Source organism: Pantherophis guttatus, chromosome 2 (genome assembly GCF_059756535.1).
Source record: "Pantherophis guttatus breed Tessera chromosome 2, ASM5975653v1, whole genome shotgun sequence".
Classification (NCBI taxonomy): domain Eukaryota; kingdom Metazoa; phylum Chordata; class Lepidosauria; order Squamata; family Colubridae; genus Pantherophis; species Pantherophis guttatus.
In genome coordinates this window covers 55,408,809-55,552,987 of record NC_142064.1, presented here as the reverse complement: position 1 = coordinate 55,552,987, position 144,179 = coordinate 55,408,809, and the positions used below count along the sequence as shown (strand labels likewise).

General features: G+C 36.9%; 2 long non-coding RNA genes across 2 annotated transcripts; both read left to right on the top strand.

The window, feature by feature from the left end:
• Window positions 1-26,615: 26,615 nt before the first annotated feature.
• On the top strand, window positions 26,616-35,392 carry LOC132711401 (uncharacterized). Its single transcript, XR_009622246.2, has 2 exons — window positions 26,616-26,703; window positions 35,115-35,392. It is a non-coding gene; the product is annotated as an uncharacterized LOC132711401 (long non-coding RNA).
• A 5,251-nt stretch (window positions 35,393-40,643) lies between these two features.
• Window positions 40,644-85,652, top strand: LOC117661941 (uncharacterized). The gene is made up of 4 exons (XR_004590168.3): window positions 40,644-40,752; window positions 41,935-42,002; window positions 69,181-69,263; window positions 83,046-85,652. It is a non-coding gene; the product is annotated as an uncharacterized LOC117661941 (long non-coding RNA).
• The last annotated feature ends 58,527 nt before the right edge of the window (window positions 85,653-144,179 follow it).

Here is a 144,179-nt window from a genome sequence, read left to right as displayed (position 1 = left end):
ATCTGTCTGCACTTGTACCATACTTCCTCCCTCCCTTCTCCACCAGGCAGTAGCCACTTATTTGCCTGCTGGGAAGGGAAGGGATGGAAAGGGAAGGGAGGGGAAAGGAAGGGAGGGGAGAAGAGAAATAAGGAAGAGCATGAAGAAAAGAAGGAAGAGGGGGGAGGGAGGAAGGAAGGAAAGAAGCAGAAGCAGAAGGGAAAAAAGGGGAATGAGGGAGAATAGGGAGGAAGAAAGAGAGATGGGTCAAAGGGAAAAAAGAATAAGGAAAGAAGGAACAGGAAAGGAAGATTTTTTATGCTCATTTCCAGTTTCCCAGAAAGAAATTTAATGGGTAGGCTTTCAGGAAATCTCTCCCATTCCCACTTCTTTGTCCATCCACTGAGGCTCAAGGCTTTTTTTGGTGTGACCTGGTTCTGGAACTGCTTGAAGTCCCTGAGCTGCAGCATGAAGTTTCGGCTACCCCTAGCTACTCCAGCCCTTCAGTGCAAAGCTGCAGCAGCTTCAGACCGGTCTCACCTTGTAAAACTACATCAACACAGATCAGGCAAGCAGTGTGAAGTTGCAACTGTTCCAGTAGTGTGGAGTGGAGCCCAGCTGACCAGCCACATTACTGTGTTGAGTGTGTAGACAGACTTCTGACAGAGTATGTAGGTCAATATATATTCTCCCATTACTAGAGAGATTGCCAGGGAGGACAGGCGACTTTTATGTAGGCTTTCTCCTCCAAGACTCAAATCCGGCTATCACGCGGGCAGTAGCAAAATTCTGTGTTACTGCAATGTCCACAAGAAAAAAACTGGTTACAGAATTATAGATGTCAACTGGTGCCAGTTTCTTGGAGATATCTATAACAATTATTGGAAAAATACATTTACTCACATACTTATCGCCTCTCCACTCATGTAAATTAGGGAATGACCCTAACGATTTGAGGTCATGTATTTTCATAACAGGGATGTTACTATTCATGATTAATGTCAGTATTATTTTTAATTTATTGTATGTCTATTGCTGGTCAAGGACCGTAATAAAGTTTTATTTATTCATTTATTTTATTTATTCAGACAGACTTCTGACTTTTCTAGGAATTTATTTGCACAGATGAGTGTCAGAGTGGCTAGATATGCCTCTAGATCCTCCACTTTCTCCTCCAGCAATCCGATCAGTTTGCATTTGGTGCAATTATAATTGGAGTCCTCTCGAGACAAGAATCCAAACACAGTACACACCTTGCAGGTCACCATGGTGCTAGCCCCTTTCTCCATTCCACTTCATTGCTCTTAAGGGTTGTGCAGATCCAAAGAGATAGGTTCCTGTAGACTTCCTGATTTAGGTTCTTCGTTGTAATATCTGTGCAGGCTGCTAGCTTGCCCCAATGAGACAAAGTCCCACTTTTCAATTGCTTGTGGTTAGCTCTTCTTCATTCTTCCAGAATCCTCAAGTGGTATGCAGCCGTTCCCAATGAAGCATTACTTCATTTGTAATAGATGAAGGGCTATATACAGTGGTGGTATTCAAATTTTTTAACAACCAGTTCTGTGGGCGTGGTTTAGTTGGGGGTGTGGCTTGGTGGTCATGTGACCGGGGTGGCATGGCTTGCTGGTCATGTGACCTGGTGGGCATGGCTATGTGCATAGGGACTATTCAGAGGGCTGAAAAAAGTCATTTCTGACTGGTCCTCGCACTTATGACCATCCTCACATTTATGCCCATTGCGGCATTCTTAACAACCATGTCAGTCATTTCACCACTACTTCTCTTCAACACGGTGACAAGATAGGGCGCAAAACGTAAAATGTGAGGATAGTCGTAAGTTCGAGGACTGGTCAAAAGTGCGAGGACCAGTCAAAAATAACTTTTTCAGCCCTCTGAGTAGTCCATATGCACAAAAGGACTACCCAGAGGGCTGAAAAAAGTAATTTCTTACAGGTCTTCGCAATTTTGACAGGTCCTCACCCTTATGACTGGTCATCATTTATGCCCATTGTAGCATTCTTAACAACCGTGTCACTCATTTCACAACTGCTTCTCTTCACCATGGTGACAAGATAGGGTGAAAAACATAAAATGTGAGGACAGTCTTAAGTTCGAGGAGTGGTCAAAAGTGCGAGGACCAGTCAAAAATAACTTTTTCAGCCCTCTGAGTAGTCCATATGCACAAAAGGATACAGCAATAGAGAGGGATGAAGGAAGGAGAAGAGAGATGGAAGAAAGAAGGAGAGAGAGGGAAGGAAGAGAAGGGAGGAAGGAAGGGAAGGAAAATTAGAGTAGGAGTGAGGATAAGAGAGGGAGGAAGAGAGGAGGAGAAGGAGAAAGGAAGAGGGAGTAGGGAGGAGAAGAAGCGGGGGGGGAAGAAAGTAAGAAGGAAAGAAAAAAGAGAGGTGGTAGGTTTGAGGAGAAAGATAAAGATTGCTGTACAGTAAAAAAGATGAAATGGAAGAAAGGCAACCCCAAACAAATATAAAGATATTAAGATAAAGAATGAATTGTTAAACTTTAAAGAATAAAAAAGAACAAATATGAATAAATAGCAATAATTAGAAACACACATACAAACATACAATTTATTTTCTTTGAACAGAGTATTTGACCGGTTCACAAATTTTAACAGTGTTTAGTCATTTCAATTAAATTTACAATTTCTATATTTCCTTTTTGCCATATTTATTCCTTATCTATTTTTTAAAAAAACCAATATTACCCTTCATCCTCATCTCTAATCTTAATCAAATTCAATTTTTCCCTTCTATTCTATATTATACCCCTTCCCATTGTCATTTATTTTTATATCCATCCTCACATTGGTTAATTATGTAATATTACAGTTGTTTAATATAAATTCAACATTTTAATATAAATCAATTAGTTATAAAACTATCTTTTTTGTATATTAATCAATATGAACATGAATATTCCAATTATTTCCATGCAATCCAATTTCTTACAAATCAATTAATTATATTTACCAATAATAATAAACCAAATAATTTCCCCATATATTCCTCCAAACCACAACTTAACCATTTCTACTTTCAACACAATATACAATTAATAGTATCTCAATTATTACAATTCCCTAGTTAAATAGAGCTTTTTTTCTTTTGTGTTTTAAAATCTTGAACCCTCCTCTTTTTCCCTAAATTTCCCATTGTTTGCACCTACCTTTTTTGGTGAGGAAAAAGAAAAGAAATCTGCCTGCCTAATTTTCCAACGTTGCAGCAACAGCAAAGACAACAGCCTGCTTTACTTTCAGTTTCATTTTTCAGCATAGCTAGGAGAAAAAATTCTGCTCCAGCACTCTTTGCAAGGAAGCAGCAGAGCCTTCTGCAAAACAGCTGAGAGCAAATCAGCTGAGAGTCGGGAGGCCGATCTAATCAATGGGCTAATTAGCCTATGCTGAAGCTCCGCAGGCCAATAAAATTACAAAAAAACACCGAACCATTTGTTAAATTGCTGGCTCGCCTGCCCCTCACCCACCACTATTTATTGGCAATAAATAGTGGTGCGGAGGGGTGGGGCAAGGGGTGGGGCGAGCCAGCAATTTAACAAACGGTTCGGCTGAACCGCCTAGAACCAGCAGAATCCCACCACTGGCTATATAGTTACAGTATCTTTTATCAATTTCTTTCCAATCATACAAACATGCAATATCCATTTAGGTCGTCCTTAGTTTAGTCTCTAAACCAGGGGTAAAATTCAGCAGGTTCTGGAGAACAGGTAGTGGAAATTTTGAGTAGTTCGGAAAACCGGCAAAACTGCCTCTGAATGGCCCAGAGTGGGGTGGGAATAGAGATTTTGCAATATCCTTCCCCCAGGAGTGGGGAGGGAATGGGGATTTTGCAATATACTTCCCCTGCCACGCCCACCAAGCCACGCCCACCAAGCTACACCACACCCACCAAGCCATGGCCACAGAACCAGTAGTAATAAAATTTGAATTTCATCATTGCTCTAAACTATAACTGTACATAGAACATAAGCATCTCCAAAAACAGTGATTTTTCCAGAACAAATATGTGAAATCATGTCTATCCAGAAGGAGCTCACTAAAGCACATGACAAAGTTGCATTATAAATTTTACATCTCTAACATTTAGCTGTACCCCCATTTCATTCCTTAAAACATTCAATATAGTCAGTACAAACAAAACAATATTCTGTTAAATTAATCATAATTTAAAACACTTGAAATATTGTGTACCCAGATCAAAACTGTTGTTTGCTGATGCTTATATGCCACACATTTCAATGCCTTATTTAATTCCTCTCAAAAGTTTTCACATAGTTGTTTAAACGATCTAGTGCTTGAGGAGATTCTGAACCATTTAGAACTTGATTATTTAGCTGTTTCTATTTCAGTTTGTTCAATCCTAATAAGCAAGAATGGAGGGTTTTTTTTATCTTACTGCGTTACAGATCCACCATATTGCCATATACGATTTTATAAGAACTCTTCAAAGTGCTTCACTTATATCAAGGAATGGGCAGATTAAAATAGAATCTATTCTGATTTCACCAAAACTGGAAACACAGCAACCTATTATTATGGCTCATCTACAGCAGAACAATGAACACTTTGGAGTAATGAAAATACAGAAGCTGAGAACATAAGGCTGTAGCAGCAGGCCATGGAAACTGAACCAGTATATACATAGCAGTATGTTGAGTATAAAATGAGTTGCTTAATGACATAGAAAATCCTATTTAATTAATTTCCAGAGAACCTTAATGCACTAACAATAAAGGCCAAGTTCTACACTATATTTTTTTCATACTTATATTCTAGTGGTTCATTTTCTTGCAATTATTGAATTTGGAGCTTTCTATTAATATTTTACTAAAGTTATGATTTGCTATATTCACAGTATCAGTTTCATACAAATTACTTCTGCATGTGTTGATTTTATGGCTTCTATTATTTCAGAGTAACTAATTTTGATTTATATCCCAAAGACAATGCAAATGTGGGCTGTTGTATTTTAACATTCACCAAATTCAAATAAATGATCATCAACTCATAGATTAATTTGAGCTTTATCTTCTAATAAAAAATTAGAAGGTGCTAATCCTTTATTTAATACATATTTTAACAAATGAATATAATCTGTTGCCTTGAGTTCAGTAAAAATTCACAAGCTATGCTATCTTGGGAAAGAGCCATCCCATAATTTAGGCAACACTATTGGGAGGGCCATCTATCCTATTCCACTAATAAAGAGAAATCTTAAATTCTTTTACAGAAACTCAAAAGTTTCAGCAAATTTTTATTTAAAAAATATAAATAAGCCAGAACCTGACATGTACACCTAAATGCTTGAATGGAATAAATGCTTGAATGGAATTTGAGATTGCTAAGTAGCCCAGATGTTGGGAAGAAGGATAACATCAATATCAAACACTTTGATAGGTTTTAGATGACATTTGTTCAATAAAAATATTATTTTGGACTTACTGGATTCTATTCTGTTTATATAGAAAAGGCTTGAGTAAATTGTCATGTTAATGGAAATTCAAAGGGTTTAAAGATTCCTTTCAACATATGTTTGTATAGTTCTGGTAATTGTTTTATTCTGGGGGGAAGTTATATGTATTAACTGTGAAAAAGATTAAATATTCTTTTGAATGTTCACATTCTTTTGAACTGTATTCCTTTTGCCTGAAAATTGACATTTGGACAAAGAAAGCAGATTCTCTATGCTCTTATCATAGATAAAAGATGTATTCTTCTTCATTGAAAACATAAAAAGATCAAGCTATTCAATAGTGTGCAGAGTTGATTTTATTAGTAACATTTGAATGAAACATTTATCAATGTAGATTAGCTAGGGTTCATTATAATAAAATAAGGCTATCATTCATTGAAATGATTACTCTATATTTTTTTATCATTTTAATTGTTTGTTTATTTTATATGGAATGTGTATTAAATTAATAAAATAAAAGTCCTGTGATTCCTTGACAATTTTCAATAGAAAACAATCACACAGCAATAAAAAATGTCAGAATTATGTATTTGTGTCTCTTTGTGTATACATAGGTGTTTTCCTTCCTCTCTCTCAAATGTGGAGATAGTTCCCCAAAGATCTCCTCCCTCATTTAATGTCATTATCCTTGCTCCAACTAGTATTTGTATGGATGTTTGCAGCCCAGATCTGGTATTCTTACTGGTGACTTAAAGTCAGCTCCCCAAACATCACTGTGAAAATTATTAAAACACAACAAATGTATGTTTACATTTGAACTATCTTGACCCTCACCTTGTTACTTTAATCATATTCCAGTTGTGGATTGTTAATGTTTTTATATATATTTTTTCTGAACCTAAGAAAATATTTAAGGGAACAAAGGCAAACAAAACAAAATAAGGATAAAAGGGATTTTGTATATATCAAACAATTTATATTGTGAAAAGAAATAAGGCTAAGCAATCACCAAGTTCCTTAATTTGACAGTTCATACATTTAACCAGGTATCATAACAGCACTTGGTGATGTTCATAACCATTGCCAAATTTTGTTATTGTGTTGATCTATTTTTTAGTTCAGCTAAAACATTAAATAATAACCAAAAGGATTATTCATCAAGCACATTATGCCCCTAAAAATCCATGGGTAAAGTAAACAAGATCCACAAGTTGAGCCAAAGTAAGTACTAGATCTTTAACTGGCCTGATTTAGCAGTTTGTATAAATAAAGTAAGATTATTTCTATGGCAATCAAGACATTTGGAGAACAGAAGCCCCTTATTTTCTTTGAGTACTTCATTTAATAAAAAGCTCTGTGATTGTTAAAGATGACTTGTTTGACATTGTCCGTGATAACATTCATTCAGAAAATGGCCTGACTATGACGAAGGCATCTAGGGACTGGTTACTCATAACAAGTGAAATATAAAGATAAACAGGTTTGGGTTTTTCACACTATCTGGAGCCTGGTGATTTCATTTTTGAAGCTATTAAGCTGGGTTCATTCTCAACTTCTGAGAATGAAGCAGAGTTGTGTCTACTTAACTGAGACCTTTAGAAGACTGGAGAGAAAGATGATTCTCAAACTGCACTCTGAGATATTTTTGTATTACAACTTTAGGTCAGAAAGATATAAAAGGAGATGCTGATAGTTTCTCCTGAATTTTGGTGCAGTTCTTTGTAGTGGTAAAGGGGGAAGTGGAATAAGAATTTTGAAAAGCAAGGTGACAGGCATGGTATTATAATGCAACTCCCACCCCTTGTCTCTCATACATTTTCAGCATAAATTGTGATGCCACATATAAAAGTTTGCTTTTTTTCCCTACACATATACACATGAACACTGGTATTTCGGTGAATTATAGTTCTTAAAAATCTAAATCCTCCTTAGAGCTTTACTGGAATTCTGACTCTTAAAAAATGGTTCATAGAAGTATTTTTGGGGATTAGGCTAAATTGTCCATTCTGCTTTTGAGATCTATTTTCTCTTCAGGATTACGTATAATAAGAAATCTTGGGATAGACAAGGCGGTCAGAAAAAAAATCACCTTATAAATAGTCTTCCCCATCTGATTCCTGGATTAATCTTTCTCCTGGGAGGCTGGAAGAATCTTTTATCTTCCTGGCTGAACTGGCTTAGTATGAATTTTCTGAGGTCGAGAACAGAGCAAATATGGCCATCTTATAAGGATATATCATAAACTATCCTGATTGTTTTGTCTCACATTTTGCTATAAAATTTCAATCGGCTTGTTAGAACAAGAAGAACAGGTGTTGAAAATGGGAGCTGTAGTGAAAGAGGACCTCTTGCTATCCTGGAAGTTTCAACTAAAGGAACTTAGTCCATCATTGCATCTTTTATTCATATTTTTGGACATTCAGCTCCACCTGACTTGCTTCAACTGGGATCTAATTCCATTACTACATCTCCTAAACTGTTCATACTTACTCATTAATAAAACAGCAGCATAACTATGTGTGGCAACCACAAGCAGCAGCAAAGTATCTTCTATTCTTTAAAAAGTCATGAAAACACTTGTTAGAAAGCAAACTCATTTTCAGTCCCAACTGTGATTTACAGGGCTTCAGGCGTTGATGATACTTTGTCTGCCTGATTTAAAAAAGCTCCTGATATAACAGAACCTGACACTGTTTACTTCAGCCTATTATGTCGACTGCACTCACTGAATGCTTCAGTGGAAGAGAAAAATCGAAAGATGGCTATTCACTGTAATGTCACCTGCTTTTTTCTTTTTTTTTCTTTTTTAAGGAAAATCAATTGTTAGAGCTCCAGATATACTCAGCCAATTCAAGAGATCCACCTGCATTTTCACAATCGTTGCAGTCTTTAGACATCTTGTAAATCCTAGCTTAGTCTCATTTTAGTTCAGATTCAAATTGGTTAATCCACTAGTTATGGCAATGTATCACTAAATAGAATAGCTCAATTGTCGCAGGTTGCATGTGCAAACCGAAAGATCTTTCTCTCTCGGCGACATATTGCTTCATTATATATTTCTTGGCAGGACCCTTTTATGACTGAAATAATTAGTAGTGTTTAGTATTTATAGCTGGTTATCATGATGCTTTCTGTACTGCTAATTAATTTTATGGCCAGCATGCTTCAAATGCAATTAGTTAGGTATGGCAATGATCATAATATTTTACATATTCAGGGCAACATTTTGCCCATGTACTGTGAAACTTGCTAGTAAACTGAATGTCAAATTCACTTAATGTCTTGCTCATAATGCAAATGCCCATGCCAAGTATGTGCAGATCAGTATTTGGAACTAAATGATGGCAGTTTTGACTATTTTTTAAACTTCTTTTTTTAAAAAAAATCCATAAAGGAAGGTTTGGAAGCAAAACTACTGGGCTTAATGTTTTTAATTGTTGAATTAGATCTATGAAAGCTTGGATTGTGAAATAAAAGAATCTGTTTTACATGGAACAATGTAAATTGTGAATTCGGATACCAATAAATACAGAAGTCAAATGCATCAGGGCAGAATAGGAGTTTATTATTGCTATTCTGTTCACGTTAGAGAATAGAAATCTAATGTAACACAACTATGGATTCTGAAAATAAATTTGGGCATTTTACGCCCAATGGATTTCATAAGGCATGAATACCTAGGAGATATTCATGACAGCCCTGCTATAAAAGTTGGTATGACCAATATACTTTTCACAACTGAAAATGAAGCTACAGTACAGATAATACATTTGGAAACTATAACTATATTAAAAATTGAATGGTACATTGAAAATGGCATAATTAGTTAAAAGATTTTTTATGTATAGGATATAATTGTGTAGCTCTGACTTTTTTTTTTATGACCCTACTAGCTGATAACCTGGTGTTGCCTGGGTATTTATTTATTCCAATCCTATATTAGACAGGAAGAGCAACTTCACCCTGAGCCCTGATTTTGGCGAGAATTAAATTAGTTAATGCCCCCTATGCCCCCAGAAGTATCAAATAAAATGATACCACCATGTTGTTTTGCCAGCTGATCCATGATCATTTGGTATGCTTTTTTTCTGATGTTGATTTAGAAGCGGTTTCTTGTCTGCGATATATGCACTAAGCTGTTCGACGTTGTAGTTCTTTTCTCATATGTAATCTGTGTGAAGTACATCGTGTCGGTCTCGTAGTGGTGCAAGCAGGCCGAGTTGCAGTAATGTTTTATTGATCATGGCCATATATTTGTCCTGAGGAATAATCAAAGCCTTATTGAAAATGTCCAGACAAAACGTGATTTCTAATGTTGGATTATCCCGCTTACCAGAGGGAGCCCCCTTGTGGAGTACTGTGCATCCATTACCATGGCAACTCCACTGTGCTGCACGGTAGAAGCCATTTTAAGGCAGTACAGTAGAAGCCATTTAAAGGCACCAGAGGCTGTATCTTAATGGAACACACACCCCGAGGGGTGTTAGGGGTGTCTTACCCCTACAGTATTTTTTTTCCAGAGAGTAAGTCATATGTGTATCAAGTTTGGTTGAAATTGCTCGAGGCATTTCAGAGTTATGCTGGAACATACATACACACATGCAGCCATTTATATATATATAGACAATCTCTTTTATTGGGGTGGAGTCAGGGCAACTGAATGGAGCTGAGCATTTCCTGATGCCTAACTGTGCAGCTCTGATTAATAGACATATGTTTTCCTCACTAAATATATATCTACCTACTGTATTTATCTTTAGGAAGATGTTATAAATTTCTGTAGTAGTTTAAATTATGTCACAGAAAAGGTTATAACAATACACATAAAATCTGGATAGAATTTTATTACATTACTAGTTTTATTATATTATATAAATGTGTTTTGTTTGGGGGAGTTAACAATTCTAAATAAATGAAAAATATCCATTTTCGATAATAACAATTAAGACTAATCATCACCAACTGTGCATTCCAAAAAACAGTCAAGAGCCATCTTTATTAAACAAAACTTAATTCTACTGAGGCCAGTAATGCTGACCTTCTGCTTACCTAAAGGCATACAATGAAACTGATCTGGAAGTAATATATACATATATTTGAGAATATTTGTGTAGTGTTTTTTGTAAGCTGAAAAAAAAACCTCCCTTTGGGAATGGGAACTGCAATCCTCAATATCATCATCTTCTAAGAATGATATAGCAATTGGGGGAAGCATAAGAGTAAGTGATGCTAAATCTTATTAGATGCAGAACTACTTTGTTATATTTTTGGGGATCAATAATCTCTTTGTTTGTTTTTTCCTTTTGACTTTCAATTACAAGATACCGCTGGCAGGTCTGATAATGTAATTTAGCAAATGTAGGAAACCTTCAGGTATGGAAGCTCAATTGCTCTCAGCAATTACTGTGTCTTGTTGGTAACTGCAACCTTATTCTGCAAATGTCATCTCTACAGCATTCATGTAAAATCAGAGTTAATTCATTCAAAAGCTATGATTAGCACATTCAGAGGATAGGCGAGACTTGGACATTTATTATTATTAGTAGTAGTAGTGGTATTATTTATTTATTTATTTATCTATTTATTGGTTCGATTTATATGCTGCCCTTTTCCGGAGACTCAGGGCAGTTTACAATGCATTAAGCAATAGCCTTCATACTTTTGTATATTCCTGCTTAGTACGGTGTTCTTTTTTATACAAAGTCAGCTTATTGCCCCCACAAACCGGGTCCTCATTTTACCTACCTCGAAAGGATGGAAGGCTGAGTCAACCTTGAGCCTGCTGAGATTTGAACTTGCAGTAATTGCAGGCAGCTGGTGTTACTTAACAGTGCTTTAGTCTGCTGCACCCCCAAGGCTCAATCACCAAAAGATATCTACTGCAAATACTTTTCTGAATTCCTCTGCAGAAATACTCCTAAATTTAATAATTAATCCTGTTCAACATTTATTTTTTTTAAAAAAAAAGGCAATGACTTTTCTGTAACCTAAATAGTTTTAAAAAATTCATTGTGGGGTTTATCAGCTCTGTGCAGATTAGCTTTCAGAGGAGCAACAATTAACCTTACTGGGAGTTGGCTAATATTAATTATATATCTTGAGCACTTTCTCCTACAAGTGTACAGGCGCTTCTGAAAAAGGGGGTCACATTTAATGTGCTCCTTTCAGCTGAGGAGAAGCTTTGTGCTTTGCCCTCTCTCCAAACCAAATTTGTTTGTGTTTGACAAGCATAACATTAGCTGCCCTGGCGTTCTTTAGTGGCTGCTGACACTGATGAGAAAATATATTGCAGTCTTTTTCAGAGCAAAACAGAAGAGATTCATCTCACCAGGCTAGATCTCCAATTTCAAGAAGAAAACAAGTTGTCCTCAGCTCACCCAATTATCTTTCCATCAGATACTGGTATATTGCACAGGACTTTTTTTATTTTATCACCCCCTCTCTCTTTCACTTACATTTTTTAAAAAAACTTCTAAGTGCCTTGTAAGATAAAATGCTGAACATGATATGTTGGGACTAGTAGGAAATACATTAGAGAAATGGATTTCCTTATGCTCCATTAAAGTACATATTTAGAAACACCTGCAGGTATAAAGAAGCACTTACTTGAAGTTAGATTGTTTCAGTGTGATACAGGGTTTTTTTTTTTTAAAGAAATTTAAATACACACATACACAATTCACATAAGCAATTCAGTATTCTTCCCCCCAGCCCCCAATGCCCAGTTTTATTCACATGGCCATTTTTAAAGTGACGTGTTCTTAGCAAAATCTGTGTGTGCGTGGAATGGTTTTGCAGAATGGTTTTCCTTCACTGAGCTCTGCATCATGAATGAATTTTTTTCACAGATTCCTCTACAAAGAAGACAAAGTGTGATCCAAATACTCACTCGGTCGTGTTGGGACTGAAGACATTTTGGATCTGCTCAAAGAGAGTTACTGGTTGGTTCTTGCATGGTACAGCTTTGACAATACCAGAACAATCACAATCCCTCCTTCACGAGGGTCAATGTCTTTGGAGATTCTCAGTCATTGAGGTCCATGGTTGACCTGGACTTTCTTGTTTTTCTCTGAAGATGATTTACTTCTCATCCAAGAAGCTTCTTCAGCTCTGACTGGATGGTGGGGAATGGACAGATTTATATTCCTTGCAGACAGCTGGTCATTTGCATCCTTTTAGAGTGCCATTGAGGCCACTTGGAGGTTTATCTGTGTCCTCAGGGTCACAATTCATGAGAGTCACTTCTTTCTTGAATATGGCTTACCAACAATATTTGCTTGGCAATATTCAGGTAGTCCTTGATTTAGGACCACAATTGAGACCAGAATTTCCATTGCTAAGCAAGGTGATTATTGAGCCATGCCCAATTTTACAATCTTTTTTTGGTTGTTGTAACTCATGTGGCCATTAAGCAAATCCAGTTTCCTCTGTTAACCTGGCATGTTGGAAGCCAGCTGGAAGGTTGAAAATGGCAATTAAATGACCTCAGGTTGTGCAAGCTCTGTAAATACATGCCAGTCCCTGAATTTTGATCATATGACTGTGGGGGTGCAGGGATAAGTACAAGAATGTCACTTGTTTCAGTGCTGATATATCTTTGCATGGTCACTAAACGAAAGGTTGTAAGTCAAGGACTACCGATGTTCCATTGAAATATGCCTTTATTAAACAGTATTTAATAAATATGCATCTATTCAACAGCATGTATTTATAAAACAGCATGAGGGTAAGCACATGCCTCTTTTTTATTAAAATATCTAATTGTTTTTTCAGACTGATGTTTAGCTGTGAGCTAGAACATTCTTTATTGTTGTTATAAAATATCCACTCATATGTAGTTGATAGAATTCTTTCTCTACAAGACAGTATTGTTTGCAAATGATCTTTCACTGATTCCATCACATATATCTGGAAGTACAATATTTTCTTGCCTGATCCAGATCAATTCTTAGTTACCTGGCTGTAACCTTCGCAACAACCTAGATGTCAAGCATGCCATTAACCATTCTTATTAAACATTCCTATTTGAAATCATCTTTACTTCCTTATCAGATATATTAATTACAACAGATAAAGGAAAGAACTTGTATCTGTACTTTCAATATCTGAATGCCGACATTGCTTAGAAACAGCAGACAGGAGAAGGTAGGTGAAAGAGAAAATATTCAGAAAAAAAACAAATATGGATTGGGAATATAAATCTGCGCAGTTGTAATTGAAGCAAAGACAATAAAAGCTGTTTGAGGCATTATTGACCAAGCAGCCGAGTTTTTCATGCATTTTGTCAGGCACGTAACACACATTAAGTTGCCTCTCACTTGGATTTTTTTAAAAAGATCAAAAAGCAAAAATATTAAATAAACAAAACAAAGAAAATGAGTGATACCAGTGATAATTCTACTGTGTAAGACTAACTAGCTCCAGTGCAAATAGTCATGTTTCTTCCCCAAAGCTGAATACTTTTGGTTATTATTTTAAAGATAGTTTATATTTGAATAAAAAATAAGCCTATAAAATGTTGCACAACTTGCAGATTAATGTTAAAAGCTGAAGGACTCAAGAGAGTAATCTTCTTCCCCAATAGCCATTAAGATATAGTGGCAATATGCCTACTGCTGCACTGCAAGGATTAAATATTTAAGAAATATAAAATATATCATTTTCTATTTTTAGTGCATCTTAAAGCCTAGCAGTGCCTTCCTTATGGAGATAAATCCTTCTGTCCATAAAAAAAGAAAAATCCCAATTACTGCACAAGGAGGTGCAGGCTACTTACAGCTTCTATTGTTAACACTTGTATATTTATGTGATTTACAATTTCTATGGTACCAAAGTCATTGATTTTACTTAAAGTTTTATTTTATTTGAGTTTGAGATACATACTCTTTCAAATCTGTGCTTCATAGGCTTCCATCATCCACATAAGGCTTGCTATTTGCAGGATGGAAATTCTCAGCTCACTGAATCATTTGCTCTATATTTAAGCAGAAACAGAGTAAGAGAGTTGGAAGGGACCTTGGAAGTCTTCTAGAATAAACCACTGCTACAGCCCCTCCTCCCCCGCTCAAGCAGGAGAGCCTAACACCATTCCAGGCAAATGGCTGTCCAGTCTCTTCTTAAAAGCCTCTAGTGCAGTGGTTCCCAACCTTTTTTTTGGCCATGCCCCACCTAAGCATCTCTAAAATCTTGATGCCCCCTCCCCCGCCCCACGGGTGACACATAATTCTTACTTTACTCAAAAAGTGAACTCTATTCATGTGGAGAAAGTCTAAAAGGCCATTAACTTGGTTTAAACAAGGTTCAAATTGCTCCCATTAAAAATCAAATTGCCCCCCTGTGGGGCATGGGCCTCATGTTGGGAACCACTGCTCTAGTGATAGAGCACCCACAACTTCTGAAGGTAAGCTGTTCCACTGCTTAATTGTTCTCACTGTTAGGAAATTTTTCCTTAGTTCTAGGTTGCTTTTGTCCTTAATTTTCCATTCATTGTTTCTTGTCTTGCCTTCTGGTGCTTTGAAAAATAGGCTGACCCTCTCTTCTTTGTATGAGCCCCTCAAATACTGGGACACTGCTATAAATGTTCCTTTATTGCCTATTTTCCACTTTCCCTTCCATGTCTTTTCAGGGCCTTTTATCTAGTAGTTTCTCAGATTTTTACTACAATTAATCGCACAGAGGAACAAATATAGACAAAGTCTTCCCACTGATAACTTCAGCAGATAGTGTCCTATTTTGTTGCATCTCAGCTCTGCTTTGCTCTACGGATAATGTCAGCTATGAAGCAGAACTAAGGATTTTGCAGGTCATCAAAGCCAAGCTCTTGTTCAGTGCGGGGCAGAGGTGAAATGCTACCAGTTTGGATTGGTTCAGACGAACCGGTAGCGATAGCAGCGGGTGGTTCGGAGAACTGGTAGCGACAGTAGCACAGGGCTCCGCCCACCCACCCGGTCGTTGTTACTTCCTGGTTTTAACCAGGAAGTAACCTGTTTTTTACCCTTTGCGCATGAGCAGAAGGGTTTGCGCATGCGCAGAAGGGTTTGTGCATGCGCAGAAGGGTTTGCACATGTGCAGAGGGTCCGCATGTGCACATGACAGGCATGCGCAGGGTGTGCACTTCCGAACCGGTAGGGAAGGTAAGTAGATTTCACCCCAGGTGCGGGGTATCTTTCAGTTATTTAACCTCTGTTTGAAGACCATCTCAGAGTTATATTCGATGAGGCCGGTTTTCAAATAAAATCCTATCTCTGCTGTTCTTAAAGCAGAACAGACTCTACTCCTTTCAGACTTTTCTTACATGGTGTGTTTTCAATCTTCTGACAAATTTCACTTAATTTCTTAACCCACCCCCATTATCTGTAGCATTCTTAAAATGCAACGCAAAACACATGTAGAGATCAGTAGATGTGACTGTTTTCTTCCCTCACTTCAACTGTTGGAAAAAAGAACTAGATAATGCACTTGTCACTATATAATGAGATGTTATAGAGGAAGCGTGGGCTGCCTCTCTTCCACATATACTCCTTTTTTTTTTTTTTTTTACCCTTTCCATCCTGAGGAGTGTATTAAATGCACCTCAGATCCATAAGCTTGTGATTAATGCTGCCAGGAAAAAAAATATGTAGTGAGATTACATCAATTTTTTAACGTAAATGATTTAAGTTGTGATCATACAGGGATTCTAAATGTGATTCTAATTATCCCTAATTTGGCTCTCTGGGGGTCACAAGGAAAGTCAATTCATCCCCACTTTTATCAATATAGTAAATCTACAGCCCAGTGTGTTACTAGCTTCCCCTTCCTATTGAGGTAGTGGCTAGAGATTTCTTAGTTACAACGAAGAGAAAAATATATGCAAAGGTTGCGATTTACCATTCTACCAGTTTCATCTTTTGTCAGTCCAATTGTTTACAAGTAATAGGAAATAATGTGGGTTAAATACAATGACTAGATGATTTACACCACAATGTATCATTTGCACTGTAATTAGGATATGCATAGTACAGCATTCCTGAAAATAATAATTGACGCATTGCAATTTCTACCAGGGTATTATGCTCTTCCTGATATTTTACGATTTAACTAATTAATAGGATGGGAAAGAGGTGCAAGTTCTTGTACAGGGAAACATAATTACAAATAAGCTCTGGAAGCAAATTAATAAAACAGCCTGGTTATTGGACTGAAAAAGTTCCCTTTTCTTCCCACACTTTGCCCCTCTCTCCCACAGACCTGTTACTGCTGGCACTGTTTCATGCAGACCTTGGCTTTGTGAAATTTCAAATGAAGACAGTCAACAATGGGAATGGGAGTAGAGTCCACCAGCAGCACATCTCCTTAAGAAGGCATCATGGCGCCATGTCAAAAGTTACAAACTTCTCTGGGCTTGTACAAAAAGGCACTGATTGTTCATTTATAAAGCATTATGAGTAAAATTCACACAGTGGCATGAAATGCTTTACTATATTGATCAGAAATCAAACAAAGGTTATTGGTCCAGCTCCAAGGAAGGAAGTCAAAGAGGAAGCAAGAAAATAACACTTGTGGGTGCAGCTAACGTTCAGAAAACAGCACCTTTGTAAAGGTGACAAAATTCACAATAACAAATATAAAAATATAGGCTGCAGCTCAACTCAAATGTCATAAAACATTTGCCATGCATGACAATTAGATTATACAGTACTAATTTTAATGAAGTTAGACAACATTGACTTCATGCATTTATAAAATTAATTGCCTATAATATGTAAAGAGAATTGCACTGATTTTTATCTTTGTTTTCTTATTGAACAACCTTTCCTCCCCACTCTGTAGAGAATGATCTCTCTGAAAAGCAAGTAATTAAAAGGATAATCCAGATAGCCACAACAGTAAGAAGGTGAAGTTCAGGTTAATTGTACTTGCACACATGATAATTAATTTATCAATTCTGCTTGTTGGCTAAAAAAAATCCCAAGTGCTTCATTTTGCTTCTTTTTGTCTAAGACTTAGAGAAACAGACAACTGAAGACATGAAGTTAGTTTAGCTGAAAGTTCTGGTTTTTATCAATGTAATTTTTCATAATTTGTTATATAGTTAAGAGAGCTTAACCTTCATTCAGTGGCCTTTTGCTACTAAGTATTATCAATTATTTTATATTGGTAACATTTCTATATACAATACATTGTGTGTGTTCAACTCAGCATGTTGAATTCAATGTAATTTTTGTTTTATTCACAGTACACAGTGACTGGATAAACTCTTGGCACACATTACCTGGATTAATTTATTAACTTATTATACTTGGCAGAGAAATCAAGCAGAGTCTGGCTAGTTCTATAATCTGTGCACAAAACTAATAAAATAAATCTCATCATATTTATAATTCACTGCTCTAGTTCACTGCTTCCTAAATCAGAACAATAAAGACCACGTATGTTGAATGATTGGCTGGGTGGCAGCTTTCAGACTGTAATTTTAATGTACACTGACAGTCATAATTGTCATAAAATCTCTCTTCTGACATTTTTTTTCTTTTAGTGGAGATAACAATTTAATCAGAAAAAACACAGTATAGAAGTGCAGATCTCAATGTATGGGTGTTTCATATTTTTATATTATGATTTTATTGATTATAAATCAAAATACTTTTCTTAATCAAAGTACCTCCAGATGTCAAAATTCCAGAATTCCTAGCTAGCCGGAATGATGTTGAAAATTCTGAGTTGAAACATATATATTAAAGATGCTTAGACTGAAAGATTGTTGCATACAATTTTGATATGTAATGGGTAGATGTACTGGTGGATAGGTAAGTGGCATTTTGGTCGGAAAAGTTTTTCAGAGAGAAGAGGGATAAGGAAAGGGGAAGAAAGTAGGAAGACAAAGTGAGTTAAGGAAAGAGAAAGTAGGCTAAGAGGAACATTTTTCTTCCTTTGAAACAATCTAGGATCATTCAATAAAACTGAATAGCAGGAGGTTCTACATAATGAAAGACAAAAGTGCATGGTTAGTGAAATTCACCAAAAGTTTACCTCTTAGTAAATGATTTAATATGTAAATTTAGACCATGAAACAGTTTGGAAATATTCCCAGTTTGGACCAGATCGCCTGATCCAGTAGCAATGGTGGCGGGTGGTCGGAGAACCGGTAGCAAAAAAACAGTTCCAGCAACTGTTATTTATGTTTTGACCTCCAGTCCCCTAATCATTTTTGTTGCTCTTCTCTGCACTCTTTCTAGAGTCTCAACATCTTTTTTACATTGTAGCAACCAAATCTGGATGCCGTATTCCAAGTGTGGCCTTGCCAAGGCATTATAAAGTGGTATTAACACTTCACATGATCTTGATTCTATCCCTCTGTTTATGCAACCTAGAACTGTGTTGGCTTTTTTGGCAGCTGCAGCACACTGCTGGTTCATATTTAAGTGATTGTCCACTAGGACTCCAATAGTTACTTCTATTGAGTGAGGTACCATATATACTGTACCTGTGCATTTTGTTTTTCTTGCCTAAATGTAGAACCTTACTTTTTTCACCATTGAATTTCATTTTGTTAGATAGTGCCTAATGTTCAAGTCTGTCAAGGTCCTTTTGTATTTTAAGCCTATCTTCTGGGGTGTTGGCTATTCCTGCTATCTTGGTGTCATCTGCAAATTTGATGAGTTCCCCATCTATCCCCTCGTCCAAATCATTGATGAAGATGTTGAAGAGTACTGGGCCTAAAACAGTGCCTTGGGGTACCCCACTGCATACTTCCCTCCATGTAGATGCAGTTCCATTGAGGACTACACGTTGAGTGTGGTTGCTAGCACATTATAATTATTTTCTTCTCAGAACTTATTGTATCAGTCATATTTCCCCAGCAATAAATCATATCCAGAAGTGGTACCTTGAGAAGTCTATAAAGAAGGTAAACGGACATCATAACATCCCAACACATGTAATCAGGCTACCATTTCCCAGAATGATTTTCCCTAAAGTATCTTTGATCAATAGATAATTGAATTGGAGATATCTAAGCTATTTTGTAGAGACAGGATATTAAGCAGTAAAGGACATTTGCTATCTTTGAATAAAATGCTGACTACAGCATAGTTGTCTAACCAAAATGATTGCTAGCCCATGAACTAAGAACAACCTTTAGATTGATTGACAGTCTTCACTGCCAACACATTTGTTCAACTAGATAGTTATAGATATTTTTAATTTATCGTATCTAAAATTTTTGGTTTAATTTTGATCTCTAAAGTCAACTTCAGCATTTTTAAGAGTACAATTATGTTAAAATCTATAATACCTTTTCCCAATTTACAGATGTACCCTACAGATTACAAGATGCATAATCCTCAGAGAGCACCATCTTGGTGCTGCTATCTAAAGGAAAGCAAAGATAGAATGGTATATGAATTCTGTGTATATCTTCTATTATACCTTCTAAAAATGCCTCCAGCAACAACTGTCCTCATTTCAAGTCCTTTGAAAAAGGCAGACTTATCAAAATCCTGCACAGTGACATTCCAAGTTTAAGCACAAATAATGCAATTTTTGAAGATATTTAGGTGTTTTTCATTTTTTTTTAAAAAAAACAACAACTTTTGCCTAGGTACAAGAAGTTGATCCAGTTTACAAGGAAATAAAGTAAAAAAAACAACAACAATATAATTTTCTGCTGTAACGGCAAGACCAGAGCTGTTCCTTACACTTCCATCTAACTGCAGCAAAACATGCTGACGTCATCTTTTTCTACTGTGACCTCATAACAACTTCTTCATCTGATCCCCAGTTGAAACCTAAGGTTGCTGTAATAGCAATAGCACTTAGATTTATATACCACTTTACAGTGCTTTACAGCCCTCTCTAAGCAGTTTACAGAGTCAGCATATTGCTCCCAAGAATTTGGGTCCTCATTTTACCCATCTCGGAAGGATGGAAGGCTGAGTCAACCTTGAGACTGGTGAGATTTGAATTGCCAGATTGTAGGCAGCTGGCAGTCAGCAGAAGTAGCCTGCAGTACTGCTCTCTAACCATTGTGCCACCGTGGCTCATAAGATATATTTAGCTATACCAGTGTTAAATGTAATGTTTTCCCTCTTATCCCAGCACAGTTTTGCCATGGATATTGTCTGATCTGCTTTATTAACCACACTGTTTGTGGTGTAATCAGGTGATATCTAGAGATAAGATCAACCTAGCACTCATCAGCCTTGTTCCCTCTGGCTCCTAAGCACCATCTTCCAAAGACATTTTGTTCGGGACAGTTAGAGAGTCTTTTTCTTCCAAACTGGACTCTTCTCCTGTATTCTTCATGTCTTTGAACTAAATTCTAGCTTGGAGACCTAGCTGAACAGCAGCTGATCACTAGTGGCAGATGTTTAGCAGCCATGTATTACTCTGGTTGCTCTTAAACTCAGTCATCTGCAACACTGTATATTAAACCCATGCCTAAAATGAGCCAATCAGTTGATAGACTGTATTTGAATGTACCTATACAGAACCAGAGCAAATTTGACAGATGTCAATATTTCAATATACCCTTTTTCAGCCCACATTAAGGAGAGTCATAGCTGGTTGTTTGTCTTGAACACGGGTATCAAACTTGATTGTGTCATCTGACATATTGTGATGTATTGCGAAGTTTTTTGTCTTTGTGGAGCCAGGCTGGGCGTTGCCTGCACATGATGCATCTGGTTCATGGGCCGCCAATTTGACACCTTGGTCTTGAAGCTGATGTAAAGAAACAAAGTGGAAGGAATCTGCCAGTCCTATACTTTAACATGCCTTGTATGGTGAACCGATTGCCATCATCATCCATGGAGCAAGCTAGGGATCAGTAGTAGAGGCAAAAGCTATTGTTTTCTGATGCCTTGAGGACGAATAGATAGCACTGAGTTGTAGAGAAAAACCCTGAGACTCTTTCTCTCCCAGCCTTCCTCTTTTTCAGTCCATAAGGAAAAACAGATTGAATTACAACAATAACTAACTACATGACAGCTGAAATTGGAACACAGTTTGTGGAGATTATGCTTTGATCCTACTTATTGGCAATGACCTTAGTTTTAAGAAATCATAATTCTTAAAATAATGAGGTACAAAGGTAAAAGTCAGTAGTGGAAATTAGAAGCTGCTTTCTCTAAAGAAAGTCACAAGTTCATTATCAAATATCTCCAGAAGAACTAACTGCTAGACTGTTCAGAGTAATGAGTAAGATGGAGAAATGCCCCATCTCAGTATGAGGTAGCTTCTGAAGTGCCTATGTTCTTATGCTCTTTTCTGATGTGCAAAATAGTAAAAAGTAAACAGTGCACAAATTCAGCAGCACCATAATTTTATTTCCTGAAGGGAAATCGCATTTCATGTTACAGTTGAATCAAGCTTTATATTGGACTCTCAAAATAAAAAGAAAACAATCCATACAATTGAAACACAAATATTTACTTTTCTGAGCAAGATTGTCTCTAGGATCAAAAGAATATTATATAAATAAGTTCAATAAGAAATGCTGTAGAGTCAGAGGCCCCCCCCCTCCCATCAAGTTTATTCTACCAAGAAGTAAAATAACAACTCAAACAGTTGCCAAAACACACACAAAAGGAATGGTAAGATAAAAAGGTATGGGAAATGTTGCCTAGATAGAAGGGATGGATTGTCCTTTGTAACAAAGACCCAATTCATTAATCCTAATTTATTCAAGCTGCAAAGAGAGATAACAAGCTTGCTATGCTATTCTTTGGTTGTTTTACTATGCAGATTGATTTGCAAATCTCATCTGTTCTCACATCAGTCCCGCAGGGTGTGCCACCACTGTTTAAAATGGGACACTTGACAGGAAGTTACTTGCCAAAAGATCCCCCAGAAAAATCCATAAATAAAACTGGATTCAAGTCCAGCCTTCTGTAACCATCCCTGTCCTGTATACATCAATACTGTGAGTAATGCTATACATGTCTTATGTCCTTCCCTGAGCTGTTAGCCATATGGAAACTTCTGCCGTGAGCTCCAATTTAAACATGATATCCTGAAAAAAAAATCTGCTGTCTACTCAGAAGTCACCTTGGAACAATCTACAAAATGTGTTCAGTTTGCTAGTTTGAATGCATATAAATCTGCTAAATGTGATTAGTATCACAGTCGTAGCTTGAAAAGGTACTTAAATGAACAAAAAGCATTATGTAGAAAATAATCATCGGTTTCTTTCACATTTCTATCTTTTATTTTCCTATTTTATTTATTTTTATTTTATTTTATTTTATTTTTGGATTTATATACCGCCCTACTCCCTACTCATTTTTGTAACAAAATACAGTATGACCTGGTTTTTGTTGTTGTTGTTTTGGGTAATTGGATTGGCAAGGAACTGATTATAGGAAATTCAATTGAAATATTTGAATGAGCAGTCACAGTCAATGGAAGATAAAATGAACATTATCATTTGTCCTATATTAGAAATGATAATTTCAGAATAGAGTAAACACATAGATACCTGGTGTGTGTGTGTGTTTATAATCTGCCTTTCAAAAAAAATCACCAGGGCAGATAATATTTTCATATAATTATACAAATACATTTTAAAGATATGCCATCATTGGTTAGGTGTAAAAGATCAGTACCACATGTGAACTTCCAATTAAGTTAATTTATTATAAACATATGCATGCACAAGAATCTACTCAACTAACAGCATTCTTTTAGCATTAAATAAGAGTCAATGGAATTCAAGAGGGGATGGACTTAGTTCATATGTGGCCATAACAGCCGTGATGACACAGTGGTTAGAATGCAGTACTGCAAGCTTATTCTGCTGTCTGCCAACTGCCAGCAGTTCAGCAATTCAATTTTCACCAGCTCAAAGTTGACTCGGACTTCCATTCTTCCGAGGTCAGTAAAATGAGGGCCCAGATTGTTGGAGGAAATATGCTAACTCTGTAAACTGCTTAGAGAGGGATGTAAAGCGGCATATAAATCTAAGTGCTATTGTTACATAGAGTCTCTAGGCTGATTCTGTTTTGATTCCACCCCCATATTCTGCCACTCCTTCTCCTACATCATTCCTATCATAAGAAAGGGGTGGAAAGTCTTTTTCCTATTGAGGAATACATTCCCATAAGACAGGTCTTTATTGTACACCAAGGATAAATGAAACTGAAGCAAAGTAGAATAAGGTATTCCCCCCATCAAAAAATGCCCCACTCAATGTAATCCCTTATCACAAGTCACTTTAAAAGTTAGCCTGAATGCCATATTAAATTAACCCAAGAATATACATGGAAGCTGAATGGAAAGCTGCACACATCCAGTTTAAATTAATGATAATACAAATATTGAATATTATAACCAAATTTTAAAATAGATCAAAATGTATTATAGATTAATAATTATTGAGTTTACTATGATATTGTCTAAAGTCATAGACAGTTGATGAATCTTTAAGGAAATATTAATCCTTTAGCTCTTCATTCAAGCCAAACAGTAACTTCATTTGTTCTTAATTTTTTTCATAATTAAAAATTGCAGCTGTGATATCAGAGCACAGTACTTTAAGTCTCAGGAAATGGAAATAATGTTCCACACTGCTGACCTCTGATTGATGAATTCCTAAAAAATGTCTGATAATGATGTAATAATCTACGTAAGGAATAGATTGGATGTAGTCTGTTTAGATGCTCAGCTGACCACCCAGAAAATCTCAATTTTTAAAGAATATCTTTAAAAGAAATCAGTTGTATTAAACATTGAAATCAAACTGTTACTGTATCTAATATTTATTTGTTTATTAATATCCCACCTTTATTATTTTTACAAAAAACTCAAGATGGAGAACATATCCAACACAACTTCCTTTTCCTGGTTTTCCCACAACAATAACCCTGTGAGGTAGTTGGGCTTAGAGAGAAAACAGCAACAATAAGGGAGCATGGTGGTACAAATTGAACATATGGTAATTTTAGAGAACTATATTCCAAAATTACAGTTGATTGGGGAAGAACTTGTTGGAATAAAGCAGGGGTGTCAAACTGACAGCCCGCGGGCTGGATGTGTCATGTGCAGGCCATGCTCACCCCAGCTCCGCAAAGGGGAAAAATATCTCAAAACATCACATGACGGCAATGTGACACCGCAAGTTTGACACCCATGGAATATGGTGAATGTAAAAGAAAATAAAAGGATCCTATTCTGTCACAAACATGTCTATGTGATACATGTTTTCAGTTTTCTGTCGGTTGATTTTTTGAAATAAGCCAAGTTACATGTTTTTATTTATATCTAATTCTGCCATGTAAGACTTGGTGCTTTTTTCTAAGAGTATGTAATTATTATTTGTGCTGCTCCAGATAACTTATTGATTAATGTCTAATACATTAAAGATCCATTTCCACTGACATAAAGAAGAGAAGCAATGCATCACAGAACTAAACATTTTAACTGGTTAACAATAATGGCAGGACAACTAATTTTCAAAGATTTTTATAGCTAAGCAGATAAGCCACATGTATAGAAATGTAATGGATCCCACAAGATGAATCCGTAGGTAGAATCTGATGACATCTGAAAGATGTTAAAGGCAATCAGTGTGTTTTTTCAATATTTCCTAGGGCTGAGCTGAAGTTGTTTTAGTGATTGTGCTGAATATCTTGGGTGCTCAAACGGCATTCTTTGCTACTGATAGTGAGATAATGGCAGAGAGAGATAATCTTCCTACCCAAATGTTATACTCAAATGCATGCTAAATTAAACATCTATATATTATTAAAATTAAGTCTTTAGGTAGCCTCTTGCAGCTCTACCCTTCACATATATTTATTGCTCAGAATTATTTTTTGCCTCTTTGTGAAGAACTCAATGCAGTGAGCATACCACTCCCTCCCTGTATTTTCTTTTTCAACAAAAATCCTATAGGTTACCTTCAGCTAAGAAAAGGTGAAGAAATAAAATTGCCTAGAGAGCTTCTGTGGCTGAGGATGGACTTGGATGGTGGTCTCTCCAGAATCATCCCAACAAATTAATCCTATAGCCAGGGGTGGGCTGCTGGGGATTTGTAGGGATTTGGGAGAACCTCTAGCTAAGATTCTGTGCAATTTGGAGAACCCCTAAATCCCACTCCTGGCTGGCGCCGCCCACCCCACCCCTCCCAGGAGTCCCCACGTGGCCCATTTTGGATGAAGGTAAGTGCAGGGAGCCTAGGGAAGGGCAAAAAATGGGCCTACCAGAAGTTCGGGAAGGTTGGAAACAGGCCCATTTCTGGCCTCCAGAGGGTCTCCAGAGTCCGGGGAGGCCATTTTCACCCTCCCAGAGGCTCAAGGAAAGCCTCCAGAGCCCGGGGAGGGCAAAAATGCCCCTCCCGCTATGGTGCAGGAGGCCAAATAGGCCACGCCCACCATGGCCATGCCCACCCAGCAACCGGGTAGAGAACCCCTTGCTAAAATTTTTGAAGACCACCCCTGCCTATACCACACCGACTCAAGTTAGGCATCCCAGAACCTCCTATTTATATGAGAAGAGTTACTCATTCTATATGATACTTCTGAAAATTTCCAAGGTAGATATTTTTAAAAATTCCTGAGGTAAATCATCAGGATTAAAACTATAGAGAAGGAATTATTATAAATAAATCTGAATGACTGAATGGTTCAAATCTGATTTTATTATTAATCTGAGACCAATATGAAGCTTCTTTCTTTTCATTTATTGCATTTGTATGCTCAAAAATGATGAGAAGTGACTGGAAGGGGGAATGAGAGGAGCTAACATTTTAGTCTAGCTTTTATATAAAAAAAAAATAGGTGGAAGATAGGCTCTTTCTTAAAGTACTCAGCAACAAAGCTGAGACTGTTTCTATTTATGGAATGCATTTCCATCATAATCACTGTGTCTGTTGTACTGTAGAGACGACATGGTGTTAAATAGAGAGTGACCTTGGAAATTGCTAATCTACTTTTCTCAGACTTAATATTTATTTTATCAAACACTGTACAAAAGAGTATCAGGGCTTCAGTTTATCATCTGAAAGATAATGGGCATAAACTGAAATTAAAAGAAAGGGACAGAGAGAGGTCATTTTTATTGCAGTTTATATATCTTAGGAGTGATACATTTAATTTTCTCCATTGTTTCAGAAGCTGGTTATAATTTCCTAGTACTAATTGTCCTAGTGCTTTTGAGTTGCTGAAGACTTTTTAAAAATGAAAAATTGAGTGGTAGTTATGAAGCCCCATTGCTGGCAAGAAAAAGATCCTCCTTGAACTCCTTTCTCATCAAGTGTGCTGCTCCATGAAATAAAGGTCACAGAGTGAGCAGATAAGAGGTGGGTGTGGAGTCTGGCATGTAGTTCAAAACAAAAACTGCCTTAAAATATATATTTTTTCTCTAAGTGGCCAATTGAAGTGGTGGGATGCTGCTGGTTTAACAACCGGTTCGGTGAGTGCGCTCTTTGCATGCATGCTTTGTGTGCTTGTGCACCTAAGGCACTTGCGTGCAGTACTAAAAATGAAGCATTTAGAAGCTCAGCTACATACCTTCCAAGTCAGCAACGGTAAGCAGAACAGCAAAGGGGGGGGGGATCAGCTGTGCCGCACAATTGAGATGAGCTACAAAGCAGGAAATAAAGGACAGGATAGAGTAGGTGGGTGGGTGGGTGGGGCCAACTGATCATCAGACCTACCAGTTCACCCAAACTGGTCCGAATTGACTGAATACCACCTCTGTCCAGTTAGTATTGATTAATCTGATGCCTCTTAAGGGAGCAAGTGTGGGGGGGGAGCCTATTTGTGGTTCTTAAAGAAACAGTAACTAAGACAAATAGCTTGTGGCTAGCCAGGTTTGTAACATCTTTATCTGAGAACAACCTCAGAAGTCCTTTTACACAAATGCAGTGCTTCTGTTACTCATTAAAACAGCCTGGCTTTTTTCAGGTTTCCCTATGAGACAGACATAAAAGTGCTATTGGTTGATGAGTATCATCAAATTATGTCGGCTGGCGACACCCAGGGGGAGGGCCTTCTCTGTGGGAGCCCCTGCCCTGTGGAATGAACTGCCCCCGGAAATGCGTAAGATCTTCGACCTCCGTGTACTTCACTGTGCCCTCAAGACCCTGCTGTTCCGCCAGGCCGGGCTATCAATGTAATGATTTTAAATTGGGTGTTTTAAATTTTTGGGGTTTTAAATCTGAGCCAAAATTATTTAATAATTTTAATTATTTTTAATTGATGTCTATCTTTGTGCTTTTAATAGGCTGCACACCACCCTGAGTCCTTCAGGAGAAGGGCAGTATAGAAATAAAATTATTATTATTATTATTATTATTATTATTATTATTATTATTATTATTATTATTATTATTATTATTCACTTTAATAAGTTTATTCCTTAATCTTCTGCATAAAGCTGACTTTTGGTGAATGGAGCTTTGAGCATAGGGGCACCCCTCTATTATTAGGGTGGGTCTTTTGTTGACTTCCCTATGAGCTCCATTATTCCTGTAACCTTTCATAGCAGTTTCTAAGATATTATTATTCATAGGTGGTAGCTTTAACAAGGAATGCAAGAAGCAGAAATATTTTGACTGTCAGTCCTTTGAGGTAGGCTAAGTCAAGAAACAGACAGAGCAGGATTGTTCCTTTTTGTACCAAAGTAATATATCAAAATCTTGAAAGCCTGTCCATGTTTCTCTCTGTACTGTTTTACACCAAACCAAATCAAGGCAGACCTTTTTTGAGTTAATTTCTCACACTTTCCTTTCTCTCAGGGTTATGTAATTTTTTTTCTGCCAGTCCCTCCTTAATGGTTCACTCCTTCCTTATCCCTTAACAGCTTTTTCATACCTTTCTCCAACAGCTCTAAATTCTTTTATATAAACTGTTGAAATCACATAGATGCTTCACTCAATAACTGCCAGTTTCCTGCAGCGATTAATCTTTCAGAAACAAATAACTCTGAATATAATAAAAAATACAAGGTTCAGCTCCAGATAAGAGCAGAAAAATATTTGTTATTTTTCACATTTAATACTAAAGGGGAGATTTGCAGGGCACAGGGCTTGGTGGGGCAAGCTGTTACGCCATTATCTAATGAAAGCCAACTCCGTGACAAATAAAATGGAGCAAACAATAATTGAAATTATAATCTGAAACGTTGAGTTTGTAGAAACTTGGAGACAGATTTTTTTTTTTTGTATGTGTGCAGATAAGATGGGTGCATGGATGCCAAACTTTTTGTTTTCTCCTATTTCATATATATGAGTATGGAGAAAATTAGTCAGTCATGTTGCCTTACAGTTGGAAAGTAACCATTGTCAATAACAAAGGATTTTTTTTTAATTTTCTTTTTTGATGGCTATTTGTTAAACTGTTAAACTATTTACTAAGTCTGCACTACTATTAATCTTCTCATTGTTCCTATCACCCATCTCCTCCCACTTATGACTGTATGACAGTAACTTAGTTGCTTGTATCCTTACGATTTATATTGATTGTTTCCTAATATGATTTGATTGCTTATTTGTACTCTATGACTATCATTAAGTGTGTACCTTATGATTCTTGACGAATATATCTTTTCTTTTATGTACACTGAGAGCATATGCACCAAGACAAATTCCTTATGTGTCCAATCACACTTGTTCTATAAAGAATTCTTTTTCTTTCTTTCTTTCCTTCCTTCCTTCCTTCCTTCCTTCTTTCTTTCTTTCTTTCTTTCTTTCTTTCTTTCTTTCTTTCTTTCTTTCTTTCTTTCTTTCTTTCTTTCTTTCTTTCTCTTTCTTTCTTTCTTTCTTTCTTTTTTTCTATCTATCTATCTATCTATATCATCTATCTTATCTATTTTCATTGAAATCTGACATCAGAAGACATTTTACAATTGTGAAATTCAGGTATAAAGAGATGTAATCTTCAAATACTTCTTTTGCTTCTAACTTGCTGTAACCTACCAGGCCCTTCCCCCCTCCCATATAAAATTAAGTTTGTTTCTATGTGATTCATGCTTCTCTTAATAAACCAATGTAACATTTGGACTGTTATGTAATTCAAATACTTCCATAATCCATCATGTTCAGAGCATCCAGTACTTGCAGAATTAGTTATTTTGAGACGTAAGTTATTTTAATAATGTTACGTCTTTGCTTGGGAATTTGGTGGCCTTGGACCAAGGACATATTTAATATCATTGCCAATGATCTTCAAAGCAAGGCATAATTTATTATTTCAGTTTATTAAATAAAAAGTGCACAAACTAAGTGATATTTAACCTGTGATTGTGATCTTCCAAATTACGAGAGTATGGTTAAATGTATAATTGCTTCTGACAAATTTCATTTTTTTTCTAGTGAGAGATCAAGGCATCCAGTTCAAAGAAGGTCGTACGCTATATCCATTTTTATTTTATTTTTTTGAAAAGTTTCCTCATTGATCAGGTTTTAATACTAATTTGCAATTATCTTGCATTTCTTTTTAAAGCAGTGGGAAAAGAGGCTTTAATTAATTGTCTAGTGAATTATCCTCAGCTTTCCCATCTTTTGATCTTTAGGAGCTAGGGAAGCCTTATATGCAAGATCAGCAGCGAAAATGGCTAGAGATCATGCTATCTCTTACTAAAAATAACAACTTATCCAGGCTGTATTGAATTATTATGTGCCATGGAAGTATGTGAAATTAAAAACTGAAAGCAACACACTTTGCTCTAAAAGGAGAAGAAAAAATATGGAAGGGCTATAGTCCTCTAAGCTGACATAACTATCTTTGGTAAATATCAGCCATGACCCCTGTAGAAAAGGTTTCCAACAGTGGAAAGAAAAATTTAATTGATTTCCTTTCTCTGCTGACCCTTTTGCATTCTTTTCACATGTTATGCATTAAATCCTTAATTTTAATGGCAGAAATTAAAATATGGTCTACAGAAATATCAGAAGGAAAACAAAGATTAGTGTACTATTTGCATGTTTATAAAAAACCCACACACTAATAGTTTCTCACTATCTAAACTAAGGGAGTCAAATTCAAGGCCCAGGGGCCAGATCCAGCTTGTGGGGTACTTAGATCTGACCACCTGGAAACAGTGAAGGACTGGCCCACACTGCTTCTGCCAGCGAAAATGGTCTCCTGAGCTCCATTTTCAGCTGCTGCAGCCTCCTTCAGCCCTCTGCTAGTGAAAACGGAGCTTGGGAGGGCCGCGAGCTCAGGAGCCTGTTTTTGCTGGCAGAACACTCAGGCCACTACAGGCGCCCCCAACAGGAGTGGCACTGAGCTGGCTACATCCCTCTGGCCATTCCTCCCATCCCCCCCCCCAAGGTCAAACACAACCCTGATACGGCCCTCAATGAAATCGAGTGACACCCCTGATCTAAACCAACATGATAACTATGGCCAAGAAAGACTACAAATCATTGGTCTTAATCTGTGATAATCAATCTGGTTTTAAAGAAAACCATGGCAATATATAATGTGTGTGTGTGTGTGTGTGTGTGTGTGTGTGTGTATGTATGTGTGTGCATATGTATGTATATGTGTATGTTTCTCTGTGTATGGCACACAGACAGACAGACAGACAGAATATAGAATAAGCAGGTCCTTTGCCAGATTATAAAAGTTTCTCACATTTCTTTCGGAAAGTGACAGAATACCGTACTATAGCAGTGTAGAGAAATATTTGTGCTGAATGTCTCATAAAGTAAAGCCTCCCTCCCTCACAAAATAACCCTTCATATCTCTAAATTTAAACAAATAAAACAACCCCCATCCCCAAGGCTTAATGATTATATCTACATCTACATTTAAACAAACCAACTCAAAAATAGATTTCTTGTTTCAAGGGAGAAAAAGCTCCTTTCTGAAAGGCCAGGCAAGTTTAGACAGGATTCAGAGGAGGAAACGGGTGGGGTGGGGGGACCTACTTTACTCTCCAGAGAAAATAATAATAGTTGAGATGCTATTGAATATCAGTGAAAATGATTTGTAATGGGTCTCAGGAACAAAATGAGTATTGCATTTATACTCACAGTCTGAGCAGGAGGAGCAGACTGTATACATAAAAGAAATCAATACTAATATTAAAAAAGCAGCTGCTTGCAATAAAGATAGTAAGAGACTGTTAGCAAGGCAAAAAGGTTGCTTTATTTTTTACTGCACCCCTCCTCCTCTCAGTAAAATAAGAAACCTTGAATCTAAACACTTTTTAACGTTTGAGGTTCCTATTTTTACCGTGTCACATTCTGAGGCATGGTTAAACTATGCCATAATTAGAAAACATTTAACCTACCCCAGATGATTAACCAAAGACCAAGAAATTAACTTTAAAAACATTCACTTTTTGGCATTATTATTACAATTAGACCTGCTCATGTCAATACTCCCATGTTTCTATTAAGGATTAAAAAAATAAATAAAAGCCCCAAATCAGGACATTACTCCAATTAGACTTATTCCCACCAATCATTTATGCTTGAATGCAATATGGCTGATGTTTTTATGCTGAAGCAGAAAGCAGGAGACAGCTCAAGGCGCATGTCATCAAATCCTAACTAAGCTGTAAACCTATATAATATTCATCTAGAAGCTAAGCTAATTTATTTTCTAATTACTGTTTTTAGACATTCACATTCTTTTCTTCTAGCATCAGTTAGAAGAAATATTAAAAAAAAAAACCACTGTGTGAACTCTGCACTTCTATAGTCCTTTAAAACTGAGCTACCTAACAAACAGAATCACATGGTATAGTTTTGGAATAATCCTCCAAGAAAAAATACTTTGTGCATATAGAAAACTGCATATAGAAATCTGATATCAGGAATGAAGCTAGAACTATTCCTGGATAATTTGTGTAACATTGCTTAAGCAAAGCAAGAGTTTCTCTATCAACACCAGAAATGGTGTTTGATTCTTATATATCAACATACAAAACAATGATAAAAACACCTGTGTGTATGGATTGGCAGTGCAAAGTTTATTTGATTAATTGCTTAGCACACACGTACTTGTTCCACTAGCAAAAAAGATGTCCTAATTAATCTGGCAGAAGATTATAAAGAAATGCTATTTCAGAATAACAATGATGAAAATATGATATGCAGGTGAAACATTTGTAAGATAGTAACTGAACATTTGTAATTTAACCTTACAAGCATGAGTGGCTTTTTTCACTACTGTATTCAGTAGTGTTTGTCAAGTGACATGTGGCAATGTCTTGACCTAGGTTCTGCCCTTTTAGCCATTTCTGTCTTACATTGTGATGTAAGAACAGAAAAGCAGTGCTTGCATTGTGATACCAGAATGCACATTTTTTCATTTAGATTGATTGTGGTTAGGAACAGACATTACTAGTATTTTGTCACCAAGACAGCTGTAGATGTAGATTTAGTATTTGGCAGAACAAAAGATCCATTGATGGAAGTTGGGTGCTATGTTTTATACCAGAGGTATCCAATCTTGGTAACTTTGAGACCTGTGGATTTCATGCTGGTGGGGAATTATGGGAGTTGAAGTCCACAAGTCTTAAAGTTGCCAAGGTTGGACATCCCTGATTTATGCAATTCACTACCTGAATCTCTTTGATGCATCAAATCTAACTTATCCCACAGTAATTCAAAATTGGTACATTCAAAACAAATTACAAATATACCAAGGCACACAACCAATTTATAAAGTGAAGTTTCTCTGGATTCTTTATTGCTACAAGATAATTTAAGTAGATTTCATGTGCTTATTATTCTTGCTCCTTGACATGATTTATTTAAACTGTTTCATGAAAACACTTGTTCAACCTTAGTTTATTAATAACAAGAAGAAGAACCACAGTAATATATAATTGGAATGCTTGACATTGGTATGAAAATGGCAGCTATAATCAAGAAATAAATTGCTGCTAAACAAATGTAACTTGGGATATTGATTAACTGTCAGTAAAAAAAAATTAGGAATTTTAAAACACTGGCTTAGATTGCTGGCTGAATAAGAGCTGTTTATGTTCCTGAATCAGTTTAACAGAAAAGGTTTATATACATGCAAGTGTGTGAAACAAAAGAATCTTGTTCTCTTCAGAAATGATAGAACTACAGATCTTGATGTTCTTCATCACTCACCATGCTGGCTAGAGTATTAGGAGACTGGATGTTGAAGCTCAACAGCATTTGAAGGACCTCGTGTTGCTTATCCCTAATTATAACAAAAGCAAGAGGTAGCTTATCATTTATCAGATTGAATCTGTGACCAATAGAGAATTTAGAACTTAGACTTAGAATAACTTTATTGTCCCTTTAAATGTACACTAATCAGCATACATTAACATGAAATTTCATTGCATACAGCTCTCAAAGGGTCACCACCTCCAACATACACAACATAAACATAACCAAAAATAAATAAATAAATAAAAATATGCATATATCCACATACCCACGTATATTATATTACACAGAGAAACAACACAGTCTAGTTCGGACGTATACATATACATGGCGAGAAAAGCGAATGTTGCAAATTTACCAGACGGATGGCATAGGGAACACATATAGTCCTCATTTGACTACCCTGATTAATGATCATTTGAAATTATGACAATGCTAAAAACTAATTTTATTACTGGTCACCACACTTACAACCTTTGTAGCATCCCATGGTCACTGGATCACCATTTGTGTGCTTCACAACCTGCTTTTAATAAGCAGAGTCAATGAGAAGTCAACAGTGAAACTGTAAGTTGCAATCATTTGATGCCTTGTTTAACAACTGTGTTGCTTAGGGATAGAGTTGCCAGTCCCTATTTTGGTCATTAAGCAAGGACTATGGGAATATTCTAGTGCTATTACTTCATCTCTTTAAATTTTCATCTTTGTAAATATGATATCTGGTTTGTTGATCTTCATTGGCATCCTTCAGTCTCAAGAGACTATGGTATCATGCTCTGGAAAGAGGTCCTAAAACAGCATCTAGTGTGACTAAAAAGGCAAATTTGAGAGTGGCAATCCCTTCCAAACTGAGGACAGATACATTCTGTCCCCTGCCCAGCCTCCAGATTTCGCTAGTTCTGGGACTGCCTCTTTGCCTCAGCCTGCCGAACAAGTGTCTCTTCGAATTGGAGAAGGCCATGCTGCGTCTTTAGTCTCCAAGCTGAACAGAGGTCAAGGTTTCCAAGTTGTTAATGTCCATTCCCAGGGCCTTTAGGTCCCTCTTGCAGATATCGCAGCTGTGGTCTCCCTCTGAGGCGCTTTCCCTGCACTAATTCTCCATACAGGAGATCTTTCGGAATCCGACCATCAGCCATTCTCACGACATGCCCCAGCCAGCGTAGATGTCGCTGTTTCAATAGTGTATACATGCTAGAAATTCCAGCACGTTCCAAGACTGCACTATTTGGAACTTTGTCCTGCCAGGTGATGCCAAGAATTCGTCGGAGACAGCGCATATGAAAGGTGTTCATCTTTGTCTCCTGCTGTGCCTAGAGGGTCCAAGACTCACTGCAGTACAAGAGTGTGCTCAGGACGCATGCTCTGTAGACCTGAATCTTTGTATGTTCCATCAGCTTTTTATTAAGCCATACTCTCTTTGTAAGTCTGGAAAATGTAGTGGCCACTTTACCGATATGTTTATTCAGCTCAGTATCTAAAGAGAGAGTGTCAGAGATAGTTGAGCCGAGGTACAGAAAGTCATGGACGACCTCCAGTTCTTGTGCAGAGATTGTAATACAGGGAGGTGAATCCACGTCCTGACCCATGACTTGTGTTTTTTTCAGGCTGATTGTTAGTCCAAAGTCTTGGCAGGCCTTGCTAAATCTGTCCATAAGTTGTTGAAGGTCTTCAACAGAGTGAGCAGTGACGGCAGCATCATCAGCGAAGAGGAAATCCCATAAGCATTTCAGTTGGACTTTAGACTTTGCTCTCAATCTAGAGAGATTAAAGAGTTTTCCATCTGATCTGGTCCGGAGGTAAATACCCTCTGTTGCAGTTCCAAAAGCATGTTTCAGCATGACAGCAAAAAAAAGATCCCAAATAAAGTTGGTGCGAGAACACAGCCCTGCTTCACTTCACTTCGAATGTTGATCTAATGGCAACCATGCTATTAGAACTGCATCATTGTTCTCTCCTATTTGACCAAAGGGAAAATGGAAGGAGAAAGAGAAGGGAAGGGCCTCCATTCCATCTTTTACTTGGTCTATCCTTAGTTAAACTAACCTTTGGTTTAAGAAATAAAGGGAAATCCTCTATTTTTCATGCTGCAGATTCCATTGCTATCATCCTATGTTCATGTATTTCATCATACATTTAATTTTTACTTCAAAGACAATGAATGTCGGCCAGCTTTCATTGATGGCCAGGCAAAATCTGTTTCTTGAATTCAAAACAACCATGTTATGTTTGTTCTATTTGGCTGTTATTGAGATGTCCTGTTACCCAATTATTTAGTATTCTTTCAGCATTCAGCTGAATATACCCCCTCATAAGGGATCTTTCTGATTTTAAAATGATGACATGTAGTTTACTAAACAAGCAGATCATTTAGCCAAAAACAAACATATCACACATAGCCATGCACACGCAGAGAGACATACAGACATTCATTAGTTCTTGCCGGTTTGTTTACCTTTTCGGTATTTCTCTTATTAAAAAAAAAGCATAAAATGGCAGTGGCAAGTTTTATATTTTATCTGTTCCAAGATTATCTGTGAAAGTGCCTGCCAAGGGCCATTAATCTGTTACTGTGCCAAAAGGAAGGTAAGTCATTCACATAGTATGATTTTACAGTGTCTGGACCATAAATTATAACCATGTACTCAAAGAAATAGCTTTTCTTACACGTTCTCCAGTTCTCCTGTCTACAGCAAAATGCCCTGTCGTCTTTTTCTTCTTTTTCTGTGTATGTTTTGTTTCTGATCTTCTCACCGGAACAAACATTATCCTTTGAAAAGAGATGCATGCCTTCCACCAATGTTTTAGAGTGCATATCTTGCACTTTCCAACTTTCCGGTCATTGGTGTGCACACTTCTTTTTTCCTTTATTACCTATGATACATTCTGTCCCCAGCTGGCTACGATGTATTATAGAGCAGAATAGCTTTCAGCCATATGAACTGGAGCTTATCAGGGAATTATGAGGCATGCCTATCTCAGAAGTGTCCAGATTTTGCTATGTAATACTCAGTTAATCCATGTGCTTCACAGCAGGATATTCTAGTGTCTTTTCTTTAAAATAAAATGGCATCTGCTGGCCTCATAATGAACAACACAATTTCTTGCAAGCTTTGCCATATTGTATAAAACACAGTGACAGATGGGTGATTCTTATGGAATATTCTGTGATTATTCGCTTGCTTGAAATGTCAAATGTAAATAATAAGGCCTTTTTCAATAATATGTTTTTGAGAATTAAATCAGTGTGAGACATACATCTAACAGAGTTCCTGGATGATTTTTCTTTGCCATTCACAGATCTCAGACTGAGAATTTTCTCAGGATTGTTTTCTTTAACCTGTTAACAAAGATGTGATCATTTAGTGGCAAATGTCTTCAAATAATAGCAAAGGAAGGACTCTTTATCCATGATTATTCACACCCTTAATGTAAAAATTAAATAAACATTGACATGCCTATGATGGTACTCATTGAAAGCAGCATCGGCACTAAAAGGATTAGTAGCACCTAAAAATAAATAAATGGAAGTTAGCTTTGTGCAATGGTTAAGACATCAGGCTAGAAATTGGGAGACTTTGGGCCAGTCACTCTGTCCAGCCCTAGGAAAGAGGCAATGGGAAATCACTTCTGATATCTTCCCAAGAAAACTGTAGGGACATGTCCAGACAGTTGCCAGAAGGGCACATCATCATCATCATAGGTTAATGAATTTCTGAAACAAGAACAATAACAAGCAATTTCTCCTGCTATGCATATTTCTTCTTTAATAAAATGTTTTCTTTTTTTTACTTTTAAAACCAAAATAATAGCAATCCACATGTGGTCATTCTGTTTCTCTGTTTAGGTAAGAAAATATCTCTGAAAGGATGACTCAATGAATTATGGGTTGCTTAGTTCTTATTATTATCCTCATCCTCATATCCTCATCCCCATATGGGGTAGATGCTGAATGGTTTCCTAAAACAATCTAATACGTTCCTGTTAGAAGAGTCACTTTTCACATCACTTCCATTCCCTCATGTCATTGTTAATATCCTCGTGTAAGTTCAGCAATCACCAATAAGATCCAATATCAATATCCAATATCATAACAAGTATAATAGGAAAACCACTCTTTCCATGCGTCTGTGTACAAAGTCCCACTGCAATGCCCAGTTATGCTTCACTATGTTCACAGTTAATACAGGTTTAAATTTTGCTCAAGAGAACATACTATTGGTGGCTGCACATTCATATTGAACATTGGAGAGTGCATGAAGCTTAATCCAGAAGGAATGGCCTTATTTGTCTTTTCAAAAGCAGGCAATAGTCCTATGACACCTCTAATCAATGTATTATGCTATAAATCTGATGCCCGTGCAGGAAAAGGAAATAATATGAACAAAACAGGGTTTTCTTCTATTCATTTTTTTTTTGAAGTTTGTACTCTATAAAGAAGAGCTGTAATAGATGTTGTCAAGCAATATTAAGTACCTCACATGGCAAGGTACCCTTTCAATGCAAGCACAATATAATTAGAGAAAGGGACAGTATGTGTCAAACTGGGTAAGCAATGCTGTCCACTTTAAAAGGTTACTATAGCAAATGGGCAATTAGCGCTTCCCTCTGCAAATAAAGACTGAGCGTCTAGAAAGATTACTTAAACATAACACAATAGATGAATAAAGCATTTGCGTAATACCACTTCTCATGAATACAACAGTCTGGTTTCTCCTGCATTATCCAAATATGAATAGTTGAGTTTGTCAAAGATTTAAAAAGAGAGCGGAAGAAAGAAAAAAGAAAAAGCAGTGTGATATATGTGACATTATACTTCTCTATGTGCTATTATACTTTTCTGAATATGCAGTGCATTGTGACTGTCTATAGGGAGGGAATCCTTATGGGCAAGACTTCTATTGTCACTTAATATTTCTCAAGTATAAATGAACATGAAAAAGATTCTCAATGTAGCCTTTTGTGATAAATTCACAAATCTTTGAGGAATGATTTAATGACAAGTATGGACTACTAGGACCCCACTCCTGATTCACGGACTGGCAGAAGTAATGTTCATAATGTCTATATGGAACTCAATCATGCAAATTTCCATTTCATGACCATAAAATAATTTTTGGAATTGAACACCTCTATGGGACTTCGAGAATCAAACTTGCTGCACCCTCTTCAAAACATTCAACCTGACATTGCTGTTAGAAAGGCCACCATAGCCAAACTAATTTCATGTGAAGCTCTGTTGCATGAAAATTACCCTTCTCTGTTTTAGAATAAAAATTAAAAAGCTCCCAAGATTAAAAATTTAAAGGCATTAGGTAGTTGTAGCTTTTCCAGCATATGCATATGTGTGAACAGGAGAAAAAAAGATGGATAACCGGAAGGAATGCATTTGAACCCCTCATAAAATTAAGGGAATGTAGTAGAACAAATGAACAATAAATACTTGTAGCTTCTTGCGTGGTAACTCCTGAGGACAAACAAGGATACAAAGAGGGTTTCAGCCTCTTTGTATCCCTGGGTTGCAGACTATTCTTCTCCAAGCCTTTATCACTCTATGACAGGAGATGCAAAAATGGACTAAGTGAACAACTTGGGTCATTTTCAAATGGTGGTTCTCTGCTAGGTCTTCCCTTGATTTGGCCTTTCCTGACAGATGATGAGCCACAGACAGTGTCAGTTTCCTGAGGACTGTCACCAGAATAGTACCTTCAAAATTCTGTACACTATAGCCTTCTGAGAAGCTGATTTGATTACAGAAAGCCTCAAGCAGCTACCATTGGAAAATTGTGGGCTAGGATTATTTCAAGTATCTTTATTTTATTTCTGAAAGCTGAAATTTAAGTCCTGACCCATTTTGGTTTGTATTGTACAATCACAAAATAATGTGAGTTACTCTCGTAGGCCACCCAGGGCCTGACCTCCCAAAGTAGCATTTTCTTGTCAGTCGTCAGCTTGGCAGCACCACATTAGTATCACTGTGTCAACAGAAACGACATTTAAAAGCGCATAATTACTGTTTAATTTTAATATTTGCTTAGTGCTTTCCAACTCTCAGAGCACTCCACAGGGGGAAAAAAACAGACAACAATACATCAAAGGAAAAATGAAAGCACAAGGCCCAATATAATCTGGCCATATATTTCAGGAGAATTAACCAGCTGCAAGATCTACAAACAGTATCTATTGTAAATACGGAACCACATTGCTCTAATGTAATAAGGGATACGGTGAATTGAAACATTGTCTAAAACTAAATTACATTCATTTTTCTAAGCAAACAAAGACAGCTGGCTCTTTCAAAGGGAATGATCAGTTGTCTTAGATCTTTTCCTTTTGTGACCCAAGGCATGAATCAACAATAATTAGACAAATTATCAGCCACAGAAGGAGCAGACTTAATTCAAATAAAAGCCAATAAAAACAGTTACCTTCCTATATGCCATGATCAACCCACACCAGTGAAATGCTTGAAATAAGTGAGAATAGGGCAAACACAATAACTGTAAAAGAAAAATAGTAATCATCATCTATAATGGATGTTCAATTAAGGAAGAGCAATGCCTGATAGTAGAAGAGAAAGTAGTGATTATTGGTTTTAGACAACAAAAGATTATGAGTTGGTAAATTCTGTCTGCAGTTTGTTCTGTAATTGGTGATATTTCCCCAAAGTGGAACTTCTAAAGTTCAAACTATAATGTTCCACTCCTACACTTAAACTCCTTCTATTAACTATGCCTGACTACTTTCTTCTGGGGTATTTAGCCAAGGAATTGTACACTAAACTTATCATAAAGACAAACATCTGATTTTCATTAAACTCTATTTTATAAAAAAGCAATTTAATAAAGTAAATGGTATGGGACATATGATAAAAACATGCCATTTTTACTGTGTGTTTTCCCATCAAACACACTTGGAATATTGCTTCCAATTCTGGATCTACTTATTCTGCAAAGTAACTGAGGGCAAGACAAAAAGTATTGGGTGGAAGATCATTAAGGATAGATCCAACCTAGAACTAAGAAGAAATTTCCTGATACTGAGAACAATGACTCAGTGGAATGGCACAATGCCTCTGGAATTGTGATTGGTCCATCACTGGAATTTTCAAGAAGAAATTGGACAGCCATTTTCTCAGAATGGCATGGGATCTTCTGTTATGGACACTGGGTTGGACTACAAGATCTCCAAGGCCCCTTCCCAGCCTATTATTCTATGTTCTTTACTTTCACAGCACTTTCTCAGGTATTATTTCCAAGAATAATATTTATTATTATTTGAAATATTATTAGTATTACTAGCAATACATTTTACTCTCTCTCTCTACAAAAAGAGAGAGAGAGGGGGGGGGGAGAGAACATTCATGACCTTCGCAGCTTCTCTCTCTCTCTTATTACTAGGTTTTACATGCAGGAGCACAGGTTTTAGAACATACCTATGTTGTATGTATGTCTGTGTGCCAATGGTCTGACTGAATTACTGTGAAAATATAAATATGTTTCATTATTTATGATACATTGCTTACCACCCAGAGAGGAAAATTACTGAATGGGGTGAGGCATATAATTTAAAATACATACATAACATAAAATAAAATCCAAACATCTATTTTATCAAAGGGAATTTTCAGAATCATTTTATACACATTTGGAGTGCAGCTTTCTTGAACATAAATAGAACAAAGCCTGAATGCTTGTAAATATAATCATAATGGTGATGTTAGTTCACATTGACATGACAAATGAAAGGCTAAGAATTCTGCCAGCATCACCAACCAAATGGTTTGCTTCAGTAGTTGTGAAGTACAGTGAATCAGTGTTTACTGCAAAAAACAGGATATATGACAGCAATTAAGGTGGTGGGTGACTTGTTGTTTAAACTACCAGTGTTCCCAAATCCTTCAGACAATGTTATGCTTGAGAACTCTCAAGATTATGAGGTTTACTTCTGTCCATTTTAAAGAGCTTATACAACCATCTTCACTAACAAAAACCTGATAGATTTTTCAAGACAATTTAACTGTTTGGACAGGTCTTATCAAAGCACTCTGTCCCATCAAATTAAACTGGAAGTTCATGCAGAGTTTGAGCTTCTGGCTTCTGTCAGTCTTGAGAAGTTTATCGAATGGTTTGGCAATGGTCTAAGTAGATGGTCTGAGGCAGAAGCAAGAAATTATGTTCCTTGAAGTGTGTTGGATTACAAGATTCATAAAACTAACTGAAAATGTACTTTGGAGCAGGCATGGATTCCAGACCATCCATTGCTCTCTAAAAGTTATTCATAGCCTTAAAACTGAATTAAAATAAAAGAGATGTCTATTTTTTTTAAAAAAATATTGTTAATATACGAGGATTTAATCCAAGAAGTACTCTTAGTCATTGGTATGTCTAAATCATACTTTATTATTTCTATTCTGTTTTCTCTTAGGATGCTGCATCGAACTGGAACAACATCTGATGTGGAATCACTTATATACCAAGGAGGAGTGGCTAAAGGTAAGGAGGAGTGGTTATAATGGGAGGAGAGAGACAGAGTTAATTAACCCTTGTAATGCCAAGCAGGAGGAGGCATATAAGTAAGGCATTTATATGTGACAAATATCTAGCAAGTTTACCAACTTTTGCTAAATTTTGGTGATCTCAGAATGTTTGTGATTCAGTTACTTAGAATGCTATAACCTCTCATGAGATCTTGGTATACCTGCACAAGATATCAATAGATCCTAGGACGAAATTGTAAAACCTTGCAATACTTGGTTATCTATGTTTCAGGAGGGTGTATGGACATGATCACAGTGCCCTAGTCCTTAAAGTACTGTTTATGCTGCTATCTGAATGAATTGAAAATTCTGTTGTACATATATTTCACAGGAAAAGTAAGCAAGCAATAGAAAAAAATGTAATAACATTTGCTGTTGGACTGTATGTTTGAATGAGTAATTCAGTTCAAAGAAAGTTTAGCAGAACTGCCCCTTCAAACAAAGTGTTGAATCAAATCAAGGTACTGTATCAAATAAAATAGTTTCAAATTGATTCAGAGAGATTCACAGATTGATTCAGAAATAGGACAGAAATTTTGTTTTTTCACAAACACTTTCTTTACATGTATGAATAAAGACAAAGAAGGTGAATGACGTATTGGGCTGAATATACAGTACTATTGATAAGTTTTAACTCCTTGTTTATCAAAATGCTTGCAAGAATGTCGTCCATGACTCTCACTCTTGTCCTACAATTTGTTCAAACAGATTTTCTTGGGGGGAGGAGAGAATGAGGGAGTGAAGAAATGTGATTGTGTCTATGTATGAGAGAGAGAGAGAGAGATTATATTTTGCTTTACGTCATAGTGGGAATGGTTTTCTCTAGATTTATACCATTTTATTATTTGTCTACCTTTTAAACATTTTAATCTCTCTGTAGTCCATTCTTGTGTTTAGCCTGTCTATAGTTTTCAACATTTTCAATTTGTTCCTTTTCTTTTCCATCCCCTCTCCCTTTAAATAATGACAACAACACAAATATTTTCTTTCTGATACCTATCTGCTCTGACTTGACACTGAATGAGTTTTCTTTATTGGCTGTGTTCACACCACACATTTAATCTAATTACTGAATTAACCCATTTTCTGAGTTCATGAATATATTGATTATGAAGTTACAAACAGACCTAGTTTGCAAAATACCCAAGCCACAAATATCTAATAAAAATTAACATCAGCTAATCTTACCATGTTGGGTGAACAAAGCTGCAAGATTTGTTATTTATATGGAACAATAATATGAATTGGTTTGAGATGCTGCCCTGACTATTAAGCTATTTCATAAAATACAAGCTATTTCTTTATATATAATAGCATATTATGGACACAATAGCAATTAAACTGTTGAACACTAAAATGAGTGCAAGCTGAACATAAAACTTAATGAAAGAGATAAAAAAAAATACAGTCTATATATCTGAAATAGTTTTAACCAGCTTGTCAAAGTCATTCATTGGCATCAAAATAACATGATGCAACAAAATACGCTTTCTCAAGGCAAGATTTCTTGATGCTTTGCCTAGTGCCTTTCTGTCCATTTTTGCAATTCTTGAAAAAACACTTTTTTTAGAAAGGAAAATTTTATACATACTTTGGTGGTGACTGGATGACTATTACATGATGTTGTTTTATACTTGAATGAATTGTGTTGATATTTGTGGGAAGTTGATGGGTTTTATTCAATGATACTGCAGCTCAGGGGATTCTGACAGGTTCTGGAGAACCAGTAGTGGAAATTTTGAATAGTTCAGAGAACCGGCAAATACCACTTCTGGCTGGCCCCAGAGCGGGGTGGGAGATTTTGCAATATCCTTCTCCCAGGAGTGGGGAGGGAATGGGGATTTTGCAGTATTCTTCCCCTGGAGTGGGGTGGAAATGGTGATTTTACAGTATCGTTCCCCTGCCACGCCCACCAAGCCATACCACGCCCACCAAGCCATGCCCACAGAACCGGTATTAAAAAAAAATTAAATTCCACCACTGCTTCAGCTGATGACAAAATTGTTGAGATCTGTAATACAGAAATGTGTAAAATAAAGAAACAAAATGCTTCATAACCTGAATGCCACTACTGTATTATTATTATTTTCAATGGTAGCTTGTGTATTGGATTACAGGTAGTCCTCAATTTATAACAATTCATTTAGTGACTGTTAGAAGTTACAATAGCACTGAAAAAAGTGTCATGAATGTTTTTCACACTTAAGACAGTTGCAGCATCCCCTGGTCATGAGGTTAAAATTCAGACAGTTAGCAACTGACTCACATTTATGATAGTTGCAATGTCCTGGGAACATCTGATTACCTTTTGTGATCTTTTAACAAGCAAAGTCAATGGGGAAGCCAGATTTCCTTAATAACTGTATTACTAACTTAATAACTGCAGTGGTTCATTTAAAAACTGTGGCAAGAAAGGCCATAAAACGGGGCAAAACTCACTTAACACCAACTGTCTCCCTTAGCAACAGAAATTTTGGGCTCAATTTTGGTTGTAAGTTGAAGACTACCTGTATTATGCCCTCAATGAAGTTCCAATGGTACATGGAATGGCAGGACAAAGGATGTATTAACATATATTTTCACTCCTATGAACCTACACATAAAGGAAGGAAGTGATCCAAAATCAGTAGGAGGAGTATCTTTTTAGGACCACTGGAACTTTTGAGCTTTGAGAACTGGTGGTTGGGAGGGGAAACACAGGAAAATGAAGTTGATTCTGAGGTTGTGTCTCTATCAGGTTATGTTGCTAGAGCCATTGATCCCAGAAATTAATTTTTTTTTTAAAAAAAAAAAATACAGGTACAGAGGAATGTTGTAGTGTTAGATAATGATAAGAACTCCCAACTTCGCAAGTGAGAATTATCAAATATTCTCCATTTTTGGAAATATATATTCAATGTTGCTGCTCAAAACTTTTTCTATTCTACTAAGATATGCAAATCCTTTAACTCGGTAGACTGGGAAAAAAAAAACCAAGTAAGGGAATTATCTATCTCTTTCCATCATCCCCTTTTGATACATTTTTGAGCTGATCAACTTGTTCAAAGAGGACCAAGACTGGAATCTCAGGAAGCATATGCTTTGAGAGCAAACTTGTTTTGCAAAATCTCAGAGAAATCATGCCAAGATGAAAAATAATGTATGCTTTCCCTCCATCCCTCCTGCTCTTGTGTGTGTGTGTGTGTGTGTGTGTTTGTACAGACTTGTCTTTGATAGCTTCCGCAGTGCTCTTCTTTGGCCCCCACCCCACTTGACCATGTAACAATCCTCCGCTTGATTGTCAAACCCAATTATTGCTTCGGGTAACAATATGAAAGACAGCTGCAGCAAGGATGGAAGTCAAGCCGAGCAGGCCACAATTGCTGTGGCACCTGCCTTTCGCATGCAAAAGACAGAACAAATTACAATGTTTGTCACCCAGGAGCTGAGCATCAGCCCCTCATGCGATGGTCTTGCAAGCACCATTTTCATCATGCGCCTGGGTTCTGCTTTTCAAATCTCAAGCAGGGAACAGATGTTTCATCAAAAGACACATTTAAAATAAAGATAATTATGCAGTAAGAAGCTTAATTACATAGGATTATTCAGGTCCACTTAATTGCTTGACAGCCTGAAAGCCTCCACGGATTGGTGACAGAGGAACACATCTTTTTCCAGGATGCTAAAGTCTCAATGTGAGACAAATGTGGCTGCTTTATAATAATCCATCCCGGCTATAATCAGGAGGAAAAGGAATAATTCTATGAAGAACCATAAGCCTTGCATTTGCATAGGCATTGTATTTACTTGCATCAAATATTAATTGCCTAAATTGCAAAATGGAAACAAAGTGCTTATTGAGGACTGAGCATTAGTACACTTATAGCCTTTTAAATATACTTTGAGCAACAGAATATCAGCCATATTAGGAACTGGCCATCTTTAATGGCACAGACATTTGGTATTATTTTTCACCAGAGGGGTAACTCGTATGTGATGGGTGGGAGAAAAAAGGTAGGTGGGATCTTGATTGAAAAGTGGCAGAAAGAAACTTGTCTTTAATAGGAAAGCTCCCATCCCCACTCCAAATGGAAAGGAATGAAAGGATTCAGTCTGAAATAAATTAAGAGAAAAATATTTTTAATCCAGCAGATTACAGTACTATTGACTTTTGCATAAAGCATTGCAGATTTTTACTGGCAAGTTATGCCATTAAATTTTGATGGCTATTTGCAGAAGGGCGACAAAATATTTCTGAGGGGCCCCTCTTGGTACATGGATTGGGGACTAAGAGTCATCTGCAGGGGTGAGGCTTTCTATGGAAAAGGAATGGAGCTTTTCATGGTCCTTCATGGATTGTTGATGTTGCTACTTTTTATTACAGTTCCCATAACTATCATACCTCTTTCTGTTACTTATCAGACCTTTCCTACCTTCGGCCCCTGTGTAGAAAGAGGAATATTTAAAAGAGTCACTTGTTTGAGATGGAAGGCTATAGAAGTAAAATAAACAATATAAAACAAACAAAAACAATATAAAAACAAAATTAAATGACGTTTTTCAACTGTTTGTACCTCAGTCCACAAAGATGATCTTATGGTTTCAATTGTATATTAATCTTTATAATCCTCTGAATTATTGTACACAACTGAATCGGAAACTTTCTGGCTGTTTCACCTGTCAACCAAACATGAGAAAATGTCCCTTCTTATTCCTAACATTTCAGAAATTCCGTGGTTTTAAGTGTCATTCATAAAATGTAGGGCACAGCAAGATAGGGCAGGTCAGAGTAGAAGAATTGAGATTCCATTTTTATTCTGGTAACAATACTATGAAATCTCTTATCTCCATAACAGTAATCCTTGTTTAGCCACGCCTTATTTTAATGACTGTTTGCAGTGATGATGATGATGAAAACTAATTTTAGGAAAATTCCTCACCTTTATAATCATCATAGGTATTTAAAGCTATATAGCTGAAATAAGAACATAAGCACAACCACAGTTTCATTTGGCAATTGCTTGTGGCTACTAAATGAGGACTACTTGCACCAGTATTTCTCAGCAATGGAAAATTTAATTTAATTTTTTTTATTGAAAAGTTTTAAAATATTTTACAAACAAATCCCCCCTTCCCCCCCCTTGCCCTCTTCCCCCCTCCCCCCCGACTTCCCAGAGTAAAATACAGGGTATTGCATTTAACAAACATAATCTAACATAAGCAAACTAACTATAAACTCTTAACTTCCCCTTACTCTTTAACTCCGCCATGGCGGAAATTTTAATTTAATTTAATGTGTGGCCTTAAGTCCCATCAGCCAATATACCACCTAACTATACATTTCATAGCTGTTTTGGTTTGTTCATTCCATTATGATTGTTTGTTGTTCAGCCAGGTTATAAATAAAGATTTATTTTCCATTTTAGCAACATTAATCATACAAGAAAACATTTGTCATTCACACTCAGGACGAGGAGGAGGGGTGGGGAGACTCAGGATGAATATGGGGGGGGGAGGGGGCAGAGGAAATATAGGTAGCATTTTATACATTATTATTTATTTTCTTTCTACAAGTCCTTCTTTACATCTTCTTACTAGGCTACCTTAGAGGGGGAAAACACTCATTTTTTTAAAACGTTAATGGCAATAAGAAAAGGTTCTGTTTTTGATACTCACTGTCTCATTGTTCAGAATTCCACAAAAGCGCTAATGGCTCTGTAACCAGAGACAGAGATTATAGCAAAAGCTCTCCCACGCTTACATTCTTGGTGAGTGTTTTGTTTTCTTAACAAACATTGCCCCTATCTTAACCTCTCAATGGCAAACTACACAATACAGCAAATACATAGTGTGCAGTGTGCAGCTGCTCTTCTAGTCTTTTTCTTTTTCTTTTTTCTTTTCCTTTTTTTAATAAAAGGAGTACCCTTGTGGTAGGCTACTAAGGGTTATGAAGCTGGTTCATCCTTGCAAACTCTAGACACAGAAGGTTTTGACCCTTCCATATTAGTCTTTGTCTTTTTGATTATTCTCTCTATATCCTCTTAGTTTGGAAAAAAAATATTTGAGCTTTGTTAACAGTATTTTTTATGTTGCTTCATTTTCCCCCCAACTATTTTGAAAATACTTTCTATTTCTATTTGTGCTTTCATGTAGGGAGCAAGTGGATTCATAGATAACAATAGCAATAGGACTTAGACTTATATACTGCTCCATAGTGCTTTACCGCACTCTCTGTGCGGTTTACAATGTCAGCATATTGTCCCCAACAGTCTGGGTCCTCATTTTACTGGCCTTGGAAGGAATAAAGGCTGAGTCAACCTTGAACCCCTCAGGATCAAACTACTGGCTGTGGGCAGAATTAACCTGCAATACTGCATTCTAACCACTGCACCACTACCGATCAAAACATAGATATACTGTATGTGCTGTAATTTTTGTGAGATTGTTTTCAGCAGAAAAAGGAATAAGATTTTAGCTTGCATGAGTTAAAATCTTCATTTTCCCAAATTCCATTTTTTTTTCTTACAATAAACTGTTGCACCCCCAGATTTGCATGGGAGATTTTAGTGTTGATGTTGATGTGGCTTTTGGACTTATTTTTCTCTAACCTTGCAGAAACTACTGGCATATGAAGTTATACCTTACAAAATAAGTATTTATTCCTGTTTTATTTGTTTTTAGCAGCAATTAGCATCCAGGAAAAAAGAAAAAGTGCATCTAAAAAATATTATCTTGTTCTCCCCCCCCACCCCCGAATCTGTCTGACTTATTTGGCTGCTAGAAAAAAAAGAGAGAAAGGAAAGAGTTCTGCAAGAAAAAGCAGTAATAAATTAATCATAGCGGTTCAGAATAATTAGCTGCTTGGGCATTCTTTTCCTAAGCATTTGTTTTTACTTGTAACAAAACCAATGTACATTGAATTGAAGAAATTACCCATTTAAAGAAAGGTGAAAGCTTTATTTGTCATTTTATTTTAAACAGTTTGTTTAATTTATTTACTGATAGGCCATCTCACTCCTATCCAATTCTAGGCAGCTTGTAACTAGTAGCCTAGATAGAGATAGATAGATAGATAGATGATAGATAGATAGATAGATAGATAGATAGATAGATAGATAGATAGATAGATAGATAGATAGATAGATAGATAGATAGATAGATATGTAGATAGATAGATAGATAGATAGATAGATAGATAGATAGATAGATAGATAGATAGGGTAGTAGGTAGATAGATAGATGGATGGATGGATGGATGGATGGATAGATAGATGATATGTAGATAGATAGATAGATAGATAGATAGATAGATAGATAGATAGATAGATAAGGTAGGTAGGTAGGTAGGTAGGTGGGGGTGGATAGATGGATAGATGGATAGATGGATAGATGGATAGATGATAGATGGATGGATAGATGGATGGATAGATAGATAGATAGATAGATAGATAGATAGATAGATAGATAAGGTAGGTAGGTAGGTAGGTAGGTGGGGGTGGATAGATGGATAGATGGATAGATGGATAGATGGATAGATGATAGATGGATGGATAGATGGATGGATAGATAGATAGATAGATAGATAGATAGATAGATAGATAGATAGATAGATAAGGTAGGTAGGTAGGTAGGTAGATAGATGGACAGATGGACAGATGGGCAGACAGATGACGGATGGATGGATGTGTGTATGTGTGAGAGAGAGAGAGAGAGAGAGATCTGAAAGAATAGGTAATAAAAACAAAACAAAGCAAGCAAAAAACAGAAATGGGGTTGCGTAACCACAACTTGCAGGTTATAAGGATGTTTCTATTTCAGTGTTTCAGTATGGAAGCATACAATGTTTAACAAAATAAAAAGTACATTAAACCAAATGATTCACAGTAGACTAAAGAGGCAACCCATTCCTATTGGTAGCTTGCCCCATAGATATCTGCCTTTCTTATTAATTCATACTCCAGACTTATTCTCCAAATAGACAAATAGCTGCCAAAGGGAAAAAATGCTCTTTCTCTTAATTATTGAACATTTAGAAAATATATCATTGTGGATATTAAAGAAGCACCTCAGTGAGGAGTCCCTTTGATTCCCTCAAAACATAAATAGGAACTGCATATTTGTTGCTCAGTATGATAGTCAATAATCATCTACATGTCTTTAAAGAGGCAGTTCTGTGACATGCTGATTTCTTTGTGTGTGCTGCATACTTTATTTGTTTAATCATTTTGACAAAGTTGCTTGCCTGAAGTGTTTTAATGGACATAAATTCATTTAATCAGCACTAAATTATCAAGATTTTTGTCAATGTAAGTGTGTATGCATATGTATTTCTATTTTCTTCATTCATTTGTGTCCCCTGAAACTGCCTGGACAAGACCCTGCAGTTTTCCTGGCAAAGTTTTTCAGAAGTGGCTTGCCCTTGGGCTGAGAGAGAGATTGACTGGCTCAAGGTCAACCAGCTGGCATTGTGCCCAAGGCAGAACTGGAACTCATGTTGCCTTGGTTTCTAGCCTGATGCCTTAATCGCTACATATACATCTCTTGTATATGTTTGACTGTCATCTGTCTATTCATTCTCTCTCTCTCTTTCTCTGTCTCTCTCTCTGTCTATCTGTCTCTCTCTGTTTTTTTCTCTCTCTCTCTGTCTCTCTCTCTGTCTCTTTCTCTCTCTCTCTCTCTCTATCTCCCCACTCAGCAGGGACAGCTATGACATGTTGAAATTGTTCTTTCAGATTTTTCATGGTCAGTTAGAATTCCAAACAATAAGAACCAGAATTCACAATGGATGGAAATTGATTTCAGAACAGTTATGGAGAAAACAGATGCTTCTTTTATTATTTTGTATCATTTGGTGCTGACCTTTTTTTTTTAAAAAAAGAAAGAATCAAAATCCCCCCCCCACATCAGTTCCTTGTTAAATACATCAAGGTGAATGACTGTAATTCAAGAGGATGGGCAAAGAAACAACCTTTCATTTACACCCCTGAAAAAAAGACCGCAAGTATCATTTTTAGCCCATTACCGTTCTCTCCCAAGTGATGGTTTCTTTCGCTGGACCATTTTGTAATTCTGCTCTATGCTATAGGGCAAAAGTGATGCAGCTGAGAAAAGGGAAAATGGAAAGACACTTCTTTGAAGGTTCTTAATACAAGAACTTTTTTCTTTTTCATGTAGGCACAATTAAATCAAATACTGTATGTCTTTTGGAAGCTACAGACTGCAACAAGCATATTGGTTAGGTTCTGTTTAAAGGCTGAACTTCTTCAAAGAGCTCATGTAATCATGAACGATGACTATAAAATGGTCCTATGGATAAACAGACTTTGATTGCAGGGCTTGGTGACAAAGAAAATGTAATTTCAAAACTGATTGTAAGATATATTTTTAAAGGTATTTTGATGCAATGTCAGCAAATCCAGGTATTACTAACAAACAGTGGCAAAAGACCTTGCTGTTAATAGCAATAGGCTGGATTATATTCATTAATTTCAATATACATTTGATTTTCTAATGATATTGCCAAATGCAATGGCAGATTGAAGATGGCTCTACAAGAGGACACCAGACAGCAGAATGAGGAGCTGATGAACCATATGGCTCCTTGGAATTGCTCCCCAGGACAAGGAGAGGGCCAAGTTTGTCTTAGCATATATTAGTCATTATTACTTTATAATGAATTTTAATACCAGCTATTTCCTGATTTTATAAATGCCAATTTAATGTTAAAGAATCAACAAAATCCCAGTAATTTAATGAAATAGAATCATGTATTAAAAAAATGTATTAAAAAAAACAAGGACAGCTCTTTACATTTTATGTGTTCTATATTATAAAAAATGTGGAGATCTGCCTAGATAGATATAGCTAGATAGCTAGAACAATTATAAAGAACTGTAATAAAAATAAACTTACTTCACTGACTTTTCCCATATTTGTTAAGGAATGGATGATGTAAAAGGTGAACTTTCAAAGGCTGAAATCTTATTTTGCCTGAAGCTTCTCTTTCTTTCATCCTCCTTGTATTGTTCTTATTATACTTTTGTACCTAGCTTTGGGAGAGTGTGCCAAAATATTTTATAAATATTTTAAACAGACAAGGAAACAAACATTAGCATAAAATTATAGCCTGCTTAACATGATATAACATTTAAAAATTACATTAAACTTTCAAGTAAATCTTATTATACTTCAATTCTATGATTTAAACCTCTCCTTAGACCATAGAAATTGATATTGTATATGTTCAATATTTAGCAGTTTTACAGCTCATACAGATATTAAAATGTGAAATATTAAGGTATAATTGTTAACACAATGCAGGCTGATGATTATGACTAGGAACAAGACTAAACAATGCAGTCAAAGTTTTCTTGTACTCATGCTGTGCATCTGTCATTGTGTGACATGATTAACAAGTCTCTTAAAACTGGGAACCATTTTTAATGAATGATGAAATACATGATTAGAAACACATACGCATACAACGATCAAGAACTTAATAGAGCCTCCACTATAGCTGGGGTTCGCAGAATTTGGTGGAACACAGAATGGAATCATGGTAAGTTGAGTCAAGAGGTTAACATAGTAAATTGACAAAGTCTAAATTTCTACTGTCCTCCTTTTTTTTTTTTTAGAAAGATCCTAAAGACAATTACCATTTTTCTCAAATCCCAAAGATACTTTTTTCAAAAGGCAACTGGACTTTGTTTTTCCATGACCTGGATGACTCAGAATCTCCATAGACATTTTTCTCATTTGATTCACACTTGAGTCAAACTTGGCAAGAATTACAACTGTATCCTTCCTTCCTCCTCCTCCTCCTCTCTTCCTCAGGATATCAGAGGAAGCATTTTGTTCAAAACGCACTGAAATTCACATTAAATATATTATTCATATATCATACTTTGAATTTTATCCTCCCCCCCCCCCCCCGGTCTCACTATGTGAATGCCAAACGACCAAGAGGATGCCCTCGAAATACCTGGCAAAGAACATTCATAGAAGACTTTAAACAACACATGGGAAGATGTGGATGTACTCACCCCAAACCAAAAATACTGAAGATCCCTTGCTGCCCAATATGTTACATAGCATGGGAGGATCCAGTGGTGGGATTCAGCCAGTTCGCACCACTTCGGGAGAATTGGTTGTTAACTTTCTGAGCAGTTTGGCAAACTGGTTGTTGGAAGAAATCATTAGGGCAGAGAACCGGCTGTTAAATTACTTGAATCCCACCACTGGGAGGATCTAATGCTAATGCTAATGCACTGTCTCCATATTGTTGACTGAAATGCTTTGGGTTCTGGGCCCAGGCAGATGAAAGAGCGACATTCACAGTATGAAAAATACACCTCTAGTTTTGCAAGCTCTTTCTGAATGATCCCTCTCAGAATCCAATTGGGAACCAGTCAGTATGATTAAGCAGATGAGGATGAAGACTTGAAGAATATAAGCAAATTGGGGAATATTATTCTACATATTAAAGGTCCAATTCAGCATTTGAATAAATTTGAGATTCAACACTGTTCTATTTTGATTTTTTTTGTTTTCTTTGTTGTTAATATCAACAAGGCATCAAGATAAAAAAATAAGGATAAAAGAAAAGAAAAAATATGAAAGAAAATATAAAAAAGTGCAATTTCTCAAAAAAAGTGATTTTAATAAGCAATACAGTGATGTTAAGCATTCATTTTCAATCATCTCTATTTAGGCATCCCTATATTTAGTTATATCAACAAAGAAGTCATTGACAACCAAGGTCAGAGTAAGATTTTTAGACTGCATATTTAACATTTACTTTCATATATTCGCAAAGAATAGACATGATTGATGCTAGAATCTGCACTCCCTTACTCCTGTCATCCATCCCTACCATTATGGAATTATTTTATGGAACCAAGACCTCCTATAAATGTTTAAAAAGTTATAGGCATGAACTGCAGTACATTGGGAAGTTTTTTAAAGCATTCTCTTGAAAAGGAAAAGGTGCCAAGGTTTTATTCAATTTTGACCAGAGTTTCTCCAATGGACCCTGCTTTTCAATTTCAATTTTTATTCTTCATTTGATTCTCTCTCGTTTTTCCTCTCTCTAAGTACACATGTAGAGGTTATTAAAGAACTTAGAAGAAAATAGCTTGCCTATTGTAGAAAATAGGTGGATCAGTTTCCTGAAAGTCAGCCAAATATATATGTACATCTACATTTACTTCTGCCTTTCCTTAGTGAACTATCTTCTAGTAAATATGTTCCCTACAGAGATGATTTGGCAAACTATCTATGCTGAAGAAATACATTCTTTTCTTTCTGGCATCATATGGGTTTTGTCAAGCATTCATTTCCAATAACATGGTTTCTCCAGTTATAAGTCTTACTCTTTTCTTTTTTAAAAGAATGACAGTCTGTTTTACTTTAGTATTTAGACACCTGAGACAGTAATTCTAAGTAAAGAAATGCTTAGCATGAGACAGTTTAAGATAATTTCTTATGCATCTCTATTGACTATCTACATTATAAAGGCTCCTGAACTCCACTGAAATAAATGGTCTGCAAAATGCCATCATTACACATTTTCTATTTGTTTCCACTGATTTTCTTTGTAAGAATTTCTGAGAGACTGCATTGTCACTTAGTTTAAAAGACTACTGTGCTCTTTCAATATGTATTTTTAAATGCAAATGGTCAGCAGGGACAACTGCTATTTGAATAGCAGGGCAACTTCAAGAACATTAGGAAGAAGGCCCAACCACAGATTCTAATAGGGTTCCAAGCTGAATAACAACAGAAACCAGGATGGGGTTAATAATATGAAGAAACAAAGAAGAGAGGGGGCCAAAATATAAGGTCCTAGAAAGAGAAGGCTGAAATAGTCTGTGTACAGAATAAGATATGGGCAACATGGATTAAGGATAGTGGATTTGGTGTGTAGGCAAACAGCAAACATTTAGGCAACAGCAAACTGAGCTCTGAGAGACCCAGGAGAGGCAGAGACAAAGAATTGAGCACCCCAGCTGGCATAGCAACAAAAATGTCAATAAATAATGATATGGTTGGCCATTGTAAAAGTTTGTAAGGCAATGCAAAAAGATAATTTTGTTGGACTTCTTTGGAATATTATGATATGCATCTATGTGCAACTACATCAGGATTGATAATAGATTTCATATACAGGCATTTATATGGTAATATTGCACATTACATTCAGCTAAGTGGCTGGACCTAGCTAGTCTTGACTGATCTTGTAAAGCTAAGCAGGGCTTGACCTAAGCCTAGAGATTACCCCAGAATTGTTGGGTATCTTGAGAATTAAGAGAAAAATGCAAAAGAAAGAATAGCAAATAGTTTCTACATTGTTCTCAAGAAAACTACATAGAAATGTTCATAAAGTCTCTAGGAGTCCATTTTTTTCTTTTTTAGCATCATACACTGAAGCCTGATGCCCCTAAATATTTTAGGACATTGACAATATTCAACACTGTTGCAAAATTGTAAAGATTTACATAGGTTTGTCAGTTTATCATTTCAGTTTTGTTCTATAATTGCTCTGATACTTAAAAACACATTATGCACTGTAAACAAAATACCTGCAACAAAAAGAATGAATAAATATGTGGTGTTGTATATCCATCCTCCTCTGCCCTTCTTCCCACTTTTTCCTGGCCCTCTTTTTTTAAACAGCTAAAATGTCTTGATCCAGTTCTGCTTTCATTATTCTCTTTTTTTCCTTCCCCTTCAAAGTGCTTCTGTTTTGGTTCCTTCATTCAGCCCCTTTCATGATTCCAAGATTGTCCACTACTCGTTTCTTCATGCCAGCAGCCTAGAATCTTGATAATTACTTTTGCATCATGAGTTCCTAAAAAGAAAGAACAAGGCAAGATAGTACTAAGGATTTTTTTAAAATCCATTGTAAATAAATAAATATAAATATAGATATTCTTCTTCCCAGTTTTGCAGTACTTCTACAAATATTGTTGGACTACCAAGCAATCTGATACCTCCATTTTGTTTTCCAATTTAGTCTAATTTTGACTAGTTTTTTGGCAGGGAACTCTCTGGGGTTTTTTCCCCCTACTAGCTTTTATTGAAATGTCACTTGGTGCTCTTGGCCTCAGTCTATAGATATCAGAAGCAGTATGAAAGGGGCTAAGATATGAAAAACTCATTTCTGTGGCTTCTGATCTAGCGTATGTTGATCAAAGTTGGATTACAGGATGGTCCTACCCATAATCATATTTGGATAAAATAGGAACTGAGGCACTTTTCATACACTCAGAAATTTGTATTAAATTGTAAATTCAGTTAAGATAGACTAAAAATCTGGACAACATTCTCAGTTTATGTCACAAAAGCGTGTAAAATTAATTTAATGTTTTTACAAGCATAATAATCAGATCAAAGTGTGACCATTTTAGTGAAGTGCTGTTTCAAATTTAGTCCTTTAAAACAAGAGCTTTCTCTTATAAACTTTTAAGTGTGTTTGTGGAGATTATATGGAGAGCTTAAAACTTTGCTTAAAGAATAAAAGGTCCAGAATCAATTACAGTACAGATCTTCCTATCTAGGCTAGACACAAGGAGACCACAATGCTATCTCATCAGGGAACACATTGCATCCAGGTGTGCCTTTTGGAAGAAAGATGTACGAACATGTTCTTTTGCATTTGGGAAATGATTCAAGGGGGTATTTTTGAATGAGTAATTAAAGGGAATCAATCTTCTTTGCATTGCCACTGCTATGAAAAGCACTATAGCTGTGAAGTAATCGCATGCAATTATTCAACTATCCCTCTGGCAAGGACAACATAATTAGTCCTGGTGGTATCGAGAGATTCCCTTTTATAACCACAAATTGGCAGTTTTAATCAAGTGTTGCTGAAAATGTCTCATAACATGACGAAAACAATAAGTGAAGGTACAAGAACCCAAGCTGCATGACTTCTATCTACAATGATACAATTTTACAACATGAACACCATGTTGCATACTACCAGGCTCTGCATATGCTAAATATAATGTCACATCGGTATCAAGCCACTGTTGGGTTTCTAGTCTTCTCTGAGATTGGCTTTCTTCTTGCAGACATTTCATTATAATACCTTCAGTCCTCTGACATGGAGAAAGTGAGGTGTATTGGCTGTTCTTATATGACAGCCTTATATGACAAGTTGTCTTACCAAGCTCTTAGGTATTGCCCGGTGTTGTACAATACTTTACCATTATTTCAGTAGTTCTTCACACAGTCAGTCAGACTGGAATTGGTAATTTTGTCCATCTATTGAGTACTTCCCGAGGACCTGAGATAGGCATATGTGGACGTTTTACGGTGTTAGAGATATTGTCACAGGATGTAAGCTATTCTGAGTAAAGCTGCCTTTTGCAATTGACTGTTGGATAATTTGTCATTGTTGATAGTGCTCAGGTAGTGCTCCAGTTATTTTGGGATTGCACCCAAAGCATCTTGGGAGTTTCAGTATTACAGTAACTGGATTGATAACCCTGACAATAGCTGGGCTATTTCTCCCAAATAACCCAGCCCCTCTCTGTGGGAGTAAACTTCTTGGATGTGTATGCACACGGGTGTAATTGTCCCTGACTATCAGCTTGTAACAACACGGCCCCTACTGCAACGTCACTAGCATCTACCTGGACTATGAATGGTTTTGTTTGATCAGGATGTTGTAATACCGGTGCCTCAGCAAAACAACGTTTCAAGGTCTCGAATGCTCTCTGGCACTCTAATGTCCACTCCAGACGCCGGCCCGGTCATAAAGGACCCTCCCCTTTTGTGTGTAGGAGGTTTGTCAATGGTAGAGCAATGTGTGCGAATGTTGGAATGAATTGACGATAGAAATTGGCGAACCCAAGGAAGCTTTGTAACTGTCGTCTGGTTGTCGGGGCCTGCTATTCCAATACAGGTTTCACCTTCATCGGGTCCATCGCTATGCCATTGTTAGATATACGATAGCCTAGGTAGTCTAACTCAGTGCAGTGGAATTCGAACTTAGATACCTTAACGTACAGGTGTGCTTTTAGCAACCATTCCAATACCTGACGAATGAGTTGTACGTGTTCCTGCATGGTCTTCGTACATATGAGGATATCGTCCAGATACACTAGAACCCCTTGATACAGATAATCGTGTAACACCTCATTAATTAGTTGCATAAAGACGGCGGGAGCGCCCTGCAACCCAAAGGGCATAACACAGAATTTGAAACTACCCAATGGGCAGTTGAAGGTGGTCTTCCACTCATTCTCTTGCTTCACACGAACCCTATAATAGGCTTCCCGCAAGTCTAGTTTTGTAAAGTACTTCCCGGTAGCCAATGCAGCTAAGAGGTCTTTCATTAACGGTAGCGGGTATAGCTGCTCTACGCTAACTGCATTCAATCTTCGATAATCGACATACAAATGAAGACCCCCATCCTTTCTCTCCCGGAATAATACTGGGGCGGCCATGCGCGAACGACTGGGTTGTATAAACCCCCTAGCCAGATTCTTATCGATATATTTGCGTAGTTCCTCCACCTCCCTCGGGGTCATTGCATACATACGTGGCTTCGGTAACTGCACACCGGGTATCAATTCGATGGCACAGTCCGTTGGTCGGTGTGGCGGTAACGTGTCACATTCTTTTTCATTGAAAACCGGTGCTAGATCCGCATATTCTGTGGGGACCCCCTCGGGACTTACCCTATGGTCTAGTCCTATCATCAACACCCCCTGCTGGTCTGATACCTCACGTACAGAATCCGGCTCTGGTCCTATTGGTAACCGCAGTCTGCGGAAACCCCCTTCCCTCCATATGGTGGGTGTCCATTTGTCCAACCAGGCCAGGCCCAGTATCACAGGTTCAATCATTGTGTCCACCACTACGAACCGTATGCACTCCCAATGATCCCCCATCTCCAGTTTTACTAATTCAGTCACCTGGGTAGCTGGAGCTCCCCCTAGGGTAGACCCATCCATCTGTTCAAATGTTATTGGGGATTTCAGGATTTGTAGCCTTATACCTAGGCGAGTAGCAACAGATCGCCTCATCAAACATCTTGTGCACCCAGAATCAATAAGAGCTTTGTGCTGTACACGTGGACTACCCTGTAACGGGGTCAAAGATATTGGGATAAGGAAGGGACGAATGGGATCACTTACCATCGGATCGTTACTCTCCTCGTCCTCCTCACTCTCCGCTAGAATGACAGGAACTATCCCGGGATGTATAGAAGGGCCCGTCTCCTTAGTCATAACACCAGTAGGGCTTTGTCCCAGCTGCACTAAACCTTTGGTCTTTTCTGGTGTGGATCAGCCTCGAGGTTTTCCACTGGATGTCGGTGCGCTTGGTCCAGTCGGCTGCACTGGTGGCAGCGGGCACTCTAGAGCCCTATGGTCAGTTTGGTTACAACGGAAACATTGCAACGGGTGCTGAATGGAATCGGTTACCCGAGAATCAGGCTCCCCCCTACCTGTCACTCTACCAAAACCGGGCCTCTCAGGTTGATGGCGGCTGGGACTCGAGCTCACACCACCTCTGACTGGAATTCCCTTAAGCCAACGTCCAAGTCAATAGCAGCTTTACACCATTCGGACAGATGGGGTGGCATCCCCCTATATACACAGGCCTGCCGCAAATCGCGGTCCAGTCCAAGATGAAACTGGTGAACCAGCATGCATTCAGGCCACCCCCGCACTCTCCCTGCTAACCGGCGGAATTCTTTCACATATTCTTTTGCCAGGCGGCCCTGTTGCTTCAAAGCTACGAGCTCTCCTTCTGCCACCTGGGTTCGAGTATCGTCTTCGAACCGCACCCTGAAGCCCTCCAGGAATAGCCCAACATCGGTGAGCTCTCGGGCATGGTCATTATGCAGATCCGCCACCCAATCAGCAGCCTCCCCTGTCAGAGTTGTTGTAATGGCCACCACCATAGACCATTGGGTGGGATACAAACGACCATACAGGTCGATATAGCTAAGTACCTGGCTTAGAAAGAGAGCCACCCGATCGGGGTTACCATCAAACGTGGTCTGTAAGGGGGGTGGTCCCCATACTGGTTGGGAGCCCCACACCCCTGGCTGCCCCGCTGGTCCTGGACGTGCTTGACCTGAAACACTTGGGCCCCTGGACCGGACAACCTGTCCCGGAACTGAGCAAAGCGGGCCAGGTAGCGTTCCCATAGTTGTCGATCCAACAGGTTGGGGTGTTGGGTGGTGTGTGGCATGCGGCCGGGAACCACCACCTAGGGAAGGGCCCACCCGCAACTTGGGGCTGGCTAACCGGAACCGGGTCTCTTGTCCTGTAGAGGATGGGTGCCAGCCGGTTGTAGCTTCAGTCCCCGTCAACCACAGTTGCCAGGACTGGGAGTCACGAAAGCTGGCTTCTCCAAAGCACTCCCAAAGTACTTCAATGGTGGATTGGCCCAGTCCTGTTGAGTAGCTCCACTCCTCGTCATCGTCGTCAACCCAACGTCTCTCTCTCCATCGATAAAACCTTTCGCTGTATGGGGGCAATGTTGGGTCTTTGCGAGCAGCCGGAGGAGCCAAAGCGGGGCTTTGCCACCACTCCCCCGATCCTGCCTGGCTGGCCACACTCCTCGCCAGCCCAGACTCTCTAGTCTCCTCACCCTGACTGCGGCTTTGTCCTCGTTCCTTCGGCCGAACTGAAGGCTGAGAATTTCTTCCGTGTCGGGTGGTGGCCCCTCCTCCTCCAGGGCCAGTGAAGCAGCGGCTGTATCCACGCCCTCCGCCATCCCTAGCCAGAAAAGGGGGGGTGAGCGCTGATTTCCTCTCAGTAGTTCCATGCAAGACGCAAGCAAAACTCAGCAAACACAGTTCAGCTCTTTGCAAAATGCTGGTTTATTTATTTTGGCTTCCAGACACATGCTGGGATTCGCAAAAACGAATGAAATTAGCGTTATGGATCCCTGACGGTGAACGTTTAAATAGCCCGTCCGTTCATTACCTCCATTTCCTCCTTAATACCACGCCCTTGTTATTAGTACCACACCCTCCCTCATCAGCGTATCGGGCTTCAGTGTGATCTGGAGCATTTTTCTGCAGCAACGTTCATGAACCGCCCTACACCCATCACACACGACACCTCCACCCCACACCCCGCACACGACCGCCTGCAGCCAGTGCCACCATCACCCCTTGTCTATGTATATCATATGTATGTTCCTTGCTGCTGTCATCGCGTGGTAGCGTTGTCGAGTGTGCTGCAAGGCTCAACATTATCATTATGGTTCATCAGTCAGTCAGTTATTGTTATTATTATTTCATATTTTGGGTTATACACATAGAAATACTACTTCTTGCAGTTGTTACATCACTATCTCTGCTACTTGAGATGGGTTGTCACATGAATGTTCCCTCCTGATTTGTTTATACATTTGACCATCAGATTGGACGCAACTGGTAAAGCAAATGTCTATAGGTACTCCAACCAACACTTTCTGATCAAACCCACATAACGCTAGGATAATTTGCTATATACATATCCCCAACAAATCTCACTTTGACATGTCAGAGCACTGAAGATATTATCCAATCTGGCAATGAAATTCCTTCAAGAATAAAACCAAGCTCAGAGAACAGCAAGAACCCAATATTGATATTTGATAATGATGTGCTCTTATAATTAGCTTAGTGCAATAGAGAATGGTCACTGGCAAAGAAGGAGAAGACATAACTCTTTGAAACATTGAAAGTGGTCTGAGTACTTTATATTCTGATGGGGAAAGGCACTTGTGGTGCATTTGGAAAGACCTTCTCATGACTAAAACCAAAATATCTTGTCATTGGTTGACATCAGAAAATGTCTTGGACTATAAATATGTAGATACAGAGTGCAGATGTAGTGTCAGAGGTGGTATTCAGCCGGTTTGGACCGGTTTGGGCAAACTGGTAGTGGAAATTTTGAGTAGTTCGGAGAACCAGCAAATTGCCCCAATGACTGGCCCCGCCCATCCTGCTCCACCCCGCCCTATATATCTTGCCTTTACCACATGGCCCAGCTAATCTTCATGCCTCACCTCCACAACTTGCCTGCTCTGCTCACCAAAGGTAAACATGCCACCCACTCACACTTTGCCTTGGGTCGGGGCCCGGGGATGCGCTATTCCCCGGCTCCGGCCTTGCCCTGGAGCCTCTGCCAACCTCGGCCGGGTCAGGGAATGTGCCATTCCCCACTCTGGCCTAGCCTCAGGCCTCTGCCTGCATGCTGCCCCCCTCTGGCCTCAAACTATGCCCCCTCTGACCTGTGGCCTGCCATAGTAGGCCAAAGGGCTGTGGGGGACAGGAGGGTCGAAGCAGTTTGGGAATGGACTGAATGGTTCTTCTTACCTGCAAGAAGTCCCATCCAGAAAGCGCTGCAGTGGAGATCTTGCAGCTGCTTCTTCCATCCTTTGCCATGTCTTAGTCACTCGCTCTCTGGGTCAGCAGCTGTTTCTCTCCACTGCTGCTCTTGCTGGGAGAGTCTCTTGTGCAGTTTAGCAGCTGTGAGCCTCCACTTTCCTCTAAGTCTCATCTGGAAAGCGCTGTGGCTGAGAGAAACAGCATTCAACATGGCTGCTGCTTCTCTGTGCTGCAGCACTGTCCAGATGGGACTTAGAGGAAAGCGGTGGCACACAGCTGCTAAATTGCACAATACGCTCTCCCAGGAGTGGGGAGAGAATCAACTGCTGCCCTGGAGAGCAGAGATGAAGGTGAGCAGGCCCCCAAAGGCTGCTTGGTTGAGGCTCACCGTGTGGTGGAAGCCGTGCGCGCACTCATTTCGGCGAACTGGTGGTAAAATTATTTGAAACCCACCACTGTGTAGTATATTTATTTCTGGGTAGGTATCATATACTTCCATATGAATGTACAAAAAAAGAATAACATTGTTAAAGAAATATATAATTTGATGGCAATATAAATACAGATCTTATCATTTGTTAGTTGTTGAATCCTGACAATCACAAGCCATTGGATCTTGTACATATTTTAAGAGCTTTCCTTCCTTCCTTCCTTCCTTCCTTCCTTCCTTCCTTCCTTCCTTCCTTCCTTCCTTCCTTCCTTCCTTCCTTCGCTAGGGCCTCTAAAATTATCTTTGAGTGTAAAATGCAAAAATCTTTCCTTGGGCTTTATTCCCATTTTCAGTGTTTTATAACTGGAAGCAGAAGGGTTTTGCTTTTGTGCACTGACAGAAACATCCATTACTTGCGGCAAAGTGGTGATTTGTTACTTTTTCTTCTTCTGCCAGCAATTTGAGAGACCAAAATAGAATGAGGAGGGAAGGAGGAGTAGAAGCCTTGCAGGATATATGCACAAGAGGTTCGGTATATAATCTGAGTAACTTCCTTCCCTGCAGAGGTCTGTTATCTTAATGACTTTGCTTAAGAAGTTGTCTTGTCAAACACATTTAAAAGCTTTTGCTTTATATGAATAATGTACAAATGGAAGCAATTTGGCAATAGACTGACTGGAGATTTTTAAAAAGTCTCTCAGTATGCCAAGTGCTTGGAAATGTTAAAAACAGATATAGCCATGAAAAAATAGAGATTTGTTTTTAAAAAATAATCATTCATTAGTGTGGTCCTTCTATTGCCAACTGAAAGCATGTAGGCACTGATTAGCGAACAGGTCATATAGTAAATGAGGCACAGTTTGGCTTGGTTATCTGGAGGCAGATTGATATTTAACAGATTTAACAGATTAACAGAGTTGGAAGGGACCTTATAGGTCATCTAGTCCAACCCCGCCCCCTGCTCAAGCAGGAGACCCTATACCATTTCTGACAAATGGCAGTCCAATCTTTTCTTGAAAGTCTCAAGTGATGAAGCTCCCACAACTTCCGAAGTCAAGCTGTTTCATTGGTTGATTGTTCTCACTGTCAGAAAGTTCCTCCTCATTTCTAGGTTGAATCTCTCCTTGGTCAGTTTTCATTATATACTTGGTGCAGAATTACGAGTGGACAAGGTTATTGCAGCCACCTTTTTCAGATCCATGCCCATTTAGATCCATCCTGGGAAGAGATGTGTGGTTGGGACTTGTAATTGGTGAGTTCCTCTTTGAGAAAAGGGGTGGTTTCCAACTGTTCTCTAGACAGTCCTTTTTGAGTAAGTTTGTGGACAACATGGTTGCACAGGAAGGAGTGGATTATTTAGATCCCTTTCGGCAAGATTCAGATCTTGGTATGGACCTGATTATTTCTCAAATATGTAATTGGGTTCATGTGATGGAATGTTACAGTTTCTATGGTTCTAATTTTAAGAACTAATGAGGAGGAGTAAAAAGGAGGAAAATAGGTCTGAAAATTATAATATAAACAGAACAACTTCAAAAACTTCAGCAAAGTACTTGAAAGTCACTTTACTTTTGTTTTTGTAGATTTTCATGGGTACAGTTATGCAAGTCTTGGCGTATTCAGGTCTTTTCCCATGTAAGATTGAAAGTATCTTGACGATGTTTCGATGAGGTCCCACTCGTCATCTTCAGGCTGGTGTCTTCGGCTTCGTGCTTGTGCGAGAAAAGCGTGATTGGAGATGCCGTCTCTCTATAAATACTGGTGGGGAGGTGTGGAGTGCTGGCTTTGTTAGTGCACAAGCACGAAGCCAAAGACACCAGCCTGAAGATGACAAGTGGGACCTCATTGAAACGTTGCCAAGATACTCTCAATCTTACATGGGAAAAGACCTGAATATGCCAAGATTTGCATATTGATTTGATATATATAAATTTATATATATATATATATATATATATATATATATATATATATATATATATATATATATATATATATATATATATATATGCATATTCTTTCTAGCCAGGTTTTACCTACGTAAACTAAGTTGTTCTACAGCCCTGGTTCTGTGAAATCTCATTCACAAGTTTCTGGGCCTTTTTTCTGCTGACAAACTGCATATATTTATATAAAACATGTATACACACACACACACACACACACACACACACACACACACACACACACACACCTCTAATCCAAATGTGGGCAAATAACATATAGTGACAATGCATTGCTTCCAATCAGCACCAGAGTTTTCATTCCTTCCTTTAGAAAAGCCTCAGATCTGAAAAATTCACATTATTCAATACTTTTATCAGCTAGACCCAAACATTAATAAGATAGCCAGAAAGAAGAAATCCATATCTTGGTCTATAACTGTAAGAAAGATTTAATTTGAGGAAAAAATGCATCCTTAACAGAGTAATTGATCTAAGGTGTTGATGTCAGCACAAACTATCTGAAGGATAAAGAAGGATTACTACTTTAAGAGGCACATCTAATTCATCCTAATTCATCCAACATCTAACCACTCTAGAGTTTCAGACACAGCAACTGCATCTGGAGCAAATAAACCAAATAACAAGTGTTTAAATTGAATAAACTGCCAAAAGCATTCTGAGGTAAATGAAACTCATTTTATTTTATTTTATTTTTTGCAAAAGTTTTAAAAGCAGCTTCCTCAGAGCTAAGTTGATCAAAGTAATAATAAGAGGTACAGTTTACCCCAAAACCTGATTTTTTAAATATAAGTTTCTCATAATTAAACTTTTCATGGGTAAACAGATTAAAATTATGTCTATTATATGATGGCCTTAGTCCAAATTATTTCCCCAAAGTAACTTTTAGTGTACTGTCCTTTATTTGGAAGGAACATAGAGTGTAATTGGATAGCATGCTTTCCAGTGGTTGCTGAGATATTTATCTTTTCAATACTGTATTTGCGGTACAAGGCAACTGTGGGCAACGGAAGCTTGAAGGGCCATTTTCAGTAGCCAAATGTATATCTGATTCTAGTTTTGAAAACTGGTGGCAAAACTTCCATTAGGAAATGAGAGGAAAAAATAAAGTTGGAGTGTAAGCTTTAAAACAAATTTAACAGTTTCCAAACTAAGAAAAATGTTTACTGAATCTTTCCCAAATCAGCAGTTTGTTGTTCAATACTGAAAATTTATATATTAGGTTATGAATATATTTTTATTCTCTAACTACCCTACTACCCTACAAGTATGTCACCTTGGTGAGCTGTACAGCATAGCAATCTAATAATAAATAAATAGGTTTTTAAAATTGATATACATTGTCATGCTTAAAACAAGGATTATGTAATATTGCCATTAAATGTGATATTCATGTGGCTAATTTATGTATTCAAAAATTCCATATTTAAGCATCACTTTTTAGATTGTGTTATCCAGAACTTAGACATATTATTTGAGTTCGTTTCTGATCAATGGAGAATGAAACTATTTACTTCCTAACAGGGGTGTGTTTTACTTACCTTTACTACTGGTTCACAATGGGGCCGAGCGCGCACGCTCGCTTCGCTTGCTCGCATGCACGCTCTTCTGGGTATGCACAGAAGCGTTTTCGTGACGTCAGGGTCAGTGGGCGGGGCCTCCTGCCAGTTTTACTACCGGCTCTATAGAACCGGTGCGAACTGGGGTCAACCCACCACTGCTTCCTATGATATGAAAAGATGCTTGTATTGATTCTTCTTTATATACTTTTCTTAATCATATAGTGATAATTTATAATCAACTATAATTTTGAATACAATGTATGTCCTAAATGTGTGTATTTGATTCCTTTTCCAGTGATAGAAAAATAATTATGTAGATATTAGTCAGAATAACAGAATAACAGATTTGGGAGGGACTTAGTCCATGAAGAGAAGGACTGGTCAATTTCATAATATATTTGAAGATAATTTATAGCTGATTAGAAAAATAGAAACAGAAAGAAGAATAAAAATATCTTCAAAATGGAATGAAATTAATCAGCTATTGGATCAAAATTAGTTCTTCTAATTTTTATTAAGACTCTTCTTTTGGTATTTAGAATTTGGGGTATGTGTGGATGGAATCAAGATATTTGATATTCAAGTTGAAGAAATGTTAAGATCAAAATTAAACAAGAAAAATATAGCCTCCCCCTCAAGTGCTACTAGAATGTGATAGATGATTTCTTACACTGTGCTGAATTTGCATGAAATATTTGTTTACTGAGCTGAATTTACTAAGTGATGCATAGCTTTTAGCATATTCTGCAGTTGCTCACAGGAATCATATCAAAGACCACTCTGAAACTGATAAAGGATAGAAAATAATCTCCTTTTGGCAGAAACAGAATACCTAGGTATGCTAAAACAAAAATTATGTTCTGTAATAGAAAGTTGATGAGCTAACACATAACAAAACAATGACATATATAATAAAAGCATTTTTATCACTTGTTTCTCACTCAGAATATTTTCTATATCAAGCAAATTCACCTATGCATTTTAAGAGAAAACAAGCATGTAATTTTTTAAAAAAATCAGCCAGTGGAGTCGATACCTAGAAAATTCAGATTTATCTCCATTTTATGTCAATTTTATTAATAAAGAAAACAATGAAGGTGAATATAATAATCAGCAGTAACCATATAAAATTCAAAAGGAATAAAATCAACACAAAATCCTCTTTCAGATATTCAAGTGTAAGATTAGATTGCCAAAAAAAAAAAAAAAAGGTTAAAAAATAATGCTTAAAATGGGCTCTGGTGCTGAGCCAGAATGGACTCGGTGACCTACATGGGCCTTTCAAGCATTAACAATTGCCTGCCTGCCTGTGTCAATATTAACTCATGGATTTGTTTGTTTGTTTTCTTTTTGGCAAGATTTGAGAAATGATTTGCCATTGCCTGCTTCCTAAGGCTAAGAGAGAGTGTCTGGACTTGGGCTTCAAGCAGGACTAGAACTCATGATCTCCTGGTTTCTAGCCTAGTGCCTTAAGCACCAAATCAAGATGGCTCTTCTCCTGAAAGATAGCTGGTACCTAATATAGAACCCATGGAGTTCCCTACACTCCATGGGTTCTATATTGTGTGCTAAAGTACTCAGTGTGGAGCTGAATACTTTAGCCTTCCAAGCAGCTTCATCTATTCCTCTATTATTAGATTGGGTGGGGGGTGGGGATGAGGAGTACAAGTGACTTGTTATAGCAACTGTCTTCCATTCCTGTCGAATACTGTAGACAGTTGGGCTGAAGTAGAGTTGTTATGTTTCCCTGAAGGCCCAAAGTGAATGTGAGAAAAAAGTATGAATGTATATCAGGTAAGTATAACTGGGTGAGACGAATAAGTAAGTGATTAAGTTTATTGTTGTAACCACAAGTCATAACACAGGAATGCCATAAAATATAATAAAATAACAATATAACAGTTATGAAATAGAGTAATAGAAGTATTAAATATAAAAAGCTTACAACAAAAGAAAGCCAAAGCTACAACTAAAAAGTCAAGTATTTTTTCCCCTAACTTTAAATGACAGCAGAACAAAAGTAGCAACTTGGTTGCTGATAATTAAAAACACATCTGCAAGGCTATAATTCAATTTTTCAAGGTCGGAACCTTTGAGTTTATCTGCCATTAATAATTTGGTGCTGATCTCATTGTAAATGAGGCAGACATAATAAATAACATCCTCCATTTGACCAATGCTACAAGGACAGAGGCTTTGTTCAACAGGGAACTTATAAAATCTCCCTACAAGTTATGCAGATGGTATCATCTACAAGTGAAGGGAGGTCAAAGCCTTCTCAGTGAACCATTGATTTATGTTAACCAGGAACTGGGTGGGATAAATAGATGCCTTGGCCAGGGAAGGAGAATAAGAGCTGGGAGAGATGGGGAGGGGGGAATGCGGGTGGCAGGCTGGAATATCAGGACCATGCCAGGTAAAGGGACATCTTGAGGCCAGGCCGCTATTGGATAAATTGGGTTCATTGTTTAACAGTGATATATTGTCCAATCTGCAGGAGTTCCCTACAGGGCTAAGTTATGAGATTCTTGGTGGCTTTAGGCTTTGGTTGTTGCTGTTGTTTGCTAGGTTGACTTGTAATAAATATATCCTTATCTATGATATGTATGAAGCAGTCAACCTTGCTTGCACTACCAAAACCTAGGAGGGCCAGGAGAGAGAGAGGTTCTCTTCTTGATTGTTCCCTCTTGAGTTTTGGGTCTTCTGGGAAATGAAGAACAGGAAAAGATGCCTAGAGCACTCTTGGAGAAAGAGTTACTAAAGAGTAAATTGAATTCAATGTGAGTAAGAATCTGTTTTAGAAATTACATCAGGGCAATAAGGGTGGAAACCTTACTTGATTTTCTGTTTTACAGAATCTGCTGGTGGCTGCATGGCAACCCTACTTATGTGACCTGAACCCTGCTGGGGAGTGATCAGCCCCAGGACCATTTCCAGTGTAAGGAACATTCTTAGTATCTGGTAGATAATATCACTTGGATTTGCTCAGAGTTGGACTCTCCAGCTGTGCACAGGACAGGACCCTGACTTTTGGGACGAGCTTGATCCTGTGACTTTTAAGGAAGTAGAGAGGGTTCTCCAGTCTGTTAGCTCAGTGACTTGTTTGTGAGACACAGCACCAAAGGAGACTCCTCAAAAAGATATAACTGGACTCAATGGTCCTGGACAATTCACATTCACTCTCCAACCTTTCTAAGGTTGTGGGTGGTGGTCATCTCAAGCCTAAATAACACTTTACTACAGAGCCTTCTAAGCCCTCCTAACAAATATAAGGCCGGGTCTTGGTTTGATGTAAATTATAAACCAAGGTATGCATGTGGGTGTTGTGTGTTAGAGGATCCAATGCTGTGGTCTCATATAATCAGCCAGCCTTGTCCTTTCTCAATACTCCATTCCATTCTTTACCTCTTTCTTATTTTTGCAGGGAGAGAGAGGGAGGGAGGGAGGGAGGAAGAGCCATTTACAATCCTTGAGGTTTCTAAGTCCTGTTTTGTTGTCTCTGCACAATGCTGGTTTCTAATAAACAATGCAATTTGAAATGCATGGCTAATAATAATATGTGAATTAACGAAATACACAAACTCAATAATAACTCAATAGTAACTTGTTGGGATGCAATTATTATTGCATCCCAAAAGTACTAATTTGTACTACAATTTGTCCTGAATCTTCCACCATTGTGTTTCAGCAGATTGACACTTACTTTTCCCCCCAGAAAGTGTAGAGTTTAATATAACTTTACTATGTTCTCCTTTGCTAAATGTTGTTTTGGGCTGAAAAGCCCAAAATATTGAAAGCAGTCTTCATAGGGGAGTTGCTTTAACCCAGTGGTTCTCAACCTGTGGGTCGGGACCCCTTTGGGGGTCGAACGACCCTTTCACAGGGGTCGCCTAAGACCATCGGAAAACACATATTTTCAATGGTTTTAGGAATAATTTTATGGTTGGGGGTCACCACAACATGAGGAACTGTATTAAAGGGTCGCGGCATTAGGAAGGTTGAGAACCATTGCTTTAACCTTTCAATATCCTTTTTAAGATTCAGAGACAAGCATGCAAAATATGACTGCACTATAATTTTATAGAACACATATAAACATGAGTACATTGAATTCTTTTGCAATTTTTCCACTCACATTTACAGTTAATTTGTATGTATTTACAAAAGTACATACAATTAGAGACATTATGTACATCAATGTGCTGCTGTTTTGTCTACAAACACAGAACCCTTCTCCTAACACACACTAAAACCTTTGAAATATGTGCTATTTTTTTTCCTCTAAAAGTAAACCATACAAACATATCTGGCAAATAAGTATCAGCTCAGGATAATATTTTTAAGAAGCTCCTTGACTGTTGGCTGGGCCAACAGATCATTGTTATGAAAAGATAACATTTCACTGGCAGGAATTTTTGTGTGTAAATTACTCAAAGGAATTCTGCCATTGTTCAAGATTTATTATTAAGCAGATCTCTCTCACACTTTATCTGCAAGAGCACTTCAATGCCATATTCTGGTTTTCTTGGAATAATTTGACATATAGCTCTAGGTAACAAAATAATGGGGTGGGCCAACTTGTTATCTGTTCCTGCTGCTTCAGGATGACTTTTAGTTTTTCTTCCTACTTCTTCTCTACTAGTGGCATTTTATGAATAAATGAACACATTACATAGGACAATGTATTCTTCCCAATTGAAAGTCATCACTGACAGCGAAAGATGTCAAGAAAAAAATCGCTAACCAAAATCCATTAAAAAACACTAATTACAAAATAAAGTTTATCAAATATTAGGCTGATTATTTTTAAATAAAGGTTCATAAGGGTTCGTAATTGTGGCTTCATAATTAGTTCTGCACTATAGTATTTGAACTTTAAATTGTCATTTGTAACAATATTAAAAAGACAGCATTTTTGCATATTACACAATTCAATATTATAAAATTTGCTCATTATTCTATTAAGAATGAATTGTGTTTATTTTTGTAAAAAAATATTTGTGAAAGTTGCAATTGTTTTGGGCTTTGAAAACCATTTTTGTTAAGTAATAAATAATTGGAAGAGTGATTTGAGGTTTAAGGTAGAAACTGTTGTAGAATATCAATATATCTGATCATTATAGTGTGGACTGCCATTATGATATTAGGGCCCGCGGCAACTTTTACATTCTATTTTCCCAGTCCTAATCTGGTGACTTGCTCCCATACAACTCTGTGATTTTGGAGGGGGAAAAATCCATTAATAATTAAGTACATTTCATTTCCAAAAAGTATTTTGTAGACTGGGTAAATGTCTTCCCAATGTCACAATAAAAATAAATGACAAGAGAATTGAGCAGAAACAAATGTCTGTCTCTTCCATTATTAATATCCCTAATAATTATGAAGCAATTCCCCAAAAATTTAATGATTAAACGTAGTTACTTTTTCTCTCTGAGGACTGAGCTATAATGATTCAGCTGGTAGATTATAGCAAGAAGTCACTAAGTTCACTATATTATTATACACCATGTAAAGAAGACATTATTTCTTCAAAAGTATTCCAAAGAAAGTACAACTTTTAAAAGGGACATTAATAATGCAAAAAGTAGAGAATTTAGCTCCATTAGTGATCTCTCTCTGTGTGTATATGATTATATTTTAATGTGAAATGTGCAATATTCTAATGGCGTCTTTGAGCATGCATTAGGTATACTTCAGGCATGTCTTGTTTACCTTTCTATGCATAATTGTCTGCATTTTAAATCCTTTGTTGAAACTATGTTCATATTTTTTACTTTACTTGCATTAAAAGATTGATTCCTGGTATTCTACTCATAAGACAAGGGTGGCATTTAACCAGAAACCCTTCATAACTCTTATATAGAAATAGCAGGATACCGAATAGAAGTAACTTTACTAGATTCATTTGAAAGATGCGTGCAGGTAAAGTTATTATAATGTCCTGAATAGCTGACAAGAGAAAACAATATCGCTGACCTAATATGCCATTATAATATTGTACATTTTGTAGACATTTGTTTGTGGTAGAATTACATTGTTATTTAAAATAAAAATTGTGTTTTGTCTACAAGAGAAGCTTCTTTAGCTCAGCTGGATTTAAATTTCATAACCTTAAGTGTCATGTTTACTTAGCAGTTGAATTGCAAGAAATATAAGAGTTTGCAATGACTGAGCTATCAACATAAATATACTCCTAGACCAGCATTTTTCACCATATTGATGATTTATACAAATCTTTTAGCCGGTCTGCCAAAATAATAAAATATCATTGTTTCAAACTTGGAGCCCAGTGAGAAATATATATTTTTGTTTACCAATTGCAGAACAAAACACTGTGTATACTTGTCATTGTTGTTTATATGCTTACTAGATCATCTGAAATGCAGAATGTTGGACTATTTGCATCTTTGATCTAAAGTAATATTATAAGTATATTTAATAAAATAGAACATCTTTACCTCTGTTTAAAAAAAAGGACATATGCAAGATTGTTGACATAACTAATGTCACATGTGATGTTACAGTAATTTTCTCCCTATGGATTTTTATTTGAATGTAAGGATTAAGAACTTGTAATGATGCATTAGACCAAAAGAAGTTTAACATTCTTGATTGAAAGTTAGCAAAAAATCAATTTGCCATTGTTAACTAAATTTTAGAAAAAAATAATTCTAAGAGTACTATCTAGGCAGCAAAAAAAAAAAAAAAAAAAAGGTTTTCTTTCTTACTATTACTCATGCCCAGGGGTGAAATCTACTTACCTTCCTTACCGGTTCGGAATTGCACGCCCTGTGTGCAGACCCTCTGTGCATGCGCAAAACCTGCGCATACGCAGAGGGTAAAAAGCATGTAAGTAACAGCACCCGGGTGGGTGGGCAGAGCCTTGTACCGAACCACCTGCCACAATCGCTACCGGATCACCTGATCCGGTCCAAATCGGGAGCTTTCACCCCTGCTCATGCCCTAGTCAGCTCCAGATTGGACTACAGCAATGCAGTCTATATGGGGCTACTCTTGAAGAGTATCCAGAAGCTTTAACTTCTACAAAATGCAGTGGTGCACTTTAGAACAAGCCCGTTACATCTTTGCTCTGTATATTGGTTACTGGTTTGCTTCTGTATCCAATTCAAGGTGCTCTTTTCAACCTTTAAAAGCCTTCATGGCATGGGACCAGGCTATTTGAGGGATTACTGGTTATATTAGCCTGTCCTATTATGTCTGGCAGAGAAAGCATGCTGTAAGTACTATCAGTTAGAGGCCTATGCTACATTTGGTGGGTTCCAGGAGAAATGATTTCTCTGCTATGGCATCCACTTTAGGGAATATTTTCCTGTCTGGAATTAGATTAACTCCTTCCCTTTTGATCCCTCAAGACCTGAGGCTCCAAGGAAACCAGATATCTGCTTAGATAGCTCCTTCATTCCTCTCTTCTCTTCACCTAGGGTTTGAATATTTGTTTTGTATAATGACTATTTCTTTTATATAGATAAAAATATAGATTTTTATATTTTTGTATATGTTGCTTTTATATCTTTTGATCTAATTGAGGTGCACTGCCCACCAAGTTATGGTGGGATGGGCAGCTATTTGATAATAAATAAATAAATAAATAAATAAATAAATAAATAAATAAATAAATAAATAAATATTCTAAATGAAACTGAAACCTGCACATTCTCTTTCACATGTATTTATGGTAAAGGCATGAAATATGTGTTCCAAGTTGCAGCTGCTGTTATTTGGATTCACAACTCTTCCTATTTCCAACTTTCTTTTTATAGCCTCTTGTCATCCAACTTCTGTTCCTGTTTCAAGACAAATATGTGTGCCATCATATATGGTTGTTCAATAACAGATGTCAGGCCCAGACCTTTAAAAAAACAAAATTTCACAGTTAGCTGTCAACGAATGAGGGTTGTTGTTGTTTATCACAGAATCATAGCATTGGAAGAGGCCATTTATGTCATTAATGCAACCCCATGCTTATTGTTCAGTCCAAATTAAAGCCTTCCTGATGGATGAATAGACAATTGACCTCATCAGACAATTGACTTGACTATCACATTGTTCTTATTTCTAGGATGTTTTTTCTGACATTCAGTTGGAATCTGCCTATCTAATTTAAATCTATTGCTTTGCATTCCAGAACAGTCTTTATCTTTTTAATATAATGATCTTGTTAAACATTACAATTAAAAAGATAAATATTAAAAATAAATGTGCAAAAAAGAAAAAATAGAAAGAAAATTAGAACACAAAGAAGAAAAGTCCATTCATTTAGTGACCATTCCACATTGGCAAGGAATAAAGTGGCTTCAGTTTTCACACTTGAACCATTGCAGGATCCCCATGGTTGCATGTGTGTATATATAAATATGACAGTTTTGCTGTCCTGGGGTCATCTGACCACCTTTTGTAACCTTCCCAGCCAGCTTCTGACAAGCAAAGTCAATGAGGGAAGTCAGATTTGTGTAATGACTACAAATCTTTTCTTTTCTATCTTTATCAGGTATGGTTTGTTCCCTGATTGGTTCCTGCCCAACTAGATTGTAGTCTAGATGAAGTGTAACAGATTGGAACTGAGATATGATAACTACGAGAGGATTGGGAAGATGCTAAATTATTCCTTCCTAAGAATAAATACTAAGGGTACTTTTTTAAAAAAAACTAATGTGCCAAGTATACAGTTGGGGTGCTCCTAGACCCTTCCATTGCACCTAAGGCTTTCAATGAAAAATATTGAAAAATATATTTATTATTTGGCTTCTCTCCACTGTACACAGATATATTTTTGCTGCTGTGTTGTAAATACTAATGTCACATATCATTTATGTGAGTATTTTTGGTTTATTGTTTTGATGTAACTTTGTGGTGATCGTGATTTTTTCATAATTTTAAAATTAAGTTATTGCTGATACTGGTTTATTTTTTCTAGTGTTAACTACTGAGGACTGGCTTGTGGACTGGGAGTTGGCATGTAGGTATCTACATCTCCCACGTCTAATCTTTCTTTTCTCACTGTTTCTTTCCCTTTCTTCTTCTTCTTCCTTTCCATAATATAATCCATACAGGAGCAAAAGATAAGTTAGTTGTACAGCAATCTTATTGCTACTTCCAACTAGGAATATCCTATGTTTCTGAGAATATTTCTGAAGCAGACATTTCACCCACATCTAATGGGTGTTTTTGGTCTACCTAATTCAGAGATTATATCATTATATTTGGAGCAGTAATTTGATAGAACCAATCCTGTTTGTACTTATTTTAGGAAAGAATGACTTTGTCAGCACCAATTTTGTGTTAGATATTTCAGGAAGACCAATTCTATTATGAAGTTCTTGGTGCACTCTGAACTTGGCTGTTTGCTTGCAAATGTTTAATTATCCAGCTAAGTAACATCATCAGTGCTGGTGATGTTTAACCTCCAATCAATGACCTTCCTATGGCACATACAGCATTCAGTCCAATTGGTGATTTAACTCACTATTTCATTCTGATGTAATTATACAATTCTGGCTAAGCCCTTGTGAACATAAGTGTAGAGAATTGGCAGTAGAGCTCTGTTTATAGAATCATAAGTTCATCAAAGAAGTGGAGAAGATTAATTTTAAAAAGTTAGACTTTTCTGCCTAAGCAAAGTTTCTTGATAAGAAGCCAGTTGAATCTTGGAATAGTTTTAATAATTCACAGACTTTTGTCAATTTTCATGTTAGCAAGCCAAACTCTGTTTCATGCATTTCACCTAGAAACAATAGGTGAGTTGTTTCATGCCAGGCATTTTCTTTAGAAAATCAAATTATTGACATCTAGTTTATAATGTATTTAAGTTTGTGTTGTAAGAACAGTCTGAAATGTTTGGGCTGCTATTTACTATGACCGTTTTTTTTACAAATTATCAGCTGTTTTCCATTTTAAAATAATGTTGTAAACAGAATGAAAATAGATGTGAGCAATGATAGACTTCAAGCTATAGTAGAAAAAGTTACATCTGTCAGAGGAATTACTATTTGCCTGAGGATATATTTCATATCCATTGGAATTGGCATCTTCTAAGAATGAAATACCATTCAGTACAAACTGGTTTTGCTAGGAATCTTGTATTGGTGGATGAAAATGTCTCCAAACAGCTCAAAGTAACACTAATAAGGCATCCACATTCTAATGTTTGAAACTCCAGCAGGCCCGCTGTGCAAAATTTCTGTCATATGTCTCTTCCAAATTTAATCAGGCAACATTTGTATCAAAAGAATCTACTGCTCACAGTAAACATAGCTTAACCAAATAAGATATAAGGTTTATAAATATCACACCAAAGATCTGACAGAAGATATGACTGAAGTAAAAAATACACTGTTGTATTACATCTTTAACAAAAAAATGTCTTTATATTTCCACATATATAATACACATACTGCTTCTATCCTCCATATAAATAATTAACCCAGGAATTTCAACCATTCCACAAAACATGGATGGACATAAAATAACATAAATCTTTTATTATTAGTAGCAAAAACCAGACAATTTTAAATGTTAAGCTTCAATAAGACACTCGAAATATTTCCAAAAGTTGATAGGAAGTACATTTTGTTTAATAGATCATTTGGCAGAAAATGAAAAGTCCTAAGCTAAAAATAAAATAAATAGAATAATCAAAAATTAAATTACATTTAAAAATAAAATAAAATAGTAAAGTAAAATAAATAAAATAAATAAAATAAAAATAATACAATACAATACAATACAATACAATACAATACAATACTAAAATAGAAACGTGGGATGAGAGAGGGGCAAAAACACAAGTGGACATGAGAAGCTTCTCTGAATACAAGAGAAGCTTTTCAAACACTGATAGAAATAACCTTCTGTTTTTAGATGTATGGCCTTTGTCTCATTAGGTGTACCTTTAACTGTAATAAACATCCACTTAAATGAATATCATTTCCGTACAATTATGGCAGAATCATACATAATACACTAAGTTCCCCTGGCAGCATATGTGTTAGTCATGCATATTTCATGAGCCATATTATTCCCAGAGTCAGCTTTAAATAGGCCTCAGTCCAATGGCTTTGGTATGTAGGAAATAAAGGTCTTGTCTATAAAAAGATCCCATGGCAATTGTAGTCATTCTGCACTTTATCAAGGAGTTTAACACAATGACCTGCTTGTGATATTAGCCCAGCAGCAGTATTAATTTTCCTCTTAATATATATGTAATTGTTCCTGTTATTTATGGATGGGGAAGGAAAGGAAAGGAAAGGAAAGGAAAGGAAAGGAAGGAAAAGAGAAAGAAAGAAAGAAAGAAAGAAAGAAAGAAAGAAAGAAAGAAAGAAAGAAAGAAAGAAAGAAAGAAAGAAAACTATTTTGTGTGGATGCAATTTTTTATTTTTTATTTTATTCAAAAGATTAAAAAAAGAATAAAAATATATTAATTGATAATGAACAATATAAGGGCAAATCAAATACTTTCAGTTTACATAATAAGGGGGCACAAATCTACACATGCTCCCATATCAAGTATTTTGAAGTGCAGACTACAAAAAATATATATCATGGCCCACGGAGCATGAATTAAGCAAACCAACATCTGTTATTACAATCTGATTGCTTTTCCTGCTGTGTGTGCATTGGGAGGAAGTAAAGTCATGCATTGGTATTAAGAATAAAGGAAGATTGCAACCACAGAAAAATGCAAAACAGTTCCATAGTCTCGATAAAAGCAATGTGAATATCTGGCTAAAGAAATTAAGTGCAACATAACAATACTTTAAATAGGACGAGGTTTTGTTAGCAGAAAACACTTCTGATTGGGAAAACCATATTGTGGTTATCACGCATGAGGCCCATCTGTTCTACTGTGTGTGTATCCATGCAATAGGTATTGTGGTCAGCAAATTCTTTGTGTCTGATATCGAACAAAAGTGGGGCCATCATCATTCCTGAAATACTTTGCATAAGAAATGATGTTTAAAAATGACAAAGTTCCTTATAAAGTGAAAGGAGAAGAAGTCAAATAGCACCAAGGAATACTGCTCAGTGGAGTTCTAAGGAAGTATCCCAAAGGACATAAAATATGGGATCATACCATATATGTTTCATTTGGCATCTAGATAAAGAATTCAAAGCAAACTTGCAGTTATTTCATCTTAGGACAGATACCAGCTTTTAAAAAGTAGAATGTTGCTTGCTGCAAAGGAGAAACAAAGTTAAATCCTCATTTTGAACAATACACACAAACAGAGAGAAACAGAGACCGACACACTATATTTCTGATAATTATTCAATAACCATTTCCAATATCAAATTGTTTTCATTTTTAAACTTCAACATTAAATGCAAATGCCCAATTCTTTTGCTATATTTTGCTATAATATATTTGTCTATATATGCACGCACGCGCACACACACACACACACACACACACATACTCTATTGATTTTAATACTGTATGTGCTCTTAACAATATAGTGTTAGGATCAAGGCAGTCCTTCCTTACCCTGATCAATGGCATTATTGTAATCACCAGCAACGTGGCTGACATGTTCTATTGGATCTGCAATTTATTTTCCAAACTAGTAATCCCAGAAAAAGTAGAATTAGAGTCTGAAGGGGGGGGGGGAAGCTTTTTAATGTGGATATTGCTCTGAGATTCTGATAGCATGTTTGATGCCATCTGGATGTGGGCTTTTTTTTAAAAAAAAAGAACAGATTTTTATTCAAGCCATTTCCCTTGAAGAAAGCTTGTGTTCTTCCTGATGTACTAAATTAATATTTATGTTGCTAAAATATCAGAGCAGCTATGGAGAAAAAATATATTAATATAAAAAGGTTATAATTATCTTTTTAAAAATGTGGCAGCAATTGAAATGTAAATCCTAGTGCATTGGGAGACATACTTATTTGGACTGTGCCTGAGGCCCCCTGCCTGGCTGCCACAGCTGCAATTGATCATTTCAAATCAAAGGAAACTGGAGATGCCTCTGGTGGCTGAACTAGGAGGACAGGAAGGGGGAAAGCCGAGAAGGATGTGCTGTTTGGCTGAACCCTTATCAAAAAACGAGCTGGAATGTGTTTCAAATCTCCCCTCTGTTGAATTTGCAGCCCTTCAAAGCATTGCCACAGTAAATAAAGTTTTCAAAACACATAGATGCTAAAAGGCACACTGGAAATTCCCAAAGCATTTTCTCTCTCCTGCCCTATCCCCCTTTCCCTAGCATGATTAGTGCTTATCATGAAACATGAATAAAGGGATTTAAGGACAGGGATACTCCATGCACCCTCAGATCTGGGTTTTGTGGAGTCTTTTTTTAAATAAGGAAAGAATCCACCCCCGGTATATACAGACATGGGCTGCTATGGGAGAAGAAAGAAGATAAGAGAACAAGCGAGTAATCTAATCTAATTGATTGTAGAATCGATTGCCAGAGTGAAATAAGTGAAGCTTTTAAAATCAACACTCTTTAAGTTTAAAAACATTAAATATGGAAATACTGGTACTGAAGGCTCAAGATCTATTAAATTCCATTTGGCATTGATGAAAAAAATAATAATCACAGATGCTCACCCAAAAACTAATCCATTAATCTGGCTCTTTCTCTTATAAACACTGTGTTTTTAAAAGCTTACCCACCCCATCCCTCTTGTTTCTAAATTAATTTAGTCATCCATTTCAGTTTCATGTATTTATCATGTAAATGTAACTTATTTGCAACAGAAAAGCTCAGGACTCAGTGAAATAAATAGTTATTTCATTAAAATGAATATAAAAACCCCTGTGATTAGGGTAATTAATTTGCGCACTAAAAGCAATCTTCCCAGTTTAGATCATTAATATTGATGGTGTTCAATTTTTGTTCTCCGTAACATTCCTTGAAATGCACTCAAAAAACCCCAAAAAGGCTCTGAATGGAAGTGTCAGGAAACACCTGGCTATTTCTTTTTTTAGCTGGGCAGAATTCCTAACAGGAGTCTGTGATATAGAGAGCCCCATCTTAATCTCGGTTACTTGGACAGAGCTGGATTGGATGGCTTCACAAGCGCGACTGATTTATCTGTACTGCTTTCTTTGACTGGGTTTCATTTTTGTTATTTTTTAAAAAAAATTCAATTGGAAAATAACATTACTGGAGATTATGCTGCAGTACCCCATTCTGGCCTATGCATCAGTGCCAGATAACACACAGTCCCTGCCAATATACCTTTTCTTATTAGGTTTTCATCTGCATAATATGCAAATAGCATCCTATACTTCCCCAGACACTTTTCTTAACACTACTTTTATTCCACACATGTAATTTGTTCCCTCTCTGTAGAACAGATGTATTCCACGAAAGATCTTGCAGCAATGGTGTCAATTTACCTCAGCTCACTCTCCGTTTATGATGGGAAAAAAAACCACCATGAAAAATAACAAGAGGGCATCTTCTTGTTCTCAGACTCAGAAGACATGTCTTCTCTTCACTTCCCAATGACCTTCACCTGACATGACCCACACTTGACCCATCACAAGACCCTCACATGACCTGACCATCACCTGATATAACCTCCCCATCACAAGACCTACCAACTACATGTAGTCCTCATAAGCAGAAGAACACTAACACTGACATCCCCTAAACTCCACTGAATATGTTACCTAGCCTAAGTAATGAACTGTTTGAAAACCAACTCACAAGTTTGGAGAATGAACCTCCACCCTCATCCTGCACCCAAGGTACAGATATTCACCACTATCGCAAACATGTCTTCTTTGTTGCTCTGTCTTCCTATGAAATAGCATTCCCTCTGAGATTCACATGACCCCAATCCTGCCTAACTTTCTGAAGATTTTATTACACTATTCTTAATTTTTTTAAACTTGTTTCTGATTGATTTTGGTGCTTGGAAGTTGCCTCCTGTACAAAATGTTTGATTATATTATAATTTTTTTTATTACTATCTGTTGTTTTTCATTAGAAGACAAATCAATGTAATGAAAAAAGAATTAAAATCTGAGGGCGGGCACCCTCCCTGAGATGAGTGAAAGGACGATCTCTTACACTGGGTTGGAATCCCATGCTACACATTACTGTTATGAGTTACTGTATCTTTAAAATATTAGTGATGTCCTTCCAAGTGGAGAAGATGGAAGTACAGGTAGTCCTCAACTTACAGCAGTTCATTTAGTGACTGTTTGAAGTTACAACAACAAAAACTGACTTATGACTGTTTTTCACACTTACAATGATTGCAACATCCCCATGGTCACAAGATGAAAATTCAGGCATTTGTCAACTTACTCATATTTATGTCCATTGCAGTGTCCCAGGATCATCTGATCACCTTTTGCAATCTTCTGACAAGTAAAGTCAATGGGGGGAGCCAGATTCACTTAACAACCTTGTTACTAACTTAACAACTGAAGTGATTCAAAAAGTCATAACAATGGGGCAAAACTCATTTAACAAATGTCTCATTTAGCAACAGAAATTTTGGGCTCAATTGTCATAAGTCAAGGAATACCGATAAAATGATGGCTTATTTGTGGTATATAGTACTGCAGAGAAGGATTTCACTTCGAATAGAAACTGGAATGCTTCTACTTATCTCTCACCATACATTGATAGGAATCCCTATAACCAGAAGCAGAAGCCAACATGGCTCAGAGCCAAGACATGACTCAAAGCTGAGACCTGAGTCATATTGCCAACTCAAATAATTTGACACCCAGGTTATGACCACTTCAACATAACTAAACTGGATGTTGATTTATCACAATCGTTTAATTTACAGTCTAGTAAATGGATTTTCATAAATGTCCGTGTCCATCATGGCAATCTTCGTATGACAGTAGGATTGATATTCTCTTTAAAATGTGCTATCCAGAGAACCCTCCTTATGATAATACCAAATGTAAAAGGTTACTGCTAAAGTTTACTAAATAATGAAAGTTATGTCAAAGAGTGCAACAATATTTTTCTAGCAAAATTTTTAGATAAGATTAAAATTAAACAATATTTCTGGGTGGATGATGTATTAGTTATTGATGATCAAGTTGTTTTCTTCTGCCAATCCAAAAATTATATTCTCTATATGTGTTCAATAAGTCTCAGAAATCTCTGTCAGCTTGCAAGTTAAAACTTAAAATGTTTAAAAGGTACTAGATTGGAAAAGTCTGCTTCAGAAAATGACTGGTTGCTTTTGTAAGCTTGGTTAAGAAAAACATAAAGAAACTAAATCCAGAGTTTATGATGGCTGGTAAATACAGTGACTTAAAGAAATAGAATTTTATACACTTGAGGAAACATCCTCCTCCCAGGAATGCTGATTTATAGACAGTATCATGGATCCATTTTGCTCAGCATTTGACAGTGATAATCAAGACTGACAAATTGATTGTGATTTTCAGTAATTGGGACACTGAATGATCTGCGCCTTGATATCTTAGGTGTATCTTGGATAAGAAAAAAATGTAATTCATTGGTGGTGAGTAACAGATTATTTTGACCAACGATAAGTGGAAATGCTTACATAAACTGAATACATTGTTTTGATACAATAGAATGTTGAATGAAAGAGTTCAATCATTTACAGAATATTTTGGGATATTTTTATCTATTAGTGTACTGATTTAATTTATAAACTAGTTAAGATAACTGATGTGTGTGTGTGTTATGACCTCCATCTATATCTTCTGTTCCTAATTAATTAAACTTTGATTTTCATTCCCTAGTTATCTAAATTTTCGCTGGTTTCTTCAATATTGATGAGGATGAGGAGGAAGATGGTGAGGATAAGAATAAATTTGAATTATATTTATATCTGGTTATATCATAAACTCATTTAGTAATGTACCATTTGGATATTTTAGAGCAAAACAAAAAACCCATGTGTACCATGTGGGTCAGATGCTTACTTTTAAATCCCTCATTTAGAAAAATATCCCTGCATTAAAATATTTGTAATCTGTGAGCAAAATTGGAAACAAAATTGAATTTCCTATATCAATGATGAAATTGAAGTAAAAAAAATCTGAAATTCTATAACTCTGCAGACAGCCTTAAAAATCAACCTTCCTTCCTTCCTTCCTTCCTTCCTTCCTTCCTTCCTTCCTTCCTTCCTTCCTTCCTCCCTTCCTTCCTTCCTTCCATCCATCCTTCCATCCATCCATCCATCCATCCATCCATCCATCCATGTCATTCAACTTTAACTTAATTTATTCTTTTAGTAAAAGCTATGAGCGACCACATTCAGGCAGTAAAACTAAAATTTCCCATAAACATTATTTATATCTATGGCAGATAGAGGTAGGAAAACAATGATGTAAAGGCTATACAATTTATTATCACTCCCTAAAGGATACTTTGCAACAGAATTTGCCCATAAATGGAACATGTGTTCCAGGTAACAGTACATCTGCTGTTTTATAACATGATGCTATAAAAAAACCTGAACAAAACTAAATAACTGAATTCAATTTTGTTGTCTTCTACTTTATTCAGAACACATGCTCTATTCGTATCCGTCAAAATAACCTGGAGCAAAGCAAAAAAAACATGATGTCATTGTGAACTCACTTTCTATCTGTAAAACCATTACATGAAATTAGATCCATGTTGAGAGGGTAGGAGAGGAAGAATGAACAATTATAAAGGTGTTTTTCATCTTTTACGAGTAAGCAGAAAGGAAGAATGAGTAGAGCACTATATGCCAATACTTTGGAATACCTAACAATGTAATATAATTCAAGCCTCTTCAGACCTGATTTATTAATTTCAGGAGAAATTAAGTAAAAGGATACAGGATTGTAGCCTAGCCATAACAGCGCAGTCTCACAGCATTTTTACTCAAAAGTAGCAATGAATTCAATAGGCCTTCCTTCTTCCAGGAAAGGATATAAACTTGCACCCAGAAATATTTTTTCATGGTATTTTCTCTTTTTTCTAAAAAGTTCAATTATGGAGGACCCAAAAGAAATTCTATTTGTATGAGTTATATTTATCAATATTTACCACGTGAAAAATTAAATTGATGCATTTGTAGAATATTTATTTATTGAATTATGTAAAAGTAACTATTAAATTCATGCATGCATGTGGTATAAGAGATCTGCTCATATAATGAAGATGTTTATTTAGCCAGATTACTGGACAGTTAAACAAATTTAGTCATCTTTCTGAATATATTTAGTGATCTATCAGCTAATTAGAGAGAAATAATCCATCTTCGAATCTTGAATTATTAGGTGTAAGAAAGGTGTTAATTTAGCAAGTCAAGTCAAAGAAAAGAAGCATCTCAAGAGATTATTTTTTTTTGTTAGTTGGTGAGACTTTGCAGATCAAAAATCCTGCCATTTTCATTGTTTTCTAAAGAGAAACCAGGAAGCACCTGCAATTATTCTGATTCTTTCCATTATAGTATGTACTTTATTCTTTTCTCACATCTAGCTCAAATCTGAATTGGGCCTTACCATTTTTGTTTGCTGAATTTAAATTGCATCATGGTGGTGTTTTACCAGGTTCCTATTGTCTACTGTGCAGTAGTAGCTCTGAGTTCTTTGATACATAAGAACCTTTCAAGGGCATGAAAAAGATTGGACTCCAGACTTATTTATATGTGCAAGCATATAAACCATCTCCATAATGCAACCATTCTTTTTGGCAGGGATTTTATGCAAGGGATCTAAACTGGCAGATGGTGGGTCATGATTCCTAAAGAAATGGATCTAAAATGGCAAATTAAAGAGCTTAATGTAGGCATATGGTTCAGTTTTATTTCTGTTTTTTAAAATAGCAATTGAATTATTAATATGTTTAATTTACTCAACAATAAATGTTTTCAGAGTAGGGTGTAAGCACAAGAAAGTATATAGTAATATTTATGATGATGATGTACAACTAACTCATCATATAACAATAATGCTTGAGACAGATTATGTCTGAACTATCTGACAATAAGCATTCATTCAGTTTAGAAGTAGCATCAGCATAACAAAGCTTCAATCTTTGGATCACAGCATTTGTTTGACAGTTGAATCAGATATAATTTCTGTTGGGTGCCTTGGCTAATCATTATTTAATCTCTATTTTATTTAATTTTGTTTACAATTGTAAAATATCAGAAGTCTGTATTTTAATTTTTTGTACTTGAAAAATAATGTTCCATTTATGAATTTTACAGGAAATGTAAATATTAAAAAGTCAGGAATCTTATTATCCACAGTATCTTATACTGTTGAGAAAGTGCCAATCCATAAAAAGTGTTATGTGTTCTATATTTCCAATGTTCTGTAGAGATTCTCAGTAATCCAGATAATGGTTATCCCAAAGCTGCAAAAGAGGCAACTGGACTTTCTTGTTTTTTCTTTTAAAGACGTTTTGCTTCTCATCCAAGAAGCTTCTTCAGCTCTGACAGGATAGTGGAGAATGGAAGGATTTATATTCCTTGCAGATAGCTGGTCATTTCCATCCTTTAGAGGGTCATTGAAGTATTGTATTTTTTGGTCTATAAGATGCACTCCCCTCCAAAAAAAAAATAGTGGGTGGAAATGTCTGTGCATCTTATAGAGTGAATGTTGCTGAAACCCCACCCACCCTCTGGCCCCCACCTCTGCCTTCCAGCAATTTGCCTCCTTGCAGCAAACAGCAAACAGCCTGGTCAGCTTCAGAACAGCCTGATTTAGCATGAACAGCTGATTGGCAGTTGGATCGGCCTCCCAGAATACTGCTGATCAGCTGTTCCAGGCTGCGGGAATTGCTGCCACCTATCACTGCCTCCATGAGCCCCATTTTTGGCCTCCACATGTCCTGTTTTCAGCCCATTCCAGGCAAAAGGGATTGCCGCCGCCTCCTCATATCACTCCCAAATGGCAGCAGCGATCCCCACCACCTGGAACGGGCCAAAAACAGGACATGCAGAGGCCAAAACTCCGTGGGGCGCATGGAGGTGGTGATGGGCAGTAGCGATGGGCGGCGGCGATCCCCTCAGCCTGGAACAGCTGATTAGCAGTATTCCGGGACACAGATCAAACCATCAATCAGCTGCTCATGCTAAATCAGGCTGTGCTGAAGCTGACCAGGCTGTTTGCTGTTTGCTGCAAGGAGGCAAATTGCTGGGAGGCAGAGGCAGATTTTTTTTCTTGTTTTCTTGCCCAAAAGCTAGGTCTGTGTCTTATGGTCCGGAGCATCTTATAGTGTGAAAAATATGGTACTATATTTCCAGTGGAGAGTTGTCTATACTGTTACTGATTATTTCCTAATACAGAATGCCTGCAAGGCTGTTCTTAACATGAAGCACACTAAGAAGAAAATTCTTATATTTAGCCTTCATGATATAATTACATTTGTATAGGCAGGATTAATGAGCCAATTATTTTTTACAAGATAACAGACACATACGACTGTTTGCTTTCTTTGTCATTTTGTATTTCCAACAAATGAGAAATGTCCCCAGTGCTTGGTTGGAATTTGATTGACTTTTATATCCATATTCTATTGTTGGGGAATTAGCAGCACTCTGGGAATTTTGTCCAGCATGTAGAAGAAAACAAAAAGAAATCCGAAAAATTGTACCTGGCTTTCTGTAAAAGGAGATTATGCTCAGTGCAATTCCTGTTTCTGATTTATGTCTAAAGAAAAAGGGATTGTTGTAAAACAATTCAAGACCAACCATTTTGTGAGCACAGTGATTTTGGTTAGAATTGCACCACTATTATACTGACAAATTATATTATACTTGACAGAGTAGCACACTGCCTCGGCAAGATACAAAAATAAGGTGAGATGGAGTGTGTGTGATTAGAAAAAAATGCCTGCCATTTCCCCTGTTTTAGTTATATGTATCAACCTGCCGAATATTTGCTTGATGGGCTTTGGGAATATAAATAATGCTTTAGATTTGAAGGCAAAACATGCTTCAGCGTATGTGAGGGCTCAAACATAAACATCAGATTGCAATTGTTTTGAGCACGTACAGAAAAGGACACAGTTGTTTCAGGGAATTCCAGTAAAATGTCATGTTCAAACTCCTGAGTGCTTTGAAATCCAAAATGCTACCCAATCATAATAATCATAATATGAAGAACAGGTTGTGCAAGTGTCTCCCAAAATTTGATTGAGAATTTCAAAAGACTCTTTGTGCCCAGCTCCATCTGATACTGACAGCTATTCAGCAAACTGGAAGGAAGATGATTGTGCTAGGCATGTATAGGAGAATACACCTGTCCTCATTACATATATTGTTCCACAACTACCAAATATTGAATGCCACCAAAATTTTGTTCAGTAGTGGGTCATTCAGTATACATTTCTAAGTAGACTACTGTACACTAAGCACAAGTCTCCCAGCAAGAACAAAAGCAAAAAAAAAAGTATTTTTTTTCCAGAAAAAAAGATCCTAAATCATTCTGGACACAGAAATGCATTTCAGTAGGACAGCATAAATAAACAAAACTAGAGTGGTATCTAATCAAGACGTTCAAGGTTAAATGAAAACAAAATTTGCATGCACATATTGAAATAGTATTAATAATGATACTGTTTAGAATACTTAGTTCTTCTGCTTCAAATAAAGAATAATTTCTACCATCTGATCAATTAAAAGTAAATAGAAGTAGATTATCCTGGCATGCTAATTCTTTACCATTGAACTCTCATTGGTTGAAATCATACATAATTAAGCCAGATTTTAAACATTATTTGCTGAAGAAGTTATAGTAGCCTAGTTAAAATATACTAATAATCCAGAAGTAGGTGTTCACACCTCACAAAATCTAAGTGAACCTTATTACAATTTAGCATGATGTGTAAATTTGGACCTATTCTAAAAGTATAATACATAAGTGTCTCAAATCTACATACTTGTGTACCAGGGAATTTAGATTTAAATTAATATCGGCACTTTATCTAGTACCACATTTTACAAACTAGTAATTCATGAAAGATTTTTACATAACCAGATTAAATATTCACTATTAATGAGAAAGTTCAAAATATATTGGATGAAAATATGTATCTGCTTACTGAATTCAGTGAAACTCATTTCTGAGAAATTATATGTTCAGTTGCATTATAGGACACTGCAGAATATAAAATATTGCATCAAACTGTATCAGTCTTATGGGGTGTTGTGAAGAATAAAACTACCTCACAAATTAAAAGAGAGGTGTTTGTTCTACTTTAATAACAGCAGACAAAATGAAACCCTGAAACATTCCTATTATTGAGGGTTATCAATAATAATATGATAAGAACTTCACATCAGTGAAAAACCATTACTAATCACAGATTTGAGAGAGAGGGGTGGGAGGGAGGGAGGGAGGGAGGGAAGAAAGGAAAGAAAGAAAGAAAGAAAGAAAGAAAGAAAGAAAGAAAGAAAGAAAGAAAGAAAGAAAGAAAGTCAGCCCTCCAAGGCAGATTAAACAAATACCATATAGATCAGTACTACTTTGATTGTAACTGCTAAATAACTGAATCTTGTCAGTCTAAATAACTCCTTTCCTTTATCTTCATGAGAACTAGGGAGAAGCTTGCCTCAGATGTTACTCAGGATACATTCCTGTCCCAGACATAACCCACATTTATTGACCATTCTCTAAGAGGGAGTCTATCTCCTGCCACTCAAGGCCAATAATCTCTACATAAGGAGAGTTAACTGGAAATATCCACATTTAATTTGCTCACATTTGATCACTCCAGGCTGAAAGTGATTTATAAGATGTTAATATGTAGGATTTACAGATTTTGGTTATTTTCTACTATGCAGTATCAAAGTAAACTTTCATTATATCTTATACTATATTATACTACTCTAATTTCTTTTCCTGGTATTTATTTCTTAATTTATAAATTCTTATTCTAAATTATATAATGGAGCCCTGGTGCTTTAGTTAATTAATTTTTGAAAAAATACAAACATTAAAAAATCTTATAAGATGTTAATATGTAGGATCATCATTGTAAGAATATAAATAGGAAATTGGCAATATGAGATGGCCTTATGTATTTCGGAGTTTATGTAAATTCAGTTGTTACTTCTAGTAGACAAGAGATGAAGGAGACACTCTGGATCCACGTATATGAAATAATTTGGGAGGGAACATAATCAGACTAAGCCATTAAATAAACATGCTAGAATTATGAAGTTGAAGTTAGAAATTTTATCAAGCTTATAAATAAATGTTCCTTAAACATCTGGAAAATATGTTTAAATACCTTAGCTTAGCTTTGACAGTCATTCAACCATTAAATAAATATGGTTGTTGTGAACTAACCTGCAAGGAATAATTCAGCATTTAATGTGCTCCATGAAGTAGAAAATGAAAGTTACCTTATGTACTGTGCAACAAATTCATTCATTATTAGCTGCCAAATCCTAATTCTTTTTATGGCAGTTACTTGTCAGATTATGGATATCTGTAGACAAGGCATGCGTGTGTCTGTGTATGTTGTATGCATGTATGTGTAATGCATATCCTTTTTTGTTTGTTAGTTTCTTCTACTCATACAATTGGTCTACCTGTTGGCAAAATTGTAGTACAATAAACAGCTTCAGGCAAATCTTCTTAACCCCTAAATTGCATTCAGATTCTCTCTGTCATAGTTGAAGGAGAGAAATGTTCAGTTTCTTATCATAGGCTTTGCAATTTTTAGGCATAATACAACCTATTTGTGGGGTTAATGCAAACTATTAACACTACAGTAATATGTTATAGAAGCCTATTATATTATGAAAACTAACTTGCTTTAATTGAGCACCAAAATTAGCATATTTTAGATGTCAAATAGGAAAAAATATTTACTATATATTGTAATAAGAAGAGAAATAGAATAGAATGGCCTGCCATTTTGCTATGTCTCAGTATAATATCATAAATACTTCAGCTGCTTTGAACACATTAGAGGGTAACAATTCTCCTGCCTTCTCTTAATCTCACCAGTTCAGATTAAGAGGTTATTTTCCTAAATCTCACTCTTTTGCTTTCTCTCTCTTGACTTCTTTTATAACTACCTAGAACTCAGCTTATCATGATCTATCTATCTTTGGTTCAGTTTATGCATTTCTTTGCTCACAATTAGCTGCTAAATTCAGCTTCACCAATTACTATTAGGAAGGTTACCACTGAAAGTCAAAATCAGTTTTGATTCACCTGCATTTTCATGAAAATAACTCTGCAGGTTCCAAAGCTCTAGGCACTGGAAAGCAGAGAAAATCTTTTGCCAAGTGTTGAACAATAGTCAATCTATCAACCAACCAACCAACCAACAAATCAATCAATCAATCAATAATCAGTCAATCAATTCTATTTATTACAACCTTTAACCAGCAAACAAAACATAATTAAAAGGGGGGAGCCAAAATAAATAAACACAAGTAAGCATACATGGCAATCGATCTTAAATCTTACTGTGCATTGCCTGCTGAAGCTTTGATGCTAGATAACAGAACAGTATAACATTGTGGATTGTATAAAAAAATATTATCTGTGAGCAGAAAATCAACATACATGCCAGCTGATAATCTGAAGATTGCTGCTAGAAGGGGAAGAATAAGATTCTGATGCTAGGTCATAAAAATCCTGCAATATGAAAGAATGTGTGCTATTGATTCTACCTCTTGTATGCCACAAGGGCAGAGACAGTGAGATGTGGGGAGTCTGCAATATTTATCAATAGCATAGGTGAAGGAATGGAGGAAGGGTGTTACACTGAGCCTTGATGAAAACCCAACAGTAGTTTGAGTAGGTCAGGGAAAAAATATAGACAGCTATGCCTCTTTGATTCATTGCTTTTGGGAACCTGCCAAAACTGGGCAGTTGCTTCAAATGATAGTGCTGCTCAATTTCAAACAATTATTTGACAATCAAATTTTTAAGGTGAGATCAGTTAAGGTTACTATAAAATGGCCTGAGGAAGACCATGTGAAAGAAACTTCTTCCTTTTCTAAGTGTATTGGAAAGTATCAGAGTGGAGCAGTCCAATGGAATAATAGAATCAGTTTAAACCAGAGGTGGGTTTCAGCACGTTCTGACCAGTTCTGGAGAACTTGTAGCAGAAATTTTGAGTAATTCGGAGAATCGGTAGTAAAAATTCTGTCTGGCCCTGCCCCCCATCTATTCTCTGCCTCTCAAGTCCCAGCTGATCTGGAGGAAATGGGGATTTTGCAGTAACTTTCCTTGGAGTGGGGTGGGAATGGAGATTTTACAGTATCCTTCCCCTGCCACGCCCACCAAGCAATGGCCACAGAACCGGTAGTAAAAAAAATTTGAAATCCACCACTGGTTTAAACCAATAATTAAATATCACTAGACAAATTTTATTTGTCTCTGTTGTGATCAGCTTGATCTTTGCATACCAGTGGCCACAAACAAGGTAACTTTCCTGAATTTAGACTTTTTTTTTTTTTTTTGGACAGACTCAGGGCTCCATCTCAGTGTTAGAAATAGATCTTCTGAGAACTACAAATACTTCAGAGGCATTTTTTTCCACCTCAAAAATTTGACTGATGTCTTTTTGTGTTTGCAAAGGCCTGGCTTTCAAATATCTTATCAGGAAAACCAAAGAATATATTTAATTCCAAAGAAAGCCTTTTCAGTAGCCTGATAAATCCTTTTGTTCAAAACTAATCAGCTTCTGCTTTGTGCACAAAAGTAAAATACCTTGTCAAGTTCTGAGGAGAAACCTTTTAGCTATCATTAGAGGGCGGGGGGGGGGGATGTTTAGGCAGACAATGCTGTTTCTCCTAGACAGGAAAAAAAATTACTTTGTCAAATTATATCCTTCCCAAAGCCTTTGCAGCTGCCTTAAAAATCCATTTTGTGCAAAACAATGATCATGCATCAGCTCAGAGTGACTGTGCAGGAGTGACTTAGCTAGGCAAATGGCAGCAGAATGTCAGCTGAAATGACACACAGCCCTGGGCTTATCAGAGAAAGTACAAATGATTCATGTAGCATCACAAATAAATAACACTGATCATGTTAAACTAAGCTTAATAGCAACAGTTCTCTTACCACTACCAGTTTTTTCCAAACTACCTGTAATAGGTCCTTTTTTTTTTCTGTGACAGCAACAAGGAGAATGATAAGGTAATCCATTGTTGACATCCATATTTCAAGGTCACCAAATACTGACTCCCTTAAGCGAACAAACTAATAAATAAATAACTATTCTGATAGAGGCTATATTAATGTATCATCCTAAAGAATGGACTTCAGGGTTTGAAATATTGAATGACTAACGCTTTGGAAAATAAATGAGGCTTGAGTAGTAACCATACCAGGAAGGGAAAAAATAATGGCATATTCGCTCAGGGCAACAAATAAAACAACACTGGGTTTCAAAGATTCGGTTTCTTTCTTTGATTAAAAAGATATGAAGCCCAATATAAATGTTCTAGGGCAGCTTCCCCAATTTCTTCAAAATGAAATAAATACATCAAGATAATGACAGCATTAAAAAGATAAAATGATAGGTTTTTTTAAAAAAAAATACACTGATAACAATACAGGCAGCACATTGTAAGATATGAAAGCTCAGAGAATTTACAACATCTCTGCCTGTTATGAAAATAGAGGAAAATAGAAAACAAGCTGTCATCTCTGGATAGAAATTCTACCTAGTAGGAAAGATTTTTTTTAAAACAAAGATGTTATGGAGAGCAGAAATGTATTTGTGATAGTGAAGAAAGATGCAACTTCAATTAGTTTACTATAGATGTTTCAGTCTTTGGCATACTACTTTTATATTTTTCCATGGGTAAAATATTTAATATTGGCAATGTTATCATGTTTCTTGGCATATATGTTATTTGTTTGTTTGTTTGATAGATTGATTTATATGACCATCCACCACATAATAGTCACTCTGGCTGGCATATAAGATTAAACAATACTTAACTGTCTAAATCATAATGCTCAAGGTCAAAACAATGAACCTGATTTATAAAAGTAACATTACCACCATTCCTGGCCCAAAGATGAGGGGGAACACCTAGGCCTTCAGTAACTTACAAAAGGCTAATAGTTTGGGGACCATCTGGATCACTAGGGAAATACTGCTCCAGAAGATAAATCCTGCCTCAGAGAAGGCATGACTCCTGAGTCCAACAAGATGGGACTTCGTGACTGAAGGAACCAACAGCATCCTCTACCCGTCTGTCCTGATGAAGCAAACATTTATTTGTAGGAAACAGGCAATCTCACAAATATCCTAGGCAGTGGTGGAATTCAAATTTTTTTACTACCGCTTCTGTGGGTGTGGCTTGGTGGATGTGGTATGGCTTGGTGGGGGTGGCTTGGCAGGGGTGGCTTGGCGGGGGTGGCAGGGGAAGGATACTGCGAAATCTCCATTCCCACCCCATTCTGGGGCCAGCCAGAGGTGGTATTTGCTGGTTCTCTGAACTACTCAAAATTTCTGCTACCGGTTCTCCAGAACCTATCAGAATCTGCTGAATAGCACTCCTGATCCTGGCCCTAGGCCACACCATAGAGAACAATTCAGCATCTTGATTCATGCCAGTAGGACTACTGGGACTCAATGCATCTGGCAGAGCAGCAATGTTATATGGGTGTAATTAGAACTGCCAACCAGAATGGTGCATTTTGGACCAGCACAGCTTCTGATATTCCTCGAGGGCCACCCCATGTAGATCACATTACAGTGATCCAAATAGAAGATGACTAAGCAATGGATCACTGTGATCAAGACCTTCTAGTCCAGGAACAATTACAGTTGCTGCACTTGTCAAACCTGTGTAAACATCCCTCTAGGTATGACTGCCACCTGATCTTTGAACAGCAGCCATAAGTCCAGGAAAGCCTTAAGTAACCTGACAATTCTGATTGTAGAAAGATATTTCCAAGGAGAGCTAGAGATGGAAAATCTCTGAAGTGAAGGTAGGGTGGGGGCTTAAAACTCATAGTCATTTGGTCTTCACCTTTGTAACCTTGACCTTTGAATTCTGAAGGAATAGGATTTGTTCTATATGACAACAAAGAAATTATTATTGGTGTATAATCATTGATAGTAAAAAGTACCCTGTAATATTAATTGACTCCTGATTCCAAAAACCTTTTTGTCAAATTCTCAGTTTTAAAAGTTATCTGTAAGCTCACAGCATATTAAAATCTTTACCCAATATGTTATTACTAATCCTGTTTAAGGAGAAAGATCTGTTAAGCACTACATAACTGCATTTCTTGGAGCCCAAAGCAGAAATGAGCCTGAGTGGCGCAGCAGACTAATGCTACTGTTAAAAGGTAGTATTTAGTTTCCAGCTGCCTGCAATTACTGTGAGTTCGAATCTCACCAGGCTCAAGGTTGATTCAGCCTTCCATCCTTTCTAAGGTAGGTAAAATGAGGACCCGGTTTGTGGGGGCAATAAGCTGATTTTGTATAAAATATACAAAAGTATGAAGGCTATTGCTTAATGCCTTGTAAGCCACCCTGAGTCTCCGGAGAAGGGCGGCATATAAATCAAAAATCAAAAACAACAACAACAAAAAACCTTTATTTATTGTGTGCTTCAGTGCTTTAAATTTTTTGTATTTCTTACATTTTAACTCAGGACAGTCTGATAAGTAGGCTACTGGAACAAACCATACATGGATGAAACAAGAACTGGATGGAATGCTACTACAATGTAGCAATGTACAATGAGAAGAGATATACTGTACATATGAAACATATGAGGAAACTCTGGATGGACAAAGACCTCCATCCACACTAACTGAGAAACAGCTAGTCACTCAAGGCTTCAACATAGTGAAGATGAAGTGCCCTCACAGCTTGAGAAGTATCATCAGATAGCATGCTAGAAGATGTCAGTAGAGCCTTCATGACAATTCCTACTACCAACATAACTCAAACAAATGAACAGGTCTATGTTACAGTTGCTGTAATCCTGGAGATGTTTGCTACACACTCAAGAAGAAAAGCAGTACATACCCCCATCCCTGGAAACTGAGGTTAGAGGCTAAGATCAATTTGGAGAGGTTAGTCAGAAAAATTAAGAATAAGGCTTGACTATTGAAAAAAAAAGGGCTTGATTATCTGAAGCCCTAAACACAGGCTACACAAAGTCTCACAGCACTGGCCACGAGGCTAAGAAGATACGCTAAAGAAACATGGGCCCAAAAGATAAATGTCCTAATTCCACAGAGCCATTCAAGATATATTCCCAACTGCAGTGCAACAACAGAGGGAGGGAGGGCGGGAGGGCGGGAGGGAGGGATGGAGATAGAGAGAGAGAGAGAGAGAGAGAGAGAGAGAGAGAGAGAGAGAGAGAGAGAGAGTATATATATATATATATTCTTTATCTTATGTTCTAGCCATTTCCTATAGTGGCTTTCTGTATTTCATTCTTTCTGTCTGGTCTTCCCTGGACATATTTTGTATAAATAAAAACATTTCAGGAATAATGATCTGATCTGAAAGAATGAAGAGGAAGTGTTAGAGTGGAATCTAATGCTTTCATTGTAGCTATGGGCACTTTAGAAGTCGCCGATAATACTGCCACATTATGTTTTTGCAGCTGAAGTATTACAGGCACAGTGAGAAGGAACAGACCTTGAGATTTAGATAATTTGCCTACATTTAGCTCTATTAATATCATTAAGCAGGAAAATCAGTGAAAGGGCAGCTAAAAGCTGGAGATGAACTAACCAGCAGCACTTTATCTTCTGTTGCCAAGGTCTACATGATGAACTCTACTATGACCTAAATCATCATAGAAGAGTGCTCATTGCTATATGCAGTACTCGACCACAATTATGCCATGTTAGTCAAAAAAGCAAGTTTCAAGAGGAGATGTCTAATCTTTTAACCAAGAAGTAGAAAAAAATCCAACAAAACAATAAAAGAAAAACCCTGCATAGAACTAGGTAGATTTCAGAGATACATCCCTTCACAATACCTCAAACAATAGTAGTTGGTTTTTCTTCAGATGGTATGAAAGGGAAGAGTAGAGAGGGAGAGGGAGAGGGAGAGGGAGAGGGAGGGGGAGGGGGAGGGGGAGGGGAGGGAGGGAGAGAGAGAGAGAGAGAGAGAGAGAGAGAGAGAGAGAGAGAGAGAGAGACCTACTAGACCCGTGATGACAAACCTATGGCACCTTTGCCCAAAGTGGCACATGGAGCCATGTCGCCTGGCATGCACGGTGTCACCTGTTCTTCTTCTGGGTTTCTGACGCGCATGTGCATGCAATGATCAGCTGGCCTTTGTGCATGCGGCAGTGCCAGAAACCGGAAGAGCTGGTCTTCCATTTTCCGGCACAAGCATGGAAGACTTGCTTGCCAGCATGCATGTGCGTGCCGGAAACTGGAAGTACCTGATCCAGTGCGCATATGTCCCTTGGACAGCTCCTGTCCATGGTTGCAGCCCTGATGAGTGTGTGAGTGCGCACTCCCTTTTCGGCACTTGGTGCCGAAAAGGTTCACCATCACTGTACTAGACCAACTAGAAATTGTGTCTCATTTCATCTCTGCACTGAACTGGAATTCAGAGTGAAATCAATGGAACAAGTTAGTCATAGTTAAATGAACTGGTTTCCATGCCAAATAAACTTAATGTTGTATCTGGATTTTGCTCCATGTTTAAAATTGTGAATACAGAATCAGAACAGTTGTGATTTGCTGGTAATGCTGTTATAATTATCAAAAGAAACAATAGCCATTTATATGGTTTTGTTCTTTCTATGCCTATAGTGACAATGAAAATATTGAAATGGTAGATAACGTCTACAAATGAGAAGTTTTAAAATCAATTATTAACAGTCAAGAAATAAGCCATAGATTAGCATTTTGTAAAGTAGCAAAGAAAAATTTTGGAAGAGGTGCTAGAATGTATCTATATTTACAAACATCAGAACCATGCAAGCAGTGGTTTTCTCTGTATTTGGAAGCAAAAGTTGGGCTTTGAATAAGCAGAATACAAAATTCACCATTTGAACATATTGTGGAAGACTCCTCAGAATACCATGGATATCTAAGAAGACAAGTGGATCATTGGATATAAAGAGTCCTAAGCAATTAATATCTTGAACTGAGACTAGAAGTGAATTGCAAGTGTAATCCTATTAGCTTCCACCCATTTGGCTATTTTCTATCTATAGGACAATGAAAAATAGCATATGGATATACTATTGCATAATGATTAGTTGTTAGAGATAGCTGAAATTGCATTCTTTTTATGATAGATTTTTTATACTTTTTATAATTTTATAATTATATTTTTTTTGTCAAGTGATTTTTCCCATTTTCTTTTGTTTCATCAGTTTCATGATGAAATAATTCATCAGTCATAATTTATTTTTATCCCTGATCAGACTTTCAAAGAAAGAAAGATTCTTTAAAACCATCACAAAACAGTTAATATATATTCAAATATAATGATATAGACATTTTCCAAAAGTATATGGGAAAAAAAGTTTTTGCTAGGTGAAACTGGAATACGACTGCATTAAAATACATGTCTGAAAGCATTCTGTACATTTGCTCTCAAAGATCCCATTTAATAAAATTCTCCCATAATTGATTTTTATTTGTTTACAATTTCTATCTCATCTTGTAATAATCTACAAATATCAAGAATGACCTTCACCTTATTCTATTTTGGTGTGATCACATTTCTAAGGCTATTGGTGTTCAAAGATTAGAATATCAATTACATGGCATTAAAGAGCTGCCCCAATCAAACATGACATATTAAGTTTTCACAGGATCTCACATCACTTCAGTGATAATACTTCATTGGAGACAGTTCTCACGTTGATGTGATAGTAGAGTAATTGCAGTTTACAGTTGGTATTTGTTTTTGTTTTTTTTATCTTGCAATGCACCTTGATAATCTCCAGGAACCACAGATTCACTTGCTATTAGCTTAGTTGAAAACAGAAAAGAAATGTCAAACCAAAAATGAATACAATAAATAGAGAAAGTTAGCTGCAATAAAAAATATGCTATGCCCAAATTCTTCTTGATCACCTCTAATGTTTAAAGGAAAATATAATGTTAAGATATAATTATCCTAAAGTATATATCTTTTATTCTATTTCAAACTGAAGCATATTTTCTTTACTTTCTTAATTTCTTTGTTTCTTTTTTTCTCTTTAAAATGAGTCTCACATCCAAGTTAAGACCAATAATAACTCTTAGGTTATATTCATTCTTTGTTCTCCAAAGAATAACTGTTTTTCTTAGAAAATTGATGCAGAAAAGTGAGCTGATTCTTAAACTTTGGAACACATTAAGAAAGTATTTTTATTTCATTTTAAAATATTTTTGCTCAGACAAACTATACTTAAGACACAGATATGTTAGTTGGCTTTGGGGCAATGTTAGCTAATCTATCCTTTTATAACACTTCATTTTTTTTGTGAAATGTTAAGCATTCATTTCTCCCTATGGAATTAATGGATTTTAATATTTGTTGTTGTTAGTTGCGAAGTCGTGTCCGACCCATCACGATGAACAATGAACAATGTTCCTACAGGCCTTCCTGTCCTCTACCATCATCCATCCTTAAATAGACTCCATTTAAACTCACGCGATTTTAATATAAGCACATATCAAAATCTATAGCTTTATGTTCAGAAGCTGTATTTCACTGAATCATCTATGATAAAAGCTATTGAACGTAATGTCCCAGTATTCTTGAAAATATATCTTTTTAAAGAATTCTATATAGCAGCAGAACAATATAGGTTGGATAATTTAAAGTCTCAAAAGCAATGGTTTTTAGAATTGACAATGAAAATATTGAAATGGTAGATAACTTCTACAAATGAGAAGTTTTAAAATAAACTATTAACAGTCAAGAAATAAGCCATAGTTAGCATTTTGTAAAGTAGCAAAGAAAATTTTTGGAAGAGGTGCTAGAATTAGCTATACCTACAAAGATCAGAACCATGCAAGCAATGGTTTTCTCTGTATTTGGAAGCAAAAGTTGGGCTTTGAATAAGCAGAATACAAAATTCACCATTTGAACATATTGTGGAAGACTCCTCAGAATACCATGGATATCTAAGAAGACAAGAGGATCATTGAACACAACTCAAGTTGCCTCATCTGAGGCAACAAATGAACAGCCTTGAACTATTTGTGTGTCTGTCTGTCTGTCTGTCAGTCAGTCTGTCTTCTGTCTATCCCCCATCCATTCATTAAACAAATGATTCATATACCTGCAGATTAATAAAAGGTACAAGACCCTGATTATGGAAAAAATTACTCAGGAATTAAAACAAGAAAGAATCTCAAAGATATTATTATGACTCCACTTCATATATAAAAATCTTCACATTTCTCATTAAATGCCAAGTAAGTTCAGATTGTATTCATTGGGAAGAAATAGGCAAAAAAAGGTAAATAGAACTGAAGTACTTGCACGAGACAGACAGACAGACAGACAGACAGACAGACAGACAGACAGACAGACAGACATCAAATATCTCCATTATTTTCCTTTCACTGAAAACCATGTGGCTGCCACTTTGATGGTTCTGGAAGGCCTTAAAGACCTAATTGTTCTCCCAGGCCTTGAGCTATGATAAATGAAGCCCCTTATGAGATGTTTTTGTTTGTCATTTGCTGGGTTTTACTTATTTTTATTATTCATGTTCACCACACAATCAGCCAGATATCTAGATTGAATTTTGTATTTTTTGTCCACCTACTGAGTCCTTCCCAAGCATCTGGGATAGGTAGAGATAGATATTTGATAGTCTTAAAGGTATCGTCATAGGATTGCAAACTGTTCTGAGCAAAGTTGCCTTTTGCAATTGACTGGTGGTGACATAGAAAATCCAGTGGTGTTTAAATTTTATCATCGTTGTAATATTGTGAGCTGTCCAGATTTCTATAGAATGGACAATACCTAAATTGAATAACTTAGACTAAACCTTTCTCTAGATACAAACATTTATGTGAATTTTGCAGATATTCTGTGTAGAAATGTTTTTTTTTCTAAATCTATTATGTACATTTATTCTTATTTATATTTTTTAAAATTCCAAGCCTTATAGCAAAATTCTGAAAAATGTATATTATGTTTGATTATGGTATATTCCTATGTAAATATAGAAAGAAATAATTTTCTCATTCCTCTCTATTAAATAGAATGAATGAGCTCCTTTATTTCCTTTATGATTTCATAATGATCCATGTGTCCTTTCTTTTTCTAATGTTATAGTAGAAGCTAAAGAAAATTCTGGAGAAAAAGAATAGAAGCAACTTCTTCCTCTGCTTATTAATACTCAGGAAAAATCTGATTACTCAGTTTTGGAAACAGTATGCTGAACTAAAATGGACCAGTTGCCTGCTCTAAAAAGTTTCATTTTATTTTCTTGCATGACTAAGATCATATTGAAAATAGATGGCATTTGATAGCCAAAAACCACATAGAGGGAAGGCAGCACCTGTGATTTATAATGATTCCCTGCCCTTAATAAATTGTGATTATTAATTTTTAATTAATTAATTAATTAATTAATTAATTAATTGTCAAATATGTATAAGATAACAGATATAACAGATATAACAGATATAACTTATAACAGATATAAGTATAAACATGATTATGAATACAGGATTAGGATACGAATAAATAGGGACAGTAGGACAGGGACAGTAGGCACGTTTGTGTGCTTATGCACGCACCTTACAGACCTCTTAGGAATGGGGTGAGGTCAACAGTAGACAGTATAAGGTTATAGTTATGGGTCTTTGGGGAAGTAACCACAGAGTCAGGTAGTGAATTCCAGGCATTGACCACTCTGTTGCTGAAGTCGTATTTTCTGCAATCAAGTTTGGAGCGGTTTACCTTAAGTTTGTATCTATTGTGTGCTTGTGTATTATTGCGGTTGAAGCTGAAGTAGTCATTGACAAGTAGGACATTGTAGCAGATAATTTTGTGTGCTATGCTTAGGTCAGACCGAAGGTGGCATAGTTCTAAATTGTCTAATCCCATTTCGAGCCTGATGGCATAAGGTATTCTATTGTGAGCAGAGGAGTGGAGGACTCTTCTCGTGAAATATTTCTGGACTCGCTCAATTGTATTAATGTCTGATATACGGTGTAGGTTCCAGGAAGATGAGCTGTATTCAAGAATTGGTCTAGCAAAGATTTTGTATGTCCTAGTTTGCAGTACAATGTTACCGGAGAAGAAGCTTTGCAAGATTAGGTTAACAACTCTTAATGCCTTTTTGGCAATGTTTTTGCACTGAGCTCTGGCACTTAGATCATTGGAGATGAGTACTCCAAGGTCCTTGACAGAGGGTCGTCTACGAGATCATATCTGCCCTCGTAACAGAACTTCGTAACTGAAATTCATAACAAAAGAACTGCTTTTGCTGTAACAACGCAGCTGATGACTAAGGAGATAGATATGTATCACTGGGTAGTGCAGACATATTTCATATCTCTTGTGACACCATTGGAAGGTTTTGGGGAATTTATATTGTTTCAGTTTTTTTTAAAGAGTTTTAAAAAACTCTTTAAAAACTCTTTAAAGTTTTAAAAAACTTTAACTCTGATGCTTCTTAGGAACAGAGGCAATATTGATAATTAAAATGGTATCCTCACCAAGTGCAATGTTGCCTTGGAACCACTATCAAAGTTAAATACCGCCTCATTAAATGGATCACAAAGTCCATAAGATGTTGCTTAAATGGGCATGGCTTCTAAGAGAACAAGGAGAGGAAATGGCCCAGGCTAACATTTTGTACATTGTATCTTTTCACTTTCAACTATTGGGGGCGAGTCTTTGGCCCCCACAGAAAGGGCTCGCAATCTGGGAGTCCTCCTGGATATGCAGCTGTCCTTGGAGGAACATCTGACAGCTGTAACCAGGAGGACCTTTTGTCAGGTTTGCCTGATTTGCCAGTTGCGGCCCTTTCTTGATCGGGATTCCCTGTGCACAGTCACTCATGCCCTCGTCACCTCTCGCCTTGACTACTGCAACGCTCTCTACATGGGGCTCCCCTTGAAGAGCACCCGGAGGCTCCAACTGGTCCAGAATGCAGCAGTGCGGGTAGTGATGGAAGCAGCATGGCGCTCCCATGTAACACCCCTCCTGGGCGAGCTGCACTGGCTCCCAGTGGTCTTCCGGGTGTGCTTCAAGGTGCTGGTTATCACCTTTAAAGCGCTCCATGGCATCGGGCCTAGCTATCTTCGAGACCGCCTGCTGCTACCGACGACCTCCCATCGTCCCATGCGCTCCCACAGAGAGGGCCTCCTCAGGGTGCCATCAGCCAATCAATGTAGGCTGGTGACCCCCAGGGGGAGGGCCTTCTCTGTGGGGGCACCTACCCTCTGGAATCAGTTGCCCCCAGAGATAAGGAGAATCCAAGACCTTAGTGCCTTCCACCGTGCCCGTAAAACCCACTTTTTCCAGCAAGCCGGGCTGGCTTAAGAAGAAATTTTAAATGTTTTAATTGGTTTGTATTTTTAATTTTGGGCCAAATTTATATATATTTTAATTGTTTTTTAATATTTGTATTTTATGTTTTTAATTCTGGCTGTACACCGCCCTGAGTCCTCAGGGAGAAGGGCGGTATATAAATTTAAAATAAAATAAAAATAAAAATAAAAACTTTCATGAAATCGTCTTGCCTATAATCCCACCAGCCCAGGTAAAAAATGGAGAAATCTAAGGGACAGAAATGGAGGGACTATTTTCCTTCTCAGATTTCCCTTTCTTCCCTCTTCATTCTCCACAGTGTCATTTGAAGCTTGCTTTCTAAAACAGAAGTTGAACAAATGAATCCGTCTGTCCTTACTTTCTGTTGTCAGCAGTGCTTCAGTGTGAGATGAAATAAATTGCCAGAGCCTTTCATCTTCCATAATCAGTTCTGCACAGCTGAGTACACCCACAATCCTACGAGCTGTCACTGCCAGCGCTAATTCTATGTGGGGTGGGAAAGACTTTGTTAGAGCTACTTTTCTAATGTTCTACAACAGAAAAGCTTTTATTCTTCTATATATTTCTTTATTTCCCTCCTTTATACATTTTTTTTTGCCCTTTTCTCTGATAAGGTATAGTACAAACTATATTTTCTCACAGAAGACAAGCTTCTGGATGGGACTCCTATTTGTGAGAGACTGAAGTTGGATACTTTCTTTCTCAACCACCAACACAGTATTGATGGCAGTGCTTGTTTAGAAACACAATATTTTTAAACTGAAACCATTTCAAAAAACCATTGAGCCATTTCTGCAGCAATACACCTACTCCAGGTGAAAATAATCTTGAAAGCCACAAAAATATAAGAAAATGTAATTTTAAAAAAAAGAACTTCAGAGATTTGAACAGTTATAATCTTTCTAGAACACATGGCAATTTAGAAGAAAATTTGTTTTAAAAAGATTTTACAAGACAGTATGTTTTTATCTTAAAAAATCATATATCTTGTCAAATTAATTATTTATGAGATGAGAGGCAAATCAGAAGAAAACTTTCATTTCTCAAGATAGGCAGAAAGTAGCAAAAGCCATTCCAAATCAGACTTCTGAAAACTTCCATTTACGTTTTCAAAAAGTGATTAATTAGTGGATAAAAGTTTAGCTATAAAAATGATACATGTCAATTGGATCTGGATCTGAACTTCAATGAGATGCTGAAACACTTGTGTGCCAAACATGTTGAATTTGAAAATCATCCTTTAAAGTGCAGGACAGCTGTTTTGCATTCAAAATGGGCTGCTTTGATCATTTCAGAAATATTTCAAGCCTGGTTTTGAGCTTAGTTCATGCTCAGAATGGAGCATATCAAATCTAAAATGGTTCACATCTAAATTCCATGCTAGATTCTAATGCAGAGTCTCTACCCTGTGCTTATAGAGCAGGGCTGTCAAACATGCTGGCCACACCCACACTTGGTTTAGCAAAGGGGAAAAATTCCCGATATGTCATGTGATGACACGGTGATGACATGAGTTTGACACCTCTGTTATAGAGTTTTCCATTCAGTAACGTTTGCTCCACCATTTAATGAGTCATTTTCTCTGTTAGTATGATCCTAGAAATCAAAACATAATTATAGAAGGTCTTTACTTCATGAAAAACAATATAATAAACATTTACATTTCACAACGTTGATATAAATAATCCAATTTTCACAAACACCATTTCTTCTCTGCCTTTAGGAGATTCAGAATCAACATCATATGGATTTTTATTATAATGAGTGCAGTCTAGGATTCTCAGAGACATCAGATTGGCACTAATGCTTGACCAGATAGGCTTTTGAAACCACTTTGATTTCAACTAATGTAACTATCAAAGTAACAAGTTGTAGCAACACATGTTTTGAAATGGAGATAATTACAATACTTAGAGTTTATCCTATGTGCTTATTTTATATAGGGAAAATGGCCAAGTAATCTTGCAAAGCACAAGATTTCTGAATAGGAAAGCCCCCATACCAATTTTATGTGGCAAAATCTTTTCACTTAAAAAGAGTAATGTAGACTTCAATTAAAATCAGCAGTTTATTTCTGTATTAAAACCAGCCATTATCCATGGAATTTGTCACTTTCTGTCAGATGTTAAATTATTTTATATCCTTCACCCATCAACAACCTTGGCTAAAAAGTGCAGAGATTTGTGAACACAACACTAACAAAATGAATCATAAGTACATGCAATTCAAGTCCCTTAGCAGCAAAAATGCAAGGTTTTTCCAAAAGGGATTTTAAAAAAAATCACACTGTGAAAACAACCCCCCTACAAAAACTGTCTTTCCAAAGCCAACAAGTTCCAACAACTGTTAATTTTGTCTCACTTCTTGGTGGAGTGTTTATATTAAAAACATGTTAGGAGTTATGCTATAATCCATCTTTGAAAAAGGCAATAATATCAGCACTCTAGCAGTTGCGGCCAATTCGTGTGGAGAAGAGGGAGGGAAAAAAGACCACAGCTGAGGCCTCCTGAGAGAAGCAAAAAAATTATGTCTTCTTTAATTCAAAGAACCCCCCCCCTCTTAAATTGCTGAGATTTTATCTTATCCCTTTTTCCATCGCTCACACTCTTTCTCTCTTTCTCTTAAAGAAAACTTGACATGAGGTTGTTTGTGTCTGTTTGGATTCTGCCAGATGGAAAGGTTTGCTCATTAGAGGCAGCTGTTTTAGCAAATTACCTCACTCAGTATAATGACAGAGTTCTAACAGGCTATTGAAGAAAATCCTTTCATTTCCCAGTGAGATCATGATAAGTAGAAACAAGTTCAATGAGATGTTTGATTTACTTTGGAAGGTAATCAGTCAGACACATGGGATGCAGTGAGAGACAATGAGATATTTCTTTTATTTTGCTTGCTTTGCACATGCACCTATTTATATGGCTGGCATTTGACTTTACAGGAAAAATTTGCAGTGCAATCTGATGCTTTACGGATGGGACTTGCTGCGAGGAAAGAATCACAGCCTTAAATATCAGTACTTGTTTCTAACAGATACATGTGATAATTCATACATTATAATTTACATCTAGAATGGTGGAAGTTACTTTATAAACCAAACTGCATACTGGGAAGCAAACTGTTTCAGAAACATACAAACATATTTGTTTTTTAAATTTAAAGACAGAACATGCATTCATAGTATTTCAAATGGGTCCATTCATGAAGTGTTTATGTACAGTATGTATGGTGGTTCACATACTTTTAGACTTCTGGGATGACTCCTGCAGTTTTCTTGACAAGATGTCAGAAGTGGTTTTCCATTGCTTCCGTCCTAGGTCTGAAGGAGAAGGACCAGCTGACTTTGTGTTTCAGGCTGAGTAAACTTCTTTAAGACAGTACAAAAGAGTAAAGGACAGGCCTTCATTTTGCCCAGCTACTTCAGTTCCATACTTTATATATCTGATCTTTAAGTAATGGAGTAAAAATATTTGAAATAATACCAACACATTCTATGCGGAGCCTTTTGGTGGGATTATAGAGACAGTTACCCTGGTCTTAATATATGGAAGGAGGCCTGTCCCAAATATATTTTAACAGCTCATATGATTAAATGAATCAATACTTTTCACTCAAGGCAACTAATTCTTCCCCAGGTTTCTTTAAAGCTAAAATATGCCATCTTTCTATGCCTTCATTGGATGGGTTAACAATCTGTCAAGAACTTTTGTTGGGCAAATTCAACCAAACTCTAGGAGGTGGCTATGCAAATGTATAATAAAGACAGAGATCTGACTGGATGGTAAGGATACTTCCTGGAAACACCCCCTAATAGCCAGATTATTCTAATCTTGATTGTTGTCAATGGTTAGGAGACACATACTGTCAGAGCTGATCCATACTTCTTGCTTGTCCCAGAATAAGGACAGGTCACTTACCATTCTGGGAGGGAAGGAATGGATGATGTTCCATTCCAACTGCTGAGAAGATCTTTACCTCAAGTGTCCTTCTTCCACACCAGAAATAGTTTTCCCCTTCCTTTAGCTCAGGTAGGGAAGTTTAATTATCCTATAATGTTTCATTTCATCTTATAGTATACAAATATCTCATTCCAAATTGCTGGTTTGTGCTCTGATGGATATGCCCCTCCCCTATCCCTGCTCTCTGTCTTCAATCACCATTTTGTAGTAAGGCTGCCTGCCAAGAAGGGTTGGACTTTGAGGTTTGGACAGTCTTTTTTGATAGGTTCAGTAGTGAAATTCTAAAATTCTGACATTTTGTTTGGTTAAAGCTGGGTGAAACAGATAACACTTATGGAAAATTTCCCTTACTATCCCAAGTAATCATAAGAAATGTAAAAAAAAGTGCCTTTTAAAAATCTGGACCATTTTTTCTGGTAGACCAGAAATGGCCTACCCACAAACATGAATGCAATTTAGCACTCATTTTTAACATGGGAGGGAGAAGAAAAGAACCAAATGACATGTTACCATGTACAATATTAAACAAATCTGATAAATCTGTGTTATCTCTATCATATAATACCCTCTTATGTAGGTTGACTATTCTCTCTTGAGATTCCATATGCTACAAGTTGCAAACTCAGGCACAGAAGACACATTTCCTCTTGTCAGTCAAAATCAATATCTTCATGAGAGATGCACTTTGTCATTTACACAGAATTAGAAACTACAACCTCCCTTTTCTCAATATAGAAAGTTTTGGTCCTTTTAAAAAGAAAGAGAAGTTGTCAATGGAACTTCTCCAATAGGAATGGAAAAAACAGAATACTAGCTTCTGATCAGAGTTTGAAATTTCCAAGAATCTAGGGAAAACTCAGAAAACTATAAACATAGGGAATTTCTATATAAAGTCTTCTATTTCTGCAGGAGTAAGTTAAAATATTAGCTAGGAAGCTGTGGTGTAATTTGTTTTTCTGCTTGGTGCTAATGGTCCATCTTTCTGTGGGCAAAATATGAGTTTAGGTTTATATTTCCCTTTAATTGAAATGTGAATGTGCACAGATATTAATTGCATTTAGAAATATCTTGTTATCTGTGACACTACAAGTCTCTTATGGAAGACTTTATAGCAGGCATCACTATCTGGACATTGAATTCTCCTTTTGTCATTTATCTTTATCAACATTGACTATTTGCATTTTAATATTTAAATAAGGGTTGTTGTTGTTTTTTGTATTCTCTCTCTGTCTTTTTCTCTCTTAATACAGTCTGTTTTTGCTTATCTCCCATCATTTATTTCATTAGAACTGAATACCCTACTCATATACTAGGAATAAAATCCCTTTGCTGTGGATCTGAGGCAAGATACAACACAGAGCAAACTAGATTTTGAAAAAAGGAAACAGAATAAATCTTTATCTCACTTCCTCCCTCTCTCTCTCTCTCTCTCTCTCTCTCTCCCTCTCTCTCTCTCTCTCTCTCTCTCTCTCTTTATGGGAATTGCCTAAACAAATGTTTTAACAAAACAGAAACCATGCTCCTCAAGCAGGTTTTTATTGGCCCTAGGCAGCTAGTAATGAGGCATCACAAAATTGTAAACTATTAACATTATTATGTGATTTATATGCATTAAATATATATTTTATATGTGGCCCAAGACAATTCCTGTTCATTCAGTGTGGCTCAGGAAAGTCAAAAGTATATGCTTTAGATCATATACAAATAAAAACCACATCTCTTTTTACAAGTCATCGTCATCATCATCATTTTAGCCATTATCTATCCAGTGCAGGATGAAGGCCTCTTCCTCGTGTTTCCAATCTAAACAGTCCTGAGCTTTCTTTTGCCAATTGGGCCCACAATGCTTGCTGATGTTGTCGCTCCATATTGTTTTAGGTCTCTTTCGTAAACACTTTTTATCAAGCGAGATCCATTCTATGACTGTCTTGGTCCACCTGCCATCAATTCTTCTTGCTATGTCACCAGCCCATTTCTATTTCAATTCTTTTATTCTCTTGGTGACATCATATACTTTCATTTCTTCTCTAATCTATGTACAGGTCTTTCTATCTTCTCTTTAATGCTGATCATGTAACTTTCCATGGCTCTTGGCACCACTTGTAGCTTTTGTATCGATTGTGAGGTTAGTGTCCATGTTTCACCGGCATATGTTAGAGCAGGTAGCACACACTGATCAAAAACTGTTCAGGCACAGGGGAAGATTGTTCCTGAAAGTTATGCTAAGCTTGCCGAATGCTTGCCAACTCACATTTAACATGCCATTCAATTTCCTTTATTGTATCACCTTCCTTTGAGATCTATTGGCCAAAGCATATGTAGTGGTCTGCTACTTCTAGTTCTTCTCTACATATAATTTTTTCTCTTTCTTTAGTGGATGTTTATAAGTATTACTACTTAAAAACCTGACCATCAAAATTCTTGCAATAGTTTTTTAAGATCTAACAGGTTTCATTCCCTCAGAAAGCTACCGTATCTGGGATATGTAATTATAACATTTAAACTTTACAGCTGTTTGTGGATTTTCCATAGGACTCCGTGGGAAGCACAAAGTTTCAGGTTTCCCAGTCTTGCTTCAGATTCAGCTCTGTGTCAAACTGTGTGGCCTGTGAGTCATACTGGGTTGTTTTCTAAATTGTTATTGAAACCAATTATTGTGTTGGTATATAATTCTGGTTCAAAACTACTGGACATTCCATCTACCACAATAATAATATTTTTGAGAACTTTTTGCCTCAAACTTATTTCCACCTAAACTATCTCCCCATTTTCTTTTCCTGTTCAGCCTTGGCCCTTAGGTAAGTTGTGGTTCTGTCATATGTAATTAAACTATAATGCTGCCAATCTCCCTTAAAGTCATGATGCCTTTATACATTATTTTAACTATTTATTTCTACAACTTATATACTGCTCCATAGCCAGGTATCCTGATAAATATACAGTATTCATATCATAGGATTAAAAATAAAAATCAATTATCATATCATGTTTCCCTGAAAATAAGCCCTCCCCCAAAAAATAAGCCCTCCCCAAAAAAATTTAAACGTATGCGCAGCCGGTCTGGTTAGGGTTAGGGATATAGAGCTGGAAATCAGGTAAGATGGCAAGAGGAGCCCCATTTTGCTCCATGTGCCTCAAAATAACAAGACCTCCCTGAAAACAAGGCCAAGCACTTATTTTGGGGTTCAAAAAAATATAAGACAGGGTCTTATTTTTAGGAAAACATGGTAATTATATCAATCTGAGGCAACTTCATTTAGGGGAAATTACTTTTCAAACATTCTTTGAAGAGCCACAGTTTTAAGACTTTTTAAAAATGTAATAAGGAGAAAATGGTCTGGATATCTCGTGATAAACTAGGATTCTCACAAAGAACGTTTGAACTTAGAAACCCTGATGACTGCATGGCTGATCCTATGAGTTTTTGTTAATTGTTGTTGATGAAGGTGTTGATCTTTGGTTGCCATTCTTTACTTGCTTACTGTCTTTTTTATATGCTTTTAAACTTTTTGTTACATCTAATATGTATTGATGTTTTAAAATCATGTTGGCTATGTAGAGTTGTTTGGGTGTGATGGGTTCCCTTCATGGTAGGACATTCAGCAAGAACTCTCTCCCAGATCTTACAGAATGGGCAGATTGACTCAGAGAAGATGGTCACAGTAAACATTGTTGTATCACACTTTGACTGTATGTATGTCAATACACATATTTTAATGAATAAAATATATAGGCTGTAAACAAATGCATGATTATCTGCATAATTTCAATCCTGTGCAAATTTTGAGATAATTTTTTTTTAAAAAAAATTCTCTATGATCTTTAAATGGACATGACATCTGCAAAGAAACCAAGGCAATAAATGGGTAGGCATGATTCACACTCTACTCTGTGGTAACTTTTCCAAATAATATTAGCTTTTTGTAAGAGTTTCATTTGAATGACTGTTTTGGATCTGAAAACAATCTTGGAGCAGCAATCCACTAACTACACCATGGTACCAGCTGCAATTGAAATAGTCTGAAGGCCCCTTCCACACAGAAGGGTTATTCCCCATTTTGGTGTGGGGCTTATACACAGTTTGGGAAAGTAAGCCAATTAATTGTTGGCTCAGCATTTGCATCAGATGATGAACATTGCCAAGACAGATCTGCAGCATTTTTTCAGGGCAGGCATACCTCATTGGTGGGGACTTCCATTTTATTCAGTCTCCCTCCTTCAGCCCAGATGCTGGAGTTCCTCATCATACCTCCCTGTCTTCTTCACCTTTGTTAATCGCTCCACACAGTGTGTGGTTTCTGGCTTTAAATTGATTTCCCCCTTCCTGAAAAAACATAGTGAAGAAAGAATGAATGCAAGGTTTGTACAGCAACTGACTACCTTTTTATTTATTTTTTTGCACCTTCCGTATAGCCAATAGAAGAAGTATTAAATAACATGAAGCAATGGAGGGCCAGGAATAGAGACTCACAAAGTGACATTTATTTTTAGATAGAGCAGGAGTAACATTAAATGCTATCATGTTTAAGTGATCTTTTATTGCAATACTTTAACTTTTTTAACATTTATCATTAATACCAATATTGAATTTGACTTTCCTTATGATAACTTGAAAATGGTGTATTATATCATTTTAAATAAATACATGTAACTATATGTCTATTTCCATAAACCTTTAGGATTAGAATGTAAATGTGACAATAATGAAAAAGCGTGACTAGTAGTAATTTAATAAAGAGACAATCTCAGCTATAAGGAAGAAAATCACCATCCATTTTGAAAGACCATTACAGCCATGTTACTTTAAATTGAGTGTATGTTTCATAATAAATTCTGAGGCATCACATACTTAGAGAATCAGTAAACAGATCTGACTTAGTTGACATATTTTTAGAAAATTGTTGCAACCTTTTATCCTGACCATCATTTAAAAAAAAAAAAATACTGCAGCAATATTTAGGGAGCTGCTCTTTTAATCAAGTATTCCACAGGGTAAGTTATATTTCCATTCTATTCCAATCTCCTTTTAAAATAGCTTCTGTCAGTTATTGTAAAACAAACCATTTATGCAGAAATCCCACCCCAATGTATGATATTTAAAGGCTAAAAAATCCGAGCTCTTTAAAAACCTGCTTGATTTCTCTGTTGTTTTTTAATGCTATCCCTTTTCTCTGTTTGTTATTCTGGACAGCCTTCTAAAACATGATTCTGTCTCTTAGGGTTCAATGTGACTAAAATGGTATTTCATAACTAAACTACTTCAGAAAAACAGGGTCATGAATCTATAACAACATCCCTTTGTGTAAGGCAGTGCTATTTTCATCACGTATTATAGGTCGCTATACACTTCCTTGAAGCTAGAATTTCATGTGCCTTTTCTGCCTTGAGAAATCCTGCTGGTGAGACAATGGATCACTATAAAGCTAATGGCTTCTCTCACTTTGGAGGGAGAACTGAAGGGACAAATCACACATCATGACTTCCACCTAGCTCTCTCTTGCTCTCTCTCTCTCTCTCTGTCTCTCTCTTTCTTGGGGTAGGGGGTGAACAATGCGAAGATAAAAATGATTTTTAAAGAAAGAAATCCTGATGTGCTGGGTGGCCTTCATTAATATTTATTCCAAGATTAATATTGATAAGCAAACAGCACAGCTTGCTCTGTTGTCTCTCTTTTCACTTCCTTGTAATTCAAGCAGCTTGCCATTAGCATGCCTCTTCCTCTGCTTCCCCAGCTTCAGAAAGCTTTGGCAGAGCTCCAGCTCACTTACGCTTAAATGGACACTCAAGCTTCGATGGACACACAGCTAAATAGAGGCCAATAATTCAATACAGTATGACTGTGCTGGGGCTGCTAGTAAATCCATCAAGCAGTAAATATCATCTGAAGCCAATGCAAGCTTTTATCTTTCCAATTTTGTGTATGTCTGTGTGAAGCCCAGGCATTCAGCGAATCATGTAATTTATTCTACAGTGCAAAGCCTGGCCTGTCTCAGATACATCATATTGACTCCCCCACCCACCCAATCTGTCAGGAGCAGTCGGCCCCCTTTTTGCTTCCCTAGCCCCACCCTTCACGCCAGCCCATCACCTTTCATTGCAGTTCATTTCCTTATTTATTTATTCCCACTCAACTGGGCAAGGACACAAATGCTAAAGGGAAGAGAATGGAAAGGGGAGGAGGAGGGGGGAGAGGGAAACATCTGAATGTCATTACAGCAAGCATGTTAAACATTTGTCCAAGCCAGTTTGTTAAATCAGCAAAGGCTATTCCAAGCAACTAAGTGTAATGGTTCAGGAAGGACTCCCTACTGCAATGTTTTTATTAAGCTGCAAATATGCCCTGTTATTTTCTTTTGCTCTTTGGGTCAGCCTGGATGGCAGCGTAATGTAAATAATACCGAACAGCTGGGTTTATTGAATTATGATGTGTGTTGGGGTAGATAATACACATACACAGAAGATGAAATCAATCCAGGTTATAGGGGCATATTCCCCCTTCTTGGTGTGTGTGTGTGTGTGTGTGTGTGTGTGTGTGTGTGTGTGTGATGTGGGTCACACAGATATGCAGTAAGGCAACTGAAATGTGGGTCACACCCAGGAGAGAGGCCATATCGCTATCTGTAGCAAGGACAGATGCTCCTATTTCTGATCTCATTTTCAAGAGGGCTAATCACAGAGTAGATTTTTCAATTTGCAAATCAAATTCACCCCTTCCCATACTACCTTCACAGAACTTAAAATCGCATACTGTACAAAATATTTTTGAATTAATTTTTAAATTTGTTCAACGCTTGCAGATTATGTACCCCAAATGTATTGAAGACACTTCTGCTTATTGGCTAGACCTAAAATTATACATTTCAGCAGAACCAGAACTCACTTCTGTATTTAACATGGGAGTACTGCTAAAGATTGTATTGAAACTCTCGTGATTCTTTAGTAGCATCCTCCTTAATCTTATATAGATGCTTCATTGTAAGCTCACATGTGCCTATCACTGTTTTTTCAGTAAAAAAAACTAATAAAAGCAAATCATAGACATTTATGATCACAAAGGCTGATTATTATGGACAATCCTGTTGTAACTGTCCCTTGTTACCTGCAAAATGTATGTTTGCCATTCAGTGTTGGTATAAATAATGTCTTGGATCATTTATATTTGTTATAAAATACATGAGCTCATTCTGCATAAGTGTTTGTATGAAAGCATAGAACTATATTCATCCTATCACTTGCATTGACAGATGATAGGTAGGCAGATAGATATATTAGATGGATGGATGGATGGATGGATGGATGGATGGATGGATGGATGGATGGATGGATCTCATGAATGTCTCAGAAGGAACACTTCCTAATTTTTTGGGCTGAAAGGCAAAGGGGGAGAAATGTATTTTCAGACTTTCATGACTGATGTCAACCTTGTGAGAAGTCTAAGTAAGAACCCCTGGTGGTGCAGTGGTTAGAATGCAGTATTGCATTCTGTCCAGAGCCTGGAGTTCAATCCTGATGAGAATCAAGGTTGACTCAGCCTTCCATCCTTCCAACGGTTGGTAAAATGAGGACCCAGATTGTTGGGGGCAATATGCTGACATTGTAAATTGCTCAAAGAGTGTTGTAAAACACTATGGGGTGATACATAAGTCTAAGTTCTCCAAAGTTCTCCAAAGCATCTGAGAGCAGAAAAAAAAAAAAAACAGATGGAAATGTACCAAGAGGACATCCAATCTAGACATTAGGAGAAATTTCCTGATAGTTAGAACAATTAATCAGTGGAAAGATTTGCCTCCAGAAATTGTGGGTTCTCCAATATTTGAGGTTTTTAAGAAGAGATTGGACAAACATTTGTCTGAAATGATATAGGATGTCGTATCTGAGCAGGGGGCTGGACTAGAAGATTTCCAAGGTTCCTTCCAATTCTGTTAATCTGTTAAATGCTATTGTTATTGTGAGGTAGTTTTGACAGGAAGCACACCCAGATTAACTAATTGTACCTTATTCTAATGTTACATTAATGGAATTTTGCAAGTCTAAAAGTATATTTGTCCCTCATCTCCTTTACAGCTCAGGAAATTAAAGAGGGTCCCTTCTGAGTTATTTGTCCTGATCACATTCATGTTGCAAGCTAAGTTGCCTCTTATTTGACTGCTCCCTTGGCTGTGGTTCCTCTCACTATCTCCCAGAGTCATTTCCACATTCCATTACATGTAGTGAGGCAAAGGGAACTGAGTATTCACTAGAGTTTATCTTCCAATCTGTGTCATGGATCCACCCCCAGACCCTTCTCTGGGTGCGAGTTCAGAGAAAGAGGGTGAGTTTGAATCAGCAGAAGAAAGTATGGAGCCCAGTGTTGGTCAGGATAGAAGCAGATCCTATATTGTTCTGGACAAATGGCTGTCTAATCTTAAAAGCCTCCATTGATGGAGTACCCTGAAGTGCTTCTGGAGGCAAGCTGTTCCACTGATTAATTGTTCTCACTACCAGGAAATTTCTCCTTAGTTCTAGGTTGGATCTCCCCTTGATATGTTTCCTTCCATTTTTCCCCCTGCTCTCAGATGCTTTGGAGAATAGTTCTTCTCTGTGACAGTCCTTCAAATATTGGAAGATTGATATCATGTCACTCCTAGTTATTCTCTTTGTTAGACTAGAAATACCCAGTTGCTGCAACTGTTCACCACATGTTTTACTTTCCAGCCCCCTAATCAGTTTTGTCTTCTCTGCACCTTTTCTAGAATCTCAACATATTTTTTGTATCATGGTGACCAAAACTGGACACAATATTCCAAGTGTGGTCTTACCAACACAGTATTAAGCTGTTTTCTACTTCTATTTTGTTTTTTGTAAACTCAGGATGATGATGATGATATAATAATGTTAGAATTGCATTTGCACACTCTGCGGTCATTAGATTACATACCTACTGCACGGTTCACCTACTTACTGGTTCAGTTTTACTGACTACTTGAAGTTTTTCAAGTGACTTTATGGGTGTTACATTATAAAACATACTGACTCCAGGCTGTTGAGGAATAAATTTTAATAATGACTGTTTTATATGTTTAATAATATTTTTTTATTTAGTTATTCTTTTAAGAATTATTCTGCTGCTCAGAATTACTTTATGTGGCATGTGCAGCAATATACATTTGATAAATAAATATCTAATTCCTTCATGTTCATTTTTGTGAATAGCAAACTAGATAACCAGTTTAAAACATTTGTCTATTTCTTGTTCTTTTGAGAAACAGAACTGGGTACAGTCCTTGATGGTCTGTTTTATTAAACTGCATAACCTTTCAACTAATTTGTGATGAAGTGAGCTTGGTTGTTTGCCTGCAGATATTTCATTAGCAATAGCAAAAACACTTAGACTTATATACTGCTCCATACAGCACTCTCTAAGGAGTTTACAGAGTCCGAATATTGCTCCCAACAATCTGGGTCCTCATTTTAACCGACCTTGAGAGGATGGAAGGCTGAGTCAACCTTGAGCTGGTCAGGATCTAACTCCTGGCGGGGAACTGACTTAGCCTGCAATACTGCATTCTAATCACTGTACCGCCATGGTTCCTGGTTACCCAACTATTGAATTGATGATGTTACCTAGTCAGGTGATCAGAAATATTGTATGAGGAGAGATGGATTAATCTACGATAGATGAACCTCAGAAGGAATCTGGATGCTCCTTTTCAGATTCATACATTTTATTAAACAGCATAACTTTTCATCTAATTCTTGATGAAGTGAGCTGTAATTCAAAAAGGCTTACAGCTTTTAATAAAATGAGCTAGCCTGAAAAAGTGCTACTAATTCACTTTAATTTTGAATGCCTTCATGGAGAAAGTGTAGATGTTGCTTGAAATAATAGGTGACCATTTATGATTCAGGTAAGTATACATGTATGTAGGCATTGTTCATCTCAATGTTTCTTAGTTGAAAATGTGCTCTTTTTTTTTATTTGGTGCAGCTAACATCCACCCATCCACACACAGTTCTTTATATTTTATTCTTTAAACTTCTACTTTCTGAGCCAAACAAGTTTTTTGGTGTCAAGGACATATTTTGTTTGATGTCTCTGTTGGCAAGACAGTCTAAAATAAATTGTTGCTCACTATACTAGCACTTACATTTGTATCCATACTTTGAAGTGGAACTTACTAGCCATGCTGCTCTTCCTCCTTTGTGTACATAGATAATTTATTCATCTTTGGACCAAACCATAATTATTTAAATCAAATAAAAAATACAATTTTACAATTCAAAGTTGTCATGTTATGAATACAGTATATGAAGTATTAAGGATAAATTTCTGTATAGCATTAATAATATATTAAAAACACAAACATATATACTCATGTATATACACAACAAATCCTCTGCAATCCATATTGCATTTTTGCAATATGTCCTTCTTCCTGCTGTATGCATTTCTCATCATTCAGTGCACATACTAGAATGAACAAACTCCTGTTCAGGTCACCTTTACTCACCTCCATTTAAAAAGAGTCTCACTGCTGGATTTTATATTCAGCACTGGGCAAATCTATATGCTGCTTTGGAGGTGGAGAAAGAGTGAAGGAACAGCAGCAAATGAAAAAGTAGACCTCCCCAACAATTTCCCAACACGAGAATAATTAATGTGGTTGTAGTGAAGAAGCATCATTCATTTGAAAAAATGAAATGAACACATAACAATGATCTTCTCCAATAGGCATTAGCTTTTGATTTGTACTTGAATAAACTCAAGGGGAATAAAATCACTGGAGACCATCTGACTACTGCCACAAAACACACAAACAGAGCAGAACTATATTAAGCCTGTCCTTTGCAAGTTGTTTAATTCAAAATCTCAGCATTGGTGAGTGAATTCACAATTGTTACACATGCAGTCTAGTCCTTCCTTTTTGGAAACCTTCTCTCCTTTTTTTAACCAAATGTGTTCTCTCTTATCAACTAAAGCAGGAAGGCTGATGAAAATAATAAGTAACTGAGAGATGATTTAAGTACCTTTGTTTTTAGTGACCAACATGTGGCCTTAATATTAGGACAGTGTAACATTTTGGATTGGAAGGCAAAATGTGATTTCATGCATGCAACACCTGCTGAGGACACCTTAGAGCAAGTATTTTCCAGGAGTCATAGGGCAGCTGCAGAGGTCAAGCATGTGAACCCAAGAGAAGAGGCAGCTGCTTTCAGGAGCTGCCAGCAGATGGTGCTTCTATAGACACACAGACTTCAAATCATGTTTTGCACTTCAAATCCAGACCACTATTTAGTCTTAATTCATATGTTATCAGTGCTGGACTGCATAGGGAAAAAAAATCAGGTGTTTTGCAGATTTCAGGGCAATTTCATGGCATTTTTATATTATGTAGCTTAACACTGCTATTGGGGGACTCTTACACTGGATTTTTGAAATTACTTTAAAAGGGACATTACAACATTTTGGTGGAATTCATACAGAACAGGATATACAATTTTCCGTCTCTTACTAAGGCCTTGAAAGGACTCTTAAGTATTTGATGAAAACTGACAGTACACTTTCTTACCCTTTTAAGGATAAAACACATTAACATTGTCATAATCAAATAAACCCTAAAGCAGCCATATGACAGTTTCAAAAAGAAATCCAATTTTCCTCCTACACATCCAAAGTGATGTGTGAAACTTACCCTGTTAGCTTCAACCAACCAAATGTTGAGCATAGTGTTGGCCTTCAAAAATGCTGAAAAATGCAGAAAATACAGTATATAGATTGTTCAAAACTGCAGCTCATCAAAAATGCGGCAGTGCAGGCAGTATGCCCACATAACACCACTGTTATGCAAGCTGTATTGGCTCCCAATAGATTTCCCAATACAATTTAAGATACTACTGGTCATCCATAAAACTCTACATGTCACAGGATGACGTTATTTGCACTACCCTCTGCAAAACAATGCTACCTAGTAGGACCAGGAAACAAACTTTGAATGTTGCAATACCTTCACTATGGAACAGCATCTCCCCTAAGAGCTGGATATTGTTATTCTGCTTAGTACTCTGGAAAACCTTGAAAACCTATCTCTTCTTTCAGATGTTGGGTCCAAGTTGTTACCTAGGTATTAAATGTATAGAATTTTGACTGTGTGGACAGGTTTTACGGGCCTTAGGTACATTGTAATATTTTTATGATATCTTTGGTTTCATGCTTTTTGTATGGTGAACTAGAATAAGAGATGGGTGGGTGTATAAATTTAATTCATAAACAAACAAACAAACAACTTTCTTCAGTCTTCTCAAGGAAGTTATACCTCTTTCATCTCTTTTGTTACTGGAATTTTTATCCAACAGTTGTCTATCTAGTATTTTCCTGGAAGTACATAATTCACTTTTGTGAATGTTCATAATAAAGCTAAAGGTAATTATTCATATTTCATGCAAATACATGCTAGCCCCAATCTGTTTGAAAATCAGAAAATCCATCAAGACCCATTTATTGCAGGAAACTTTCAGAGACTGAAGTGGAAATGGACCAACTGCATATGGAAAATATTTATATAGGATTTTTTTTTCTACATAATATTAAAACATTAATTATTAATATTGTTTTTGTGTATTGTTTTAACCATTGCTACAAAAATAAAGAATTTGTCACCACTTGAATTTGGCTACAACTGATATCATCCACCAGCTAAACCATTCAATAAATCAATAATAAAAGGGAAAACAATTCTCAATTGCTGCCTTTATTTCGTGGCCAAAATGAGTAGGAATGGAGGGGAAAAAACAAATCAGCTCTTTTTTCTTTCATGTTGCTTCTCATTTCTTTAAGAGTGACATATAAGCCTCTAGAGGTTACAGAAAGGGGCCTTGTGAGGAGATGGAACCATAGAACAGTAATATCAATACACTGGGATTAATAACAATATTTCCAAGGACGCATCTAATGTTTCAATGGAAACCATTGGCATTAAATGTAGAAGATGGATTACCTCTCTCAATGAAATTAATGGCAAATGAAAATGTATGCAAATTATGAGTGGAATGAGTTGATCAATAATTAAGTATCTGCAATTCTAACTAATGAATGAAAGCTTAATAATGAAAATGAACAGAGTAATGAATAGAAAATAATTCTTGCATATCCCAAAGCAAGACAGGCACAAAAAGCAAATGCTAACAGTGAGACCAGCAGTCCATACCCATCATAAAAATCCTTCTGGAATTAAAAGTCTTTAGGAACTTCCTACAAAGCAAAGGCATCCACACAAAAAGACTATTTTAATTATCTCTCTATTTAACATTGAAGACGATAAAGAGATGTTCTATTCCATTGTTTTCACAATGAATAGAACATAAAAGTAATATTGAGATACAACAGTATGTATAAGGCTATCTATGTTATATTTCTTGTTGCATCTTAATATTACTTTATGCTCAGGAATACTTTGAAATTGATTTTTTTTTGCAATAAAAATCAAGCAAAGTAAATGGATGTTTGTTACCATCACATTGTTCTCACTGAGGTTTTCTGCTAAACTGGAATGTATACATATCTTATCACACCAAAAACAGTAAATGGGAAACAGCTACTTGGCAAAAGCTCAAATGTCTAAAGTGGTTGATTATTTAAAGATATCATTGCCAATAGACCATTGCAGAGTCTCACTGTCTGCTTGGCCAGATATTTTGGAAAGAGGCAAAATGTCTGAGGGAACCCTGCTGTCTCCCTCTTCATTCTGGATTCTTTAAGTTAAACAAGCATGCCATTTGTCAGCATGTTTTACAAGTCTGTTACCTCTCATTTCATGAACCACCATTTAAAAAGTTACAGTGCATTTGTGGAAAGGTCACTTCGCTTTGGAGAAGCAAAACTGGTATTTAAAATGATTTGTGTTTGGATTCAAAAATTTGATACATTACCATAATAGTTATCATATGATGATTCTGCACTACACACAGCAAGTATATAGACACTGTATAAATGTTTGTATTTGAATGTTCTAATAGGGCTTGACAAATGAAAAAGATTCAATCTAAACTCTCCTCCAGAAAGCTTATAAAGCAGAATCTAATGTCCCTAATGTTAGTTTTAAAAACCACAGAGAGGCTGCATGGATAGTAAGATTGATCAGAACTCTTTTCCCTGTGGCTATTTTTATCAAAAAATATCCCTCTCAGCTGCTTGCTCAGCCCCCATCTCCAGATAGCTACATCGTATTTCTTGCAGACCAAATAAAAAACAAAACAAAAAGAAAGCAGCAGCCATGGATTTTGATGGAAGAAACAAGATGAAAGGGCCAAATACTGTCTTGCCCTACAGAAATAAGCCTTCTCTTTAATTTATACTCTACCCAGCTGCAGTTTGTTAAAAATACAAAATAAAAACACATTGGGAGTAGCCTGTGCAAGTTTGTGGGTGTAAGTTAGTTGCCTTATTCCATTATAAATCACGCAGATCTACTGTTTCTAGGAAGTACTAGATTCTGTAATCTTTTGAAAATCATTCTTCAATAAATAGCAAATTTGGATGGAAGCCAAAGGAAGAAGGAAAAGCAGGATATATGAAATAACATAATATAAGTAGAAATCAAGAAAAAGGAAATAGCTATCCATAGGCTCAGAAGTGCACATGGAGCTACTTCCATTGTAGGTGAATTGTAGGGAAAAATTAAAACAATAAATCAGACTATAGGCTATTGTATAATGACCAAGAAAGAAGGCTAATCTGGGTGTTAATATTTTGTATTTCATGCCTTCTCTGTCAAGCAAGTCTCTCAGCGGTGTTATTGGACAGATTCCAATCTTCCTTCTAGCTTGGAAGAATCAATTATAGTCATCCTTGAAGAAATCCCTGTGTCAGTAGTCCACTCTATATTTAGGCTGGAAATTAAATGTTAGCCCAGTTAGGTCCATATATATCTATCAGGAAAGTAGCCTCATATGTATATTCTAGACTTCTCTTAATTTTCCTGTTTTCCAAAATAGCTGATCCAGGTCTTTTGCTGCTGAGTTGAAGATGTAGATGGAGGACCACAGAATAAATCAAGATTCTATGCACTCAATGTAGACAATACTTTTTTGTTACTTGTTGACTTTAATGTGGGAGAGGGCTGTGGTTCAACAACAACACACTTCAGCTGCTATTATTTAACATTATCCAGTTAGATTTTTTTATTAACAAAAATTACATAGTGGGTTTTTTTTTTTTGTCTTTTTGTGGTCTCACCACACACTGCAAGACTCAGCATTCCCACTGTTTTCAGTCAACCAGTGCTTCCAAAGTATTTCAAAACAATATTCTTCCTTTTAGCTAATCTTGAAACAATAAAAACAGGTAGAGAACATCAATGGGTGTTCCAACCTGTGTTTCCAGAAGAGTGCAAAATGTTCAGAGATTTGATAACTTATCCCTTGGTGTTACAGCAGCTCCTGGAATAATGAAACTCCATCCACCCGCACTCTGCTCTACAAACAAAGAGATTTCCATCATCCCCCTATGCTTCCAGAACATGCCTTTTCATTTGGCCGTTCTTTCTTCCCATATTTGAGCTGTTTGTTTGAGAGGAAAGCTATCTAGGAAAGCTATATGTAATTTTTTATGCATAAACTTTCATACTATGATTGTACATTGCATTGTAATGTCTATGTCAGGGCTATCCAACCTTGGCAACTTTAAGATCTGTGGATGCCCAGAATTCTCCAGCAAGCATAGGGAAATTCTGGGAGTTGAAGTCCACAAGCCTCAAAAATGCCAAGGTTGGACACCCCCGGCCTATGTGTACAGTGAGTGGGGGAAGGAAGGGCCTGAACTAGTAAATTGGGAAGCATGGAGATAAAAGTTCAGTGCACACTTTTTATAGCAGAAATAGAGAAAATGAAGTCAGGATGTTCCCTTCCTGCTCTCCTGGATTGTGAAATTTACTATAAACTGATTAGAAGGATTAAGGTTGGGTTGATTGATAAATTTCTCTGTGAAATCTTGCTAGAGAGCTTTTCAGGGAAGGGAGCCAAGGCAAGCCAAGATTCCTTCATATGAGAAAACAGACTTCCCTAAAATCCCACAAAACATCAGGATTGAAATGTGTCAAAGAGAGAAAAATCAGGAGAGGGCAGAGCTGATGTTGCGGCGACATGATGCATCTCCACAGGGCTCCATGAGATAGTGTCAAAATTTGAACTGCAAGGAGCTTTGCATGGACCTAAATCACCTCCAAGGGGTGACGAAGTAAAAGAGCACACTCCGTCAATCTCAGGGAGTCCGCAATCAGTCCCTGATTAATCCAAAGAAGGCTCTCAATCTGGCAGGAAGAAAAAGACAGTTATTGTGTGCCTGACCAAAGTTGTGACAGCCGATCGATGAAGAAAGTGCAACAGTGAGGAACAGTGTGAATGATCTGGGTGAGAGATTTCTAACTCCTAACTTCTATTGAGAAACGAGCCCCCTGGAAAGATGTGTAACTATTAAGGAAGATAATTATTATAAACTGATGCAACAAATTAAACCAGATTTGGAGAAATGGAAAAATCTGCAATTATCATTGATAGGAAGAATAGCTACAATAAAAATGAATATATTACCGAGACTACTATACCTATTTCAAATAATTCTGATAAAATTGAAAAAAAATACTTTAAGGAACTCAATAAAGTAAGATTAAGATATATCTGGCAAGGGAAAAATGCAAGAATAAGCTTTAAAATGCTGCAGGATTCAAGAAATAGAGGAGGCTTTGGGCTACCGAATTGGGAATTGTATTATCAGGCTGTGGTACTCACATGGGTGAAAGAGTGGATTGTATTGAGGCATACAAGACTATTGACTTTGGAGGGGCATGATTTGCAATTGGGCTGGTATGCCTTCTTGTGGTAAGGGGAAAATAAAATACATGGTTACTTTCAAAGACATTATATTAGGAATGCATTAGTGTGGGAGAAGATTAGAGAACAACATTATTTGAGGATACCAGTTTGGCTTTCAACAATGGAAGCACTGATTCATCCAAATGTTATTAACATGGAAAATATTGTTAGGTACAAAGATATTTTGAATGAAAAGGGGGAACTCAAAACTAAACAAGAATTGAGTGATCAAGGGATTGATATGGTATGGTACTCACAAGTGCAGATACATTCTAGATATGAGAAAGATGTTAAACGATATGGTTTTTATATTGAATTAACAGAATTAGACAAGATATTAACAGGGAAAGAAGAAAAATTGATAAAGAAAGATTACAGCTACTTATTAGGCATGAAACTGGAAGAAGAACAAGTGAAGGAGACAATGATAGTATGGGCAAAAAATTTTGGTTATACAATAGAGTTAGATAAATGGCAGAAACTCTGGGACAGGAATGATAAATTAACAATATCAACTGCATACAAGAAAATTTTTATAAGATGTTTTATAGATGGCATTTTGTGCCAGCGAGGTTGGCAAAGATGTTTAAAGATAAGTCGGCTAAATGTTGGAAGTGCCACTAGATGCCTGGGTCATATTATCATATGTGGTGGACATGCTCAAAAGCAAAAAAATATTGGTCAAAAATACATACGTGGCTGGAAAAACGATAAAGTAGCATATTGATTTAAATCCAGAAATATTCTTGTTGGGGATTTTACCCGAGAAATATAGTAAGGGAAATATATATTTAATTATTCATATATTAACTGCAGCTAGAATTGTATTTGCATAAAATTGGAAAAGTGAAGATATCCCCACAGATGAGAATGTGATCAGGAAAATATTAGAATATGCAGAAATGAATAGACTAACACTAGCAATTAAGGAGAAAGAACAATCTGAATATTATATGAGATTGGATTTATTTTATCAATGGTTAGATAACAAAAAATGGAAGCTAGAAACAGGGAAACAAAAGAAAAAGATTAGTGAAATAAAGAAGGTATGTTAAGAGAAAGAAGCAAATATTATGATTATTATGTTTAATATTATCATTTTAATATTATAGAATTAATGTTAATGTAATGAATATTGTTATAAATCTTGATTATTTGTACCCAAATGACACACTGTTTAATTGAAGATGGAATTATTATATTAAAAAATAAAAAAAATATAAAGAGAGAGAGAGACAGAGAGAGAGAGAGAGAGAGAGAGAGAAATCAGCTTGCCAGCCGAAGAAATATAGCTAATGTTGTGAGGGAGGATGCCTGCATTTTGTAATAATAGTTGTAATCATCATCATCATCATCAGCAGCAGCAGCAGCAGCAACAATAGTTCCTTCTCCCAGCCAAAAAAATATTATTCTGACACACAATGTTCAAATAATGATAATATAAATATACATTTTGCGCCAGTAGGTAATATTGGAGAATTAATGTTTGGATGTTGCTACATGAATAAAATTGATTTATACCATCTCAAAGCACAGGCAATCAGATTTTTTTTTTAAAAAAAAAAAAGCATCCATATTCTGCTCCTTTCGCTTGATCAATAACCTGTGAGCTGAATAGCTTGGCATTTGCAATAGAAAAACAAATCTGAAGAGAGAAAAGGAAAAAGAAACCACCAAAAAGAAGGGCGGAAGAAACCCTGAAGTGAATGATACATTTTCTGCAGTGTCAGATTAATGACCCTTAAGTGCTTGTGGGGGAAAAATGAACCGTGGAGGTTGTTTGCCTTTTACAAAGACACTGTCTGGCTCACGCATCAAGAAGAAACCACTTGTATGGATTACAGTTGTGAGCTGGGGGTAAATGCTGTATGTAGCATCTAATTTTATGATTATGGCAGCAACTAGCAGTCTTTTTTCCACACACTTGAATTCAGGTGTGTTTAAGTACATTTGCTCTCAGGTCCTTCCCTTCTCCCAGAAGTTTATACATACATATATGTGTGTGTGTATATATGTATGTGTATACATGTGTTTGTGTGTGTGTGTAAAACCATCCCCATCTTTTCTCCTGCTGTTTTTCCAGAGCTCATTCTGTCATCAAAAAAGGCATTGATCAAATGCTGAGAGGTAGGACAGAAAGCTATTTACTTTGAAACAGTAGGAGGGATTCACTGGGCAGAGCAGCACAGTTAAAAATCTACATTGACTGGTACTTACATTATCTGAGCTATTCATAACTCCACTTCAGCAAGTCCCTAAACAGCCTGAAGAACAGGTTTAGATTTCCTTTTAGAAATTTCTTCCTTTTAATCTGCACCATAAAGCAGTAAAAAGAAGACCAAAACACAATTTAACATTCCTCAAGGGAATAAAAGGAGGATTATTCAACAATAATTAAAGAGAAATGTAAAACCAGGAGCCTCATTATTCACGGTTATTTTCTGTCATTTTAGATCAGTTCCTTTTAAAACTTTTTTTTAAAGCAAACTTTAATGTAGAATCAACCCTCTTTTTTTTGTTAGGCTTCCTTTTCTGAATATGAGGAAGAGAATGTTTGAGTCTAGTGGTTAAGGCATCAGACTAGAAACTGGGAGACTGAGAATTCTAGTCCCACCTTAGTCGACTGGATGACATTGGGGCCAGTCACTCTCTGTCAGCCCAACCCATCTCACAGGGTTGTTTTTGTTTTTGAGAAAAATAGGAGGAGGGAGTAGTATTAGGCATGTTTCCTGCCTTGAGTGATTTATAAAAATAATAACAAAGGGATAAAAATATCTTTAAAAAATTGAAATGACTCACTAATATAGTCACAATTACTATAAGGTTCTGGTGTGAATGACCTCAACTGCAGTCATTAATAAGGGTCTTCCTTTAGCATATCGACAATGCTTTTTAGGAATCACCTGGGAGATGCTACTCAATCATTAGAATAAGAGTAAAAAATTTTATTTAGTTATAATCTGTTCTGGGTTTTTTTTTCCCCAGAATGCTACTCGATAGATTCCTCGAATCACTCCTTGTGAGGAATGAGGAAATCTATTATAGAGCATTCAAATAGAGAGATAACAAACCCCTGCAGCTGATTAGTAACATAGCAACCAGCACATAACCTTCTGTAGAACAATATACATTGGCCCCTACACCTGTTTCCAGCCTCCACATCCCCATTTAATTTGCCTCAAATAATTTGATAATGGGACCAGAGAGATGACCTTTGAGGAGGTTAAGCACACATTATTTGTAATAGAGCTTTCAGGGGGGAAAAAAACTGCAGGTCGTAGGACCTTCTGAGATTCAGTTATACACTATTGCCTTTGCATATAACGAGTGATTTGTGTTTGTTATTTGACAGGAAGAGTGAGCAACAGGGTAGCCAAAAATACTTTAAATGAGGCTCTTTTGAGAACAGAAGAAAAATCCTTCCAGATCAAACTAAAAGCACATCAAATGCAAACCTCTATAGGAAGATCACAAGCCTGAGATGTGGGCAGCAGCATATTTACTCCATCAGCCTTTTATAGAGATCACTTGACACAATGTGGTCTCATTTGCTGTTGCACAATAAATCTAAAATCCCCTACTATTATCAATATCACAAATAGCCATACCAATCCATATGCCGCTGGGCATATTCATTGGAAATGTGAAAACACAACTTTTTTTCCACCAAAGAGAAGCTAAAATATCAAGCCTGTGACTGCCAGAACTGAAAGAGAAAGCAAAGCCAATTACCATGTATTCAGAAAGCAGAAAAAGACATTCTGATTGCACCAATTTGGCTTCCCATCTCCTGAATGTGAAGGCAGTGGGCACTTAATAGGGAGTCGCCACAGAAAATGCCAGTCCTGTTGAGAAATGCTATTTCTTCAGCCCAGCTGCAAAATGAAATTGTTCTGCCTTCATCTCGAAGGATTAAAACAATATGATTCGGAGCTTTTCTACAAGTTGACCACTAACAGCGGGAAAGGGGGCAGGGAGAAGGGGGAAAGGAACAGAATGTTTCTGTTTAAACATTCTGAGTGTGTATGGAGAGAGAGGATATTACATTTTTATTAAAACAGATAACAGGGATGGTATCAGGACAGCGGTTTTCTATTGCCCGCTGAGTCCAGTAATGAGGATTCGAGGCTTGGTAAATGATAGTGTCAGAATAAGCCTATGGATACACAGTGAGAGCCACAAAGCAGATTTGTTCTCCTGAAGAATGTAATCTTATGAAACATTTATTTAAGAAACACCTACCAATTAAAAATGCCGGGCTTTTTTTCCTTTTCCTTTTCAAAACAGACCAGATGCCAGTGTTTTCCCTGCCCCCTTCTAGCTATGCTAAGCACATTCTGAAATTAATTAGAAATATATGGCTATCTCCCAAAAGGGAAAGATATATCTTTGGTCGATAATGAGTTGCCATTTCTAGTTAACTGAATATGTTGTGAGGAACAGAGCGGCTTGGGGCCGGCCTTGTATGGCAAGCTAAGGCTGTAATGCTAAACATGTGCACCCAGTAGGGCTAATTCCCAGATCAGTAACTTTAGGGAGCAGGACTTGGGGAGGCGGATTGTTTTTGGCAATTGCATACAATTGGGAAAAGAGACTCCTTTGCAGGCTCTGCCACCATTTCTATTTGCTTTTGACTGAAACTTTTCTATGAATTTCTTCTCTGCACCGTTTATTCTCTGCATCTCGCCTAAAGACTCAGTAACAGTCACTCCCCACCCCCATCCCAAAAAATGTGAGATGGTGATAGCTTCCCCGTCCTTTTGAAGGGGAGAAGCTGATTCAGCTTGGAGGGAGGAAGGAGCAGCCTAACAGGGCCATCAGTAAAGTGGAAGAGCTCTAGTTAAAATCCAGGGCATTAAAAAATTCTGACAGTGAAGTATGCTCAGGATGAGTTGAAGCAGCGAGCATGAAGAATGTAAAATATATTAGCTTCCTTTTAGAGGTAGGGCAGGCTAGCTTTGAATATTTGATTTTGTAATTTTCTCTGCCTTCGTTTCTGAAAAGTAATTATTTTTGTATGGGTACGTTTGCCAATAAAATGTCACATAAGTGAAGATGAGGACAGTAAAACACATCATGCTACATTTTTTTCCCTCACATGAAATGGCGAGAGTAACACCATGTAATTACAGAGGCCCAGAGAGAAATACAGTGTAATGAACAATATTATGCATTACACCCGAATATGAAAGCCCTTGTATGGCTCCTTCATTCATATGCTGTCGTTGTGCTTCTAAAGGCCAATGTTTGAAAAGCTAAGAGTTGGCGTGATGCATATTAAACACAGGTATTTCTGCTTTCCTCACAAAATGGCTGTGGGGAGTAGGAGAGAGAGAGAGAGAGAGAGAGAGAGAGAGAGAGAGAGAGAGAGAGAGGGAGGGAGGGAGGGAGAGAGAGAGAGAGAGAGAGAAATATGTATCATTTGGAGATTTGGCAAATGCACACACAATGTCTACTTTGGCAGGCAATTATCCATCTGAAAAAGTAGACATTTCTGAAAAACTCAAAGGACTGGGATCTGGAAAGGGGGGAAGATTACTGCTCAATTTATTCTTATTCATAACATGACTTTTCTTAGGATGTGCTGTGAAATTACATCGGTAATTCCCAGTATGAGCAAGATGTTTTAAAAATGAATCATGTTTTCTGAAACTTGTCTGTGTTCCTATGACAATGTATGGAAAATGTGCTTAAATAAGCACATGCAGGCATGAAAGAAAAATTCCATACGAAATGTCAAGCAAGAAGTATGATGCTCCTTCTAGGGCAGTGAAATTAAATTCCAATCCCCTTCCTTCAGGGATTATATGAAGATATTAGCTGACTGTAAAGAGAAGTGCTATTCTCCAGACTTAGACCTTCACCAATGTTTCAGTAAAATTATGAGGGGTCAAGTCCTGAATCCTCTCAACCTCAGGATTTTAGTTCTCAGCAGTTTTCTTCTGATATTTACAATCCGACTTTGGACAGGAGCTTCAATCAGAGTTTACAACCATGAAATCATCCATTTTATACTATGAATGATTTTGCTGAGCAAATGCTGAGATGCAAGGGTCAGTTCTTCTGAAGAATTGAATGCTTCTTATTGTATAAGAAAGAAACTGTATGAAGAATCAGCCAAAGAAAAGATGAAGAAAAAAGTCAGGAGTCTGGTAGCACCTTTTCAGATTAACAAATATTATTGAAAGGCACGAGCTCAGGCTAAATTCTCAACATCAGGAAATAATTATTGAAGTGTTCTTTGTGTTTGTTTGGACAAATGACTTAGTATAGCAATTTTGAATACTTTTACTCCAGAGGTGGTATTCAGCAGGTTCTGACCAATTCTGGAGAACTGGTAGCGGAAATTTTGAGTAGTTCGTAGAACCGGTAAATACCACCTCTGACTGGCCCTGCTCCCATCTGTTATCTGAGTCCCAGCTGATCAGAAGGAAATGGGGATTTTGCAGTAACCTTCCCCTGAAGTGGGGAGGGAATGGAGATTTTACAGTATACTTCCCCTGCCACACCCACCAAATCATGCCCACAGAACCGGTAGTAAAAAAAAAATTAATCCCACCACTGCTTTACTATGAAGATGACCCATTAATTTCTATTTTAACATACTGTTTGAATGAATAACCACTTACTTACTTGTTTATTTCTTGCTTTCCATATAATTTCTAGTCTTTCTGGTGTTTTATCCAGAATGTGTAACAATAATCATGATCATAGAATTATTTTCTTGCTTATGGCTGCTGTAAACATGTTGAGAATGAACATCCACAGCAGTAAAACCTTCACACATATGGCCATACATATGTTAACCTTCATGTCACCTACAGCTAGTTCACACATGGTTTGATGACTATAGACATTTGCTCAGCATTACAAATGGAGTCTGACCAGGGCAGAGTAAAGTGTTTCTGTTAATGTACCCCAAAACAACATTTGCTTTTTAGCAGTGTCATTGCAGCGATGACACTTTGTACTGTGGTCAGTGACAACCCTAGATCCCCTTCACATCTATTACTTCCAAGCCAGTCCTATATTTGTTCCTCACCAACTGGTTTCATGCTTGAACAGATCTTTATATAAAAGGTTTAACATCTCACCCTTAATGCACAGTGCTTGTAACCATTTCCTGTAATTAGAAGACAAAACGATGAGTCATCAAACTCCACTTCTATTGTGTCATGTTCCATGTAGAAAAAGGACAGAACAAAATTTGCTGTTGTTGTTTTACTTGTCTTTTCGGCAGCCCTACAAAGCTTAACATTTTGTGACACTTTTCATTGTTTCAGAGGGAATCCTCCTCCTTCTCAGAGAGCCTCAGATCTCTCTGAAACAACCTAATTAGAGTCAGCACATGTTCCAAAGCCAAACTGAACTGGTAATATGCATTCTATTCATTCTTTTTCTCTAACCAGAATGTCCAATAAACAACACAAGACTGCTGGAATTCTTACTTTATTTTTTCATTATTATTATTATTTTTTGCTGAAATGCATTAAAATTCATCATTAGAACTGATCATATTTCTCTGAATAACAGCGCAATAGTCTCTTATTGCCAACTGATATGTGGAAAACCTCTTAATAAATGTTCGTCATTTATAGTCAAGCATTCTTTGAAGAAAATGTAATTTGTCAACCTTTAGTCTAAGAGTGCAATTTCTGTTAACACGCTGGAGAAAAGAAAGCTATTTTGTACCCAATGAGCTTTATGCTTGTCATGTTTGGTTTCTGCTAGCAATCAGCTACAGATAACCTAGATATGTATTTATGGACTTAAAATGTGGATAGTATGAAAAGTTAGATATGGGTGAAGAAGTAGCCTATTTTAAAGGCTACTTCTTAGAAAAGCCTCAAGGGAAATTGAGCTGGTGCTGAGGGCCATGGGAATCTCTTTTTAGGAATATTGATTGGAATCTGGAACTGCTTTTTTAGTTACAGGTAAGTCCCCAGTTCCATTCCCAAGGTCTCTCCTTAAGTCGAATTTGTATGTAAGCTGGAAGAGTATTATTATATAATATTGTATAAGTAGTATTGTGTAATGAACTTGAATCATTGTGTGAATGTATTTAAAGACTAATTCCAGATAAATGTGTGCACATATATATACATAAGTGTGTGTGTGTGTATCAAGAGTATTTTTACTATACATACTGTCTTTGTCTGAAGGCCAATTCAAAGACCAGGCCTACAATCTATTCTTCTTTCTTTTGTACATATGGTTCAATTTCTTTTTTTTTTTTTTAATGATGGGCATAGAAAACATGCAGAAAAAAGTCTTGCAAAATTCTGTTATTATAGCCTAACTCAATGAAAATAGTTGTAGTCCTCCTGTCGAGATGATTTCACGATTTGGTTCAATTAATGGGATTGACAGGTAAAGTACATATGAGTAAGGGTATATTATAAAAGTAGAGAGATGGGCTATTCTTCATTATTTATTTCTTTTAATGAAATTTAAAATTTAATTAATTGGAAGACCAGAAAGATCCAGTTAGGGATGTATCATTGTGGAGAAAAATCTACTATGAGGTTAGTAAGAGTTGATGCCAACTTGATGCCAAATAATCAAAGCATAATTGCATAATGATCTCTGTATGTACTTACAGTATTTTTTGGAGTATAAAATGCTCCGGAGTATAAGACACACCTTAGTTTTTGGGGAGGAAAATAAGAAAAAAAATCTGCCTCTGCCTACCAGCATCTATCGGTATTCATCAGGCTAGCGTCCTGTCAGTGTGTGAGAAAATTGAGGGCTGTTTGGAAACTGAAATAGTATTTGCTGTGTGAGCAACAAGGAGACAGCAAGGAGCCTGGTGTGGCTTAGCTCTGTAGCTCTGCATCCATGCTGAGGTCTAAACTAGTCTGCTGCTCAAAACTGAAACTGAAACTCCTCTCCTCCGCTTGTGTTTTGCTTGTATTTACTACCACATTGGAAAACCTGCTTTTAGTATTGTATATTTATTTCATGTGTTACATTATATATAAAGAGAAGTTATTGAATCCTGCTGAATCAGTTACTCTTGTGTGCTTTCTGGATGTGATTGCTGCTGCAAACTCTGACATGTCCTTGAAGCAAATAGCAAATAGCCAAGTCAGCTTCAGCACATTATTGCAGCCTGATTCATCATGAGCAGCTGATTGGTGGGTGGATCGGCCTCCAGGAGTATCCCAGTCAGCTGTTCCAGGCTGCAGAGATTGCCACAGACCATTGCCGCCTCTGTGCCTCGCGTTTTTGGCTACATTCAGTGTATAAGATGCACCTAAATTTTCACCCTCTTTTGGGGTGTGTGTCTTATACTCCGTCTTATATTCCGAAAAATATGGTACCTTAAATTTGGCAACAAATAAGTCAAGTCAAGTCAAGTAAAGTAAAATGGCTTGACTTGGAATTGGGGTGTTACTTGGAACCCTGACATATAAATAATGCTCAGGGGAAGTTTATGTGTCCTCAAAAGTATGAAACTCTATTGAAAAGCAAAAGCAGATCAGTTATTTGTTTAAAGTTAGAATGGATGGATTTTTGGAAGTGCTATTCTGATTCTAACCTGAGCTGAAATGGATAATCTCTGAAGAAATCTGAGCTAAATCAAGTAGATATTTATTTGTTTGCTTGTTTGTTTGTTTATTATCAATCTCATTTTTCAACCACCCTCTTCCTTCAGAGAGGGACTCTTGGCAGTGTACAATAAATTATTAAAATATAAAAACAATACCAAAAAAGTTAAAATTTAAAAAGAGGCAAGGATGATTTAACACAGTTAAAATTAATTGAAAGGCAAAGGAGGGCTTTTGGGCACCAGTCAGTTCCATGGCTGCATCCTCCTCTGGCTTCCCATGTGAGACTGGAGAGCCATGCTTTGATTCCTTTTCAGAAGACCAGAGACCGGGAGCTTGACTCACCTCCAGGGAAATAATATTTCACAGGGTGGGGGCAACAGCAGAGAACAATGTCTTCCTGGACTTTGCTGGTTGAGGTTCTTTAATTGATGGGATCTGCAACATAACTTCCCTGCTTGATGGGTGGGATGGATTTATGGGATGGGAAGATAATTCCATAAGTAGTCTGGCCACAAGCCATATAAAGTTTTATAGGTCATAGCCAATACCTTGAATTGGATCCAGAAGCAAAATGCACCCAATGCAGTTTGGCGAGCAAACGTGTTACATGCACCCTTCTTTGGGCATCAAGAATTGTTCCTTCCAGATACTTTTCAAAGGTATACTTATGTAGAACATGTTATGCATTTATTTAGCATATGGCGATGTTACATTGGCCAGGAGATAACACTGCTAATGCAGAGTAGTAGTTTGCCTGCCAGTTTACTAACTCTGTTTGTACATGCTTGCATGCTTCCCAAGGTGCACCACTGGAGGGCAAGCTAGCTTTGCACCAGAAAGAAAGATACGCGGCTTTCATGCAGTGTCATCTGAGGCTCTGTCCTTCCACCGAAGCCCTCCAACAAATGGGGGTTGCAACCAAGAAGGTTCAGTGCTGGCAGAATTCTAACTGTCTGCCTGAATTGCTGGTTTATCTCTTCACTGAAGTTTATCTACCTATTTATCTACTTTCATGGAACATGCTTTCAAACGGATAGGTGAGCAGAAACTGAGGTAAGTGATGGGAAGTCACATTTCCATGAAGTGCTAGGACTCAAACTTTTGGAACAAAGACCATCTTTATCACTAAGCCACTAAGCTACCATGTCTTTTCACAGAACATGTTGTAATATCCAAACAGGAGATGGCCAGGGCATGAGTGACCAAGCAGAAAGCCTTCCTGTCCAGGAAAGGGCATAACTGGTGCAGAACTTGAAATTGAGCAATGGACATCTTAGCCATGGCTGCCACTTGCTCTTCAATCAGGAGGTTGAGTCCAAGAGGACTTCCAAATTATGCACCAGGGCTGTCTGGGTTAGTGCAACTCCAGGTTGATGTTTTGATCAAAGCATGTTCCCTACTTGTTCAACCTGTAAACTGTCCAATTTTCCAACTTTCCAATAATTTTTCAATTTTCTTAATATTAGACATTCCCATTCTTATGGTGGGACTTAAATCCATTGCTTTTCCATGGTAATAATGAGCTACTTTTTATGGAATGCCGTAGCAGTACATCTTTTTCTACCTTATTTTCAGTGTGCATGGCTGCTGACAAAAGTTATATTTTTAGAACAAACTGTTTGCCCTTCAGTTTCTCAAATTCCCTATAATGGAATTGTCTGAAAGCATAAATCACACCTTAGACTTCAGCTTTTCCTTTCTTATGTTTTACAGGCTAATTGAGTGCTTTAAATATTTATGGTCCTCATTTTTAGACAGTAGCCACCCAACTGTGTATAAAAATGCAGATAACACAGGTGAGTGCCTGAATATAAAAACAGAGATAGAAAGGCTCAGATCATCAGTGATAGTAAGTTTTATAGGTAGAAAGATATAAGAGAAATGATCAGAAGTGAGGAAGAAGAGGCCACCAGAAATTGCAATCTGAGGGTTTTTATCTCAGTAGTAGCAAATAATCAACAGAGTGGTACAGACCTTTGATGAACTGCTTTGCAAACCTTCCTTGAGGATGCTTCATTAAAGAATAGGGGGTCCTTTGGTTTTTAAAAGGAAAGTGGTCAGTTACATTGTTTCACTGCTCCCTTGAGTTCTTCCACAGTTTTCTCCATGACTCTGAGAATCTTCCAGCACTTGCAAGATCTAAAAAAAGATCTAAAAAAAGGTTATGCTCAGATGTTATACATATCAGAGTTCAATTCAGATGTTGGAGACAAATGGAAGCATCAGAAGAGGCTTTGGTGCAAGTATACCATATTTTGGTGTCTGTAGATGTTGGAAGAAATTGGATGGGAGAGAGAGAATATCAAACAATTTTAAGCTTGTATCTCTTTGTCTTTAGAAAAGAGAATGGTTTTGCTTATATGCTTTGGCAGCATATAAGGATCTTAATTAAGGTGCATCTGAGCACTTTGTACTCACCAATGCTAGACATATTGATTGCAGTTATTGACAGATGTGAATGGAGAACTAGACTGTAAAACTATGAACTTCAGACCAGTAACGTATTATTTTTATGCAATGATTATATTGGTGACTTAAAAGAATTGCAGAGTTCTGTTTCCAAACAAAAACATGTTTCTGTGAATTAAATTGCATAATTTATTAAATAGGTAGCACATGCAGAGGTGGGCTTTACATAATTTAACAACCGGTTCGCCTAGTGCAGAATCGAAAATGTGAGCATGTGTGGGCATGAGTGCTTCATGTGCACATGCGGCTTTCACAGTTGTGCAGAGCTTCAAACAAATGGCAATTCCATGCATGTGGCTTCCAGCACACCTTCTCGGGCAGCAGTGATAAGTAGAGCGGTCGAGGTGCAGAAATCAGCTGGGCTGCATAAGCGGGGTGAGCAAACCAGAGAGTGAGATATATAGGATGGGATAGCACTGGGGCGGGGTGTTGGAACTACCGGTATGGGTGAACCGATCTGAACTGGCAGCAGCCTATCTCTGAGCACATGTGAACATACAGCAATCCAGTTGTGATAGAGGCCATTGCACGCCAATCCTGATTTAAATCATTAGGAAAGAGGAAAGAAACTTAAATCCCTTCCAGCAATGTTCACCCATATAAATATGGGAGTTTAAAAAGGACAGAAAATATTATTGATGCCAATATACTCAAACTGCCAAGTGTCTCTATTGTTTTGCTCAAGATAACCTCCTTTGAGGATGCTTTCATTCCTTCTTATATCACATGTAGTTTTAATTTGAGTCCAACTGTCTGTATGGCTCCCTTCATGATTTAAAAAGTTTTACTTCAGTATTAAATTAAAAACAATTATTATGTTGTCACTGTAGTAAACATTAGAGGTGGTCCTTGACTTACTACTGCAATTGAGCCCAAAATTTCTGTTGCTAAGTGAGACAGTTGTTAAGTGAATTTTGCCCCATTTTATTATCTTTCTTGCCACAGTTGTTAAGTGAATTGCTTCAGTTGTTAAGTTAGTAACATAGTTGTTAAGTGAATCTGGCTTCCCCATTGACTTTGCTTGCCAGAAGGTTGCACATGACCCTAGAACTTTGCAACTGTCATAAATATGAGTCAGTTGCCAAATGTCTGAATTTTGATCACATGATCATGGGGATGCTGCAATGGTCGTAAGTATGAAAAACGGTCACTTTTTTCAGTGCCATTGTAACTTTTGTCACTAAACAAACTGTTGTAAGTTGAGGACTACCTGTAACTAGTGCAACGAAGCCAAACTACATAGTTATTAGCATAACTTTCATCACTACTGCAAAATGAGTTTCAGGAGATAAAAGAGTTGGTAAAAAAATGAAAAAGGCAAAACTGTGTATGAAAACATCATGTTTTATCAAAAGATAAAACTCTTTTATTGCAGAATATAATACAAGCCTGGGTTTCATAAGACAAATGCATGTGTTAGAATATAATTTCTAACTTGCATTATCCACACTCCAAGCTTCAAAATTCCCAGCCAGAGGGCTAGGAATTTGGAGGGTTGTGACAAAATATATTTGAAGGACACAAAGTGCGAGAAAAGTGGTTAGTCTTCTCTTATCTTCTGAAGTATATTGTTAAAAGATCTAGCACTTGTATTGTGGACAAATACAAATCTCTACTAAATGCTTTGCTAACTGTGTTATAAACTCCTATATACCCCTAAATAAACACACAAAAATATTTTAAACTTCTCAACATTAATATTGAGTTATAGATATTCTCACTAACAATAATCAAATAACAGTAGTCACATATTTCCCTACAATAATTTTTACACTAGAAATTCTATAAACATTCATAGCATAATATTCCACCACTAATGATGCCTAAAAACAGTAGTGAACATCAGAGGTGGTATTCAGCAGGTTTTGACCAGTTCTGGAGAACTGGTAGTGGAAATTTTGAGTAGTTCGGAGAACCGATAAATACCATGTCTGACTGCCCCACCCCATCAATTCTCTGCCTCCCGAGTCCCAGCTGATCGGGAGGAAATGGGGATTTTGCAGTAACCTTCCCCTGGAGTGTGGTAGGAATGGAGATTTTACAGTATCCTTCCCCTGCCATGCTCACCGAGCCATGCCCACCGAGCCATGCCACGCCCACAAAGCCATGCCCACAGAACCAGTAGTAAAAAATTTTTGAATCCCATCATTGGTGTACATTGATTGATGATTATCTCTTTTTTCTCCTTCCTTCCACCTATCCTCGCAGAATAAACTTCTCCAGAAGTTGGATTTTTGCACAACAGCTTCAGTGCTATAGAAAAAGATTTAATGTACACGAATGAGCCATTGAAACAAAAATGAAGTAATGACCATACATGCTCATTAAACCTCATGAAATTACTGTGATATATATACCCAGATATGATGTGCCTTACAGAAAAGTTGTTATGTGGTTGTATGTATGTATGTAGATGTTGTGACCCCGACTCCCGAGCCTGTCCTCACAGAGGAAGAGGACTCAGAAGGTGATGGGAAGGAACTGATAAAGCCTCCCTCTTCAGGAGCCTCCTTTCTGGCAATGCCTCAGGTTCCATCCAAAGTCCAGGAGGAACAGCCGGGGATGTCACAGGAGGAAGGCATATCGGAGCACCCATTGATAGGGAGCGATGATGATGAATCCTGGCTTGATTCCAGGCAGCATCGAAGGGAGAGGCATGTGCAGCAAAGGAAGAGGCGTGGGAGGGCCAGAGATTGAGCTGAGTCACTGACCCACGCCCCACAAGGGATAAAAGTGGATGGGACTGCTCTTCAGGCTTTGTGATGGACAAAGTTCACATTCTGATAGTCACATCATGATCCTGAACTTCGGCTTGGATATATTTTGGACTGAACATTGACTAAACTCTTGTCTTGTGGATAATTAGTTGCTCCTGGAATGGACTGAAGATAAGCCTCTCCTGTTTTCTGGGAGTGCAAATGGACTTGGCAGGCATTTTGCAGTTAGCTGCCAAAACTCTTATCTGCCAGGAATTCAGGTCTGTTTATATAATAAAATATTGACAGGCGTGTTTGGTATTGCGTTTGCCTGTGTGAGGGAGAGGAACAGAACAGTAGACCTCTATTGATAATTAATGGAATTGACTCATATTCATGAATCTGTTTTAGAATGACAAAAAAATCCAGATGGATTGATTAGGGGTCAAGTTACTGAAGTTAATCCTTTAAATGTACCTACACATTTAAAGGCTCTACATCACTGGTGTCAAACTCGCAGCGTCACATTACCCTCACATGACGTTTCATGATGATCTTCCCATTTGCGGAGCTGGGGTGGGCATGGCCTGCATGTGGCACATCTGGCCCGTGAGCTACCAGTTTGACATCCCTGGTCTACTTACATTTTATATTGCAGCCAAAGGCAATTGTGCCCCTGCTTAAGTTTTACTGATGACAACAGTTAATAGTCAATTGTCCATAGATAAACATTATTATAATCACTACTGGCAATCATACTTACCATTTTTATTTTATCATGAACTATATCTATACAAAACCTATATGTTACATTTACCCATCTACTGCCTATTAATGCCAGATGTAGACAGGATTGTCACTGCGTTTTTTTTTTTATTTACCAGCTGAGCTCTCATTTCTGGACTATCAGACTTTCCGTAGCTTGCCAAGAATTGTTATCAGTAAGCTAAACTGCGCATGTCATCCACCCACATTCCTTCACACACTTTTCTTTCTTCTCTTGCCAGAAAGGTCCGGCTGAGAAATAGCCGGCACGAACTTTTTCAAAAATGTAACAATTAATTTTCTTAGTTAGTGAAATGTTTTATTTTCTTTATAACAAATAAATTAGTTTTATTAGAAGATATATCTTCGGGTTTTGTTTTCTTAAAGTATGCTTGCAAGGAAAAGTCTCGATCCACTCCTCTTAATCAAGGTGCGATTGTCCCAAAGGCAGAATGGGATTAATCAGGGCCCTGACAAGGATATCTCTAATATAATATCTTAAATAAAGAGATTTAATCTGATTTAATAATCATTTACAGATTGTCTTCTTTTAAAATACCTAAAGCTTCCTCCCCCCACACTTCACCTAAGTGGTATATTGTTTACTTATAATATTATGTTATGCATTCTAGAAAAACAGGGTAGAGTTACATTTGAAAGATAAAAAATAGTTCTTGGGAATTTAATACTTGTGAAAAAGGAAACCATGTTTAAAGTAGATTATAAAAAGAAAGAATAAAAAGATGATACTGTTTATTTGTTTTCAGACAAAGAAATGTCCTTGTTTTCACAGATAAAATATACGTTCACCATTATTTCTTCTTGTAATTCCAGATACACAACATCTGTTATCACTTTTGAAGGGGCCTCAGATAAATAGATTTAGAACACTGAAGGGAAGGGAAAGATGATCTATTCATTGATGCAAATTGTAAATATAAAGGTGAAGAGATGATACAACTTTTAGAAAATCAATAATATTTTCCCTTTTATTTGCAGAAGGGAATGTTTCACACTTCCTCTATCATGGTTGAGTTATCTTACATTTAATTCATGCTTCAAGCAGAAATTCTGTCAACAAAACCTGTGACTTATTGATTCACCTACTGATGCATTTCTCTAAATGCACTTAAATTGTCTACTGGAAAACAGATCTAAATTTGTAATTTTTTTCCAGCTGTCCTTGAGAGTTTACAGGGTTTTTCATATGTTCAATATACTTGGTCCAATTAAAACCATTTTTTTTTTTTTTAGTTTTATCTCAGCATATTGGAATCATGGTATCACATACTGTAGCATACTCACTTGGGCAATATCAGTCTTTAAATGACAGAAAACTGGGTGCATGAATTCTCTCTATCATTTATGTGCTGTTTTTATATGTGCACTTTAAAGACCGTATTGCATTAAAGGCCATTTCATGTATTTATTTTTTTATCTTATTAGTTTGGAGAAAATCTCTAAGTAGGACAGTAGCATATTAATGGATGGAAATTAATAAAGGACAGAAGCAGCCTAGAACTAAAGAGAAATTTCCTAACAGTGAATGCAATTAACCAGTGGAATGGTTTGCTTTCAGAAGTTGTGGGTGCTTTTAAGAAGAAACTAGACAGTCACTTGTCTGAAATGAGCTAGAAGACCTCCAAGGACTAGAAGAGACTTCTGTGGTCCCTTCCAACTCTGTTATTTGATTATATACATTGTCTACATTAATTTACACTAGATTTCACTTTAGCAACCCTCAGAATTTTCAGCTCCAGACATGCTGATTGATAAATTCTTTGAAATGCCAAGGTTGGGGAAGACTAATTTAGGAAAAGAATATCAAGTCTTCTCAAATCTATTCTTACCCTGTTGCGACCCCAACTCCCGAGCCTGTCCTAACAGAGGAAGAGGACTCAGAAGGTGATGGGGAGAAACTGATAAGGCCTCCCTCTCCAGGACCCTCCTCTCTGGCAACGCCTCAGGTTCCATCCGAAGGCCAAGTGGAACAGCTTGGGATATGCCAGGAAGAAAGCATATCAGAACAACAACAGATAGGGAGCGGGGATGATGAATCCTGGCTTGATCCCAGACAGCGTCAGAGGGAGAAGTGTGCGCAGCAACGAAAGAGGCGTGGGAGGGCCAGAGATTGAGCTGAGTCACTGAGGCACACCCGACAAGGAATAAAAGTGGGTGTGATTGCTCTTCAGGCTTTGTGATGGTCAAAGTTAAAAACCTGAGAGTCACATCGCGTTACCTGAAATCTGGTTTGTGCATATTTGGATTGGATCTTGGCTAACTCTTGCTTCGTGGATTACTTTTTGCTACTGAATTGGACTGAGGATAAACTCTCTCTTGCTGACTGTGAGTGAAAACTGACTTGGCAGGCATTTCACAGGTTAATGCCAAAACTCTTATCTGCAAGGGTTTCTAGTCTGATTGCTTAATAAAATCTTGGCAGGCGTGCCTGGTTGTGTGTTTGCCTGTGTGGGGAAGGGGGACAGAACATACCCCAAATATGTGTTATAATTTCAAGAAGGGTTTTAATTCAAGTTCAATGTATTAGTGACAATGTACAGTCATGTAGCAGGTGTTTTTCAAGTCCACCACCAATAACTTTGGTTAATAAAGTCAATAGTGAGGATAATGAGAACAGAAATCTAGCAACATTGGAAAGACAGTGGTTCCCTCATTTTATATAAATTCTGCGTACATTCTATGCTGGAAATAATCATGGTGTGTGCACATATGTTGCTTATTAGTATCTGCCAGTTTGTTAAGAACTAAACAGGATAGATGTCTACATATTGGGTCTAGATCGCTCTGCATCTTTCCTGTGTTGAAAATGTGCTTTTTTTGGTTAGGAAAACATATTTTCATTTCATTGTGTTTGCTACTGGATGTGGCAAAATCTGATGATGATGGTAGAAGGTTTGCCATTGTCCTAGTTCACGGTTAAAAAGACAAAAAGTTTAGGACAAAAAGAAAGAGGAGGAGGAGGAAATCATTTTAGCTTCAAGAGTTAATATAAATTGCCCAGGGATTGGAAAGGCTTGCACTTTTCAGGTACTACAAACTCTACATAAGCCCAGGGATAAGTAATGATTCATAGGAGATATCCTGGGAACTGTTAGAGATTTCTACAACAACATACTGGGATTTGAAGATCCTTCCTTTTTAGCATGTAATTGCTGCAAAACCCTGAGGGCATAACCTCATGATGAATCATCTCTTCAACCTGTAATAGAAGTATCAGCTGTTTCATTTTATATGTATATGTATATATATATGTATATATATATATGGGATTTGCCACTGTCTTGGGTGATTACTTTATTTTCTTTCCTTTTTCCTTCCCCAGAATACAGGATATTATTCATTATCACATCAATGTCTTTCTATGTAATTTAGAACGAAAAGAATTCTATGGAATTATGAAATCATGGTCAGAATAATCCTCAGAAGGATGGGATTCACATTTGTTATCTTTAAAGATTTGCTGCTTATGCATGTTTAAATGTAAATTACTTAAAAGTAATATTTTGGTTCATCAGGATACCTACACTTTAATTTGAACATTCTTGCAACTTAGGAGGTTCAGACAATATAAAATCTTCAAAAGTCTAGGTATAAACAGCTTCTATGGCTTCTTCGAAAGAATTCTAATTAAGCGCTAATAAATTATCTCTTCAATGAAAAGTTAATATCAAACTAATTGCCCAAATAAGGGGTTTCAGGGTAGTCTGTTCAGTTGTCTGGAGAGTGTGCATGACAAGGTGAGCATGTCAGTTTTGTTTCCATTGTTGTCTACTCTCACCCCCAGTGCAATTTTATTTTATTTATGGTTGTCTGTAGGTGCAGACTCCATCCCTTCTGTTTTGGATCTTGCTGCACTGACTGACAAAGTCTGGAAGAGTTTGATTCATGCTCATCTTATAGCAACTGAACTGCTTTTCGCTGTATAGGGATTGCTCATTTCAGGAACAGCACAAACTTTCTTTCAACTTTGGAACTGAGAATAGTTTTATTGTTTGTCTGAATGGTTTGCAATAGTGGATTCTCTATATCTTGTCAAGAAACTGAACTGTTTTGCTCAACTATAGCTGGTGAAGTTTGTTTCTAAATATCAGGTTGTTCATCTCTCATGACTGCTTGTGATCTTTAATTTAACCTACTGTGGAGTTCTATATTTTGATTTCAATAGTTGGCAGCAACTAACAATCCAGCTGGGCTACTCTACTCAGGATTTATGGTAATTTGCCATCACAAATGGAGTGATGGGATTCCAGTATCTCAGACTATGTTCCCTATATAGAAATTGGCTCTCTGATGCAGGCCCAGGCAACATTGTACAATCTCACAGAGTGGCGCAAGTAAGTTCCATCCCACCTTGCTAAACTTTATTAAAATTGTGTAATAATTTGTATGTACAATTTCGTGAGATTATTCATTTAGGATATAGAGACCGGAAATACTTCTTAAGTGTCCAGGTTTACTGGTTCATTACCAACTCTTATCTAGTGTACAGAAGAGGATGAAAGGTAAGGACTCTTGAAGAATATCAACTGTTAAGTGTTTGCTAAAAAGCCAGGGAGTGGATGAAGTTGAGCATTTGGGAAAAAAACATTGGTAATCTGGAACCTTGAACAGAAACATTGCACACTACAAGGATTATCATGCATGAGCAGCTCAATGAAAGTCACATCCTGCTTTTTGGGGAAATTAATTGTATGCATTGAAAGTTGCCTGGATTTTAAGACAAGTTGGATCAGGGTTTACAGAAGAGAACTATCTGTCATGTACATGTAAGGAAATGAAATTTATCTAGCGAAAGAGGTAACAGTTGAATATCATAATTGTTACAGATGTGCAAGACCTTGGGTTGGAAAGCATAAAACTGCTTTGGAGTATTCAAAATTCAACTATGTTATCTCTGGAAAAGATACCGCTGCTTTAGGGAGTTCATTTATTTATTATTTATTAGTTCGATTTATATATGCCGCCCTTCTCTGGAGACTCAGGGCGGCTTACAATGCATTAAGCAATAGCCTTCATACTTTTGTATATACCTGCTTAGTAGGGATTTTTGCCCCCCCTCCCCCTGAGCGGTGTTCTATTTTATACAAAGTCAGCTTATTGCCCCCACAAACCGGGTCCTCATTTTACCTACCTCAAAAGGATGGAAGGCTGAG